The sequence below is a fragment of the Mchenga conophoros genome, linkage group LG14 (assembly GCF_057382185.1).
Source record: "Mchenga conophoros isolate Kocher_MC1m ecotype Shallow Benthic linkage group LG14, M_conophoros_male_GT1.1, whole genome shotgun sequence".
In the NCBI taxonomy this organism is placed as follows: Eukaryota; Metazoa; Chordata; class Actinopteri; order Cichliformes; family Cichlidae; genus Mchenga; species Mchenga conophoros.
This window is the reverse complement of record NC_140539.1, coordinates 34,472,031-34,613,814: the sequence shown is the minus strand read 5'-3', so window position 1 is coordinate 34,613,814 and position 141,784 is coordinate 34,472,031. Positions and strand designations below refer to the sequence as shown.

The 141,784-nt window shown below is 39.7% G+C and overlaps 7 protein-coding genes across 19 annotated transcripts; 2 read left to right on the top strand and 5 right to left on the bottom strand.

Annotated features, from left to right (window-relative positions):
• Positions 1 to 11,393: 11,393 nt before the first annotated feature.
• Positions 11,394 to 17,794, bottom strand: LOC146560196 (galectin-4-like). Its single transcript, XM_085244130.1, has 18 exons — positions 17,545 to 17,794; positions 15,386 to 15,474; positions 14,794 to 14,998; positions 14,475 to 14,588; positions 14,002 to 14,025; positions 13,888 to 13,914; positions 13,737 to 13,772; positions 13,600 to 13,629; positions 13,450 to 13,485; positions 13,313 to 13,342; positions 13,163 to 13,198; positions 13,027 to 13,056; positions 12,877 to 12,912; positions 12,690 to 12,716; positions 12,561 to 12,590; positions 12,112 to 12,200; positions 11,856 to 12,021; positions 11,394 to 11,721 (listed from the first exon to the last, which is right to left on the bottom strand). The coding sequence occupies exons 1-18, from the start codon at positions 17,584 to 17,586 to the stop codon at positions 11,575 to 11,577; spliced, it is 1,194 nt and encodes a 397-aa protein (XP_085100256.1). The 5' UTR covers positions 17,587 to 17,794; the 3' UTR covers positions 11,394 to 11,574.
• A 4,067-nt stretch (positions 17,795 to 21,861) lies between these two features.
• LOC146560195 (galectin-4-like) lies at positions 21,862 to 27,201 on the bottom strand. Of its 3 annotated transcripts, XM_085244126.1 has the most exons (16): positions 27,099 to 27,201; positions 25,478 to 25,566; positions 24,979 to 25,183; positions 24,641 to 24,754; positions 24,168 to 24,191; positions 24,054 to 24,080; positions 23,903 to 23,938; positions 23,766 to 23,795; positions 23,616 to 23,651; positions 23,480 to 23,509; positions 23,334 to 23,369; positions 23,159 to 23,185; positions 23,029 to 23,058; positions 22,580 to 22,668; positions 22,324 to 22,489; positions 21,862 to 22,189 (listed from the first exon to the last, which is right to left on the bottom strand). In XM_085244126.1, the coding sequence occupies exons 1-16, from the start codon at positions 27,138 to 27,140 to the stop codon at positions 22,043 to 22,045; spliced, it is 1,128 nt and encodes a 375-aa protein (XP_085100252.1). In that variant the 5' UTR covers positions 27,141 to 27,201; the 3' UTR covers positions 21,862 to 22,042. The 3 variants fall into 3 exon arrangements, with proteins under 3 accessions (XP_085100252.1, XP_085100253.1, XP_085100254.1); XM_085244127.1 differs by lacking the exon at positions 24,168 to 24,191 and having other exon boundaries at positions 24,054 to 24,101; XM_085244128.1 differs by lacking the exons at positions 23,616 to 23,651; positions 23,766 to 23,795.
• Positions 27,202 to 28,197: 996 nt separating this feature from the next.
• Positions 28,198 to 90,569, bottom strand: ryr1b (ryanodine receptor 1b (skeletal)). 10 transcript variants are annotated; one of them, XM_085244115.1, is made up of 109 exons: positions 90,310 to 90,569; positions 79,072 to 79,191; positions 78,867 to 78,968; positions 77,878 to 77,898; positions 75,697 to 75,771; positions 75,522 to 75,600; positions 75,174 to 75,286; positions 74,989 to 75,088; positions 74,804 to 74,900; positions 74,632 to 74,706; positions 74,320 to 74,476; positions 74,035 to 74,199; positions 72,529 to 72,650; positions 72,242 to 72,428; positions 71,920 to 72,055; positions 71,734 to 71,829; positions 71,245 to 71,363; positions 70,469 to 70,602; positions 69,898 to 70,139; positions 69,620 to 69,812; positions 68,793 to 69,009; positions 68,612 to 68,716; positions 68,278 to 68,381; positions 68,097 to 68,180; positions 67,848 to 68,007; positions 67,559 to 67,706; positions 67,242 to 67,447; positions 66,706 to 66,880; positions 66,367 to 66,575; positions 65,941 to 66,287; positions 65,527 to 65,662; positions 65,227 to 65,387; positions 63,290 to 63,452; positions 63,111 to 63,197; positions 62,543 to 62,769; positions 61,730 to 62,174; positions 61,083 to 61,646; positions 60,735 to 60,935; positions 60,284 to 60,392; positions 60,050 to 60,196; positions 59,656 to 59,929; positions 59,399 to 59,516; positions 59,158 to 59,290; positions 58,843 to 58,937; positions 58,623 to 58,758; positions 58,355 to 58,538; positions 58,104 to 58,215; positions 57,859 to 57,979; positions 57,592 to 57,761; positions 57,190 to 57,410; positions 56,853 to 56,943; positions 56,630 to 56,770; positions 56,376 to 56,539; positions 55,471 to 55,549; positions 55,303 to 55,392; positions 54,923 to 55,075; positions 54,663 to 54,740; positions 54,480 to 54,555; positions 54,272 to 54,395; positions 54,063 to 54,178; positions 53,884 to 53,951; positions 53,569 to 53,690; positions 53,250 to 53,299; positions 52,432 to 52,492; positions 52,194 to 52,320; positions 51,992 to 52,100; positions 51,815 to 51,896; positions 51,500 to 51,630; positions 51,065 to 51,385; positions 50,669 to 50,909; positions 50,257 to 50,344; positions 50,080 to 50,172; positions 49,638 to 49,652; positions 48,135 to 48,305; positions 47,787 to 47,846; positions 47,545 to 47,679; positions 47,288 to 47,400; positions 47,069 to 47,165; positions 46,867 to 46,973; positions 46,726 to 46,777; positions 46,556 to 46,636; positions 44,139 to 44,238; positions 43,627 to 43,706; positions 43,408 to 43,484; positions 43,226 to 43,299; positions 42,800 to 42,817; positions 40,064 to 40,144; positions 38,576 to 38,664; positions 38,194 to 38,322; positions 37,735 to 37,839; positions 36,507 to 36,536; positions 35,708 to 35,737; positions 35,465 to 35,546; positions 34,063 to 35,372; positions 33,897 to 33,979; positions 33,403 to 33,595; positions 33,077 to 33,163; positions 32,573 to 32,827; positions 32,343 to 32,473; positions 31,904 to 31,946; positions 31,678 to 31,811; positions 31,530 to 31,590; positions 31,292 to 31,438; positions 31,055 to 31,189; positions 30,763 to 30,919; positions 30,453 to 30,517; positions 30,265 to 30,365; positions 30,036 to 30,087; positions 28,198 to 29,905 (listed from the first exon to the last, which is right to left on the bottom strand). In XM_085244115.1, the coding sequence occupies exons 1-109, from the start codon at positions 90,355 to 90,357 to the stop codon at positions 29,810 to 29,812; spliced, it is 15,321 nt and encodes a 5,106-aa protein (XP_085100241.1). In that variant the 5' UTR covers positions 90,358 to 90,569; the 3' UTR covers positions 28,198 to 29,809. The 10 variants fall into 10 exon arrangements, with proteins under 10 accessions (XP_085100241.1, XP_085100243.1, XP_085100242.1 ...); XM_085244117.1 differs by having other exon boundaries at positions 46,574 to 46,636; XM_085244116.1 differs by lacking the exon at positions 49,638 to 49,652.
• A 4,190-nt stretch (positions 90,570 to 94,759) lies between these two features.
• rasgrp4 (RAS guanyl releasing protein 4) lies at positions 94,760 to 108,610 on the top strand. The gene is made up of 17 exons (XM_085244112.1): positions 94,760 to 95,253; positions 101,047 to 101,222; positions 101,827 to 101,938; positions 102,142 to 102,204; positions 102,311 to 102,445; positions 102,612 to 102,753; positions 103,666 to 103,839; positions 103,975 to 104,091; positions 104,664 to 104,939; positions 105,033 to 105,113; positions 105,380 to 105,484; positions 105,614 to 105,723; positions 105,834 to 105,984; positions 106,083 to 106,119; positions 106,476 to 106,607; positions 106,712 to 106,905; positions 107,370 to 108,610. The coding sequence occupies exons 1-17, from the start codon at positions 95,237 to 95,239 to the stop codon at positions 107,475 to 107,477; spliced, it is 2,130 nt and encodes a 709-aa protein (XP_085100238.1). The 5' UTR covers positions 94,760 to 95,236; the 3' UTR covers positions 107,478 to 108,610.
• Positions 108,442 to 117,200, bottom strand: hnrnpul1 (heterogeneous nuclear ribonucleoprotein U-like 1). The gene is made up of 15 exons (XM_085244109.1): positions 116,957 to 117,200; positions 116,449 to 116,736; positions 115,917 to 116,127; positions 115,744 to 115,817; positions 115,312 to 115,451; positions 114,855 to 114,954; positions 114,656 to 114,768; positions 114,206 to 114,472; positions 113,894 to 114,016; positions 113,647 to 113,775; positions 111,438 to 111,606; positions 110,456 to 110,719; positions 110,089 to 110,237; positions 109,796 to 109,999; positions 108,442 to 109,336 (listed from the first exon to the last, which is right to left on the bottom strand). The coding sequence occupies exons 1-15, from the start codon at positions 117,192 to 117,194 to the stop codon at positions 109,220 to 109,222; spliced, it is 2,586 nt and encodes an 861-aa protein (XP_085100235.1). The 5' UTR covers positions 117,195 to 117,200; the 3' UTR covers positions 108,442 to 109,219.
• opa3 (outer mitochondrial membrane lipid metabolism regulator OPA3) lies at positions 117,200 to 120,630 on the bottom strand. The gene is made up of 3 exons (XM_085244113.1): positions 120,433 to 120,630; positions 117,722 to 119,060; positions 117,200 to 117,236 (listed from the first exon to the last, which is right to left on the bottom strand). Exons 1-2 carry the CDS (start codon positions 120,572 to 120,574, stop codon positions 118,732 to 118,734), a joined length of 471 nt encoding a protein of 156 aa, XP_085100239.1. The 5' UTR covers positions 120,575 to 120,630; the 3' UTR covers positions 117,200 to 117,236; positions 117,722 to 118,731.
• A 555-nt stretch (positions 120,631 to 121,185) lies between these two features.
• ppp1r13l (protein phosphatase 1, regulatory subunit 13 like) lies at positions 121,186 to 137,536 on the top strand. Of its 2 annotated transcripts, none has more exons than XM_085244111.1 (13): positions 121,186 to 121,416; positions 129,247 to 129,310; positions 129,421 to 129,542; positions 129,920 to 130,475; positions 130,971 to 131,063; positions 131,176 to 131,264; positions 131,630 to 131,990; positions 132,080 to 132,540; positions 132,662 to 132,799; positions 133,377 to 133,510; positions 135,487 to 135,653; positions 136,119 to 136,312; positions 136,437 to 137,536. In XM_085244111.1, the coding sequence occupies exons 2-13, from the start codon at positions 129,274 to 129,276 to the stop codon at positions 136,470 to 136,472; spliced, it is 2,388 nt and encodes a 795-aa protein (XP_085100237.1). In that variant the 5' UTR covers positions 121,186 to 121,416; positions 129,247 to 129,273; the 3' UTR covers positions 136,473 to 137,536. The 2 variants fall into 2 exon arrangements, with proteins under 2 accessions (XP_085100237.1, XP_085100236.1); XM_085244110.1 differs by having other exon boundaries at positions 129,230 to 129,310.
• Positions 137,537 to 141,784: the final 4,248 nt, after the last annotated feature.

Below are 141,784 nucleotides of genomic sequence, written 5' to 3'. Positions count from 1 at the left end.
CAAATTGGATTGAACAAGCAAGTTTTTTTGTTAATAATTGACCGTTTGGAGTGTAGAACTCATAGATATCAAATGTTGTTTCCTCCCTTGCGAGGCCTTTACTGTATCTGCCTTCAGTTCTGGTTGCTTTGCACTGTGAAGCTATTTGAAAGTATTTGTCAAAGAACAATGAGCACTAGATATCCACTAGATGGTGTTATAGTAAAACACAAGCATAACCCTCACTTAGACAATTTAACCTGATACACAGTTTGTGACCATGTATTTACTCTTCTGGCACTTTGCCTTCACAATTTTGTATTAATTTCACTACCTTTTGGCATGATCACCTTTTAATTTGTTTCTCACATTTGTGACAAAGACACTGCACTGGAGGCAAACAAGACTGTGTAAATACATTCAGCAAGTTGGATTAGTTTCCAGTTTCTGCTGAATACAAGCAAAAACCAGTCACTTCAGAAAGATGTTCAGAATAAAAGCTGTAAAACTGCCAAAGAGCAGCACGTGAAGGTAACCGACATGAAGATAAGATAAGATAAGATAGAACTTTATTAATCCCTCGGGTGGGTTCCTCTGGGAAATTCGATTTCCAAAAAAGCACAGCACCGACAGAAGTTACAGAGTTATACACACACACATATATATAAATACAGAGACAATATAAATAAATATACGAAGGGGATAAATAGAATAAATAGGAATAAAAATAAAAATACAAGTGAATTGCACATTTTAAGTATTGAGTCTATTGCACAGTTGACTATTTACAAAAGTATTGCACAAAAGGTATTGCACAGTGAGGTGAAGAGGCACTACAGCTTAGTTGTTCCCTCCTTTGTCCTCCTGTTTCCCCTCCCTCTCCCCTCCAGAGAGGAGTTAAACAGTCTGATGGCGTGTGGGACAAAGGAGTTTTTAAGTCTGTTAGTTCTTGTCTTTGGGAGAAGCAACCTGTCACTGAACAGACTCTTCTGGTTGTTTATGGCCGTGTGCAGAGGATGCCTGGCATTGTCCATAATGTCCATCAGTTTCTTTAATGTCCTTTTCTCTGCCACTGTCACCAGAGTGTCCAGCTTCATGCCGACCACAGAGCCAGCCCTCCTGATCAGTTTCTCCAGCCTGGATGAGTCCTCCTTTGCTGTGCTGCTCCCCCAGCACACCACAGCATAGAAAAGTACTCCAGCAACCACCGACTGGTAAAACATCCTCAGGAGCTTCCTGCAGATGTTAAAAGACCTCAGCCTCCTGAGGAAGTACAGTCGGCTTTGGGCTTTTTTATACAGGTGCTCTGTGTTGCATGACCAGTCCAGTTTATTGTCCACCCACAGCCCGAGGTACTTGTACTTGTTGACCACCTCCACCTCCTCCCCCTCTATCTGAACCGGCAGTGGACCTGCTCTAGACCTCCCGAAGTCCACAACCAGTTCCTTAGTCTTTGAGGTGTTGAGTTGCAGGTGGTTTGTGTGACTCCATGCGACAAAGTTCCTCACCAGACTTCTGTACTCCTCTTCCTGATCATCCCAGATACACCCCATGATGGCTGTGTCGTCTGCAAACTTCTGAATGTGGCATAATTCAGAGTTGTAGCAGAAGTCAGAGGTGTACAGGGTGAAGAGAAGAGGGGACAGCACAGTTCCCTGTGGTGCTCCTGTGCTGCTGACCACTGTGTCAGACGTGATGTCCTTCAGCCTGACGTACTGTGGTCTGTCGGTGAGGTAGTCGGAGATCCAAGCCACCAGGCAGGGGTCCACCTCCATCCTGTTCAGTTTTTCTTGAAGCATACAGGGCCGGATGGTATTAAAGGCACTGGAAAAGTCAAGAAACAGGATCCTGACCGTGCCTTTTCCCCCATCCAGGTGTGAGTGGGCTCTGTGTAGGAGGTACAGGATGGCATCCTCCACTCCGACACCCACCTTGTATGCAAACTGTAGTGGGTCCTGGGCATGTTGTACCTGTGGTCGGAGGAGGTTGAGGAAGAGCCGCTCTAGAGTCTTCATAAGATGTGACGTCAGTGCCACCGGTCGGAAGTCATTCAGCTCATTGGGCCGGTTCTTTTTGGGGACCGGGACGATGCAGGATGTCTTCCATAGGGCGGGCACTCTCCCCAGTCGCAGACTGAGGTTGAAGACTCGTTGTAGCGGCTCCCCAAGTTCAGCAGCACACGCCTTTAGCATCCTAGGACACACCTTGTCTGGGCCTGCTGCCTTTCTGGGGCGAAGCTTCCTCAGTTGTCTCCTGACCTGATCCACTGTGACACTGGGAGATGTTTGGGAAGAGGGGAGGGGGGGAGATGTCTTGCTGCTGAGAGAGGGATTGGAGGAGGGGGGTGTCATGGTGTCAGGAAGGGGGGGAAGCGAGGGAGGTAGGAGAGTGGGGATTGGACTCTGTAGTGAAGGTGAGGGTGGGGGGGTTGTGGGCTGGTCAAACCTGTTGAAGAAGTTGTTGAGTTCGTTTGCCTTCTCCACAGTCCCCCCCACTGTGCTTTTCTTGGTGTTGTGGCCTGTGATGGTTTTCACACCATTCCAGACCTCCCTCATATTGTTCCTCTCCAACTTCTGCTCCACCTTCCTCCTGTAGGTGTCCTTTGCTTCCCTCAGGCAGCGTTTCACCTCCCGCTGTGCTGCCTTCATCTCCTCCTTCACTTTGCTCCTGAAAGCTTTCTTCTTCATGTTGAGGACAGCTTTGACTTCCTGTGTTACCCACGGTTTGTTATTAGGATAACACCGTACCGTCTTAGCAGGGGCGACCGTGTCCACACAAAAGTTGAGGTAGTCTGTAAGACAGTGTGTCGCCCCCTCTATGTCCTCACCATGTGGGCTCAGGAGCACATCCCAGTCTGTGGTGTCATAACAGTCCCTCAGAGCATCCTCCTTTTCTGGGGTCCATCTCCGGATGGAGCGCGTTGTGATCGGCTGCCTTTGGACGAGGGGTGTGTATTGTGGCTGTAGGTAAACCAGGTTGTGGTCTGACTTCCCTAGTGGGGGGAGGGGGGTGGCTCTGTATGCATCTCTCACATTAGCATACAGTAGGTCAATTGTCCTGTTTCTTCTTGTGGGACAATTCACAAACTGGTGAAAAGCAGCCAGAGTAGAGTCCAGTGTGGCATGGTTAAAGTCTCCAGATATAATAATGAAAGCCTCGGGGTTTTGTGTCTGAAGTCTTGCTGTGACTGTGTGTATTTTCTCACAGGCGTGTATTTTGTGTGTATTTTATTTCGCAGCCTTCCGTAAAGACGCTGAAACACAGTTTATTGCTGTTTATCATGAGAGCACAGGTCAGAGATAAGATCCCTCCAGGCTAAACCCTTTAAATCTAAATGCAAGCCCAAACCGATTGTCATATTTGCATGCCAAACACTGAGTAGCGCAAAGGCCTAGCACTCAGTATTTACATGAAAACAGGAATACTTATTTTCTGTTTATGTAAGAATATAAGGGTGAGAACTGTGTGTCCATGTTCTCATTAAGTAATCCTTCCATTGTTGTCACTGAAGCTTTTGTCTAGCTGTTTATTTATATCTAAAAGCAAAATGACTGTTTTTGTATTTTGCTGTTAAAGCCGCTGCTCCTCATGCCAACCACACCCCTGCAGCAGTTCATTTGTACTGAAAACGCTTCGGGCTCTTTAATTATTTTGGTATCAAGTGTGAAATTAGAGCTGTCATCGCGACAGGGGCCCAATTGATTTTAATTACATGTCTCTCTGGGACCGGGGCAATGAGCAAACTGCTTTCCTGGATCCCATTTCACCTGATGAGGCAGACACGGGATCACTTTTCTGTTTTAAATATCTCGAGCTGTACATTTCAGCTAACGGCTGCAGCGGGCTATCAGCCAGTCAGCATTCACCTGTCTGATTCCCACGTGATTTTTTTAAGCAAAGATGTAACCAGGAGCTTTTTTGGAAACTCAGAGATAAAGGGCAGAAACGACCGCCAGATTATTTACCTGTGGCTAAAGGGATTATTTTCTGTGCACTTTTTGCAAGTTTAATCTGTGTGAAGGCATTATGGTTTGTAATTTCTCCATTCCCAACTGTAACATTAGAGGCTGTTCCCGTGTTTTTACACACTGCACAGTGATATGTAACACCTAAAGTTTGGGATTTTGAGACAGAAAAGTTTGTTTGGAAACAGATGTGTGCACTATCTCCTCGTTTAAATATAAGACATTTAAAATAACGCAGTTAAATAGAGTTTCAGCTGACAAAGAGGCGTAAGCTTCTATCAGAAAAAAAATGAAATAGCGGTTGTACAGTATTGCACAATCTCCTGTTTGGGGCTAATTACAGATTTTTTATCTCAGTCTAACTTGTTAATTCAGATTACAGAGCTACACGTTTTGTGAAAGTAAAACATTTAACCACTTTGCCACCTTCATATTTTCAAAACGAATGTTGCAATATGAAATAAAATGAAACCATCAAAAATTAAGATAGAGCCCAATTAGACTCGATTAAACCTAAATGAAACAAGCTTCGCGTAAAAGCTCACTTTGGGCACTTTGAATTGGGATACTCCCTAAAAATGAGCACAGGAAAGATCAAAACTCCAGCCTTTTTTTTTTTTTTTTTTTTTTTTTCTTGCTTGTCCCGTTTGGCTCTTTTGTCATCAGAATTGTTGTCTAAAGGCAAAGAAAGATGCCCAACGGATTTACTTTACCAAATTGACCATCCAGCCTTGCCATAATGGTCCATTTGATTCACCTTTTATTGTTTATTTTATTTTCACTTGCTGAATGCGGGACAGACTTGACTGGAGGAAAGAAGGGGAGAAAGAAAGAGGGAAAGAGAAACAGCTGAGAAGAGGGACGGGGGAGAAGGGCAAAAAACAAAAACCAACAGAATGGGCAGGAAAAAAAAAAAAAAAGCATATATCGAAACTCCAGACATCCAGAGGCCCCCAGAACACAAGAGACCAAGGAAGACCAACAGAGGGGCAGCCGCGCCACTGTCCCAGAAAGAGCTGAGGAGAGTCCCAGATGAGGGCTCACTCAGCAGCCGCGGAGCAGAAGCCAGGGGGAGTTGCAGTGACGCGCCCGTGAGCTCCGCCGGCAGCCAGCTGTGCCTGAGTGACCGAGCCCCAGGCCGAGAGGCCGGGGCACCCCACTTCCGAAGTGGCCCGAGCGAGCCCCAGGCTCCAGGCCCCGATAAGTGGCCGCCAAGGAGTGAGCCGGTGTGTACCTGGACGCCCATCCCCAGACACAAAGAACCACCAACGCACCGATGTCTGAGGGAGTCCGCCACTGGCAGGGGAAGTTCATTTCAAACTATTTACAGAACAATCAGCTGTTCTGCATTAAATTTGATGCCACACAAATTATTTGTGCCACTCCAAAAATAATTTCTGTCCACTATGAGATAAAGGAGAACAACAGCCTGATACCTGCAGGCCTGACAACAGGAGATGTATCACTGCTGTAACACCTGTAACATTCAGCAGTCGCCTCATTGTTCTGACACACACAACAAAAACTACACTACACACTAACTACACAAGATTTGCGCTAAACGTCGCAAATCTCTCACATCTCAAAACACCGCCGTAACTCCTAAAACTTCCCACTTCCTAAACAACTAAATACCACGTTGCCTTATCATCTTTTGATTGGTCGACATGGTACATTTTTCCACCAATAGGAAAGGGTGGGGTTTTTTTGGTTTTGTTTTTGCTCACAGGTGGAGAGTGCTTTCCAGCGTTTTCCTTATAAAACGCCGGTTTTACCATTTCTTCCCGCAACGATAGTATTCAGAAAGAAAACCAAACATTGCAGATATTTTTATCATAACTCTGGTTTTACGTGGCCAATCAACACAATTTAAAAACTTTTTCCGTCAGTTGTTCTGTCTGTCCTGCTCACATCTCCAATGGTTGTACACGTTGTCATTAATGTGGCTTCACTCCACATCAGCCAGCTGCTTTGCTAGCTAAAACACCAGTGTCGGCACATAAGGACGCTGTCATAGCCTGTCAACGACGTTGATTAGCTGCGTATATCTGAGATGCTGCAAGTTGCTGTAAATGGGGGTTAGGTAGAAGAAATTGTTTTTATTATTGTTATTAATCACATGATGCATTTCCCTCTTCTGGCAGTGTTTTAGGTAGATGTCACGGCAGAAAAATCCCAGCAAGTGCAACAGGGTTTGAATGACCTGCTGCAACACTTGTTGGGTTTAAGGTTCATATTAGAGTTACAAGGTGCTTAAAGGTGCTCCTTGTAGGTGGTCTGACATTTGCTGGCTGTCACAACCAATGTGCTGCTGCCATCCCCAAACTTGATGAGTGTTTGAGTGGTTGTCAGACAGTTAGTCATAGGAGATGTAGGCTCCCTGTACTTAGTTTTTAGCACTAAAATATACACAGCAAATCCAGCATGTCCAAATTAACACTGTCGGATTTGATTTCAACACTATTAAAGTGTCTATGTGGGTCCACACCAGAGAGTGTTAATTTAACTCTTTTTGGAGAGTCGGTACGTTAACTCTGATTTAGTGTTAAACACCAAATCTGTCTGGAGTTGATAATTTAACACTTGGTGTTAAGAGTTTATATATTAACTCTCAAAAGAGTATTTTAGTTTAACTACGTAAGAGTTATCTTCTAATTAATTCTAATAAGCGGGAATTTTACTGTTCTGAACATCTAGAAATTTCTTTTGGAAATAAACATTAACTAAAAAGATGCAATGGTTTTTGAAAAACATTTATTCTGAACTGTGCACCACAATTTCAAAACATTTTCTGAAAGATGTAACAGTGTACATGTTCTCACTTTCATTAGAATTTTGTTTATCAAAAGGTCTGACATAGGTGAGCTGGTAAATGCAAATAACAGCATCTCATCACTTATTTCTTCAATACAATATGCAGGTCCTTCATTCATCCCTTTGTGGAACTTCAACGCACTTCTGCTCTCCCCCATATTCCATCTTCACAAGCATATCCTGTGTGGAGATTGAATAAAAATTAGTTGACACTAATTAATGGCACAAATAATCCAGTAATCAATTGCAGCACAGTAAAAAAAAAGGAATCCTTTTTGAGCCATTACTTGTGTAAAGTATTTTCCCAAAAGACAAGGACACAGGCAACAAGTAATACTGAACTAAATGTAAAAACTCAACCTTTTTCATTTTTACCTAAACCGTGTGCACAAAACTCTGGAGGGATCTAAATGCTAACGTAGAACCCAGTCAGGACATCTGCTACTGCTGTTTGCTCATTTTTATTTATGGGAGATCTTTTTCAGGCTTCAAGTAGCACCGTTATACCAACATTTCACATTCTAGACATTGGTCAAATACACCTAAAACAAAATTCACATACAACGCATTGACGCTGTCCAGCCCCTTATAACTAATGATAACCACCTTGAGAATGGACAAAATATGTTTAACAGCTATTAACTATAATAAATATCTTGCAAAGTGTACAGTGTCACAAGTTTATGTCTTCTACTCACCTGGTGATGTGCTTAGGAATGGTCCCCTGGATATAGATGGACATCCCTTCCCTCAGCCCTCCATAAATAGGCCCTAGATAGGGTATGTTCTGTGCCATGGACAAAATATTAAATAACTATAACACAGCAACACTGTGTGTTGTATGCAAGTCTATGAAGTACACTTACAAATGTCAGTCATGTTATGATTAAATCAGCTAAATCAAATTACTTTGCAGTGCTTAATTACAGTACTCTAGTAAATATTAATCAGGCATTTCCAAACAATTTGGTTTGTACCAAATGTTGTTTTATTTGTTTCAGTGAAATCATTTTTGAAGCCAACAGAGGCTCAGCATTTCAATATTTAATACAAAAGCCTGGGCAGTATGGACAGCATTGTGAATCTATCTAGTGTTTATCTTATTTCGCAACAGTTCTTACTCCACAGCCACATTGCCTCTACAGTCATCATGCCACTTCACTCCCATTCGCACTCCAACTGTTGAGCTGCTCGAGGACAGGAATGGATCCAAGAAAATGCCCTGGCAGTGACAGACTCACTCTTAAAAATGACAAGACTGGTCACTGCCAAAGTGTGCTATCCCAGTACAAGTACAAAGAACATAATCCAGCCCGTCGCTGATTCTTTCTAACAGCAAGAAGAAACCTTATGTGGCTCTCTATATATAGTTTGCGCAGACGTACTCATAAACAAGCAGCCAAATTCATTCCAAGGACATAAAGAACTGATATTTTATTTTCAACCCCTTTCTTATAAAATGACGGGTTGAAAAAACGCCTTATAAGCCAACCTTGTCTTATGAAGTTTTATTACACTATCCAGAGCCAAGTGAGTGTAAAATTACATTTGCTGTAGCAGTTGGGGACACTCTTATCAATAAGAGGGTGAAGAGGTCTAGATTCCATGCTACATGCCCACACACACTGCAGCAGAATCAGAGAAATTAATTCCTAACAAACACACCATTTCTGTTCAACCACCTGAATGCAAAAGAGTAATTAAGCTAAAAAAAAAAAAAAAAAACTCTTCGTAAAAACAGCTCAGACACTGCCAGACTAAACCCGAAAGCTTGAACTTTACAGTGAGTCAGCACTTGTATGGAGGACCTGTCACACCCAAGAAAACAATTATATAAGAATAAACTTCATCCATTCTTGGAAGAAAGAAGCAGCAGAGCCTGTTTTACACAAAGTGAATTATCTGATCAGAAAACTTGTTGTTTTTAAGGCTATGTTAATACGTACAATAAGAAAGTTTATGAAGAGGTTAAGAATGCCTAGCTTGGTTGCCTTAACTTGACCCTATTTTTCGTTAACCTTAAAATTGTCAGAAGTGTCAAAACACGAACTTCATGGAGGAGGTTGTGCATCTGTTGGCTTTCCATCTAAAGACGTATTCCCAATATACATCTTTAAAAATAAATAAATAAATTGCACTTCAAGTACACTGAGCGAGTCATAGTGTTAAGAAAGCAAGTCTTTCCTCACTGACAGTTGTTACATGTGCATGTCCTGATTCATGTAATGTATACATCTTTGCTATAACTTAGGAGTCTGAGGATTTTCTACAGGGACAGCGTTTGGCGCTGTACATAACAGAATCCAAGAGAAAGACACAACAGTATGCACTTATTTTCTAGGTATTTACTTTAGTTTATCATTTTGTCATTGGAATGGCCTTGACAATAATCTGTAACCCACATAAAATGATCTCCCTGTGTCCGCTTCTAGGCATGTGTAGTCGTGTGCTTGGGGGTGGAAAAGAGTGCTGTGCTGCAGTGTTTTGTTTGCTGAGACACTGAAGTTTTTAAGTTGGAAAAAGTACTAGATATAAGTTTGCGACAAATTCTGCTGCACATAAGTTCACTGGTTATCAGCGATGTTCCATATTGAAAATAGTGGCAGTGAGTAAATAGTCGGATGCTACAGTTTTCCAGTGACTTTATAGAGCACTGTGTGGAGCTAAACTGTTAGCCTTGTTAAGTCTAATTTGTTATCAACTGCCTGAAAGTTCATCTCATTCTGCTTCCAGGAGTGAGGTAACACTTAAAGTACAACTTATGTTTATTTGTATTCACGTTGAGACATCATATTACTGTCATTAAAGAGTAAAAAACTTGCCCTGTTATGTCATTTAGAGCCCCACATGTTTGAGTAGCTCAAATGTGCTGTTAGCATGTTAGCACAGCGATGCTGTGAACTGATGAGCTATTGTCTTGATGTGAGGTTTCTACTCAGGGTTTTTTCGTCCAGTCCAGAGCAGAACTATTTTTGTTAAGAAACTGGTTGTTGTTGTTTTTTTCCACAATTTTAATTATGAGCTAGATATATTTCTACTAATGAAATTAGTTTGCTTCAGTAACAGGGATGAGTCAGTCAACGAGTCAGTTGGGCTTGTGAATCATGATTCACGAGTCAGTAAAGTGATTCTCGAGTATTGAACAATTCGTTCATGATTCGCACATCACTATGAGAGCATGATGCACTGAGATCGGTGAGCACATATTGTGTATGCCTCAGTTAATTTTTGTCTGTTTGTTCAAATCAAAAGTTATTTGAACAACTTATTGTTGTATAACTGAATTCATCTGAATTATTTTGATTAATAATTGTTGCATATGCAATAACTTTATATAATTTGCTTGGTAAGTTTTAATGTTTTCCTATTGTTTTTGGAAAAGTGCTTATTTTGCAATTTACAAAAAAATGTTTTGACAATACATTGCGGTAATGGATAGGTTGTATAAGAGAAGTGGGTTGTTTTTTTTTGCAAATTTGAGTATTTTAATTGCAAATTGATGTCTAATATGATCTCAACACAAGCCTAAGTTGTGGATTATAGCTAGAACAGCATAATTAGTATTTGAATTCCTCTTCTGAGACCGAGATTTCCTTCTTTTCCACCTGATGATCTGCTGCACCTTGCGGTGTGGTAGGCCTGTATCACTCACACTTTCACACTCAGGTGGTTATATGAAAGACCACTGACTGAAATTTTCTCATCCCTAATTTCTTTCGCACCCTGGGAATTTTTGGACTATACCCCTTGAACAAGTTTTATTTAGGACTCTGAATAATAAGCTGCCGTGTAGAACATTTTCCACATGTGAATGGTGTGTAAGATCTTCATTAGAATGGACATTGAATTTGAGTCATCTGTTTTCTGTAAAAGTTAAGGAGTCAGTTACCAGGGTGCACCCAACATTGAGAGCTAAAAGCTAACACTTGGCCAGGGTGCTATATTAGTAGTTTTGTGTGGTTTTACTTTTCTTTAATTTTTTGTAATTTTCTTTTCCACAATTCTGTAAAGTGCCTTAACCCTGTGGTTGTCAGAACTTATGGTTTGGTTCACTAAAGCAGACTGGTTCTTTCCAGTCACGTTCCTGTCTGTGTCTCATTTAAACACACCCCCATGCTCCTATAGTTGAACCTATTGGCCCATTAATATAAACTATTCAGACTTGGTGGTCCATCTGCATCTAAAGGACAAAGGTCTCTCTTTCGAGGATGCCAATGTTCACATTTTGGTCAGATGGTTTGAAAGAGGAGTAAAAGAAGCCATTTACGTCCACTGTGAGCGACCATCTTTGAACAGAGGCAGTGGTTTACGACACCAACTGTCTGCCATCTATAATCCAGTTTTGAGATCCCTTCCCAGATGCCTTAATGCCCACTCACATCCTGGGCCATCTGACCTCAGGAAATCACATGATAGGGTGGGGCTAGGTTTCACAATGAGCTCACCTGAAACCTTGGCTGATTGTGATCCACACCCATTTTCACACCTTGGCTCAGGCGATTAGGTAGAGGATCATTAGGGGGTCCATTGTCCCTCTCGGTGGGTTACTCCCACAGAGCTTAAATCTGGGACTCTCCACCATTTGACTTTGAACTGAAGAAGCTTTGCATAAGAAATAAATCAATTAATTCATGAATCATTAATGATTTATTAATTCAGTTAACTGGTATAAACAATACAGCAGATACTGAGGTGACATTTGATCTTATTGAGATATCTGATCTCAAAGCAGGTAAGAAACTGAGATAAGCAACTCTGTGGGTGACATAGTTTTGAAAGTTGCACAAAATTATTTATTTTTTGGGGAGGGGGGGTATCAGAAATGGATGTAGGAGATCTGCACATCGCCTTCTATGTCCAGCATGTCGATCTCATTGAAGGACTGCCAGCGATGGGAAAAGTCAAACAGGTGCTGCCCGTTCACAAACACCTTAAACCTCTGGTTTCCACAACGGATTGACATCTGAGGGACAGAGGGAAAACTTTTGAATGCTGACACACAAAGTTTTCTAGAATTTGCCAAAATCACATTAAAATTTGCTTCTAAAATTCATCATAAGGACTTGATATTACGACTGCGTGACTGATGTTACTTACATCAAAGTACTGGCCCTCCATAAATGGATTCATGCTCATTTCTCTCTCCTCCTGGCCCCAGTTTCCTCCAATCATACTGTTTCTTACAACAATTCCTTCCCTGAATCTCGGATGGATGTGGAAAGCGACATCTCGAGATCTGCTCACCAAAAACTTGATGCTTAATCTGAAACACACATCCATGAGCGTTAAACATTCATGTTAGCACTTTAGTACTGCACTAGAGATTTCGGCAAGTAGTCTTAAAATCACACACTTGTGTGCTCCATAGGGAACCATGCCTCTGATGACGATGGTCCTCTTAGGGAACATCCCTCCTGGGATGATGTTGGAGTAGGGCACAGGCTTAAAAACAAAATGAGATATCTTATATGAATATTACAGTATTACACAGTAACACAGGTGGCCTCATAAGAGGTGTACAAAACAGTGATTGTCAAACTTTCTTTGTTATGCATCATTTCAGAAACCAACAAAAGTTCAAGCCTCACAACCCACATGCTTTTCTTAGTCATAATAATAGAAAAGGTAAAATTGAACATTTTCATTAAACAAAGTTCAGCATGTGAGCTTGTTTATGTTCTCTAAACAAATCATCTTCATTTGACTAAATTCACCTCATATTTTCAGATTTAATCTTTCAATATAATACCCGTGGAGTCAGTGACTGGACTGAAAGTTGAGTGTTATGCAAATTTTACTTACAGGGTTGTAGACTGGCTGCCCACTCATACCCTGATTAGTAGATAGAAAATATGAGTAGGTTTAGCAAATGTGAATATATATGAACTGTGTATAAAAAGAACGTGTCGATTTTTTGTGCATTGTTCTCACCGGCAGATTTGAGCCTGGAAAGGCGCCCTTAAATAATAATAACAACAGAAAGAAATAAAAATAAATAAATAAATAAAAATGAAAGACACAAAAAAAAGATAAAAGAAGGAAAATTTTAATTCATTCAGATTTTTGTCATAAAAAGTCAGCTTGCACAGATTATTTAAGTTATAGCATAATTCGATACCCCCATTCCACCTCCCATGCATCCTGGATATCCATCCTGCAAGGAATCAATCAGAAGTTTTAAAATTACTTTATTCTATTACATATGTGTGACCTGCATTTTATAATATAGCAAATGTAAATCTGAGGAATAAAAGTATTTTTTTTTTACCCCCATGTCACCTCCTGGATATCCTCCTGGCTGAAATGTTCAAACATGTTTGTTTAATGATGTGTGTACTAGCATGTTATTTGAAAACTTACAGTGGCCTTGTCAAAAGCAAGTATACAATATTCAGTACACTTACTCCCATTCCTCTTCCCATGCCACCTGGGTAACCTCCCTGGAAGTCAAAAGAAACACAGTGCAGTTCAAATGTGCAGACTTCCTCTCACTACAGATCCAGTAATATTTAAAGAATCTGAATGTAAAACATGCTTCAGTAAAAGTAACATACCCCCATGCCACCTCCTGGATATCCTCCTGGCTGAAAAGTTCAAATATGTATGTTTTACCATTTGGGTACTAATGTGGCAATTGAAAAATTACAGCAATCTTATCAAAAGCAAATGTTCAGTTACTCAGTACACTTACTCCCATTCCTCCTCCCATGCCACCTGGGTAACCTCCCTGGAAGTCAAAAGAAACACAGTGCAGTTCAAATGTGCAGACTTCCTCTCACTACAGATCCAGTAATATTTAAAGAAACTGAATGCAAAACATGCTTCAGCAAAAGTAACATACCCCCATGCCACCTTCTGGATATCCTCCTGGCTGAAAGGTTCAAATATGAATGTTGAATAATATGAATTCTAATGTGGCAATTGAAAAATTACAGTGATCTTATCAAAAGCAAATGTACAATTACTCAGTACACTTACTCCCATTCCTCCTCCCATGCCACCTGGGTAACCTCCCTGGATGTCAAAAGAAGCACGGTGCAGTTCAAATTAAATATATGCACACTTTATCTCACTACAGTAATATTTAAATAAACAGAATGCAAAACATGCTTCAGCAAAAGTAACATACCCCCATGCCACCTCCTGGATATCCTCCCTGTTGAAAAGCAGGGAATGACTGTAATCATGAAAAAGCTGTGGTAAATTAATTTGTATCATTTTGATATTACATATATATACTCACTCCCATTCCTCCTCCCATTCCACCCTAAAAAGATCAAATAGGGAAAAAAATGAATTAAAAACAAAATCTTCACAAAGTAAGTGCTGTTGACCATAATAATGATTAAACACAGAAGATTGTGTTGTTTGAAATACAAGGAGAAATCTGGCATATTGATAGAAACATACATATTCATTCATTCATACAAACATATTTATTCATCTGCTAATTTCACATTTGTAAAGAGATGACTTTTAAACCCAGCAAAACATGAAAGAAAAGATTTTTCTGAATATGATGCAACACGTTCTTTTTTAATTATTCCCATTCCTTCATGATACCTATGCATGCCCTATTGGGCACATAAGCAGAAATCCTTAGCCAACAGCTGCCAGACTTGTTAAATCTAAACTTTTGATAATTTTGACTTAATTTATTTTTCCCAGCAAAGCCCGAAGCATCAATGCGGAAGATTCACGGAGCTGAGGACTCACCCCAATAAAATTAATCATCTGGATGGAAACATCTCCTGCAATCTGCAGCCCACGAACTTGCTCCATAGGGATGCGGTGTTGAAAAGTATGGAAATCAATCCCATTTACTTTAATCTGCAACAGAATAATGTCATATTGGTGTTGCATTAAATCAATACAGAAGTAAAAGAAGCATAAGTGGTAATAATATAACTGACTGACTATAACTAATACCTTATAATTATATTATAGTGAGTATAAACCATTTATTGAGTCTTTACTTACAGGATAAAGTAAACGAGAAATGGTTTGCATTGTCTGTACAACAGTTTTACCTGACCTGATAGCCCTGAAAATTAACAATGATGACCATTTCAAAATGCTCTCCTTTTCGAAAAGGCATCCTGTGAATCTTCTCCTCTAATCCCCAGGATCCATTCTGACAGGTGTTGAAGACCACCTTGTCCCAGCCATCAAATCGAGGGTTGAAGTGTAGGGCAATGTCGCTGGATTCATATTCTCCGCAAATCAGGTTGATAAAGAACCTGCCAATGAAAAGAAAGAAAGAGAAAATAAAATGAATGCTGTCAGCGTTAATCTCGTTAAAATGATGTTCACTTCATAACTGCATTAAATCTCCGTTAACGAGTTACCGCGGATCGCCCGTGCCTGGGGCTGGATGGTTTCACCGCATTAGCGCGGTTAGCACGTTAACGCGTTGACGCTGTCCAGCCCCTTATAACTAATGATAACCACCTTGAGAATGGACAAAATATATATATATTTTTTTTTTTTTTAACTCTTTATTTTGTACTTTTTCCTTTGTATTACATACAGACAAGACAAAATGGACAAAATATATTTAACAGCTATTAACTATAATAAATTTCTTGCAAAGTGTACAGTGTCACAAGTTTATGTCTTCCACTCACCTGGTGATGTGCTTAGGAATGGTCCCCTGGATATAGATGGACATCCCTTCCCTCAGCCCTCCATAAATAGGACCTAGATAGGGTATGTTCTGTGCCATGGACAAAATATTAAGTAACTATAACACAGCAACACTGTGTGTTGTATGCAAGTCTATGAAGTACACTTACAAATGTCAGTCATGTTATGATTAAATCAGCTAAATCAAATTACTTTGCAGTGCTTAATTACAGTACTCTAGTAAATATTAATCAGGCATTTCCAAACAATTTGGTTTGTACCAAATCTGTTGTTTTATTTGTTTCAGTGAAATCATTTTTGAAGCCAACAGAGGCTCAGCATTTCAATATTTAATACAAAAGCCTGGGCAGTATGGACAGCATTGTGAATCTATCTATGATAATAATAATAATGGATTGGATTTATATAGCGCTTTTCAAGGCACCCAAAGCGCTTTACAATGCCACTATTCATTCACTCTTGCATTCACACACTGGTGTTTATCTAATTTCGCAACAGTTCTTACTCTCCCAGTTTGGCCTCTCTCTGTGTGTTACTGGGCATGACAAAACACATTCAGTTCATACATTATATACACTGTCCACCGTAATGCTGGGACGAATACACAATTTTTGTATTTTTGACTGTATACACCACAGTGGACAAGTCTTAAATATGATCAGCCTGTCTCTGTTAAGATGCCATGTACAGAGGTCTTTAAGGTGGCCGTGATTAAACCATTACTTAAAAAGACATTACCTTACCTAGCATGTGTCCAAATCACAGACAAACAGTATCCCAAATTGTTCATTTTTAGTTCACAAACACTTCTTATAATGACTCCTGAAATGTTGGAGCTTTTAGCTCTTTATACAGTAAAGTTACAAGAGGATACAAATAATAATCGCCAGTTATCTGAAAGTTTATTGAAATAATCCCATTCGATAACACAAGAGAACAATAAATATATAATTTTCTGTTGTAACATATAAACTGAACGGTAATGTAATGACACTCACTTTTCACGTTTTCACTAAAAAAGCTAATTTCTTCCATGTCTAGTTGGTTCTAATTCGGGCGTAATCAATTGGATCCATTCTCCCTGCCCAGCAAATCCTCCCAGTGCAGGGGAAACAAATTCTGTTGGGCATATCTACCTTGGCACAACACTTGTCTCCACAAACGAGGGGCTTGAAATACCCAAGAAATCACAAATAAGTCTGCCATCTGAGAGCAAAGGGCTCTATTGGGTTTATATGGTACCTTGTAGGTGAGTAGAAGGATTTTAAATTGCTACTATCAGAGAAATATGGTCTCTCTTTCCAGTCCCTCTCAGCAACTAATATTTCCATACTGCTTAAATAAAAGCAAGGATTACTATTCATCTCTGATTCACTTTGAGCAACTGTTTCGCCTCGTCTATATCCACCTGTGCCTGTCCCTGAGCCTGGTTCTGCTGGAGGTTTATCCCTGTTAAAAAGAAGTTTATCCTTCCCAAGTGCTTGATCACAGAGGGCTATCTGATTGTTGAGGCCTGGCTGAGCGACAGCTGTCATGATTTGGCACTATAATAAATGCAACTGAATTGAATTTAGCTATATATCCAGACCTACACTTCATTATCTGACAGATTGTTAGTCTATCCTTCTACTAGTAACCGTGACCAGTACTATGGTCAAATAGAACTTTGTTTACTTATCCTGTTCTAAGCATTGTAACCTTTCCTAATCTCGTGCCTTCATTAATGTCCCCCACTTTAAATGTGTCATTCTTTGGGAACCACTGGAGAAAACTGAATAACTAAAATGAAGATCCAACTGAAAATACTAAGTCATTTTTGATTCCTCTGAACTGCTTTGTGGTGTCACTTTTTGGGTTTCTCCTTACAAAAACAGCCGACCTTCCATTGTGATATTATCTTAATTCTTTAACAAAGTATGTTCAGTGATTGCAGTTTTCAGTTCATAAATTGCAAAATCCTGTAATGGTAATGAAACTATGAGAACCTAAGGACAATTTATTACATCTTCTCAGCATAAAATTCACACAGTGCCACAGGCTCAAATATTATTGTTATTAACAGAACAAAAACAATGAAGCTTGTTTAAGACCTAATAGAAAAAACATATTTTTCTGGGTATCAGTGCGTGCAGATACTTACCGGGCTATAGATTGGCTGATAGCCAGGAGGAGAAACAAACATGGCTGCAGTCAGTAAGATGGGCGAGCAGAACAAAGTAGGAGAATAACTCCCTGTGATCAAGCACTAATACCACCCAGATGCCTTATTTTATACAAGCAGTGAGGGAGGAGTAGATCAGGGTACTACACCCAGCCCTGCATCACTGTGTTTGTTTTGGAAGAACCTGATTCAAATAACCTTTGCCCCAGCAGAGGAGTGGCACTTGAGTGAAAAAAAAAAACCCAGAGAATGCGTTTGTGTGCAGCTGTGCAAGGAAAAACCAAAATGATTGAGCAATGAGTATCCATTCTACAGGATGGTGATTCATTCTATTTTTCAAGTCTTCTTGGTAGACCTGATTAAATTCATACTCAATACATAACGTAAAATGCTTTTTTTATAGAGTGCTTTGTAGTTATGTGTGCAAAAAGTCTTTTTAAATAAAGTAGAGATCTATGTAGGAAGAAATTACCTCTGCAGCCCAAAAGATCGTCCATCAGTCGAGTCACTGCGCTGTGAGCTCGAAAAAGCCCTTGAGGATCTGCCAGACCCACAAGATCCAGATGAGATTCTATACGTGAACATGGACGAGTCCTCCATGGAGCTTGGAGCCGTTGGTGGTCGTGACCCCACTGGACGCTCATCCCCTCTCTGCTTGAAAGGCCTGGAGTCTGTGACCACAGTGGAGGTCCACCACCCCAACCATTATGTCCTCTGTCCACAGCACGAAACCAACCGAACCCTTTCTGACTCCATGGAGAGCCTGGACATGCCAGTATCATTCTCCACAGCCACATTGCCTCTACAGTCATCATGCCACTCCACTCCCAATCGCACTCCAACTGTTGAGCTGCTCGAGGACAGGAATGGATCCAAGAAAATGCCCTGGCAGTGACAGACTCACTCTTAAAAATGACAAGACTGGTCACTGCCAAAGTGTGCTATCCCAGTACAAGTACAAAGAACATAATCCAGCCCGTCGCTGATTCCTTCTAACAGCAAGAAGAAACCTTATGTGGCTCTCTATATATAGTTTGCACAGACATACTCATAAACAAGCAGCCAAATTCATTCCAAGGACATAAAGAACTGATATTTTATTTTCAACCCCTTTCTTATAAAATGACGGGTTGAAAAAACGCCTTATAAGCCAACCTTGTCTTATGAAGTTTTATTACACTATCCAGAGCCAAGTGAGTGTAAAATTACATTTGCTGTAGCAGTTGGGGACACTCTTATCAATAAGAGGGTGAAGAGGTCTAGATTCCATGCTACATGCCCACACACACTGCAGCAGAATCAGAGAAATTAATTCCTAACAAACACACCATTTCTGTTCAACCACCTGAATGCAAAAGAGTAATTAAGCTAAAAAAAAAAAAAAACCTCTTCGTAAAAACAGCTCAGACACTGCCAGACTAAACCCGAAAGCTTGAACTTTACAGTGAGTCAGCACTTGTATGGAGGACCTGTCACACCCAAGGAAACAATTATATAAGAATAAACTTCATCCATTCTTGGAAGAAAGAAGCAGCAGAGCCTGTTTTACACAAAGTGAATTATCTGATCAAAAAACTTGTTGTTTTTAAGGCTATGTTAATACGTACAATAAGAAAGTTTATGAAGAGGTTAAGAATGCCTAGCTTGGTTGCCTTAACTTGACCCTATTTTTCGTTAACCTTAAAATTGTCAGAAGTGTCAAAACACGAACTTCATGGAGGAGGTTGTGCATCTGTTGGCTTTCCATCTAAAGACGTATTCCCAATATACATCTTTAAAAATAAATAAATAAATTGCAGTTCAAGTACACTGAGCGAGTCATAGTGTTAAGAAAGCAAGTCTTTCCTCACTGACAGTTGTTACATGTGCATGTCCTGATTCATGTAATGTATACATCTTTGCTATAACTTAGGAGTCTGAGGATTTTCTACAGGGACAGCGTTTGGCGCTGTACATAACAGAATCCAAGAGAAAGACACAACAGTATGCACTTATTTTCTAGGTATTTACTTTAGTTTATCATTTTGTCATTGGAATGGCCTTGACAATAATCTGTAACCCACATAAAATGATCTCCCTGTGTCCGCTTCTAGGCATGTGTAGTCGTGTGCTTGGGGGTGGAAAAGAGTGCTGTGCTGCAGTGTTTTGTTTGCTGAGACACTGAAGTTTTTAAGTTGGAAAAAGTACTAGATATAAGTTTGCGACAAATTCTGCTGCACATAAGTTCGCTGGTTATCAGCGATGTTCCATATTGAAAATAGTGGCAGTGAGTAAATAGTCGGATGCTACAGTTTTCCAGTGACTTTATAGAGCACTGTGTGGAGCTAAACTGTTAGCCTTGTTAAGTCTAATTTGTTATCAACTGCCTGAAAGTTCATCTCATTCTGCTTCCAGGAGTGAGGTAACACTTAAAGTACAACTTATGTTTATTTGTATTCACGTTGAGACATCATATTACTGTCATTAAAGAGTAAAAAACTTGCCCTGTTATGTCATTTAGAGCCCCGCATGTTTGAGTAGCTCAAATGTGCTGTTAGCATGTTAGCACAGCGATGCTGTGAACTGATGAGCTATTGTCTTGATGTGAGGTTTTTACTCAGGGTTTTTTCGTCCAGTCCAGAGCAGAACTGTTTTTGTTAAGAAACTGGTTGTTGTTGTTTTTTTCCACAATTTTAATTATGAGCTAGATATATTTCTACTAATGAAATTAGTTTGCTTCAGTAACAGGGATGAGTCAGTCAACGAGTCAGTTGGGCTTGTGAATCATGATTCACGAGTCAGTAAAGTGATTCTCGAGTATTGAACGATTCGTTCATGATTCGCACATCACTATGAGAGCATGATGCACTGAGATCGGTGAGCACATATTGTGTATGCCTCAGTTAATTTTTGTCTGTTTGTTCAAATCAAAAGTTATTTGAACAACTTATTGTTGTATAACTGAATTCATCTGAATTATTTTGATTAATAATTGTTGCATATGCAATAACTTTATATAATTTGCTTGGTAAGTTTTAATGTTTTCCTATTGTTTTTGGAAAAGTGCTTATTTTGCAATTTACAAAAAAATGTTTTGACAATACATTGCGGTAATGGATAGGTTGTATAAGAGAAGTGGGGGTTTTTTTTTTGCAAATTTGAGTATTTTAATTGCAAATTGATGTCTAATATGATCTCAACACAAGCCTAAGTTGTGGATTATAGCTAGAACAGCATAATTAGTATTTGAATTCCTCTTCTGAGACCGAGATTTCCTTCTTTTCCACCTGATGATCTGCTGCACCTTGCGGTGTGGTAGGCCTGTATCACTCACACTTTCACACTCAGGTGGTTATATGAAAGACCACTGACTGAAATTTTCTCATCCCTAATTTCTTTCGCACCCTGGGAATTTTTGGACTATACCCCTTGGACAAGTTTTATTTAGGACTCTGAATAATAAGCTGCCGTGTAGAACATTTTCCACATGTGAATGGTGTGTAAGATCTTCATTAGAATGGACATTGAATTTGAGTCATCTGTTTTCTGTAAAAGTTAAGGAGTCAGTTACCAGGGTGCACCCAACATTGAGAGCTAAAAGCTAACACTTGGCCAGGGTGCTATATTAGTAGTTTTGTGTGGTTTTACTTTTCTTTAATTTTTTGTAATTTTCTTTTCCACAATTCTGTAAAGTGCCTTAACCCTGTGGTTGTCAGAACTTATGGTTTGGTTCACTAAAGCAGACTGGTTCTTTCCAGTCACGTTCCTGTCTGTGTCTCATTTAAACACACCCCCATGCTCCTATAGTTGAACCTATTGGCCCATTAATATAAACTATTCAGACTTGGTGGTCCATCTGCATCTAAAGGACAAAGGTCTCTCTTTCGAGGATGCCAATGTTCACATTTTGGTCAGATGGTTTGAAAGAGGAGTAAAAGAAGCCATTTACGTCCACTGTGAGCGACCATCTTTGAACAGAGGCGGGGGTTTACGACACCAACTGTCTGCCATCTATAATCCAGTTTTGAGATCCCTTCCCAGATGCCTTAATGCCCACTCACATCCTGGGCCATCTGACCTCAGGAAATCACATGATAGGGTGGGGCTAGGTTTCACAATGAGCTCACCTGAAACCTTGGCTGATTGTGATCCACACCCATTTTCACACCTTGGCTCATGTGATTAGGTAGAGGATCATTAGGGGGTCCATTGTCCCTCTCGGTGGGTTACTCCCACAGAGCTTAAATCTGGGACTCTCCACCATTTGACTTTGAACTGAAGAAGCTTTGCATAAGAAATAAATCAATTAATTCATGAATCATTAATGATTTATTAATTCAGTTAACTGGTATAAACAATACAGCAGATACTGAGGTGACATTTGATCTTATTGAGATATCTGATCTCAAAGCAGGTAAGAAACTGAGATAAGCAACTCTGTGGGTGACATAGTTTTGAAAGTTGCACAAAATTATTTATTTTTTGGGGAGGGGGGGTATCAGAAATGGATGTAGGAGATCTGCACATCGCCTTCTATGTCCAGCATGTCGATCTCATTGAAGGACTGCCAGCGATGGGAAAAGTCAAACAGGTGCTGCCCGTTCACAAACACCTTAAACCTCTGGTTTCCACAACGGATTGACATCTGAGGGACAGAGGGAAAACTTTTGAATGCTGACACACAAAGTTTTCTAGAATTTGCCAAAATCACATTAAAATTTGCTTCTAAAATTCATCATAAGGACTTGATATTACGACTGCGTGACTGATGTTACTTACATCAAAGTACTGGCCCTCCATAAATGGATTCATGCTCATTTCTCTCTCCTCCTGGCCCCAGTTTCCTCCAATCATACTGTTTCTTACAACAATTCCTTCCCTCACTCTGGGATTCATGTGGAAAGCAATGTCTCGAGATCTGCTCACCAAAAAGTTGATCCTTAATCTGAAACACACATCCATGAGCGTTAAACATTCATGTTAGCACTTTAGTACTGCACTAGAGATTTCGGCAAGTAGTCTTAAAATCACACACTTGTGTGCTCCATAGGGAACCATGCCTCTGATGATGATGGTCCTCTTAGGGAACATCCCTCCTGGGATGATGTTGGAGTAGGGCACAGGCTTAAAAACAAAATGAGATATCTTATATGAATATTACAGTATTACACAGTAACACAGGTGGCCTAATAAGAGGTGTACAAAACAGTGATTGTCAAACTTTCTTTGTTATGCATCATTTCAGAAACCAACAAAAGTTCAAGCTTCACAACCCACATGCTTTTCTTAGTCATAATAATAGAAAAGGTCAAATTGAACATTTTCATTAAACAAAGTTCAGCATGTGAGCTTGTTTATGTTCTCTAAACAAATCATCTTCATTTGACTAAATTCACCTCATATTTTCAGATTTAATCTTTCGATATAATACCCGTGGAGTCAGTGACTGGACTGAAAGTTGAGTGTTATGCAAATTTTACTTACAGGGTTGTAGACTGGCTGCCCACTCATACCCTGATTAGTAGATAGAAAATATGAGTAGGTTTAGCAAATGTGAATATATATGAACTGTGTATAAAAAGAACGTGTCGATTTTTTTGTGCATTGTTCTCACCGGCAGATTTGAGCCTGGAAAGTTGCCCTTAAATAATAATAATAATGATATTAATAATAATAAAAAGAAATACAAAAACAAAATGAAAATGAAAGATAAATGAAACTTAAATTAAGATTTTTGTCATAAAAATTCAGCTTGCACAGATTATTTAAGTTATAACATAATTCAATACCCCCATTCCACCTCCCATGCCTCCTGGATATCCATCCTGCAAGGAATCAATCAGAAATTTTAAAATTACTTTATTCTGTTACATATGTGTGACCTGCATTTTATAATATAGCAAATGTAAATCTGAGGAATAAAAGTATTTTTTACCCCCATGTCACCTCCTGGATATCCTCCTGGCTGAAATGTTCAAACATGTTTGTTTAATGATGTGTGTACTAGCATGTTATTTGAAAACTTACAGTGGCCTTGTCAAAAGAAAATATACAATATTCAGTACACTTACTCCCATTCCTCCTCCCATTCCACCTGGGTAACCTCCCTGGATGTCAAAAGAAACACAGTGCAGTTCAAATGTGCAGACTTCCTCTCACTACAGATCCAGTAATATTTAAAGAATCTGAATGTAAAACATGCTTCAGTAAAAGTAACATACCCCCATGCCACCTCCTGGATATCCTCCTGGCTGAAAAGTTCAAATATGTATGTTTTACCATTTGCGTACTAATGTGGCACTTGAAAAATTACAGTGATCTTATCAAAAGCAAATGTTCAGTTACTCAGTACACTTACTCCCATTCCTCCTCCCATGCCACCTGGGTAACCTCCCTGGATGTCAAAAGAAGCACGGTGCAGTTCAAATTAAATATATGCACACTTTATCTCACTACAGTAATATTTAAATAAACAGAATGCAAATCACATCTGAGCAAAAGTAACATACCCCCATGCCACCTCCTGGATATCCTCCCTGTTGAAAAGCAGGTAATGACTGTAATCATGAAAAAGCTGTGGTAAATTAATTTGTATCATTTTGATATTACATATATATACTCACTCCCATTCCTCCTCCCATTCCACCCTAAAAAGATCAAATAGGGGGAAAAATGAATTAAAAACAAAATCTTCACAAAGTAAGTGCTGTTGACCATAATAATGATCAAACACAGAAGATTGTGTTGTTTGAAATACAAGGAGAAATCTGGCATATTGATAGAAACATACATATTCATTCATTCATACAAACATATTTATTCATCTGCTAATTTCACATTTGTAAAGAGATGACTTTTAAACCCAGCAAAACATGAAAGAAAAGATTTTTCTGAATATGATGCAACACGTTCTTTTTTAATTATTCCCATTCCTTCATGATACCTATGCATGCCCTATTGGGCACATAAGCAGAAATCCTTAGCCAACAGCTGCCAGACTTGTTAAATCTAAACTTTTGATAATTTTGACTTAATTTATTTTTCCCAGCAAAGCCCGAAGCATCAATGCGGAAGATTCACGGAGCTGAGGACTCACCCCAATAAAATTAATCGTCTGGATGGAAACATCTCCTGCAATCTGCAGCCCACGAACTTGCTCCATAGGGATGCGGTGTTGAAAAATATGGAAATCAATCCCATTTACTTTAATCTGCAACAGAATAATGTCATATTTGTGTTGGATTAAATCAATAAAAGAAGCATAAGTGGTAATAATATAACTGATCACATACTGACTATAATACCTTACAATTATATTATACTGAGAATAAACCATTTATTGAGTCTTCATTTACAGCTTTTACATGAATAGATTTTTACATTTTTACATACATAGAATTTGTTTTCATTGTCTGTACAACAGTTTGTCCTGACCTGGTAGCCCTGCAAAGTAACGATGATGACCATTTCAAAATGCTCTCCCTTTCTAAAAGGCATTTTGTGAATCTTGTCCTCTGACCCCCAGGATCCATTCTGACAGGTGTTGAAGACCACCTTGTCCCTGCCATCAAATCGAGGGTTGAAGTGTAGGGCAATGTCGCTGGATTCAGATTCTCCACAAATCAGGTTGATAAAGAACCTGCCAATGAAAAGAAAGAAAGAAAGAAAGCAGATAAGATTAGGAAACTGTAACTGTTGTAAAAAAGAAAAAGAAAAAAAAGAGCTTAATATGTTGACACAGTGAGGTATGTGCAGTTTTTACTCTGCCCGTTAATGGACTATGATCCTGAATCACTGCTGCCTCTTGGATATAAATGATAAATCATAGCTAAAGACAACCACCTTGGAAACAGACAAAACTGTTTAACAGTTATTGACTATAACAAATTTTCTGTAAAGTGTATAGGGTCACGAGTTTATGTCTTCCCCTCACCTGGTGATGTGCTTGGGAATGGTCCCCTGGATATAGATGGATGTTCCTTCCCTCAGCCCTCCATTAATAGGCCCTAGATAGGGTATGTCCTGTGCCAGGGACAAAATATTAAGTAACTGTAACACAGCAACACTGTGGAATGTATGCACTTCATAGTCCAAATGTCAGTCATATTATGATTAAATCAAGTTACAAATTACTTTGCAGTGATTAATTACAGTACTCTAGTGTTATTTTGAACAATCATAATATATTTGTATATATTATTAGTGTAGTTACTAGTTAAATGTCAAATTAGGATTTAATGTACAATAATATTTGATGCATGTAAAATATTAATCAGGCTTTTCTATTTGGTTTGTACCAAATCTGTAAATGTATTATTTGTTTCAATGAAGCCAAAAGAGGCCCAGCATTTCAATATTTATACAAAGGCCTGGGTAGTATGGACAGCATTGTGAATCTGTCTAGTGTTTATCTTATTTCACAACAGTTCTTACTCTCTCAATTTGGCCTCTCTCTCTGTTACTGGGCATGGCAAAACACACACAGTCCATGTATTATATACACTGTCTTCCATAATTCTTTGGAAAAATACATAATTTTTGTATTTTTACCTCAGTATACACCACAGTGGACAAGTCTTAAATATGATTAATCAATCTATTAACAAGCCATGTTCAACAAAAGGGCTGAAACAGGTGACCCTGAACTCTCCCTTAGTTATGGTGCAATAGGCCTATTCTGCTGGGGACTTTCCATAATGCACTGCGCGTTTCTTTCTTTGTGTGTTTATGCACAACTTTGAATGTTATCGCTAGTCATTATTAATCTATGACTCACTTCCAGTTAATGTTCTGCCCTGTCTTTGTCCCCTCACCCATAAACAGTCATGGTGGATGGGTGCCCGAGCCTGGTTCTGCTGGAGGTTTATTCCTCTTAAAAGGGAGTTTTTCCTCCCCAAGTGCTTGATCACAGGGGGCTATCTGATTATTAGGGCCTGGCTGGGTCTTGAAGCGACAGCTGTCGTGATTTAGAACTATATAAATACAAATGAATTGAATTTAGCTGTATATCCTGACCTATACTTCCTTATGGGTCAGATTGTTTAGTCTATCCTTCTACTAAGAACCGTGACCAGTACTATGGACAATTAGAACGTTGTTTACTTACTCCTGTTCTAAGTGTTATAAACTTTCCTAATCTCATGCCTTCATTAATGTCCCTCACTTAAAACGTGTCATTTTTGGGAACCACTGGAAAAAACTGAATAACTAAAAAGAAGATCCAACTAAAAATACTAAGTCTTTGCTATCATTTTGTGGTGTCACTTTTTTGGTTTCTCCTTACAAAAACGGCCGACCTTCCATTGTGATATTATCTGAATTCTCTAACAAAGTATGTGATTGCACTTTTGAGTTAATACATTTGCAAAATCCTGTAATGGTAATGAAACTATGAGAACCTAAGGACAATTTATTACATCTTCTCAGCATAAAATTCACACAGTGCCATAGGCTCAAATATTATTGTTATTAACAGAACAAAAACAATGACGCTTGTTTAAGACCTAATAGAAAAAAACATATTTTTGTGGGTATCAGTGCGTGCAGATACTTACCGGGCTATAGATTGGCTGATAGCCAGGAGGAGCAACAAACATGGCTGCAGTCAGTAAGATGGGCAAGCAGAACAAAACAGGAGAACTTCACCGAACACTAATACCACCCAGATGCCTTATTTTATACAAGCAGTGAGGGAGGGGTAGAACAGGGTACCACACCCAGCCCTGCATCACTGTGTTTACTTTGGAGTAACGTGATGCAAATAACCTTTGCCCCTGCCGAGGAGTGGCACTTGAAAGAAAAAGACTGAGAATGCATTTGTGTGCAGCTGTGCAAGGAAAAACCAAAATGATGAACCAATGAGTATCCATTCTACAGGGTGGTGATTCATTCTATGGTCCTCATTCTATTTATGGTAGACCTGATTAAATTCATACTCAATACATGATGTACAATGATGTTTGTTATAGTGCATTTTGTAGTTTGTGTGCAACAGAATTCTTTTGAAATAGAGCTGTATGTATGAATAAATTACCTCTGGTACACACAGAAACCTGATATCATAAAACAGAACCGTAGAGGTGTGTACTCTAAGTATGATTCATTAAATATCCAAACAAGGCTATCTGCTAAAGCCAAATAGAAGCACAAGTAATCCTTATCTCCCACTCAGGTAACCTCATAAATGTACGCATACATACTACATGGAGGCGTTAGCTTAATCCAGCAAGTGCTTTGTAAAGTAAACACACTGAATGGTTGTGTGGTTGAATGTAGACCCACACAAATTCATTCAAAGAACAAAACTGTCACAGTAATACATGGGTGTGTCCTGCTTAACTAAGGACTTTTCATATTTGGTTAAGTTAAAGTTTTTAAAGACACCATCAAACCTATAAAATCTTTCATCTAATAAAATGTAAACTCTAGCTTTTGCCACTTCAATGTGTAATTGCAAAATGAAAATCAGTGTTATCGCCCAAAAGAAATGCATGAAGACTGCCTGGCTCATCTTACTGGAGAACAACCTTGTGAGACCAAATATGAATGGAATTTGTAACTTCTAAATACAAGGTAACATGAAGAACAAATCTGGGGAGATGTACATCCAGAAACACACAGAAGCTTGCACGGAAATAAGGAGACATCTTCACATTCTCCTTAAAATAGTCTGTTTATTCTGTATTGAAACACAGGGTTCAGTCAGAGGACACTCAGTCAAGTGGAAAGTAGTGATCTCTATTCAGTTCCATAACATCAACTGCTTCTGATAGGGCTACAGCAGCAAATGCACACTTCAGAGTCATCAGCAACCAAAATACTGCTCTGTATTTGACATATAATAACATTAAATACAAGATGGAGAGTAAATGAGTTTTTATGTGTTCAGGAGGAGGCGTAGTGAGACAGAACGGTCTGAGATCAATGCATCAAATTTAAATTGAGAAAATAATTCATATGTTGAATTCCTAAAAATACCGATCATAAAAACCTAACTAGCAAAAACAAGAGCTAACTTTCTCTTCTGACTGCAAACTGGGCATATAAACCTGTGTAAGACCATTTCTCTTCACCACTGAGGATGTCACAAACAGGACACACGTGTCCAACAAAGTAGCAAGGGTCATTTAAATCCCTCAAAGCCCCAAATAAAAATAAATATATGTATCTATGGTTTAAGTAAAATATGTCTTTTCATCAAAAAGCGTCCAGGCAGCCTAGTCATTCCTCAGTTATACAGATGACGCTTTGGCCAAAGTGTATACGTTAGATACATTCATTACTTATTTTAATGCACTGACAAAAACTTATTTGTGCATAAAGTGTCATAAAACAGACTGTTGGCCAGAAATACAGACGGGCTAAAACGGTCGTCTTCAGAAGATCTGATCTGCATATAAAGAATAAATAACCTTGGCATCCTCTTATAGTGTATGTGTGTGTACATCATCGATATCTTATATGGCACGGAAACACCAGCAGAGATTGGGCACCACATACATTCAGGGATGCATTGTAAGACTTAAGAGTGCCAAGTAGGTTCGTCTGTACAGCTGATTCACACCGGTACATGCCATGTACTGATGTCAGTGTGTTTTTTTATTTTGGCAAGTCAGTTCAGAAGTTTCTATTCACGATTGCTTCTCCGAAGACAAGCTTTGAGAGAAAAAGAGTGAGAGGCGGCCAAATATCTTTACTGCCCTCTCAAGGATCTCAGAAAAATGACTGCGAGCTGCTTTTATTGCAGAAACACCAACAGTCAGACATGTAATACCAGTCAGCAGCAGCCATGTACAAAAAAAAATCCTAATTTTACAAATAATATAAATAAAATATCTCAAAGAAAAGTGTTGAAACTGAAAATCTAAACGAGATTGCTGAAGCAGTGGCTTTGCTATAGGCACTAAAACGTTTACAGCAGTAGCGACGAAAGAGCCCCATTTGAAAAGACACAACTGATATGCAAGGCAAACTATGTATATTTCACAAAAAGGCCATGTAGTGTAGTCATAGCAGAATAAAAAGGCCCCTGGCTTCTTGTATCTTCTTATGCCTCACGGTTATTACTCTCCCTTTCTTAAATAAGCTCCAACAACATTCTGCTGCAGGTGGTACAACAGTGCAGTCAAAGTGTGCATAGCTTTAACAGAGGAGAGAACTGTGCAGGCAAAGGACAAAACTAAGACATAGATATGTTTGATCTTAAAATTTCATATCTTCTCTCTCCTCTCTTTCTCCATTGGATGCAGAGTAAAGATTCATGACTTTATCCAAGCTGGTCCTCATACTGCTTCCTGAAGCAGTCTCCAGCAGGGAAGAAGTCCCAGCATCGTTCCTGGTACATCTTCCACACATATGACTCCTGAAAAATGGTGCAACGTTGGTGAATGCCGACTTTCAAAATTAACAATTCCAAAAAATACTAAGGAGGCCTGCACCTTTGTTTTTGAAACATCAATATTTGTCTCAAATCAATCCCTATATTTACTCACCTGTCCTGTGTGTTCTGTTTCATCTTTATTGATTAAATACATCAAGAAGAACCTGAAACAGAAACACAAATGAGACTTGACAGAAGTCAAAATCATTAGCATTAAGGGGTTAAACATGATTTTCAGATTAATACAATTAGCACAAATATCTGCTGATTTTCTATTTTAAATAACAGAGTATTATGTTTAATGGCGTGAAAGTCACATCTGTGTTTGTAATGCCACTCACATGTAGTTGGCTAAGTTATGCTCTTCTAAAGTGTGTGTCTCAAAGCCGTGCGGCGTCGTATCAAAGTAGTCACTCCCTATTCCACAGATGAAACACTTTGTCTAAAGGGAGAAAGGAAACTTTATGATAAACAAAATCATGTCTAGTAGTTGAAAGAGAGATGTAGGTTGTTTAAAATTAAGCCTTACCTCCATGTCCTCTCTGACTTGCTCCTGCTGGTCTCTCAGCTCTCCAAATGCATCAATGATCAAACCTGAGAGACAGACAAATACTCTTTTTACCCTTTTCTAATTTTTGTAAAACAGAAATATCTTCTTCACTTGTGATACTGCACAAATAGCTAAATGCTACATTTTTCAGTGTTAAAACTGGCTGTAAATGCCATTTTCTGTTTAGACTTATGCTTACAGCCATTTGTATACAGTTTGCAGTGAAATTGCAGTGCCCTGTGTCATGATACGGTGGTTCAGTAAGCGTCCACAAATAACACAAAATTACCCTGGATGATAGCCAGCAGGATGACAATAACGAAGAAGAAGAATGTAATGTCAAAGACAACGCGGTAAAGCTCGTATTCATCACCAGCTGGGTCCTCAATTTCATCTCCTATGCCACCGCCAGCTCGCACACCAACGTACATGTGGAAGAGGTAACACTGCAGGAGGAGGTAAAGTCAGAGGTCAGTTTAGATAGCATAGTAAAGCCGACCTCCAAAAAATCATGCTGGGTGTGTCCTGAAGTGGGTTTTTTTGCTTTGTTGTTTTTTGTGGGGGGGTTGCCCTTCACTCACAGTCATCATGTCATCACACTTCATGTCCGGCTCATCCTCGTCTTCACTCATGTTGTAGAACTTGCGGAAGAAGTTAAAGGCCACCACAGTGTACAGGTACACCACCACGGCCAGCAAACCCACTGTCATCACCAGCTGCAGCGAAAGGAAGGAAAACAAAGGATCTAATGTAAAAAAACAAAAAAACAAAACAGGTCAACTGAAAGCCCGATTACGTATCTTTAGCAAAAGTGTAACCTGTTTGCCGTTGTGGGTGACGGAGGACAAAATCGTGCGCAGGGTTTTCACGCCCATTGCAATGTCAACAAGATGAGCAGCAAAGAAGAAGTTGTTGTAGTGCCCAAGCAGAGACATCAACATGTACCAAACCAGGTAGAGGAAAGTCTAAAAGATATTTAAAAAATGCATCAGGAAGACCGCATTCAAAGCAGATTCGCTTAATGTTTTAATTACATAAAAACTTTCTTTTACTCACATTATCAGTGAAGACCACACCATTCTTCCAGATCTGGTATTTGATGTCAATAGATGTTATCCTGCACAACAACAGACACATTTGCCCTTATGCCTTTTTTAAATATAACTCTGTAAATGATATTGATTCATGTAATGCGTGAGCTTACCAGCTGAACATTGAGGTGTCAGGTTCAGGCTTTTTTCCATGGCTCATGGCGCTGACATCAAGAGAAGCCAAGTCCATACCAAGCAGCTCCGCAATTCTCTCTCTGCCATAAATGTCCCCATATTTATCCAGAACCTGGAAATCACATACAGATGTTGAGTTGAACGTCGTACTTCAATATATAACTGCAAAAATGTGGCTGACAAAAAAAGACAAAAAAGTCTTACCTTTCTTTTCACAAACTTGTCCCAGTAATTGTTGGGGAAGGTTCTGCACAATGATAAAAACATTAGCTACAGTGTGCTCAGTTTATCTTATTTATTTGAAACTCTGGAGCCTCACACATTTCCTTTCCAGTTTTGCACAGATAAATATCTTCCTGACCTAAAACCCTGTTTGTTCTTTTTTTCTTTCCTTATTTTCTCATTGCCCAATCATCTTTCACTCTTTATCAGCTCATCATCTCTCCTTGCTCTCTGTCTTCTATCAGTGATACTGTGATTTTACTGCACAACCATCTCTAGTGTTTAAACAGGATGCTTTGAAAAAGAGAAAATACCCAGTGAGTGACAGTTCTCTGGGCAAGAGTGCCTTGTTGTACCAACCTGGTACTAGCAGGTTCTATGTAATAAAGTATCACGAATGATACTGAAACATGGGTCTTACGGAGTGTTGAGCACCAGTCTGTCCCACTGGCCCTTGATGTCATCGTCCTCAGGCTGCTCAGTGACATAGAGGCCATCGAACTCCAGCTTTCTGGCCAGTTCTTTCTCTCTTTTGAAGATAACCAGAGGGACCTTACAAAGGTGGAGATGGAGCAGATATACCGCATGAAACCTATGAAAACACACCCCTAAAACTTTTTTGGAGTAAAGAAAAGCAAATCTCTCACACACCTTCAGGCAGTTGTAGCCAATGATACAGAGGAAGGAGATGATGGTGTGAACAATACCAAAGAAAGCCATTGCTGGTTCCATGTAGCCAGTGCTCTCTTCCAAAAAGTAGTACAAAGGACCTTCTTCATCATCATCTTCCCCTCCGTCATCTAATCCTGATCCGTCTTCCTCAGTACCGGAGCCTTCAAAAATCCCAGAACCCTCAAAGAGACCAGAACCCTCAAACTCCTCCTCACCTGGAGGCGTGTCAGACACCTAGAAAGGTCATAAAAAACAGCAGTCCTCAGGGTCTTGGTAAAGCTTCTAAGAATATTTTTACTAAAAATCTGAAAGAAATATTTAAGACACGATCACAAATATTAGTTGGTGCTGATGTATAAATGTGAATATGCTTATTTTTATGCACGTAAGACTCCAGAACTAACAGATTCTAATAACTGAATTTGTAATGCACAGTGCTACGTCCCAGGTGTCATGACATCAAATTATTTAGTCAAAACAGACCTTGTAGAAGAGCAGGATGAAATTGAGAGCGAAGGCAATGAACAGGGCCAAGAAACGTAAATTGTAGAAGTTGCGAGAAAGGTAGTTCTGGAAAGAAATAAAGAAATTAGCAATAATGCTGTGATAAATGCCGATAAATGCACATGCTGATAAGGTGTCCTCCATGAGTTACTAATCACAAAAGTATACTAGGGGTCATTTTAAAAATGTTCTATGTATGAAACTAATCTCTAGTACACTAGCTGAACATATCAGACTCATTTTCTAGTACTCATCATGGCAGTTAAAATACATTCAACACCGTGCTGAGAGAAAAAGCTGCTCACCATGAATTTAATCCTCTGAACCTCCAGCTCATTCCACAGTTTAAAGCCCTCCTTATCAGATTTCTTGTCCTTCTTCACTTTGGTCTTCACACTTATCTCTTCTTGTTCCTCAGGCTCTTCCTCCTTTACCTCGGGTTCAGGCTCTGCCTTCTCTGCTTTCTCTGCTTTCTCTGTTTTCTCACCATTCTCGGTGCTTGGAAAGACACAAAGAAATTTAAGCTTGGGAAAACAAAAATAGCTTTAGACTTTTGGCACTGTTTAAAATGTGATTAAAAACTCAATACCTACAAGGGTGTACGCTATGTATGTGAACAGCTAACAAAACCGTGCAGAGTTACAACTGTTTTTTAATCAATAACATCCGGAAATTGTTTATAATTGCACACGATAGTGAATTCAGTGAATTGAAAATATATTATGTTTAATCTCAAGGACACATTTTAAGCAGATCCTGCTTATTTTTGACATCAGACTACAACAGGCAAACGTCTTACTCTGCTTTCTCGGTCTCCTGAGGAGCCTCTTCTTCGTGTTCAACCTTTTCTTCATCTCCTTGTCCTCCTACTGCAGCAGCCAGCTGTTTTAATTAGTTTACAATTAATTAACCAGTTACTAAAGAGTGTACATATTAATAAACAACTATGAGAGAGAACAACCCACCAGTTTCCTCTTCAACAGTGGAGTGCCCTCTGGAGTCGGAGGTTCTTCTGGTGTTGTCTCTCCCATGTCTCCAAGTCCCCCAGGAGTATTAAAGCCAGGCAACCGTCCACCTTCTCTGTCCTCACCATCCTCTTCTTCCTCCTCTCCACCCACAGCATCTATGAGATCTGCCACTCCATCTGCATCTTGGACTTCCCTAGCACCCGGTTCAGGCGGTAGGTCCCCATGAACTTCATCTTGGGTGGGATCAGGCATACTGGCCAGGATCTCTGTGACTGTTATCTTCTTGGCACCCTCTACTAAGCCTCCACCAAACAGTGCCTTCCATATTAGTGTGAAGAAACCCTTGCATATACTATAGACAAAAATCAGGATGCCCATCAAAACAGTGTAGACAAATGTAACCAGGCCGATAATCATGTCCTTTACCGTCATTTTTCGAAGTTTGCGGTATCGACGCCGGAGGTTACGGAAGGTGAACATGTTAAAGAAGTTAACCACGCTCTTCAGAAACTCTGCAAAGGCAGAAGCCGACTCTGGAGCTTCACCCTCACCATTTCCTTCATCTCCTTCTCCAGACTCTCCTTCATCTCCTCCACCTTCCTCTTCTTCTTCATCATCTTCTTCTTCTGCACCATCTCCCTCTGGCTCAGAGATAGATGCAGCAATGTTCATCTCAAAAATGGTGTCCTCACAGAAGTTCACAAACATCTCCATTTTCTCACTCTCGCCACCCTCGTTGACCACATCAAAGATGAACTGCCGCTTGGACTCTCTGACTTGAGGCATCTCCCACTGATTGCGGTTCTCCTCACTGATTTCAAAGTAAATGCGTTCGATTTTCCTGCTGGCTCCCATGATCTCGATACGGCCAAGGAAAGGGCGGAAATAGTTGAGCACGCTCTCTGCTTGTTCCAGGAAGTTCTGAAGGCGAGTGTCATGGGGTACATGCTCTGACAGGTTTGTGAGCAGAACAGCAATATTGAAACCGATGTCTTTTGCTGGCTCCTGGAAACGATCAGCAAACTCCTCAAAGTTGATCATTTCATTCTCATCAGCCTCTGAGCACGAGAGGAGGAACTGGATTTCAGATGGAGAGTATTGCTTCTGACTGTCCATGGCCTTGGAGAAGTCCTTCTTTGAAATAAGACCACGTGGATCAGTCACATAATCACGGAACGCATCAGATGCCACTATATCCTTGAGCTTGAGGAACATGTCGAAGAACTTAAGGATCATCTCCACATTGCTGGAGGACTCCACCAACATGTCAACCATTTGCCTGGCAATGGTACCATTCACCACATTGCCTGATAGCAGTACAAGCAGAGATGAGATAAGGACAATAGAATGTATCTGACAGAAAGAAGCAGACATGATCTGATAGTGAGGAGTAGCTTACCTTCAAGCAGTGACAGAAGCATCACTACCATGTCCTTCTGCAGATCTAAAAGCTCCTTCAAGAGACCAATTTGACTGGAGTCCTTCAATGGAGCCAAAACGTATATACCAGAACGCAAAGACACAGCAGAGAGACAAGCTTTTTAAAGGGTATTGACTAAAAAAAAGCCATTTTTTGTATACATTACAGTTTAAACTGAATATAATTTGCTTTTTTTTTTTAAACGTAAGTGAAAGGCACTACCTCAGAGTGTGATCTACTCCAAAAATGATCCTGGGGGTGCATTTTTGAATAAAGAATATGCATTTTTATATAATAAATTGTACACTGAATGTGATAGGATGTGAGACAGAAACACAGGAAAGGGGAAGGAAGAAAATGGCTCTTCTAACAGCCTTAATTTGAAAAAGAGACTGCAGGATGGACGACAGCCATATTTGCAGATGCTAATCTTATCACTCCTGAAGGCCTGCACCAGCTGATATGACAAACTTCAAATGTTTATCATAGGTCATAGTGGCTGTCAGGCTGGTGGAGATCTAGAGGAAAAGGATGTCATGCAAGCCAGCAAAAACTGCTTGCGAAATCAGAGTTGTACCGTTTTAAACAGCTTATCATCTACAGCAAATGAAACAGCTAAATGAAGAGAGACAATACAACACGTTAAGGCTTTAAGGAGTAAAGTGAAATGAATCCCTCAAAGAAGAAATAATTAATTCAATCACAATACATCCGGAGACACTTAACTTACAAAAGTGTAATTACAGTTTGGTGTGTAATAATCATCGAGGTCTAAATCTAGCACAACTAAGTGAATAACTGTAACTTTGGCTTCTTTAACAGTTGAGACCTAAAATCTATATCATTACAATAAACGCAAAGACAAAATATGAAGTGCTGCAGAGAAAATACACAAAGAGGCACATGTAGATGGTGCAGGCTATTAAGCAACTTATTAAAGAAAGTATTAAGCATGAGGGCTTTAAAAAAGCATGAGGGGCTTTAAATGAGATGGATTCGGTGTGAAAACACAGATTCTTACGCCGTTTCGCTGTCCAGGATCGGGGTGCATCTAACAGAGTTACACATGAAAATAAAACTGTTTTACGTTAAATGTTTACTTTGTTTTTGGATTGTCTCAGCATGAATACTATCTAATGTTTTGTCAGGCAACAGCCTCCATTTCAATAACCAAGACAGCATATATTGTTCTGGAAGTTTTTTTTGGCATAGAACTTCCGAACAAAACTTTTTTTAATGTATGTGTTTTGTTTTATCTAAACCTGCCTAAACAAAGTACTTGTACAGAATTAATTTTCAGGAGAGTCATATGACATAAAAAATGCCTTTTAATCAGGGGTGTCAGTAGCAATAAAACAGCCACACAAAATTAGGTTAGTAAACACTGCAGCTTCTTATAAACCAAAACAAATGAATGACAGTAGACGTGTTATTGAAAGCAAACACCCAAAGCACAATCAAATAGCACTGGTAGTTTAACTTTATCATACAAAAATGTAAAGTAGGAAAATAGAAGTAATAGAAAGGAATAAGTGTATATTTTTTCAAGTTGTTTCTGCCAACTTTAATGAAGTTCATATTATTCGGGGAATTCTAATTCCACATTAGACTGAGTGAGAATAATTAGCTTTGCTAATGTAGTAGCCATCATTTCTGCAACTCTGAAAATGTTTTCATATTTCTCTCGGTGGAAATCTAAAATGTCAAACAAAGTTGTTGAATCGATGAACATAGCTAATAAACGTGTAGGTACAAGACAAATACTGTATGCATGAAGGAAGATGATCTTGCATTTCTAATTTAAATTTGGTTACAATCTAACTAAAACGTAAAAACAGTTAGACTTAATATATAGACAGATTACTTTACCAGGGACAAAATTTGCAAGGTTTAAATATCCTTTGATATTTATCAGACAGTTAAATATCAAAAGACTCATCAAAGTGGCAGAAACAATATGACTAAAAAGGGAGGAAATGGTTAAGATTTTTTCTAAAGTTAAACCTGAGAGTAATCAAACAAATACATACTTTTCTCTGTAGGAACCGAGAGAGTGACAGTTTATATAATTAGCATAACAAAACAGACAAATCGACAACTATTTTTATAAACAAGTACGTTTAGATTATTATAGAAAATAGTTGGGGTGGGGGGGTGGATTCTAAATGGAAATTATTCCTGACACCGGGAAATAAAAACTAAAAAAGAAAAAGATTGAAAATTAATGACTTCAATGGCATGTTCCTTACCTGAGCAAGTTTCATCATCATGTGAGCAAAGACATGTAGAAAGCCCACAACAGCGTCCCACAATCTGCTGTGGGCCAGAGATTGTTGGTTCCCAGTACAGGGACCCTGAAAGTTAACACACACATCGGCAAATAAAGATAATATTCATGTGCGCTTACAAATTTGGAAGACATATTTTTTTCTTTGTAACCAAACAAAATATTTCAAAAATTCTAAAAAGTCTGATTTTGGGAACAAAACTGTGTTTTGAAAAATGCATATCCTAAGCAGGAATACAAAACCTGTAGAATTTCTTCTAAAAAGTCAATTTACTCTGTAATGTACAAAGTTTAGATCTGAAGGGGTTCTCCACTTAACCACTGTCTGGAGGGCCGTGGCAGTAGACCCATATTTGGAATATCCCCTAGAAATCTTATCTTCCACTAAGATTTCTTATCATTCATGCAGCAAGATTTTTACCTGGATATACTCAGTCAGGCTGTTGAAGACCTGCTTGGCTACAGTCATTGCTTTGGAGAAATTCCTCTTGCCAGGCTCATCAATTATGTCTTTTCCTGAGTAGTACCAGTAAAAGTCACTAATGGACTCCTGCATGCAGGAACAGGAGGAAGAACATGATGTTAGCAAGGGTTCTGGATGACTTATTTAACTCTCAAAAAACTTAAAAATATCAGAAGCTAACTGTAATATCTAATTTTTATGATATACTGGATTCATATTAAGACTCTTTTTGAGCTCCCAGAAGTCATTAATAAGAAACCTTTCAAAAGCTTTATTGTATATAAGGTGCTTAATCCTCAGTCTTACCAAAATCAGGGTAAGTACTGTATATCTGACTGACCTGGAGTCGAAGAAGGTAGTCCACAGTGCAGATGATGACATTTATAGTAGTTGTGCTGCCTGTCTGAGTCCTTAAGTAGTTCTGAAAATCTGAGGATAAAAGGAAAAGAAAATTAACTGAATTGCCAAAATTAAATAAGTCTACTTTTAAAAATTCAGACAGACGATAATGCACCAGGTGCATCAAGTGCTGACTTTCAGCTTTAATTCAAGAAGTTTTATAAAAATTTAGCATTAACTGTTTAGGAATTACAGTTCTATATACAGTGTCCCGTGGGGAGACCCAAACAGACGTGAAGAAGATCTGTCTAGAGCAAAATAAAGGCCGCCAGAATGATGTGGACCCAGCTGAAGAGAACAGCCCAAAATAGAGTCCGTTGGCGTGGTGTTGTTGTGGCCCTATGCTCCACCAGGAGTCTACAGGCTCTGTGTGAATTATTAACGGACCCAAGATGCAGACTGCTTAGTTGTGAGCGAGCTTTATTAACAAAAGGGTGAAACAAACAGGGACGAGGTGGACGAAAACCAAAACTTAAGAGTAACCTAAACTGGGAAAAGCTAAGCAAAAACAAACCTGAAACCTTGAGACATGAACCAGAGATACAGGGAGAACAATGCGGGGAGAATGCACAGGAACTGTGACTCATGTTAAAAAAACTTTAGGAGTGTCCAAATCACTCTTAAAAAGAATGAATGAAAAAGTGCACAATGAAACAATTATATCAGTGGTTAATAAAAACTGCTTCACAACTTCTAACCAATCTTTGACACATATATATGGAGAGAGAGAGACAGGGGGAAACTCAACAAACTGGTCAGGAGGGCCAGCTCTGTCCTGGACTGTCCCCTGAAGTCCATTGAGCAGGTTGGGGAGGAGAGTCTAAGCTAACATCCATCATGGACAACACCTCCCACCCCCTGCGTGAGACTGTACGAGCACTGAGCAGCTCGTTCAGCAGTAGACTTTTACACCCACAGTGTAGGAAGGAGCGCTACCGCAGGTCATTCTTACCAGCAGCTGTCAGACTCTATAATGCAGCTTAACATCCTGTTGGTCATCTTACTCACCAGCTTGTTTGTTTACTGTACATTTTATATATAACTCTGTAGATTTGATACATATCCCTGTCCATTTTATAGATATCTCCGTTCAATGTTCACCTTGTGTCTTCCTTTTATATTTTATTTTTCCTTGCTGTAAGAGCTCTGTAACACCGAAATGTCTCCTCCATGGGATAATAAAGGTTTATTCTATTCCATTCTATTCTATATTCCCCACTCATATTCAGCCGAAAGCAATCCTGACCGTGCTTCACAATGCACACGGATAATGACTCCAAGTATGCTGAAAATTTCATTTATGAAATACAAAACTTAATGCTGAAAGTCTAAAAACAAGGTGGCATCACTCTGCCTCATGGAAGATCACTAAATACAGCCGTGGTGTTTGGTGAATAGACTTGTTTTATTTAGTACAGCCATGACTTACCATTATTGTGGCCCTCACAAAGAAGTTGAAGGAAGCGGAAGAGGTCACATGTAAATTCATCGTCTGCCATCACTTTCTCATCTAGGATGAATAACAAAAGGCATGCTAATTAATCTGTGCGAAAGCAGGTTTCTGCAGTCCCAGGACAGCGTACACATGAACTGCTTTTATTCTGTTAGATTATAGTGGTAAACACAAGATTATGTATATTAGGAGTAAAGGTTGATGCTATAGAGGAAGTACCCTATAAAATGCTAGGGTACCTTTAGCTCACGTTTCTTTAACATTTTAATGTTCTTTTGCAAAACTTGAATTGTATCCTTTTTGACTTGATCTATTTGACTTCACCTTACAGAAGTTGTAGATAAAGATTCAGACCAGTTTTCTTTCTATATAGTTTATATATGTATATATATATATTGTGGTTACATTTCACTGTGTGTTATACTTGTATAACTATGCATGTGACAAATAAAGAACCTTGAACCTATATATATATATATATATATATATATATATATATATATATATATATATATATATATATATATATATATATATATATATATATATATATATATATATATATATATATATATACACACACACACATATATATAAATATATATATACACATATAACAAATTATAAACAAAGAAAAGGGAAAAATGCACCAGGAGATCAAAATATCCAATCATTTTGTCTTCGTACAAGAAAATATAAAAACAAATAATTATTTAATTGGAAATTGTAAACAATAAATTGCCCATAGGCGTGAATGCAGGAGTGAACGTGAGTGCGATTGGTTGTCTCTGTCTTAGCCCTGTGACAGACTGGCGACCTGTCCAGGGTTCACCCTAAGACAGCTGGGACAAGCTCCAGCAACCCCTGCAACCCTGAAAAGGATAAGCGGAAGCGAATAGATGGATGGAAATGATTTTTTCAAATGACCAGTTATAGAAAGATTATAGAATTTAGTATTCAGGTCAGTTTACCTTCATTAAGCGCACTCATCAAATAGTTAAATATTGTAAACCAACTTTATATTGTTCATCTACACATTTAACACTGCTGGATTTAGATTTTATTAGCATTAAAAGTTAAACAGTAAGCACAAATGTTATTTATAGGAATAGGACATGAGTGGACATTATTTAAAATGACATTATTTAATGTTTGTGAAATTGAGATTCATGTTTGAACTTGAAGAACGTGTGACTGTGATGGAATGTGAACAAATGTGTATTGCAAACCAGCTCAACATTTTTTAACACAAAAAATCTGCACAACTCAGATGAACAAGAAGTGTCAGCCACATCACACTGTAGTGGACAATGAAAGTACACATAAAAATCACAAAATAACAAAAATACAGCTGAAAAAACAGGACATGGATACTGATGGTAAACACATAAACACAGATATAACTTCCACGGCACACCATCATGCAGTACAGATCTACTGAACTCTGTAAACTCCTGTTAGCTATCAGCTTGGATGTTGGGGGAAAATCAGGGGGGAATGCAGGAAAATGCACTTTAATAACCACTTTTGTCAATATTTTTGAAGGAACTGGGAAGACTTTCATAATTTCTTTGCAATAGAATCTAACCTAAACATTGCACTTTGCTACATATACTGCAAAAATATCAATTTCACAGTTCTCTAATAGCATGCTATCAGGTAAAAACAGTTTATTTCCAAAAGATGCACAAGCATGCTTCGATTTAATCATGAATGAACAACAACAAATCATAACAAAGCCATGAGGGGGATGCCAGGTTTTTCTTAAAACAACAGTCATGGACACATGCCTCGGGAGAAATACGTTATCATTGTGACTCATGTTAAATATTCCCATAGGTATACCAAGCAAAGAGGTAGCAATAAAGTTAGAAGGCTACCAGAACAAAATACATTAAAGGTATATGATGCAGCAACAGCTGGAACTTTAAAAAGACTTCATTTCTTGTTTCTTACCAGATTGAACTATCACATCGTATCATATGCTGTGCACAAGCAGAGAAGAAATGATGTACAAAAATATGTACAAATAGACGCTATAACAGGGAGATACTCAAGGACTGAGATTCTACTGAGCTGCCTTTGGACTGCCTCGTTGAGCTTTTTTAACAACAAGCACAGTAAAACATTATGACCTGATGATTCATAAACAACGCTACGATACCGATGAAGTAAAGCAAATCAAAATGGAAATGATCAGAGGTTAACCTGGCCATTTACATAGTTTGTGAAGATCAGCCCGGAACGGGAGACGCAAACAAACTACATTTAAACTATGGAAATAAGAGCGACGCAGAGCATAAAAAGTTCCTACACTTTAGCTTCTAGCACAATTTGTGAATGAAATACAAAGAAATAGGAAGATAAGACGATCACATTTCATTCCCATTGATCTATACTGAGACAGAGCTTGATGGAGTTACAGTAGATCTGTCATAAAACACTCAAGGAGGAAAATTAAACTTCACAGCCACTTCAAAAAGAAAAATTAACTTGGATACAATGAATAAATATATCAACATATTGTAATCTACCACTGACCAAATGACTCTAAAGCTTAATTTTACTGGGCTCTTGAGTGAGAAATGAAATGCATATTAAGTTCACAGCAAGGAAAAGGCTAGTCAAAAGAAGAAGAGCCACAAGGGACAGAAAGGACAGAAAGGAGGGGGAGAAAGAAAGAAAAATATATGACAGCAAAGTTTCATTTACCACGTTCTAGCTTCTTATCTTTGAACCGCGAGAGCAGCAAATTGATGCGTAGGAAGGACATAGGCATGAGGAGTAAAGAGTTGAAACGGGCAAAGTGAACAAGATGTAGGGAAGAGAAAAACAAAGAGACGGAGTGAGTCCAGAATTCTCATGACTGTCAGCGAATGATAAACAGTTTCATACATTAACAGTCAAAATGCTGCGACTAACACACATGTGTCATGACTCCTTGACTCTGGACACATGAAAAGATATCTGTACCAGGCATACACATACAGGCACACACAAATGCACAGTATAAAGACTGACACTAAGAAAATATTATATTATATCACAAAACAAAGGAGGAGAACAAAGATGCAGATGTTTGTATGCATTGCATGTTGAGTTTGTGAGTGACCATTGAAAGCTGTCGACCATACTCACTGGTGCCTTCTTCTGAAACCATCCCAAGTCCCTCAGCCTTGTTCTGTCTCTCAAAAGCGTTCAAGTCCAAAACACTGTTAACAGCAAACATTTAATCAGCTTAAAAAGTACAAAAACTTGTATATCCCCTCCAACAGTAAGCAGAAGTATAACATCGACGTAACCATAAATATATTACAGACCTGCAGGTCTGCATCAGAGACTGAATGCTAAGGAAGAACCCCACATCCTTTTTATCCTTCAGATAGTCCAGCATCCTCTGCACACAGATGACAAGAGCATGATGACAACAACGCTCTAATGAAGATGTCAAGATGTAGATAGGCGGTAAAATAAATTTTGTTTTTTAAATCTTTTTAGCCTATAGACATAAATATATCATACTCATGAAGGCTCTTTACCTGCTGTACATCACTGTTGCCTCCATTGAGGATGGAGATTCCCAGTTTGAGTGTAGAAGAAACCATGGCTCCAGGTTCACCTGAAACAAGCAGATACCGCTCGTACAACAACTTGACCCAACCATGAATAGCGAAGCTGGATTCTCTTTGCCAAGATAACAACAGATAAAATGGTAGGAAAGGTTGCCTACAGTTTTTTTATAGCAGGGGAGTCGAATAAGTCTGAGGGAGAATGAGCTGTGCTGCCTCTACAGCATAAAGTGGGTGCGATGGGTTGTCCATGACGGACAGCAGTTTATTCAGTGAGCTCCTAGCCCCCAAAATTTACACGTCCTACTCCCACTACTTTTTTATAAACAGGTTCATCTAACACAGCTAACGCTTGGTTCATAATTTTCACACAAGTGTTTGTGTGTGTGTGTGTGTGTGTGTGTGTGTGTGTGTGTGTGTGTGTGTGTGTGTAAGAGTGTGCTACTATGTGTCTGTGTGCAGATCTAATGTGCAGCAGCTACCTTTACAGGCGCTGATCATTTGCAGCACCATCTCTGCAGCACCACGGTTGTGCAGACGGGACTGCTGGTACAAGAGCCTCTGTTTCTCCATCTCCTTTTCCTGTGCAGCAGAGTAGCAAGGAAACAGCTGTAACCCTGTCAACAGAGACTGCACTGCCCCCCGCACTTACACACACACACACACACACATGTACAGGCACACATACACTAAAAACACACACATCCTGATAATCTTATTCTAAATATAATTTGCTATTGTATTTGCTATACCATTGGTCCTGATGTCATCCAGAGTTGCTGGTTAATAATTCGTGTTATATGTACGTAACACAACTTTTTACACTTACATTTATTTTATCACCTATGAAACAGCTTCTCTTAATCTTTCTTTGTGTTAAGCTCAGTTAAGTGAGCAGATTCTCACTGTTTCCATCAGATAGTGGCCAGTTTGTTTCAGCTAAACTATTCTTTTCAAGTGTTGAATGAACTTGTAAAAAAAAAACAAGCTGTTTTAGTGTTAATACTCGGGACTCTTGAAGACATACAATTCTCTTCCAATGTATTAGTGTTGGAGACAGTTATTCCAGTTTATGATATCTAACACAGGTGCAAACATTCAATTGCAGCAATCATTTCATCCCAGATTGTAACACACACTTCACATATTCTTCTTAGGAAGCAACATCAGTTGCTGGAGTAAAACAACATGCAACCCCTGCTTCCAACAGAACAGCTTAGGGTTGTTCTACTTCACAGCCTAAACTTATATTTTATGCTACCTGGAGTAGCCTGTCTGTATGTGACGCTTGTCTGCTTTTTAGATAAACTATAAGACCCTAAACTGAAACTGAGGAAAAGTTGCTTGCTTGACTAAATATTTTCGACATTTAGAGTTTTGACTTGTCACGATATGAAAATAAAAAAAGACTGTTTTATTCAACAACTTTGAAATATTTACTCTGAAAAAGGCTGATTGGTTATGAGCACCATTTAGTTATACAGCAGCAGTCTTTGTCAAACTGTCAAATCACTCATCACCCTTCAGATTTATTTGAATTAGATTAATAAAGGTATGTGATATTTTAAAACTACTGAACACTAGACAAACAAATGAGTCTGCACATCTGCAGACACTGCATACTGTTTAATATAACATATTAAGATTAAAGTGAATAAAAAAACACACAAACTTTAATGCTGCGTGACGCAGTATTCTAACTCACGCTATTCGGACTATGCTGCACTATACTTGTCTTTTTTATATTATTCTGTGGTACAGTACAAATACTATAATAATAGCAGGTAATGAACAACCATCCTGTTGACAAAAGAGGTTACATTTGACCCACCCACTGCACATCATGCACAGACCCCCACCCAAAGCACCCAAACCTCTACCTAACCCTCCCTCCGCCCCCCTCCCTCGTGAGCCTGAAGTGTTTTAAAAACATGAATGCACTTTTCTCTGGTTACAGAGATTCCGCTCAGCATAAGAGTATGAATAGAAAGAATGGAAAGAAACTGTGTGTATGAATGAATGTCTCTGTGAATGTAGCTGTTGTATGCTCGCATGAGTGTGTTTGGGCTTGGGGCGGTATATGTACGGCTGACTGTGCAGGCTTTTACTGTATTCTTGGTGAGCACAGAGAGGGAAACTTGTTAGCGCTGTCCAATTCAAAGGAAAGACAAACAAAAATCAATTAGTTGTCAGATGTTAGAACTCTAGTTTTCAGGTGAGTCTATATGGGTGAACACAGTCAAATTAGCAGGTGATTACATGAGTTGTGAGTCAGAAAAGGGTGGTGCATGTCTAGAAGACACTGACCACAAACTCTGAGACTTGCACAGGGGACCTGTTAGGGATCCTGTGCTCTGGCTTAATTAATCGCCATTATCTGTTTCTTACTAAATTAAGTCTAAAAGGGGCAACATCACAATTTACGTATCAGGTTCCAAAAGGAACAGAAATTCTGAAATCACCACAGCTGCAACATTACAGTGTCGAAACACCTTGGGCTTGGAAACTGTGATTCTGAAATTTCAATAGCTAGTACAGACTCACTTGTCTGTCTTCACCTGGGTTTTATTTTGAATTCTTTAGCTGCCGTCATCTCTACACTCGAGTCATGCAATTTAGAAAAAACAAAACAAAACAAAAAAAAACATTCTTTCAGAATATTGATCCCGACTGGTGTGCAGAGTCCAGGAAAGGCATGCACAGGTCAGTCCACCACAACAGGAAATAGACACGTGGTGTGAGTTAACGAAAGGAAGACAGAAAGGAAAAAAAAGAGAAATGTAGCAAGAGTGGGGTGGGGGGGATGTGCCGAGTGTGATGTCATGGTGTAGTCACTCAGTGCGTAGGGAGCTGCTTCTCCGCTGACTCCCCTGCCTCCCTTCCCCTGGTCCCCCCATACCATCTCTGTCTGTCGCACCTCAAAGGATGGCTCCTCCCCCTCCTGTTCTCCCCCTTCGTCCTCCTCACCAATGTGGCAGCTCTGAAAGCAGCAGACAGAATGTCGGTGAATTATTCTCTTCTGAAGTTCAGCTTCAAGATCTATTCCCATTGGTGTTTTACAGGTCTTACCTTTGCCATAATATCAGCATATGACATATAGAGATGGTCAACATCAAGTTTACTGTAAAGAAATACCACAGAGCAGGAATCAGTAAGTGTCACTGAGGAACAGGTCAGAGAACTGAGGCAGAGGAAGAAAGACGCTCTCACAGCTTTTCTGTAAGAGCTGTGCGGCTGAAATGAAGAATCAGCTGATGAAGGGGGTCAGGCTTCGTCTCAGTCTCCTCTTCCTCTTCCTCCTCTTCTTCCATGGTTTTCTAATCGTTAATAGATAGGATAAAACATGACAGACCCTTTGTATAAAGAATAGACAATATGCCAGTGATGAAACATTAATGAAAGTGTAACTTACTGATAAGTCATCAATCATCTTGTCTTCAAATGAGTAACCCTCGGTTTCTAACCAGTTGCGTTTGTATGCATCCAAGAACATGTTGGTTACCCTGTGCCTGCAAACAATGAAAGATCACTGACAATTAGGGATAATTAAGATAATTAGGTATAATGCCTCATAAAGCCTTTTGATTTTATTGTCGATCATGTTTTGAATAAGTAAGTTGCTAATCATTACGTGGTGATGTTGTACAGAGGCGTCATCCTGAAACAGGCCACCACAGCTCTGCGACGCTGTTTAGACAGCAGCTTGTGCCAAACCATTTTCTTTGACTTGAAGGGATGTTCAGTCTAATGTACAAAAAATAAATAATTATCTTGGAAAATGTCTCAATTTTCTTAAGCTCTGCATTGCCTGCTGGGTTATAGTCATAGGATCAGAGAGATAAGGACTTTTTAAACCTTCTTTTATTGAGGATGCCTGGTTGTACTCACCACTTCAATGTGGTAAAGGACAGCAGACACCTCTTGTACTCTCTTCACCACCTTCTCCGGATCATCGGCATCTTCTGCTTTCCCAGACATCTCTTTATAAAGAGACATCTGCCAGCGCATTGCTGGGTCCTCTACCTAAAATATAACACGTCAATGTGTATAATGAACAGAATGAATAGATTTATACAGGAATGCGTTTATTATCTTCTTTCAGTTAGTAAAGAAATAAAAAGTCTGCCTACCTTGCCTTGCAGATGCAGGTTGTTGTGCAAGAATTCCCTCACCTCTTCATCTGTGTCTTTCTACGAGTTAAAGAAACCAAGATTTGGAGGACATTTATAATCCTATAGTTTAGTAATTAACAGCACGCAGCCTCTAAACAAATTTGGGAATGAAAAAAGTAACAGAGTTATATGACTGTGGAAAAATTATTATTATATATATAGAGAGAGATAAAATCATTTCTACCCATTTTGTGTCAAAATGTATGCTAACAAAGAAGCAACGCTTTTGCACTATAGAAATTTAAAGCGCTATTAATCTATGAAGCAAGTTTTGCCCAAAGAAATCACATTAATAAGCACAAGTACCAGTGAGTATCTGATCTTGGCAAGGTTGATGAGTTCCTGGTCTGCAGGAGAGCACATATTGAGGCCGATGGGAAGCATCTTCTTTAGCGCTGCTACAATTAGGGAGGTCTGCACAGAGTAGCGGTCCCCCCGTCGCTTCTTCTTGGTACGCTCCTGCTCTGAGCTGCCAGACTACAGAGAGATTAAACTGATTGAACACTTTCTATTCCATGAAGCAACTATATGGCACCAATAAAAAATCCCTTTTCAGAAAATGGTTTGTGGCATTTAAGGCTTTGGAGAATATTTAACAACTAAACAACATATTTTCTTCAACTTTTCGTGTCATGTCATGTGCTTCATTGCTGCACCAGCAACAGGTGTTACACACAATGCAGCTTCACTGTTAGTACTGCAGTGGCCAGACAGGGCACATCCTGTCCATTGGACATCACAGAGAACAGCACATGGGGTCAGCTCCATTGCGTGGAGCTCTTCTCACACGCTCCTATCCAGAGGCTGACAATGCTCATTACTGTCTGTTGTCTGGCCTCACAGCACCCTCTCTGCCCTTATTGTGCATGCTTGGTGTTGGTGTGTGTGGGTGGAAAACACTCTATGGGCTTTGAGAGTCATTGTGATGATCAGGAAACAGAAGCTCACTACAGTAATGCCCATCTGATAGCCCAGGAGAAGAGGTTCTACTTGCACCAACCACGTAAAACATCAAACAGTGATTAGGTTTATTTAACAATTTAATGGTGTCAATGAACATGACATGAAGTAACGAGTCCAGTTAGTAAATATGATGACAGTATTCTGGTGATGTAGTGAGAGCTAGCTTAATTTCCTGCAAAAGATCCAGCGACTGACATTTGCTACTGGTGGACCGAGCAACAGCAGGGTATGGACTTTTGGTTTAAACAGCTACTGAAAAGAGAAGAGTCCCCCAGTGCAGGAATCTCTGACACAAAAGCTGAAAAAAAAAAACCCCAAGCATCAGTGACACAAGTAACATCACAGTAGCACGGGCTCCATAACTGTATCCAACAAGGATCATCGAAAGGCAAACTATTTACTGGTCAAAGAAAAACAGGGTGATGGTACTCGGCTGCAGGAGTGCACACACCAAATTATATACGCTACTGCTCTGCCGAGCACCATGAAACCTTTCACACTACTGTGATCTACAGCAAAGAGCTTTCATCAAGCTGCTCCGGACCCCTACTCACACATATACAGACACACATAAAAGCATATGTTTGCGACACATTCACACTCACATTCTTTACTCCTAAAAAACATCACTAATATATTTGTGTATAATATAATCTCACACTTCATTCATTCACTCATAGATGTGTAGTGAAGTCTCTCCTAAGAGGAAAAACCCTGTATGTGTGTGTTTGTGTGTTTGTATACGTGTGAATATTGGGATCTGTCTATTAGCAGTTGATGAAATGCCTCCGCAAACTCAGGGTGCCATGCGATCAGCACAGCTCTCGTGCACAAACACGGTCTAACCTCTCCATCTCCGGCCTAGTGGCCCAGCGTCCAACCCCGACACAGGATATATATGGAGAAAAAACAGTTAGCAACAATCTTACTACTACACTATATACTGCCGCTTACACAGACCTGGGAAAAAAAGGATATTAATATTTATGTAACAGCCCATCAGTCTTCTTGTAGAAACTTATTTGTGAAATGACTGAAATGAACACTTACAGAATAATCATAAAGCTACAGCAGCTTAAAGAAAAACAATGAAATAACAGCTGAGAAAACACCAAGAAGGGCTTCCTGTTACTTTTCTCTGCTTGTAATGGGTGGTGTTAGTGAAACATTAATTATTAGAGTTTAGTTTCTTAATGTGTTATGACTCAAGATATGGAAGTAGGTGAATCAAACCTCTAGAGAACAGGCAATGTTTTACTTTTACATTTCCTTTGCTCTCAGATAGTACCTTGCTCATCTTGCTCTTACTGTCAGCAGTCAGGAAGGACATGTTGTTGATCTCATTCATCACCACGAAGTTCTGCTCCTCCCTCTTGAAGTTCTGCAATATATAACACAATAAAGATGCTAAACGAGAGACGGAATAAATGCATACATATATGATGTCAGAAAACAGAAGACTTACGTGGGATTTGGACCAGAAAATGAAGACCTCTCCCACCATCCTGAAAAGCTCCTCTGCATCTGGGTCTGGACAAGTCAGCCAACTTGCCCTACAGACACAGGCAGCAATAGATAGTTCTTAAACGTGAATCATGACCAGCAAAAAAAAGGGTGAAATGAAAGTGGAGCTTTCTTTTAAAACCTTGAATTATTGTTCCTGTGGAGTTTCCTGTTCTACTGTTCAGATTTTGAATTTATTATTTCTTGTAGGTTTAGTTCCCTGGTTCCATCCCTCTGCCTCAATAACAACATTGTGCCTCATTGCAAGACAAAAAAGCGTCATATTATGCTCCCCTAAATTTCTAATTTCAATAAAAAAAAGAAAACTGAAGCAGAAATGTGTTTCATATAAAGGTGCTGCTAATCTCAGCTACCTGTTGTTGTCCACGTAGCGAATGAGCAAAGGGTAGAGAGCGTACAAGTCCCGACAGAGTACAGCAAACTCATCTCGAATGGTCCCGTTTTCGCTGTCCACCTCTGTTTTGCCCTCCATGCGCAGATGATCCTCCTCTGCCACCACCTTTGCTGCACGCTTCTTCAGCTTTTCCATGGTTGGGATAAAGTGGGATTTAAGCATCTCTGGTTTAGCCCTGCTGACAATGGGCTGAGCGAACACTGGACAAGGCACAAAACATTTGCCAGTCATCTCCAAATAATAGTTGTGTAACATGTGAAAATGTAGCTGTTTACACATTATGATATGCTGCAATACTATAGCTGTGTGTCACGTGACATTATTTTGGCTTATTGTAAATCCTCTGGTCACTAACCTGCTAATCTTTTCATCCAAGAGGCTTCATCTATACCCAGGTTGTTAACCACAATCTTCATGATGCTACCCAGCAGCTGGTTGAGTTGCTCGGAGGTGACAGCGGTGCAGAGCTGGCCGTCCTGCTCGGGGAAGTTCTCTGGGCCTCTCTCCCACCAGCGCGGGAGATAGTTGCACAGCATGGGCAAGGTGATCTCAATCACATGGGGCATTTCTGTGTAGCGAGCTCCAGACTCAGCCAGGTCATGGATCTCTTTCATCAGAATCTCCAGTTCTGGGATGTCAGGACACAGCTCTTCTACTTGATTGGGAAGACCAAGAACTAAGCGGGGAGAGAAAAGACGAGTGAAATCACGGACATGAAAAATAACTCAGCATGAACACTATCTAATAGTTTGAAGCATGTAAAATGAATCATAAAGGTAAAAGAACTCACTTGCTCTCTCTCTAGGAGTCTTGGTCGTGTAAACAGAAAATGAGTTGAATTCATTTAGCACTGGTTCAAGAAAGGCTACCGGCATAGCAGCTGCTAAGTGGGCCAAACACTCGCCAAGAGCTGGTCGCTGTCTGCAAAGGAAGGAAAAACATGCATACTCATAAGATGTCTGTATGAAATAACACATGCAAAATCAACCTTTGAAAGAATACATGCGCATAAAGAAAAATAAATGTTTCTTGTTATGATATCTGATATATAATGAAAAAAGTAAAACTAGTTCCAGGCTTTTTTTTAGACCATGTCTCTACTCACTTCTCCACATGTGGAGTCTTCACAGTGCCCAAAGAGTAGATGCTGCACATTAGACGATAGCAGGATATCTGCAAGTCGTCCACTGAGAATGTCGAGAAGAGACTTCATTAGCTCTGAGTTGGTCCAGAGTAACAAGTCATTAATGGTTCATTTAAAGGACAAAAGCATTCTACTTACTCATGACATCATCACCAAACTGGTGTTGGGCAATGTGGTCAAACAGTGAAGTGAGGACTGGCAGCAGGGCAGTGGTGGTGTAGTTGATATTCTGTGCTACACCCTTAACCTGTAAACAACACACAAATACAGATTTCAGTTCACAAGAAAAACATGAACACATTTGTTTAGTGAGCAAAAAGAAGAGAAAACCCTCTCTGACCTGGTTTCGACTGGACACCTTGCCCAGTTTCAGATTTTCAACCATCTTCTCAATGTCATCCGCAGCGCTCTCAAAGAACTGACGCAGGCCGGCTTTCACAATCTCAGGGCCTGATTTCATAACAGTCCTTAAAGAATACACAGAGAAAACGTTTTTCTAAAAATCTCAGACAGTTTGTTTCTATTTTCTCTTTGCTTGAGGAGCAATAGGGATGTTTTATGGGTATATTGTGATCTACCTGGCATCCAGTGATCGTGAGAGAATGTGCAGGCAGTTTACCACTGCAGGGGCATCCGTTCCTGAAAACATAACAAAAAAGGTGCATTGTCAGTGCTATCCTTCAGCTCTACAAGAGCCCAAATTACTGCAAATGCCACAATTAGCTCTAAACCTGGTATACAGTTTGTTGGGAAATATTGAGCAAACTCACAATTACACTACAACGGTAAAGTCTGAATCTTCTGAATCACAAATGTTAAATACATAGCTGAAACAACAATAATTATTATTTAAGAAAAGAGCATAAAAAGTTGTTAAAAACAGTTTCTTAAGTGCAATGCCACCATCACAGAGTTTTATTTAGGCACGTTTAAAGTGGAAGATCATATTGTGCTGGTGAGACAAGCTCACCTGTCCACTGGCCATGTAACAATGACAGTCTACTTAAGACATATGGTGGTGAAGGGGAGTAAAATGACAACAAAGCATTCATTGTCTCATATAAGCCAGGATGATAAGACACGACAAAGCTGCAGTACAGTACCAGTGGATATCTGACGCCGTCACAGACATTCATGCTAACTTTGTGGATACCTTTTAAATCAAAGACAAACTACAGCAAACATTAAAGCCAAGCAAAAGCTGAGCTAAAGACAGAGAAGAGAAGAACTGGTAAGTTAGGAGGAGGTGACGATGATTTATTAGTTTGATTAGTATGTAAAGTAAAGGTAGGGAGGAGGAAGAAGCAAAAAAATAAAACGCTGTAATAAAGAGAAATTACACAGGAAAACAAATACAGAGATGGTGACAGGGCATGACATCATGCAATTTCCTTACCAAAAAGAGATACTCTGTGCCTCACCAAAGCAGCCAACTTACAGAAGATACTGAGGTAGGAGGAGAAAAGAGGAAGGGAGAGAGGAAGGGAGTATAGTAAGGGGAAACAAGGCAGGAAAAATGTTTGAAGTACACATAAAGCAAAAGGAAAGTAAAGGAGATCATGGATATCACACAACAGGAGAAAGATGGAGGGACATGGAAGGAGAGGACAGATACTATCACACTGTCCTAAAGGGAAAGGAAATGCCAATTTTTTCAGGACACATAATTCAAGGTAAGATTGATTTTTTTTAAAATATGGTTTTATGACACATACCTCGCAATCATCTCCTTCTCTTTATTTGAGGAATGACCTCCACTGCCCAATACTTTGGCAGGAGTGGAGAGAAAGTACAGGCAGTGGTTCTTGAAGTACTGATTTACCAGCGGCAAGAGGATCTATAAAAAATAACCCAGCATAAAATATCCAATTATAAATAGTATCTGCTTAGTAAAGCTACAGAATAAAAGGTGTTTCTCAAAAACACAAATTGTGGCAGTTTTTTCAGTCCCTACAACTTCAGCACAGGATTCTGTTACAACTATCACCCTCTGACATCTGAAAAAAAGTACGACGAATAAAGAAGCTCACCTTGGCAAAGAATTTGATTTCTTGTTCGTGTGGTGACTTTTCCACTCTACCGCTGCTAACTACAGCCTCTGTTAGAAAAAATAAAAATAATAATTAAACCACTTCTGACTTTATTTCTGGTCTAAACAGCAGTGCACACAGTATAAGTACAAAAATCTATGTGTGTTCAATCACAGTACCAAGATGAGCGATGAATTCCTGGGCAATGTCCATCCATTTAAGAAGCTTCTGAAGGAAGCCATAAGCAAAACGCTTTTCAATGGAGGAGATGTCCTGTTCCATATCCTTTAGACCTCTAGGAGTGGAAAAAAAGATGGAGGAAATATGGAAGGAGTTGAAAGAGAAAAATGGATAGCTCTAATCTTAAATTCTGAGAGCTCCAGCTTACCTCGTCACAGCATATCCATTAAGCTGGAGGAACTTGAGCAGGTCCTGGGCTTTCTCCCTGTCTCTGGCCTTCTCCTTAGCCGTCAATGTGTCATAAGGCACGAGCAAAGGATGAGTACCACCACCTAGCAAGGGCACAAGTCATTTTTTAAATCAACATATCATTAAAAAGAAAACTCCCAGTTTACTGTAATAAAAACTACTCTTGCCTTTGGACTGTAGCTCCAACTTCTTCTTCCTGCCCCAGGTGTTGTGATAGTTTTCTGCTAGCTGTTCAGCCATAGACTATGTGGAAAGAAAATAAATAATTATTCTACCTAGTTCTTTAAAGGTATGTGAGCAACTTGTGTGACCTATAAATGCTGGGGAAAATCTGACCAGAAGAGACATACTTGCAGCTCTCTGGAGAGGGCCATTCCTGAGATGTCTACTGGCTGAGGGCTGTATCCGTGACTCGGATCATAAGTGGCCTGAAGACAATTTAAAAAAAGATCTTGTGTGTAACAGTGTCCATGTGAAGTTTTTCAGTAAAAGAGAAACTCCATTGTTTCCCCAATTTAATTAGGCCAAGAGAAAATTCATTTTGCATGATCCACAAATGTTCTGTTTTTACACTTATGTAAAAACCTTGCATTCCTATATGGACTTTTACCTGAGCAGTTTGAGAGATTTTGCGCGTGGCGGTGGTGGCGGCGGCCTTTTTCTCAACTTCTCCTTCTCCATCCCTTGCTTTCTCTATGGTCCACTCCCATGCTAGCATAGCTTTGACGGATTCTTTAATGGGCCAACGATAAATCTCCTTGTCCTGAGAAAAGGAGGTAGAGGGCTTTACAATTAACAACTAAGCTATACTATGAATGCCCATAACAATAATCATGCAAAAATAGTCAAAAGGTCCATGGGTAATGAATACTAATTAAGAAGATCTGGCATCCTCATATTTAATGGAACACAGGGACACTACAAAAGGTTAGATATGATTAAGTGTTCAGAATTTCAAGCTTCAGACTAAAACAAGTGAAAAATCATTACCTTTTCAGAGAATGTTTTGTATGGCCGGAGCATCGGGTGAGTCTTAGCATTCTCATCTAGCACCTCTCCATACGTCCAGTTGTTCTGAATCTGAAAAATGATTTAAGCAATTATTACAAATAATACTTTAAAAAACATTATTGCTTACATTATTCCCTTATTACTGACCTTTTCAAAAGCCCATTTATCATGAGTGTGTTCTGCATACTTGTTGATGAAAGGATCCAGTCTCTCTGGGATGATAGTGCTGAAAATTTAGTCATATTTACTGTTACTCAAATAATCTAATATCTAAACTTAACTTCAGAATGCCACTATGACTTTATAGAAATTACAGTGTAGTTTCATGTAAGATGTTTATATCTTCCTTTTCAGTTACATTCATAACTGCACTTGAAGATTTGAGCAACACTTAAACGCACACACCACACTCCACAGGATGCACTCAGAAGCTGTCCTACAGTTTATATATATATATATATATATATATATATATATATATATATATATATATATATATATATATATATATATATATATATATATATATTTTTTTTTTTTCTTTTTTTTCTTTTTTTTTTTAACTGCTGTGTGACTGTCTGCTGCTCGTCAAATACATTTTATTGCAATGTTGACCCTTATGGAGTGCCAGGACTGACATAATGAATTAATTAAATACACCATTAAAAAATTAATTAATTGTGGCAATAATTGATTACAATTGTAAATAAATAAATAATTAATATATAAAATTTAATTAAATATTTATTTAATCAATTATTTCCCATTTTAATGAATTCTTTTCAATTATTGACACATTTAATTAATTATTTAATGGTGTATTTAATTCATTCATTCATTCATTCATTCATTCATTATGGCAGTCCCAGCATTCCATAGACCCTGTGCTAGCTTGCATATGACAAATACAACTGAAACTGGAAACAATCTTTAAAAAATCTGTTCAAATATGTAATTATAACTATCCATCACTGACAAGGTACACGTTGACTCTCTTCCAAAAGCAATAATGCACTAAAATAACATCAAACAGTCTTTCTTTCAGTTCTCACTTGGTGGTCTCTACTGGTTTTGGATCAAAGTTGCCTTCAGCATCCACAGAGGCCTTTTTCTCAGTGTGAGAGGAGTAGCTGGCATCCACATAGTCAGGGGGGATGGCTCCAGCTATAGCACAGAGGCAGGGCATGGCAATCTTGAAGAGCTCTGCATCAAATTTCTAGAATTTAAATTCATATTAGAGAAGCCAAGTTAGTAATTCCTTAACTTAAACGATGTGCACTTATGGAAGGTTAACAACATCTCCCACCTTGTGTGCCAACGATTCGAAGATTCCCCAAAAGAGTTTTCGAGAAAGATGCAGCTCCTCCTCAGAAGTCACCCCAAAATTCGCCCATCCATTTGGCAAGCAGTAGTACTTCCAACAGCGCTCATAGTGATTGGTCAGCAGCTGAAGCAATTCAATTCATATGTGATATAAAAATTAGATTATATAAACAAACAAACAGAACGCTGTTATACAGAAGACTCACCTTGAGAGGCATCTTTGCATATTCATTGAGGATGGGTACGTCAAACACCAGCCGTCTAAGCAAATGCTGCAGCATAGAGGGTCGAAGGTATCTGTGGATATCACCGTAAGTTTAAAACTGTTTGAAAAGGCACGTTTCATCATTCACTTCAAAGTTTGTAATTTGTTGTGAATTTGCCGTTATCATTAGATCTTTCTTGTAAAAGAGATAATGTCTCGAAAACCTCCCCAGGCTGAATAAAGGTTAAACAAATAGAAAATAAAGGCTTCCTTTTTGGAGTTATTCAGCTTGCTTATTTAGCATTTGCTATACAGAGAGGGTTTTTTTAAATACTGACTTGCAGAGGGACATGAGACACTCCTCTATAACATCCCTCTGAGCCTTGGTAAGGGCTCGGCCACGAGACAGGCGATAAATTGTGTGGAGCATGGAGTCGATCATGATGGCCCGGTGGTCTGTTCCAGCAAACAATGGCGCACACTTTGTAAGAAGAGGCAGTACAGCCGAACAGAGGTAGCGGTTCAGAGCCAAGGCCATTTCAGTTGTGCTGAATGCCGCCTAAAATCAGAGAAGACAAAAAACTGCTTAGACTCACTGCATTACCTTAAAGACAGACGGATACATTAACTATATCAAAGGGAATCTATAGCAAATTACATCAATATGCAGACTTTGTACTGAAATCTAGAATTTACAGAAGGAAATTTTATCTGTTAGGTCTGTGCCTTTTTTTTCTCACCGTATCCAGAGAAGCTGCAGCTCTCATGTCAGGCAAGAAGCCAACCTCAAGCACATGAAGCAGGAAGTCCTGGTTATCAATACCGTACACTCTGTCGAGGAAGAGCACCATGGAGGCCTTGTGGTCTGGCACAAAACTGGCAGACATCTTGGGCTCAATAATCTGGCCATCTGTGGTTAGATAGGAAAAAAAACCTTATGAAGTAGGGCGCCACATTTTTTAAATTATTACAAAACATCCCTGTATCAGCATAACTTTTTATCCAACCTTTGCCATATGCTGGAATCTGCACAGGTAAGCTGATTACTCCAACCAGGTCCTCTATAGGCACCAGAGACCTCAGGATGGCCCTGATTCTTAGAGCTTCACCCTTACCCGCTTGGATCAGCTACAAATAAAAAAAATAAATAAATTGTGCTATATGAAACTAACTCCTACAAATCAAACACCCACAGATCCACTCTTCCTGGAGGTTTGAGGGATAGAAATATGTTAAAAGCTGCTCTACTTACATGCATCTCTGGGGCACAGCGACCCAGCAGATCAATGAGAGCCGAGTAAAAGGACATGATGGCATTTCCCAGATGCACACGGTTCTCCTCGTGCTGTTCCTCACCACCAAACCTGCCAATCCAGATAATGTTATTTTCTATAAGAAAATTTGTTGTGCTGCTGTGAAACTACACAGTGATTTGTCTAAGCTGTTAGTTGGTGTTATTTTGTCAACAAAAATCGAATTCACTGCCACTGCGCCAGCCCTTACATGAAGCGCCTGTCTTTCTTAACAGTGGGCCCATCTCTTGCCGGATCCTCTGATATCTTGATGGCCTCCTCCATTGCAGCCAGCAGGCCATTACCACCCTCTCCTCTCAGGGCTGGGCCAAAGCACTCAGGGCGACGGATGAGCAGACGCACCACAACGGTGGCATTCTCTTCCACGCTTTCTCCTAAGGGGAGTAGGTTGTAGGAGGAGGTAAATATTAGTGGCGACTACTTACAAATCTCATCATTATAAAATAATCAAAGCCAACCATTAACGAAGACAGCAAAGCGGAGGAAATCCAGGTATCTCTCGCCGCCACAAGGATTCCAGCCAATGTCAGGGTAGCCCTTAGACAAGAGCATTGGACACATCTGCAGTCCACAGCCTGCCAAGTATGTCACCACCTACCTCGTGTGAGTACCAAAAGGAGAGATTATCAGATAACAGTTCCACTATAGCCTTTTTTTAAAAAAAATTTTCTCTCTAACCATTTCCAGTTCCTGCTCTTGTAAAGCCAAGGCCAGCTCGTTATTGTCAATACAGGAGGCTGCAGCCACATCCAGGGGTGTGGATCCACGCATGCCTACATAGGGATATAATCAGTGAGTTTATTCATTCATCACCTGGTATAAAGATCCCAGCACATTAAAACTCATTTAGAAACGTCTTACCTGCATGCTTCAGTGAATTAAATTTTATTATAATTGTTTCATGATTATTCAAAATAAAAAAGATTTAAAAATAAAATCTGTCCATAATAAGCCATACACAGAGTACAGTAAACAGTGTAACAGGGGACTCACCCAAGCCGATACCGCTGTTCTGCAACAGGTAGCTCAGATGGTCAAACATAGAACGCTGGTTCTGTCGGCTGATACGGCAGAAGTAACACAGGAAACGACAGCAGCTGGTCACCATTTGGGGGAATCGAATCTCCTGGGCAAGAAAAAAACAAACATTTTTCTCAGATGCATAATGTCTGATGTGTGCTGTGTTATAAATTGCAGGCCTGGAAAGTGAAAGGCTTGAAGAAATCACAGTTACCTTCGAATCTCCTCCTCCACCTAACACGTTGACCATCACTTCCATCACAGTCTCATGCATACCCAGAGCTCTCATCAGATTGGGGTGTTGGTAGAACACCTTGTTATTCATGATATTTCTGAAAAAAAAAAACAGAAGCCATACATCAGTGTTACATTACTTAATAAAATAACATCACATGTTCTATTATTATAACTCAAAATGTAACAAACTAACTCTAAATTCCAAAGTATACACTATTTATCCCCCACACTAACCCAATGCTCTGGATCATAAGCCGCTCCTCTTCAGGACCCATCTGGACGATGAGCAGTGATCGGATCTGTCCCAAACACTCAAGTAGTTCCATGGTGTCCTGAACGGACACGGCATTGATGGCATATGCTTTGGGCAGTGCTCGGATCAGCTCGCCAAGACCGTCGTACAGTCGGTGTAGAAGGCTGAACATCAGTCGCACCAGCTCAGGGTTCTGAACAAAAGACTCCTGAGCCCAGTGGATCATGGTGTGGGAGATCAGCTCCTGAAGGGTGCCTGGGTGAAATGAAGGAAGAGCGTGTTATAAACTCAATTTAACTCTTACCCTAAAGCTAAAAAGAAAATGCAGATCGGGTCCTTCAACTGTTTCACAGGTAATCTAAGTGTTAATCTTACTGGGTTTTGCTTCTTCCTCCACCTCTGGCTTTTCCTCCTCCTCCTTCTTCTTACGGAGGCTTTTAACCTTGTCTACCAGACTAACAAGTCTGCCCCTCAGTGAAGTGTCCACCTCCTCCTCCTCTGGTTCCTCCTCAATATGTATACCTATGGTAAAAATGTGACAACAGCATTAAACACCCATAAACAGCTTTTCACACCTGAAGAAATTCATAATTACACAAAAATGCTCACCACAGTGAAGCAAGAGGTCATTGTGGAATTCTGCCAGTGTTTCCCGCACGTCCTCGGGAACTGGAGAATCTTCATCCTCCAAGTGTTTGAAGTTCGTTAGCATAAGAACCTTAACAGAGAGCACATTATAGCAGCTATATCAGGATATTTTGTGTGTCTTTTGCTATAAATATGGTTCGTTTTGTTGTCGTCTGAACAGCATATGGGAAACTTAACAGTTTATCATCAGATCTCAAGAACTAATAATTAAGTCATCAAGTACATGGTTTGTACTTAATCATTATAATTAATCTTTAAATCCTTAGATCTGATGATAAACTGTTAAGTTACACTGTTCTCAGTGTAAGTTTTTACTTTTCAAAGATGAATATCAACTAAGAAATACCATCTAAATGAATTCAAACCTGGAGCCTATGAGACATTTGTTTAGTGTGATAATATTAGTTATTACCTGGTCCTGTGGAGGCGAGCGGAACTCCCGGGTCTTGCGTGCAGTCTCAGCAGCTGACATGGTGAAGGCTCTCATTAGCTGGTTGTAACGGACACGTTGATTGCTCTTAACATCATGGACAAACTGGTCTGAGAATGCTACAATGGCTTCCACCCTGTGTCTCAGCTCGCAATCGCAGAAGTACTGCAGGAGTGTGCACATCTGAAAGAGCAAGGTGAGACAGGAACATAAGTTCTAATGCTAATAATTTAAAAAAACAAAACAATTTATGATATGAGATCCTCTGACACAATTATCCACATCAGTTGTGAAACTGTAAAGCAGTCATAGTTTAAACATCACAATGACCTGCAGTTTGACAGACTCTGGCAGCGTCATCTGTAGCAGTCCTTCCTCCAGACCCTCGTCTTCCTCCTGTGCTTCTGCTTCCACTGCCTCTGACTCCTTCTCTTCCTCTGCTTTCTCTCCATCTACCTTTCCTCTCTTAGCCTCTTCTTTGTCCTTTTCCTCCTCTTCTCCTTCTTCCTTGGGCTCAGCCTCTTCCTCCCCACCCTCTCGTTTCTCCAGCTCTTTTAGCTCCTCCTCTTCCTCATCCCCAACCCCTTCATCCTCAAGCTCGTCTTCGGCTGCTTCTTCCGATTCCTCCTCCTTCTTTTCCTCAATTTCTCCTTCAGCAGCTCCACCCTCTTCAGCTTCCTCCCCTTCCTTTCCACTGAAAACATTGGGATCGATCATCTTGAGAATGTGCTTGGTGTCATCATCATTGAAGATGCCCATAATAAGCAGTGTACTGATTAGCTTCAAGATTGGGACAAAGTGGAACTCTACACTGCCTCCTACTGGATCCCGCATGGCCTGGCTACCATCCAGCACAGCCTCTCGTAACATGTTAATCGCCTTTGTTTTCAGCTCCTACAGAAGCAAAATAACAAGTAAGTAAAGGCAGAAAACATTTAAGATTTTTGGTTTAATGCACCTTGTCTCCTGTTTCTTACCTGTAGAGGAAAGACAGGACTAATGGTGTACAAATCAGGGTCTGTGCCAACAAAGTTGATGGATGAGAAATGCAGCTTTGGCCGTAAGCAGGTAGTGAGACCAACACCAGGTAAGGAGTGGGCTTTTATTGCATCAGGATAGAGCTTGATGCTGAGGGTCTCTTCGGTCATGGGAACAATGAATTCCCTGTTGGTTCCCAAGCGTGCCCGTTTTGCTGATTCCAGATGAATGCTGATAAGCAGATCATAGAAGCCGCTGCGAAGAGGTCCAGGTAGGTAGGTGTTCTCAATAGCATAGAAAAGCTGGGATTCATCCACATGACTGCATAATGCATGAGCCACTCGGTTGTTCCCAAGTGCGCACACAGCACAGTAGAGCATGAGTGTATGATAGTGGAACTTCATCAGATCCTGACGCTCTGACAGCTCCAGGATATCAATACATCTGTGGAAAAAAAAAGTCAACTTCATTGCATTGTATGCATTATATGATCATGACAAATCTTTTGTAATAACTATATGTTAATCGCTCTATATATTTACCTTCCCTTTCTTAAATCACACTCTCATGATAAAAAAAATGTATTTTTTGGTTTTCAGCTCTCTTAATGTGGAAAAAAGAAAATAGCTTCTTCCTCTGACATCTCTAAATACATCGGGTATAACATATAACTGACATTTGCAATGATAAAGTTAAAAGATGTAGGGATTGCTGATCTGCTGCTATCTCAATTATTTATAGCAGGAATGTCATAAATGCTATATGAAAACTCTAAACTTAAGAGTTTTCTGCATCGACATTCTGTTTCTGACCTGTTCTCCTCTGGGATGTGCAGTGCCATCATGATGAGAGGTTCAACACACTCCACCATCCAGCCTAACCGCTCATTTACTTTGCCCGTCTCTGGTTTGAGGAAGTGATTTGGCATACGACTCCAGATAACTGGAGTCAGCATCTGGACATCCAGCCTCGGGGGGCACTGAGGGACTGGATTGTTACGTTCACTGTGGAACATCGCAGCTGAGATAGGCATGATGTTCTGATATGAGAGATACAGTAGAGGTGAGCTTACTGTCATTTGAAGGAAAAAATAAATTCAACTAGATTTGAAAAATACAGAAATTCAGATGTGAAGGTACAGGTAAAAAAAATAGTGGTTCATTTTATTAAAAACACCAAACATCATCATTAATAAATGATGGACAACATCTGGTCCAATATTAAAAGAGATAAGTAGGAGAATTGCAATGCAAGATTGGACCGTGCTCCACTCCCAAAGACCACCAACGTGGGTCTGACTTACATTACCATACATTTCTAAATTGGTGACACTTTAAGAAAAGGCAGCTGCAAAAGAGAGTGAAAACCGTTCCATCTGACCTTGAGTTTGCCCAACTCTAGCTGCACCATGTTCTGACTGAACGGCTGAACGAAAACTGCAGGGAAGAGTTTGGTGTTCGGCTCCACCTGACAGAACATAGCGTTGTCACATAGCTCATCAGGATACATTTAAAGCAAAGAATAAAAAACACAGATAAATCTATTTGACTTTCCCTTACCTGGTAGAAAGTATTAATCTCCTTTCCATTTGCCGTAAAAGTCATTAGACCTGTTGCCAGATCAACAAGGCAGCCAATCACCATGTCCTCCTGGCTAAAGCGGGTCTGTTGATTGCTGACCAGGTCCCCTCCCCACACCATGTAACAATTACTGTGCTTCATGCTGCAAAGAATGAGCAAGAAACACGGCTGTAATGAAACTCACTCCAGTTAAACTCATCTGTCTCAATTGAAATACTGCAGCTGATCCAAATTCTTTACAGTAACTAACAAACCAAAAAAAAGAAGTAGATGTAAGCAAAATAGAACCCTAACTAACTTTGAATTGTATTTTCTTTATTTTATTTTCTGTCATACACTGTGAATATGAATAGAGCTTCAAATAATGAGTTCAGCATATGTAAAAGTAACCTGATGATTGTATTTTCTACAAAATATGAGTTTTTTAAGAATAAGAAATTGTCTGTGAAGGTTCTCAGTCATCCAGGTCATCGTAGTCAAAGGAGCTTGCAAAGAAAAGCGTCTGGACTTCTTTAAGTTGCTTGAAGACGTTTCACCTCTCATCCGTGAAGCTTCTTCAGTTCTAAGGTCAAATGGTGGAGAGTCCCAGATATAAACCTAGTGGGAGTTTCCCCCCACAGAGGGACAAAAGGACCCCCTGATGATCCTCTAATCGCCTGAGCCAAGGTGTGAAACTGGGTGTGGGTCCCAATCAGCCAGAGTTTCGGGTGAGTTCATTGTGAAACCTGGCCCCACCTTATCATGCGAATTCCTGAGGTCAGATGGCCCAGGATGTGAGTGGGCGTTAAGGCGTCTGGGAAGGGATCTCAAAACTGGATTATAGATGGCAGAGAGTTGGTGTCGTAAACCACCGCCTCTGTTCAAAGATGGTCGCTCACAGTGGACATAGATGGCTTCTTTCACTCCTCTTTCAAACCATCTGTCCTCTCCGTCCAAAATGTGAACATTGGCATCCTCGAAAGAGTGTCCTTTATCCTTAAGATGCAGATGGACTGCTGAGTCTTGTCCTGTGGAGGTGGCTCTTCTATGTTGTGCCATGCGCTTGTGAAGTGGCTGTTTGGTTTCTCCAATGTAGAGGTCTGGGCATTCCTCGCTGCACTGTACAGCATACACCACATTGTTAAGTCTGTGTTTTGGCGTTTTGTCTTTCGGGTGAACCAGTTTTTGTCTGAGCGTGTTGCTGGGTCTGAAATGCACCGGGATGTCATGCTTGGAGAAAACCCTCCTGAGTTTTTCTGATACACCGGCTACATAGGGGATGACAATGTTGTTGCGTCTGTCCTTCAGTTTCACACCTTGGCTCAGGCGATTAGAGGATCATCAGGGGGTCCTTTTGTCCCTCTGTGGGGGGAAACTCCCACTAGGTTTATATCTGGGACTCTCCACCATTTGACCTTAGAACTGAAGAAGCTTCTCGGATGAGAGGTGAAATGTCTTCAAGCAACTTAAAGAAGTCCAGACGCTTTTCTTTGCAAGCTCCTTTGAATAAGAAATTGACTTTTTGCAGCAGCCAGGCGAGGAAAAGTGGGCAATTAGCATGAGGGGGTCTTAAATAGACACGAGCTTAAACAGATAATGAACTGAGAGGCTGCATCTCAAAGTAAGTAAGATCCATAATTTTTTTTTCACTGTAAAGCATATAAAGCTGCTCTAATGAAGTCCCAGAACAAAAATATGGAGCTGGAAATAAGCTTGATTCATTTAGGTGCAATGCCAAATTAATATGAAGGCATATTTAATTTGTAATTTCTTTGTGTTGTTTGTCTTTACTTCCACAGCATTTAAATAAACAAATCTAGCCTAAATGTCATTAGATTAAATTAAGATTAAATAAATAATACATAAAAAATATATTTATAAGTTTTCCTCAATGATTGGCCAGCAATAATAAAAATTTATGCACGAAAAAAACTAACCTGTCATGTATGTTGCCTCTGTCATCTCCCACTGTGACAGTGACACTGCGGACCTTGGAGAGGTCAAAGTTTTGATCATACATGTGGTAATCAGGAGTGACCCAGCCAACCCAAACACCAGACGGCTCCTGCCCAGCAAAGATCCTCACAGAGTAGTAATACTAAAGACGGGGGAAAAAAGAAGAAATCATATTATTTTATTATCTACAGATTACATGAAAACTTAAAGCCATCATTCAAATTGACAAAATCTCAGGTAATAATATGTGTAACTGTAGCAAATAATAACGTGAATCTCACAGTGGTGGTATTTTGGATGATCTCAGGATCATCTCTGTCATCAGGGACCACGTCTTCCACCAAACGTGGCACCGTTGGAGGAGCAGGAGGAGGGGCAAGAGGTGTCATGGCTGCCTTCTTGGCTTTGGAGAAAAATCTGTTGTCCACGGAAGATAAATAACATTTGGAATTAGTGTTTTTTAAAGGCTTCTAACTGCTTTACAGTTTCAGTGGATTTCATTCTAAAAGAACAAGCCAAATATCACAACTTCAGTTATTGGTATGTAGCACAAATATTCGTAAAATCAAACAAAACAAATAAATATAATAAAACAGAAGGTGATTGAGATTGTTCTGTTTAATTTATATTAAACCAGCAACCATAACAGTCCAGAAGAGTTTCATTATTTTGCAGTGACAAACTGACAAACGTACCCTTTTTTCTTTCCCTTTTCTGACATTGTGTCCTTCTCATTTTCCACGGAGATCTCCTTAGGCACAGAGGGGTCCTTCTTGTCCTCTTCCTGCTCCTTGCGACTGGCAGACTTTTTCAAAACTTCAAACTCTGAGTCAGGTTCTACCACTGCGACTTCCTCCTCAGGTATAGTAAGGGCACGGGTGAGAGGGGTGGTACCTGCCGGGATCTTAAAGGTCTCATGGAACTGCACAGGCATGCTGAGTCTAAGGAACATCATATCAGTGTTGGCATTCTGCGACCCAAACGTCTTGTGCGTCAGCTTCAGACAGGGGGCGCTGTCCACGGTCCCGTCAACACGGGAGACCTAGGAGACAAAAATACAGAAATCACTCATTTTGAAGTTCTAACTTTATTAAACTTTACACATGTCTCTGAATAGTTACCTCAATATGGTTGTGATCAGCAGGCACAGGCCCAAACTGGGGCAAACTTTTACTGAACCACATGGTGATGTCTCGCTTCATATTGATGGCAAAAGGTTCAAATCCTTCCTGCAGGCCACAAATGGCAAAATAGCGCAGGCTGCTGACATCTTGACCAAGATTAATCCTTCCAACCTGAGATAGACCCAGGGTACACACTGGAATAAAACCTGATGGGTAGCATGAAAGGGAAGGAATTAGTTAATAGTTTTTTCAAGCTGCTGCTTATAATGCAAACTGGCACCAGTAACTTTTAGTTATTGGTGCTAATGCTGGTTCTATAAAAAAAACAGTTCTCACCATCCCCAATTTCAATATCTTTGAAAGCCATCTCTGAGCCTGAGTCACTGATCAACATTTCTCCATTGAGTGTGAACATGATGTTCATCTCAGTCAGGTCTATCATACAGCCAACGACATCACCAGACTGCCACTGGCGGCCAAATGGTTCATTGCCAATATGCCATCGCTGGGCCTGGAAGAGGTTACAACAAATAAAATATTACCTATTTCCACAAAAACAGAGACATCATTTCCACCAGCTACAGTGTGCTACAGTAACCTTTTTTAGCTACTGACTAATACATCTTGCCTCAGGTTTACGAAACCTCAACCTTCTCCTAGCTATACAAAAATAATAAAGACAGTGTGATATTTTCTATTCCTACAACTTAAAGAACTTCCCTCCTCAAAATTCAATATTTCTAATAGTTTGAGATCCACGTCACCCATTCAAAAAGATGTGAATGATTTAGAAAACATTTACACAATATAATTTTTTATAGACCAAGTTAACAAGTCTAAATTCGATTTTTAATGTTACCCTAGTGACTAACCTTATTGCCATTAAAGACGTAGGCCAATTCATCTGCTCCCAGTTCAGTGTCAGAGTGGACATTAGGACGTGCCCAGCCCACTCTCATCTCCCCTGTTGAGACTGCCTCAAACTCAAAGTACCACTTTCCTTGGGTGACAGCATACGACTTCTCTGCCCTGAAGATTCGCACCTTGTCCCCACGGGTGTTCTCAAGGCCATGGCCAGCTGCAGTGAAAGAGGGAAAACATGACAGATAAGAATAAGAAAGACAAAAAAGGTGGTGTAAAAAAGATACTGTGCATTTAATTAGCGAACACATGAGGAAAGATTACTTACTGCTCTCCTGATCTGGAGGCTCAATGTTGTAGCCATAGCCAATGAGTGTACGGACAGCGTTGTTAACGCTGTCTCGGTTGGTTTTCTTAGTTCTCTCATCCAGCAGGTTGTAAGGTACCAGACGAGGGTTACGCTTATTAACAATGTCCTGAAAAGTGTAAAAAATGCAGCTTTATATAGAAAAGAAAAAAATATACAATGCATGTGATTGTAAGTGATTGATTGTGTACTTTAAGACAGACAATCCACCAATAAATAAAAGATCCACTAAGGATTGGGAAATCATCACCTGGACAATGCTGTAGGTCCATCCTTGCCGTACTCGGTCCCTCGCCCAAACATTATGCCCATTTTCTGCCAGTTTTTCTACAAGCTGATTCTGGTTTGGTGTCAGCTTGACATGGCTGAGATCAAGCGGGGCAGGCTTGTATCCGTTGCTCATCACATAGCTAACAGAAAGATATGGTTACATTTAGATCTGCATAGTTAAAGTATAAAATTATGACAAAACAATAAGAAATATCTTTTGTTTTCATACGTCTTGGGAAGCTTGATTTTCTTTAGATTCTCCTCCGCTTTCTCATCACCCATACCAACATGGCAACCCAGTGCTAGGAGAGTCCTGCGGGATAATAAAGTAAAGACACAAGTTCACCAATAATGGGACATAAGCGTTTTCCTCTGACCTTTAAATCTCTCAAATCTAACCTGCTACTCACTTGAGCGTCTCAGCAGACATCTGCAGATTGTAGTTCTTCTCTGGTTCAGGCAGACTTTGGAAGTCCACCAGACAGGGGTGGAGTTTCTTGTTGTCATCCCTAAACTGGAGGGAAAAATCATAGTTTTTTTACCCACAGTTTATAAATGTGTGTAAATTTATATATGTATATGTTAGTTCATGCTTTTTTTTGCTTGTGTAAAGCATTTTGAAGCATTTCTAACAGTCATATTAACTTTTAACAGTTAAAAGCTCCAAACCACTTAAAGCTGATGTTGTCAAACCACTAATCTCGTATAGTTGCATCTGTTCTGCAGTGCTGACACCATACTCACAATCCCATAGGTCCAGCCCTGCTCAATACGAGTGATAGCCCAGAGTTCGTGAATATTCTCTGCCAGTTTTTCTCGGATACGTTCCAAGTGGGGTGGCAAGACAATCTATAAATTAAAGGAAAGTCAGAAAACGAAAAGAAACAAAGACATCGAATACTGATTTTAGCTGAGGGGATTTTACCTGAATTGTGTCCACAGGGCAGGGGGTGAAAGATGTGTGAGTGAGGGACAGAGTAGGACCCAGAAGATTGCGCACACCATTAAAGTCATGCTTGTACTCCTTGATATGTTCAAGACGCATCCTCTCTCTAGGCAACAAAGCCTCGTAGCATGGCGCATAACCAGGCGGGGGCATGAATTTAAAGTCCCCATGGCGACCACCGAGGAGGAACCGAGCCCTAAGGAGACAAAAACCAAGTGAGTCCAAGTCTTTATCTATACGACAGAGGTTTATATACTACTAAACTCCTTTATGACAATGGTTCATTGATCTTTAGAAAACTCATAATACAGAAAAAAATGATTTTATTTCTGTGCCAGTTCCTGAGCCTGTTTCCCTTCTTGTACTCATCAGTCAATGATGCATAAGCCCCATCTCAGCACTCTAAAGATTTATTACAGACAAATCCTGTAAGAGCTTTTAAGTGACAGGACTCTGAAGATTTTAAAGCTATTATTTGGGAGATTAGACAATAATCTAAAGAAATAAAAGAAAAATAATAATTATTAAAAATATAAAACTGGAGAAATTCTGAAATATAATGCAATAATAATTCTTTTGTTACTTCCCCATTGTATATTATTACACCAATAGTCCAATAATTGAAATTAAATTACAATTTAAAAGGTGACAAACTCATGAAAAACCATTAAATTAGCTTCTGCTTGCATAATTGCATTGCATCAACATGTATCACATGAATTTACTGTTTATCAGTTACATTAATCAACAAAATACAAGTAAATAGTGAAACAGAGGATTACGCTTTATTTGTATGTTAAACTTACTTGACCCCAGCAGAAAAGCTAATAACAGGAAAGAAGAGGCCATCAACATTAAAGTTTTCAAACATTCCCTGAACTGGGTGGCCATTAATACGGAAGGAGATACTGGGCACACTGAGATCCAGACAGCAGCTTACAACATCATCGGCAGCCAGTGTATGTGCACTGGGCGAAGCCACCTGGCGGGCCACAGTACCTGAACAGTAGAGCAGGTAGTAAAGAGGTTGTATTGGTTACAAGAGATTGTAAATCTTCTTTTAAAGAATTTAAGGAAATCTTACCTGACCACAGATGCAGTCCATCAAAGCCATATGAGTAGAGGTCATCTCCCACACCATTACCACCCCAGCCTTCTCCTCCTCCAGGATAGGGGCTATAACCTTCAGTCAAAGCCCAGCCTACCCGCAGGTGACTCGCCTGTGCTGTCACAAAGGCTTCCACATGGTCTACCATCACCTCATAGTACCACTTCTTATACTGTGTTGACCCCTCACATGTACCCAAGAAGATGTTGGGCCTTACACTGAGTACAGAGGAGAAAGTACATTAGCATTAACTTTTATAGACAACAAGGGGAAATAACTAAAAACTAACAACGTGGAAATATTGCAAAACAATGTATATTTGGACACTTGTGCACCTTTAATTTCTGCAATATCCCAGAAACATTAGTGTTAATACTTGTGTCCTTTTATATTTATATTTATCTAATTGTATCTCTATTTCTACACTTCTTTTTATGCTATTCCTTTGTTGTCTGTTGTATTTATGCTGCTATGATAACTCAGTTTCCCTCTGGGATTAATGAAGTTTCCCTGATTCAGATTTTGAAAACAACAGTAGTTCAAGTACCTGGTGACATAGTTTACAATGCTGGTCTGTAGCAAGAGGTCACGACCTGGAAGTAGATTTTCAGTGATGAGGTTCTGGTTGGACCTCACAGCTACACCGTTACACACACAAAGAGAGCGCAAGACATCCAGCACCTAAAGGTAGAAGCATAAACACTTTTATTAACTTAATTATCACTGGATTATCCGCTGGTTAAGATTACTAAAAACAGAACAGCACGAACAAAAAGGATTTTTATGAGTCAGATTCATTCAGACATTTAGGACTGTCTTTACATTATGAGATAAACAGAAGAACTGCTGCCCATGACAGGAGAGAGACAGACACCAGCTAGCTACCACCAACAGGCAAAAATATATTTGCCTGGATTTTGTCTTTGCTTTCTCTTCTACTTTTTTTTCTTTACCAGTTTATAGATCCATAACTGATGTGATGATGTGATAGCCCACCAATACCTCCTCCACAGGAGATACTGGTAAGAGGAGATAAACTAGTGTCTCCAAAGCACTTTAGCACTGATGTAAAATCAAGCAAACAGGCAGTCCTTCATGCACACACTAATTTCAAAAAGTGCACACTGAGAAAGGATGTCGTGTCTGTGTGTCTACAGACATGCATCTAAATCTTGCATATTTTGATTACATCTGCAAATCCTGACAAGAAACAACAGCAAAACAGATTTAACGTGTTAATGGGAAAATATTCAAATATGAGTGCATATCATATGGAGCTAATTTATTTTCCCTTTCAGTTCCTGGCAGTGAAATATAGCCTACCTTATGGTTCCTTCCATGTTTGTCCAAGAGAGAGATGATGGATTTGATGTGGTTCTCCTGGATGATGTTCAGAACCTCGGGGCTTTCAATTAAGACACAGTACAGCACCTCAAGAATACCTAAAAACAAGGAAAAGGGTTCACATACTGGTAATATTTAAATAATATACAGTCTTCAGGCCAGCTGCTGGCTGGCAGAGATAAATAAAGCAACTTGATGCAACTGTTGTTGTGAATTTTTAACCAACTCCTGATCTAGACTGGATGTACTGAATGTAAGGAGACTTGTGTATTTCAGTTATATTGTACTGTATCGAAGGTGTTATTAATCTGAGGATTTTCTAAGTGGAAATAACAAACAACACCCTAGGGCTTAATGCATTAAGCTGTGCCAATTATAAACAGTAGATCCTGCCAAGCCAATTAGTCGAAACACTTGTAATTTGTGGGTGGTGGATGTATGACTGAATGAGTAAGGTGCATTTCAAACCTGAGGAGGCCTCCAGACGGTCCAGCTTGCTGACCAACCAGTCGAGATTGTCACAGAACAATGCACAATTTGATCGGTTACCCCTGATCAGAGAAGCTGTGCAGTGGAGACACAGAGACAAATCATTTTTTCTTTATTCAGCAGAGACCACATGTAATTTGCGGTTTGTGTTTTCAGAGGTCGTACCCAGCAGCTCATAAAGGAGGTTGACAATCTCCTTCCAGGACTCAGCAGCCTCCTCTCCCGCAAATTCAGAAAAGTGGGCAGCAGTGTTGTATACGTTCAGGCGGTCAATGCACTCCAGCACAATGGTTATCATTCCCTGGGGTTGAAAACAAAAACAAAAACATCAGGATTCATAATAATAACCTGAGAGTTTAGGTCACGTTCACATCCATTTAAACTTATTTTGAATAAAAAATAATATTCCCCTTTATTCTGAATATAACACTGAAATTATTTCTTGCACTCATAGAGCAAGAGGTTTGGATGGCAGCATGCTGATTACCTCCTCCTGGAAGAGGTTCTGCCGGTTGCGGAGAGAGCGGAGCTTGGTCTGTTTCTCTTCGTGTTCCAGTTCCTCCTCAGGTGGGCGAAAGTAGAAGATGAGATCCTGAAGAGAGAGGATGACCGACTCCAGAGGAAGTGATCCTGTCCCTGGTGACTTGTTCTTCCCACTGAGGGAGTCCAATCCACTGAAAGAACAAATAAAATTTAATAATAGGTTTATATGACTGCATCCTGCTGCAAAAAAGAGTTTCCACTCATCCACATTTTGAAAACATATAAACTTACTTGATGAACTGCCTGAAGAGGCCTGTGGTGCTGTAAATCATTCGAGCAGCCTGTGACTCTTCAGTCTGAGAGCGGGACACAGTCAAGGCATCGTCCATATGGCCCTCTTGGTGCAGAATAACCTGGAAACATTATTTTCCATTGGTGGTACTTATGTAGGAAAAAAGATTTAAGAACCTTAAAAAGGTTTGCCATTATCAATATTTACTTATTTTCACATTAAACATTAAAGCACACAGATGCAGGTAAACAATACTAAAATCTGACAAATGTCTGGACTGCTGGCAAGCCAGCACCCGGACTCTTCCGCATTGATGGTGCTTTTCCAGATTACAAGCTGTGAATATGCAGTAAAGTAGCTCCATATCATCAAAGATCCAGCCTTTCTAACTGTGTGGTGATAACAAGAAAGATCTTCCACAAGCCAAATTAATCCAGATGTGGAATCCAGGTTTTACAAGAATTTTCACTTTTGATTCGTCCACAGAATAGTCTACCACTTTACCCCAGTCCATTTTAAATGGCCCAGAGAAGATGGAAGTGTTTTTGGATCATGTTCACATGTGGCTTCTTCTTCGTATAATAGATCTTTAACCTGATTTCTGGAAATGTTCCTGAGCTGAGCCTATGCACTGATTTCTATGGCAGAATCATGTCTGTTTTAATGCTGTGCTGCCCAAGGGCCCAAACAAAACAGTCATCCAATACTGATTTTTGGTTTTATCCAGTGTGCACAGATTTCTCCAAATTCTTGGGATCTTTTGATGATATTATGTACTGGGTGTTTGGTATGCAACGACCACAACTGAGAACAGGAAGGCAGCCCAGGGGGTAATTAGCACTGCCCAAAAAATCATTGGCTGCCCTCTCCCACCCCTGGAGGCCATTGCTAGATCCTCCTGTCTCAGGAAAACCAGGGCCATCACAGGTGACCCCTTGCACCCCGCACTCCACATGTTTGACATCACTACCCTCTAGACGCCTCAGGTCAATCAGGTCCCACACCTCTAGGCTCACAACAGTTGGTGTGGAGCACTCACAATTTCATTGCACATTTACAATGACAATAAATGGCTATTCTATTCTTTAGATTCTATTCTGTGCTGAGGATGATGAAACATTCAATATATTCACAATTTTAAGTTTAGGAACGTTTTTTTGCAGATTGGTCATTCTGTATCTCTCTAAGATGCTCTTTGACCTGTTGTCAGTTAACATCAGTTGCAAAATGTTAATTTAGCTGTTTCTTTTTCAAAGTAATTACTTTTCCAACCTTTTGTTTTCCATCTGCCAAATCTTTTGAGGTGTGCTGTTATCATCAAATTCAAAATGAGCTCATATTGTTCTTAAAATAACTAGACATTTGACATGTTTTCTGTGTTCTACTGTGAATGAAATATTTTTATATTTGCTAATTATCATGCTTTTATTTATCTTTTACACAGTGTGACAACTTTTTCAGAATTGGGTTTGTATCTCACTTTTATTCCCAGGATAGATCATTACCTTCCTTTTCATCATTCCCAAACGAGCAGCTTTAGCATCCAGGGCAGCATATGTGAGCCACAGGGCTGTAGACACATGCTGGACAAAGCACATGGACTCTCCATACTTAATCTCTGGAATGCCCATCCCCTCAACATCACGCTTCTGAGCCACCTCCACCTTCTCCTGCTCGGGGGGAGAAAAGGACAATACGTGAGAAAAAAACTGAAGTCAATGAGAGAAGAAATCACGTATATTAACTATGACTATCCAAGTGCACTGAGAAATTCAAATTAAAATGTTGACCTTTGAAGCACGGAAGCAGAAAGCAGACAGTTTGGTGTTCGCCTTCTCGGGATCGACCACCAAGAGGCCCTTTTCCTCATCAAGACACAGGTACCGGCCCGTCGTGATGTGGCGAATACGAAAAGACTGTCCCCACTTCATGTGGCTACCACTCCAACTGCACAAAGTTAAAGAAAAAAACTATAAAGAAGCCAACTAAACTGTTTCATTCACTACTATATTTTGATTTTTGTTGCTCTTCCTTATTCTTACCTTACCCAGCAATTCAACCAACTAATGTGTGTCACATGACTCCCTTGAGGAGATAATCACCTGATTCTGAGGGGTTCCAGCCTCCACAGGGATCGAGCCTGACTGCACACAGTACCGCCTTCATAATGAGCCATCCTGTGGCAGAGTGGGCGCACACATACAGTATGTACATGGTATCACACTAACAAGAAGTTGTTCTACTAAGAGCAACTTAGCGTTCCTATATTCTCACCTGCGCTTTTCTTCTCCTTCCTCTGGTGTAGCGATGGCCAGACATTCGTCCATGTGGCCATGGAAAAGCCTGAGAACATGACCTCCTGTTAAATAACCTGTGTAAAGGAACAAACATCCATTCTGTGTTATGTTTATTTTTACGGGGACAGGGAAGAGACAGAGTTTTTTAAAGCAGGTTTGTACCCTCAGCTAGTTCACAGCCTGAACTAATTGGATTCATGTTCCAAAGAGTCTGCATGAAGGAAGCGTCCACCATGAGATCTCCACTGGCGTAGGACAGATGCTGGGGACAGAAGAGAAGAAGACGATTAAAAAAGACATACTGTGTATATGTTTCCATCATTGTGTAAAACAAGGAGCAGTCGTACCAGGTATCTCTCAGAGGACACACTGACAAGGATGAGGTCATCACCCACCCTGACCTTTTCACCTTCTGACCTTTGTTTAGAAGCTGGATGAATAGTCCACCAACATGCCTCACCTTCAACAAGAGTAAGAAAAAAACAGCTATTTCCAAAAATATAACAGATAACTTGTGTTTGGTAACAACATGCTGATACTGCACAATCACTGCTTATATCCTGTAGCCCAACAACAAAGTGGATATAAACTGCTGACTATTTTTGTCAGTAGCTTTCATGTTGGCAATAACAATAGCACCAGAGAATAATGAGATAATACCAGGCCTAAAATGTATTCTGCTGCATTTCCCTTACCGGTGGAATCCTCTTGTAAGCCTACATCGAAGGCCAGCTTGTCCGTGAGGGACCGAGATGTAGTCAAACAGCTCAGGTACTGGAGAGATTTTTATAGAGGACATGACTCCAATTAGAGCATTTGAGGACATCTTATACAGGTTTACATTTATTTCTTGCTCATTTCTAGCCTTACCATGCCTGAGTGGTGGTGTCTCAAAAGGATGGCATGACCATACAGTAAAGTGCGGTGACCTCCACCCTGGGACGACTGAGGTGAGAAAAAAAAATACTTAACAGGCCAAATCAACACAAGTGACTGTATACTTTAACAAACACATTGACCTGATGGGGGGAAACAACGACACATTTTTAAAGGTTCAAAGGTCAGAAGAAAAGATTAGAGGCTGGTTGAAACTTTCAATAACTGAAAATGAATGTACTAAAGATCTTTAAGCTCTATTCAGTTAAGCCTGTCCTTTATATTGTCCATTATATGTAGCAACTTTTGTTGAATTCATTGATCCTGTATATGGTGCATAGACTTTTCAGTCAAAGTACACATCCTATTAGGATCAATAATATGTATCTTGTCTTTCAGATGTGTTCAATTTATGTAAACAATATGTCTAGTTTAGTCACAAGTTTATATTAACCAATAGTGACCTGCCCAATTTATTTATTTAAACCCTAATGTCAGTCACCATAGGTTATAGTCTCAAACACAAGCGCAACATTTAACATTTAGGGGTGCTGACAGGAAGATAAGACTAAACCTTTATTAAGGGTTTAGCACCCATAATCCACTGAGATGAGTTAGGACAGGTGTTGTGTTGGCGATTGTGTTGTGGGCCTTATCCCCAAGTGCGTGTGTTAAGAAGGAGCTAGGCCTGTCCGCAGCTCTGGGGTGTCCAATTTCTCCATCCATCCCTGACATATGTTGGTGGGAACCTCTGCTGGGCTGCATGCCATTCTATTCTCATCCTCTTGTTCATCAGTAGGGAAGCCTGGCTCTTCCACATCTTTCAACTCCTGTGAAGCAGGAACTGTCTAGACTAGTCATAATGCAGCTAATAAAAGGCTTGAAATAGTTTCTCTTAAAGCTAGCTTAAGATCATTGCCTCAGCTGTATCAGCTTTCATTCACCTGTCTTATCAAAGATTCAACACTGTTTTTTTGTTTTTTTTGATGTGCTAACTGATATTTTGATTGTATACTAATCAAAATGGCCCATTGTAGTTAAATTGTGAAAAGCATACTTAACTGGTAATCATCTGAAAATGAAAAAAATACCAAAAACAACCAAAAGTTTCTCTTACAAAAACCTTCAAGGATCAGAATGCCTTGATAGTAAACCCAAGTGTGTACATTTATAGTGAATTAATCTTTTTTATCAATATGATAACATGTTGTGAATAAAAGGAGAACTGGGATGTGTTATAAAAATGGACCTGTTATGCTCATTTCCAGCTCTTCATTTTTATTGTTTGACTGCTAGAGTGGGCTCACACAGGGCTTTGGTTCAGCCCCTTTTCACCCACTGTTGTAGCTCCTCCACCTTTAAAGCCGCGCTCCCTTTAAGGCAGCTTTCTTCAGATTGTCTGGGTGGTTTTAACAGCATGTGGATGGGGCTTATGTGCTCTTTGCGAGAAGTGTCTGTTTGACATGACCATGTTAAGGATGTCTCCTCTTGCATCATACACATCTAAGTGTAGAAAAAACTCTGACAGACCAGATCCTGAGAATCCTGAGTGTTCTGTTTCCGGGGACTGTCTTTACATACGACCTTATTATTTGAATGTTTGGCCATGTTTAGTATGAGCATCCACAACTGAAGTATGAGGGGGGGAAAAAGAAAAGCATAACAGGTCAATTTTTAAGACTCACAAAGAACAATGATCTAAAACAAATGAGCAACATCAAGCAAGGTAAAATAATAATTATGATGAATGGGCTGCGTTTTGCACAAAATGCAAATGAGTGATGCCTTGTAGCTATGTCTCATATTGTGGGATAGATTGAAGTTTAATTATTAGAAAAAATGCTGTGCTCTATTCTTGCTTCAAAACTGTGGAAAAAAAATCTAATCTTTTCCTAAAACTTTACTTTTTTATGCTTAACAGTGCTGTTTTTAATAGCTCAGCACAGAGACAGTGGACTTGAACTCCACCAGCTGCTAAAAGCTATACACAGGTGTTCATGACAATCACCTACTTATGGTGAGAGCTTAACTGATACAAACCGAGATGTGTAAATGATACAGCACTACGTATTTCATTCACTAGGACACCCACTTGCCAACATGACAGGAACAAGGACAGTTGCCAGGTTGGTTGGGACACACATTACAGGAAATAACACACGTTAACAGACATACCCATTTGTCCAAATCGACTGCCTGCTTTGCAAAGAGCAAGAAGGGAAGGGGAGCGGGTATCAGATGGCAAGTAACAAAATCATAATAAAATAAACACCAAAAATAAGTCCATTGATGGTGGTTATGTAGGCTGAAGGAATTTGGTTCATAATATCTCCAACTGTGAACTTTTTAAATTCATTTTGAAAGCTCCATCTGTGATGGAGCAGAAAAATACCACCTACATATTAAGACAGGACTGGCACGCGCTACTAAACAGTCTGACCCACATAAACTGCAAATTTATTTCTCTCTGTCTAAAACAGAGACATGTCGAGGATCTCTCAGTCTCAGACTGGAAACAAAGTGTTCTGAACCAGGATGTTTTTAAGTACATACAGAACGATGTAGTCAACGGTTTCTTAATTCATATACTGTTAGAAACAGCCAACTTTGCAATAAGGTATGAGGTAAAAATTATTTATCCGTATTAATGTTAGCTGTTGTGCATCAAGTAAAACAGACTGGAAATTGTTAGAGGGTTGCTGCATCTATTTTGTTGTTAAACTTGGCTGGGTACTTCTTGTTGACATGGTGGAAATAGAGTCAATTTCATATGCAGACTTTCAAAAGTGTTGTCGTTTTTCTTGCCATATAGGTTTGGCAGTAGTGGGAGACGACACAGAAAAGTTATGCTCAACAACTGCACACAACAAATTGCAAACACAATGACGTTAGCAATTCCAGCTGAATGTGACAACTTTTGTCTGGTGACAGTAAGATGGACAGTGAGAGAGGCAGTAAAATTGCATCCAGAATATACACATTTTTGCATTCAGAGAGACCTTAAAAATCTTCATAACTAAGTATATTTCTTTAGTGTGCCTTTCATCAGTCGCATTCCTTTTAGCACTCCATGAATCTCTTACATTTATGAATCACCCTCTCAATATATTTCTATATATCCTCTACTAGTTTCATTATTTTATTATTTTAGTTATGACCCCCACCTCGGTCATCTCCACGGTGTTGGCCAGCATCTCCTGCAGAGCACGGACTGAGAGAGACTGCTCCAGAATGAAGGAACATATGGCCAGGTCTGGGGGCACATTCTGCAAATGCATAAACAATAGAGAGGTAAATTAAAGTTGTTCAAAAAACAAACAAGCAAGTGGATGCACAAGGGAAAGGGAGGAATGGGTAACAGAATCTCACCTGAGCGTTGGATGTGGTTTCAAGGAAGCAGAGACGGTTCCCGAAGCCCTCGCAGGAGAGACACAGTTTAATCTGTTCCTTCAGGACGGAGGCAGTGCACTGCAGAACTACCTGGTCATCCTGCACTCAGTAAACAAACAAACAAACTGTTATCGATATTTCTTATTCACTGTTCTTTTAATTTTAGGATGCATCATTTTACATGACTTATTCAACTACAGTTTTCTCTTACATGTTTGTTGCAGTTGTGCTTGCCAGGTTGTTTTTTTAGGTATTTCTTTTTTTATTAAAAACAATGTTTTCACTTGATATTGCAGGCATTCTGTTGTACAATGCTGACCTTTTATTGACTGAACTGAAATTCTCTGCAAGAAGTGCAAAAAAGGAAAACTTGTCTACAGCACATTTCAAATAGACACTTGCTGTAGAGTACACAGTGACTGAAGTAAAAATGACTAGTACACTTAGAGAAAAACCCTCTGATTTAGTATGTTTTATGACTTTACCACTAATAAATCTGTTGCTTTAAGTAGATAATCTATCACAGCGAATGCTAAACCTGCAATAATTTAGTGCACTTTGAAGCTATGAAACTATTGCATGAATAAATAACAACTTTTCAAATCAATCTTAGTTTAAATCCATCACCACAACAATAACATGACTAAAATAGGTAGATCTTATGTACACATTGAGAAATTTGAATTGTGAATGTGTAAAGGATTAATTGGATATGAGCTTTCAGCAGAATTTAAACAGCTCCTTTTAGTGAGGTATGGCACAATATTTAGATGTGCCTCTATTCCATGGGCAGAATGCTAACAGTGAGTAATTTGTTTGCTCCTCGTCAATGCCTGGACGCTGCAGAGACTGTTGTAAATACAGCAATAAACACCCCCTCGCATGTGAACCTCACACCTGACACTCAAAATTCTCAGCTGTTTCATTTAACCTGAATACTATCCCCTCTACAGCTCTGGACGGATCCCTGACTTTTCTCCCCTCTCGTCTAACAAGTAATGTATCATTCTGTCTTCTCATTTCTTGAAGTGCTCGCTGTCTCACCCTGGTGATTCTGCAGCTGTAATGTGTCATGACTTACTGTTAGAAAAATAGCAGGGCCTTTGAAGCGAGGTCAAAGGCAGGAAAGGATTTTGCAGATCTATGTTTATAGCTTAGCATATAACAGGAAAATGGAAAACGATGCAGAGCTGTGACCTCATAACATCTACTCATCTCTTATGCCCAGAGGCCTCGAGTATTTCTTTGGCTGAAAAGTGACCCCTCTTCCTTTGGCTGAGCTATCATCTATCATCTCCTCAGCCTAGAAATGTCTTCTCTGTCCTTTCCTTGCTTTACCTGCTCTGCACTTCAGAAAAGTGGAGCAATGTGTCCTCTCTCTTTCACTGCAGACATGAGCAACAGCACTCAATGCAAGTCAAGAGTTACTAAAACTGCACAGGGCTCGCACAGTTTTTTTTAACCTGACTTTTAAACCTCAGAAGTATCAGGAAACAAAATTGGATTTGGAAGATTTTTTTTGTCTCCCTTGTGCAACAACAATATCTACCTACACAGCACCAAGCTGAGATTCAGACCAGTACCTGCACGCACTACAATGACATGCATCTTTATCGACTCAGTATACCTGTTCTAAAGCCAGCATTACAGAACGACAATAAGGCTACAAGGTCTAAACAGCTCTAAGTCAGGGTTAAACTGTCTAAAGCGATCATGTTTTGAGGCCAGTGCACAAATACTCAAACCTCATTAAGCAGATAGGGCTGGCCTAATAAGAGTCTGAAAGACTAAAGTTACCAAGTGGTTTACTGTTGAGTGATCAGGTGGCAACCATACACACTGTATGTCCTACAATTATACAGCAGTCCTGCTCATTGGCTTCTAATCTATTTCAACAGCCGCTGCCCCACATGGTAGACAAACACAGCTTCTACCTCTGCAGTCATGATCTAAAAAAAAACAGGATTTTCTAGAGGACTGCAAGGACTAAAGTTTGTATAGAAAGAATACTTTTTTTGTTTTCTTTATCAGTTTTTCAATTTGTGTTATTTTTTGTGCGTTAGTATTTTGTGAACATGTTCTTGAAAGTGGTTAATGATGATTATTAGCTAATATTTGGGACTTTGGAACAGAATAAACACCAAAGCCCCGCCACACTGTGGAAAAGTCATTTGTGACACAGTGAAGATAAGAAACCAACTTTCCCCAACATTTATAATACTCCTAAGTCAAATGTATCAGCAGCTACAGGGCAGTGTCCTTCCAGAAGTCACACAGTGTGAATCACTTCCAATTTGACCACGTGAAAAGCTGACACACAAACCCACAGGCTTAGCTCACACAGTTATTAATAGAGGCAGCTTTAAGGATTTGGAAGATGTGCACCTGACAGTTAATTGTACACCAACCACAACTTCTGATTATTTGTTCATCTGTTGTGACCATATCTGATGGGACCAAGACAGCTAGGATTCACTGAGTGGAAGTCAGGATGTCATGATTATTACTCATCTGACCCACTGAACTTATACCTGAGCCACATAAAAACATAAAACACATTTAATGCCTCATGCAAATGCTGCTTGTAAGGCTACAGCCAAACCATGTTAGGACTTGGCAGCTGAAGTATCAGGATATGCGGATATTTGAGGTTAAAAGGAGAAGTTAAGACAAACGGAACGAAAATAGTAGACAGACAAACAAACAAACCAACTAGTGAGCATTAATAGCACCAACAGAAGTATGTATTGCACCAGAGATTTACAGCCACAAGCACAGATAGTGAAAGCAGACACCTTTGTATATTCTCTAGGGCCCTCTAATGGTGCACATGCAGACAGAGGATAGCCAAGGATTCCCCAGAAAAGCAGGCATGGTGCCCGCGGCAGACAGGAAGTAAACAAGCAAACAGATGCAAAATGGTGAGTGATATTTGCTCCCTCTAATCCTTTCATGATCTCCTAAACTAAGAGATTAGCCACAATCAGGGAACCAGGTGTAATAGAACATCTGTGAACAAAGCTGGGAAAAATATTGCTGTGGCCGCGGCGGTGCGTCACTGTTTGGTTTGTTTGGTTTGTGGACAGTGACTGTTTATAGAGGATGTTCTTAAATTACAGCTGGGGCAACAGCATCTTTGACACACCGCAGGTCCCCAAGTGTAAGATATAGGCCTAGTTTATCTGGGATTTAACAGTTTATGGGTTATTTGGGACATCTTTACACCGGTATGTCCGATACAATGACGTCAACACTTGCAACAAAGTTACACTTCTAACTGCTGGTAAATTGACCATTTTCCACTAGCAGGTGATCAGCTTTAATTCAGCACAAAGGGACTGTGAGACAGGAACAAGTGGGTTTATAGACACGTTTATAAAAAAAAACTTCTTTTTATACTGAATTCTAGTTATATATTTAGAAATTACACTCACACACTCATCCAACTGAGTCAAGTGGTTTCTCACATCAGAATCAGCAGCTCAGCAGCAACAAACTAGTTCTGCCTTTTATGCTACACAGCTACATCTATGCTACTGAAAACCTGTCCTTTAATCGAATCATTAGCAAACAGATAACATATTCATTCTTTCTTTATGGCTCTAGATTTCTGTCCAATGCTCCCATTTAACTGTGCTGATGCAGGACACCCCAGGCTATTGATTATATTCCTGTAGACATAAAAAGAGTGAGGGACAGCACATTACTCAATATGTGGGTGGAGGAGAGGAACAGTTCAATAAGCCAGAGGGGAGAATAGTGATGGGGTTTCCCTTTGAATACTGGGAGAGACCATGCAGGTGCACAATCAGCATCCTTCGTCACAGCTGTCTAACAGAGGGGTAGTAGAACTCACAGGGTTTTAACTTAAATTAAAGCTTCCAAACATCCTTCTCCTGTTCTCCCTGACTTTTATTGCACATTTCACTCAAAGTTTAAAGTTTCACTCTTTATTCTCATTCTTTTATACAAAGTTTCATACTTTGTACAATACTACAATGAAATTGTAGTAGTATTTTTACACATCGGTGCTAAAGAAACACATACTACTATTATATGTAGTATGTGTTACTATATATAAAATTATATATAAAATCAAATATTCAATATGTATATTTATATTCTGATGTATAAGCAGTTATGTCTTTAAACTCTTGAATTTAGACTTAAAAAAGGACGAAATCTTTATTTTTCCAATATCTTCTCAGGTCTGTGAAAGCTGAGGATGTGAAATCAATCATCGAGTCTGACAGCTGTGTTAGGCTGCATACAGTGCTCACCAGATAAAAACCCTATAATTTACCATAACACCTCTGAAACCATGTCATAGCATCAGTTGCACTTTTTTCTGGGATTAACTGTAAGTGGGTTAAAAAAATATTTAAGTGCATTTTTTGGAAGTATCTGGATTTATGGGATTCTTCTCCACAGCATAATATCATTAGGAGGCATCTGACCTAAACTCAATCTGCAGCATGTGAAACTGCAGCCCCAGACCTGCAAGCAGATTAATTAAGAACTTTCTTCAGCAGCAAGAATAAGAAAAACACTCTATTAACAGATGGTATAGCCCCCACAGAGCCCTGATCTGAGTCATTGTGCACTTACATGAAGACACAGAACCAAATGAGAGTGGCCAAATCTACAGAAGAGCTGTGGCAAGTAATCCATTATGGTTTGGCTCATCCTACTTTGTACCTTCTTTGAAAAACTGTGTGAATTTTAGAAAAATTTTCAAATCTCAATTTGTCGTTAAACAGCTCAACAGAAGTTTCTTTTCTTTTTCTCTTACTGCTAATGGTACATATAACTCCTCTAACTATATTACGGTGTTAATACTTGTATGACACTCGATAGTGAAACGTCATAAACGTCATTCAACACTGATTGAAAAGATTCAGAGAAAGTCATGCACACATTACAATATCTACTTAAATGCGAAGCTTCTTTCCCTTTCAGTTAGCACCACATTAGAGCAAATTTAAATCCTCCCTAGGTGAATTGGAAATACCAAAAAATGTTTCCATCTGCTAAAGTGAGAGGCTTCCTCCTCTGAGCTGTTTTTTGTATTTGCAGCATTAGAGAAAAGCATATTGGCTGACAGTGGGATACTAAGCATTAAACCCATTTTTACACAACTGCAGAGTAAATATTACAGGTCAGAAGAGAAATGACAGGAAAAATAAGAAACTTCCTATTGATGCAGTGATCTAAGGAGTAATTACAATGCTGTAAATGTATGTGTCTGCTTTAGGTGAGATATCTAATGTGGAATGATGACTTGGTTTTGCAGATAGCTCATAAAGAATGAAAGTTAGCTGAGATAGGCAAAGAACAAAGGCAGGGAAGCTGTTATGCTACATTAAACTATTGCAGATAAATCTTTCATAATAGATGGGACGCAATGTTGTGAACATTAAGAGCTTTCTCTTTTATTCTTACTAATTTTCTCTAAGCTATTTGTTTCAATGTGCATTTCTCACCCGTTTTATTCTCTCTGTCCTTTCATCCCTTTCCTTCTTTCTCCGTTACCTCTACCAACCCTGCTCTGGGCCTTCCCCTTCCACTCCACTCCTATTTTAGTTGGCTGCACCTGTCACTATCCCATTCCCTCCTTCTGCTGACCAGCAGATACTTGGAGGTCTTACTTGAAGAAAGAGCCAAAAGAGATTCTCTTGCTCACAGGCAAGATACTGAACACATAGGAAACTATCAGACATCTTCTGCTACTGAAGAACATAAAGAAGAAGGAAAACAAACCTAAACTAATGTTACAAAAAAGCAGTTTATATTAGAGCTACTGGAGATGTTAGTTTAGATGACAGGCAGTAATTAATCATTGCAAATTCTCTAAAAGCTTAGTGGGTTGCACATTTAGAAAACACAACTTAGCTAAAGCTGTGTTAACTCTCAAATCCAGTGCTCAGGAAGATCTAAGTTGAATTTTAAATAAAAGTTTTGAAAGCCCACACAGGCTTTATTTTCATCCAGGTTAGAAAAACAGCTACAAACTACCAGAAATGACGCTAAACTGCCTCTGCCCTTTGAAAGATGATAATCCTGACAGACATTAGCAAATGAATGGAAAGCAATTTTATATAAATCAGTTATTTTAGCTGGCCTAAATCCATGTTCCATTCTTCAAAAAAGTTCATTTGCTTTAAGTCTATGCAAAATATTTTGCTGATCAGCAAGCCAATGTAAGACAGATGTGAAATTTTGAAGTTACACGCAGCATTAAGAGTCACGGCACAGCAAGATGACAAGACAAGTGTTACATGTTAAAAATACAGCAAAATACCCAAAAATACAAGGACTGAAAAGACAAAAACACTAAACATTTGCACACCATGCTTCTATGTTCCATTCATTTCTATAAGATATTCAATGACAGAATTAATGTAATCTATCACAATGACACTGGTTCTACAATGTTTTCCTGTTAAAATGGGTTATGTTGTTAAACTGTGATACAGTGCTAGACAATGATGACGTAACAACTCATAAATGCAGATTCAGCTTTGATGTGTGCGTTATGAATACAGTCTCTAACAGCATGTGTCTGATTATTGAGTTTTATACCATGAACTAGAATATATCCATGACTGTATATGAAGTATTAGGAGTGTTCGGTTTATTTGTTTACCAGCTACAGAACAGTAGAAGACATTATTTTTGTTTTTTGGTTAAATACAGGCTGTATGATAACAACTGGAATGAGGCATAGCAATGCCAAAACAAGTTGTGTTTGCCTTAAGTTTGTAAGTATTTAACTCTTTACAGTTCCCCTCACTTCACTTTGTTTGGACTATTTAAGTGTAAACAAACACACACAAGCATAACAAGACAGTTGTGTCACTTTGCAACGCTTGTACAGAACCCCCCACACCCCTATGTCTGTCTCGTGCCCAAGAGCAAAGCGGACCACCTGTTTATTGTGTAAACTGCTGTGACCAAAGCAGGCAGAATGACAGGTGCTGGGTGTGTGTGTTTGTGTGTTTGTGTGTGTGTGTGTGTGAGAGAGAGAGCAGCTTTATATGTGTTGCTATTCCAATGTGGATGTGGTTATCTCCTAGGCTCAGCACTTCTAAAGCGGTGTTTTGCTTGCACTCTCCCTATCCCCATTACCCCGTCTGTCATCTGCTGTCAGTACAATATCTGCTGCTACTGTAGCTCACAGATGTGCTCAGTGTATGTGTGTGTGTTAGAAAAGAGAGAGAGATATCAAAAGAGAAGGGACACAGTCGTTCAGGGTGAAATATGGAGACTCCGTATCTCAGTACAGTTATACAGGAACACCATCAAACAAAATATGTATCAACAGTTTTGGCCTTCCTCAGTCAGCCTCATCTCATCTGCAGATGAGTAACCCCCCCCCCCCCCCCCCCCCCCCCCATGACCCTGGCTTGAATAAGCTGAGGAAAATAGATGGATGAATAAAAATGAAAATTATAAAGATAAAAACAAAGGCCTTGATTTTATAGTTACAATCTATTGGTTTTTTTTCCCAACAATATCTTTATTTTTATTTTTTTTTACATTTTAATGACTTACAAAACAATCTATTGTTTTAGAGGATTTCTTAACTCTCTCCTTTTACCCAGCAAAATACCAATTCAGTGTTCACTGCAAACATAATTCAACAGCCCATAGTGTTCTGGTTTAAAGGCGATATTCAGGCCTGTATTGACCGTAAATGTCATAACTGTCAAAACAATGTACAGTGTCTCTGTTCGCTTGATGCACAGAGAAAGACACCCATGTCTACACATGTACACATACCACTTCTCCCAAAGGATGCTGGCAAATAGGACACTGGCTCCTCTGGTTTCTCCCTCCTGAACGTGTGCACTTATAGTGGCACACTATAAAAAGAAACTGCTGTTATAGACTGGAACTCGACTGCCCCTTAAACTCGCTTGCTTGTGTGCTTTAAAATGGCAAATGTGGCATCGTGAAACAGTGACACAGCTTTTAGTTTCACCAACAGAGAAACAGCACCGCTGTCTGGGATCTTTCACGTTTATGTGAGACATCAGTGCAGGCTGTGGCTACCACTGAAGAGAAAAGAAAAGTCTGCTAGCTACTGCAAGTAAAGACAGTCTCTGCTCTGACAGTAAATGCGGGGGCTGAAGTGCTTGCACATTTTTTAGGGGGCAGGCTGAGTACGAGATACCTGTAGTTCACCGAAGGGCATCCACTTTGTTTGAGTGGAGACCGATTTTAAATAACCTGCTACTGCAGAGCAGGTGGAAAGGCTAAGCTCACTTCTGAATGTACAACTATTCAAGCCACACTGCGATCAGTCACCGCTGTATGAGTCACAGGCCAGGGCTGTATTACAAGAACACCATAAACCAGAACCAAATAGAGAAGGACTGCTGAGTAATCTATAAGTGGCTTTTCGTGATGTAAAAACAGTCACTGGAGATGTGCTGAAGTGTTCCCCGTGTCCCACACTGAACAGCATTTACAATTTAACGGATCTCATCTTGTCTTCTTTTCCTCCCTCACTATTAAACATCCCCCACCCCTAACCCCCAAATCACTAAATGCAGCACTAAATGCATTGCCTTACGCTAAAACTCCCACGGCTTTTCTTGTTACTTGGAGGATTCCCAGCAGGGGTGAAAAACAATAGAGTAACAGAGAAAATGATAAAAACAAAGGGACCAATGAGATTACAATGCTTTTTCTTTCAGCTGCTTTAATAAACAAACAACAAAAGGGTTCAGTGATTTCCACAGGGGAGTAGGGAAGTCCAAATTATGACTTGTAGTCCCGATGATGGACATGAGGGGGCATTTGAACTTTATAAAATTAGGACCTTGAATAAAAGAGAAAAAAACACCGGCAGTCAAGTTAACCGTAACTGCATATAACACATTACTTGTGAGTCCCAAAATTTTACTTCTATGACCTACAGGCGTTAGTAAGATATAACTTATGCTTTACTTGAACTAATATCTTAAACAGCTAGCTCATAACGAAAATAATTACCTGCATTTCTCTTAACTTTAAAGGTTGACTTTGCTCATTTGCCTGAAATTGTTTTACAGAAGTATTTTCTAGGTATAAGCCAAAACCCTGAGCTCAAAAGAAAGCCTTGACGTGCAGGCTATGAACCTTCATGTCTCATTACATAACGGCAAAAAGATAACATTGGACATAGCTACAATCTGCTGCCCAGCTGGTCCAGGTGAGTTAAAACCTCCTCTGTGCTCTCTCTTCATTTTCTTCACATCTCCCACTTCCAACATAACCAAGGGAACTACCCCAACAGAGTGAGACAGCTGACTCACACAATGCCTCCCATGTATTTAAAAGAGTAATAACCAGAAACATTTGGTGGATGCTTTAATCCAAAGGCCTAACAGCGCCATGAGCACCAACATTTTTAGTACTGTATTCCTGCAAAAAATGTCGACAGAACCTCTGACCCTGACACTGTTAGTGTCAAAGATAAACCCATTGAAGTCCACAAGACATTAATAATTCAAAGAGAGCTACACTATTTATTTTTCTTTTGAAGTGTTGGTGTTCTATAGTTTCATCCTAACTGATCCTCTTGGACCAAATGACAAACCTGCTGAAGGCATTCAAAGTGTGGCTTGCAATTCATTTGTAAGTTTCTTAAGATAGAAAAAAACATTTTTTTGAGACAGCAACAGCTGTGTTACTCTGTAATTCTTGTGGTTATTGTGAGCTGGCTTCACAAGCTTGAAATGAATCCTGTCCATCAATAATTTGCTTTTGGTTGTTCTGTATGCCTCTGTCTACGCTCTTTTATACTTGTACTTGCACTTTGGTATTCACATCGAAACAGATTCAGTGTCACTTAGGTAAACATTTCAGCAATGATAGCAATTACACAAACTAGCAGAAACACATTTCACTGCAGTGTTTTTGTTAAAGCTGTTTGCAAAGGAAAACCAAGTGAAACACTTTGATAGCTCACACAAGCGTCTGGAAACAGTCTGCTCAAAAGTCAGTATTACTTTTCACTGACACATAATATATGTGTCAGTGAAAATAATATACGATATCTAAATGAATTTTTCGAAGGAATTATTACGTTTCACACAGGCAAAGATATAACGAGAAGAATTAACAATAGGTTCCCTGCACTGAGCATTAATTGGGAGTTCAGGAAACATATTTCATCTAATTTATGATTGTAGGGGTTGGAGTTTATCCCAGCTGACATAAAGTAAAAGGAAAGGGGTTGGGAAACATTTTGCCCAGATCTCTTGTAGGTCCTAATATAAGTTGGTAAGTTTTAGGTTGCAGTGATAGAAGCAGTGTGGATTCAAATAAAAAACAGTGATCAATACAGACATCTAGACCAGTTTCATTGAGTGTTTTCTCACATATTGTGGTTATAAAGACCTATTTTGCCTTCTCAGCTGGTGCAGATGGTTCTGGGGGGTCTTCTCCTACAGGTTTTAAACTGTGAAGTGGCTATCGCAACACTCTGTCTGTTTGCGTCACTAAGGAAGATGTATAGCTTTTGGGCAGCTGTCCCCTGCAAACTCTGGCTAGCTTGTTGCTCTGCCTTCTCACCCCACTCTGACAGGCTCTACTTTCCTTAGATATAAATAGATAACGATGCTAACAGATGCACCAGCCCCTGTCTATCTATCTGTGCTCACACACACATATGCACACATACTCTGTTACCACCTATTCTTAAATCTAGAAGATTATGAAGATAATTTAAAAGAGATTATGCAAGACAATATGCGGTGCATTGTGGAAAGATCTAAATATGACTGAGTAATGTATTTCTGAGCTCTTACGAAACTGAAATAATCAATTATTAGGTTTAAAGAGATCAACTAATAAGCAGGTCATGGCACAATGAGGGCGGCGTAAAAATAGTCAACTATATACAGAAGCGGGACTTGGCTCTGTGAACTGCAACTACAAAATCTGAGTTTTAAAAAATTCGATGCCAGGAGAGCAAAAGGGATACAAGTGAAGAAACCATTCGTCCAGGAAACACTGAAAGCGCCATGAAACTGATGATGGAATATGAGGACTGGTTGAAAGTTAAATCAAATGATTTTCCCACATAAAAAAAATAGTTTTGTTTCTCTTCTCACTTCTTTTCTTTAATAACTCGTGACTTCACTCTCCATCCACTAATCTCTAGAACTCGTCTACAAACAGATGGGCAGGTTAGTCCTTCACAATAGGAAAGTAAGTAGGACTTACCGTTCGCAGGAACTGAATCTCCTCCTCTCCCTCTCCCCCTTCTGCCATCTTTCACCGAGGGTTATTCGCAGCTCCTCAGGAGAAAACAGAAAACCCTTCAGTTTTCTCCCGTCAGGATTTGGCTTTGCTATGTCCCTCCCTCTTTTAGTTTCCTCGTTCCTGTACCCCTCTTTCTCTTTCGCACTCTGCCTCAGTGTCTCTCACTCTCCGTGCTAGTGTGTGTGGGTGTACTGGAGGACAGCATGCGTCCTGTGCTCTCACGGTGTTGTGAGAGAGTGACAAGGAGGCAAGGCTCTCCCCGGCTTCTCTCTCCTCTTTGGATCGTATCCCCAACAGCAGATGAGAGTAGGAGGGATGGAGGGTGGATGAGGGAGGGGCAGGCACCTTGTTACACATTTACACCGTTCACATCCAGCCGTGGCGCCATGTTTGTAGAAGTGGGCCACTCCTTCACACAGGCTGCCCCCCTCCATCACCCTCCCCTTCTTCCACATGTCTGAGGCTATAAAAGGAAAGAGGGGTGAGGACTAGCCTTTGGGGAGCGTGCAATAAGAGCACACAAAAGCACACCTCAGCTCTTCAAAGTGAGTAAGTTACTGTAGCTGTACTGGAGCACTGTAACAAAAAAATAATTTCCCCCAGGGATCAATAAAGTATTCTGATTCTGATAGCTGCTCTTCACAAGAAAACCATTTGGGATAAATAGTGTATCAGTATATTAACATCATACTAGATCTTCTGGGCCCAACATGAGCTATTTGGAAATTCAGATATCTGCATCACTTGACGAGCAGGTTGCATTAGTTCTTTGTTTTATGTTTGAAGTATTGCAAGTCACACTTACAAGAAATTTGCTATATTATTTACCATATATGGCTCATTATTCGTTTTAGTGCTGATTGATCTTTTAATCAAAATGAACTTATATACAACAATAGCTAAGTTAGACAGCTGTTCCTTTATTGGTAAATGGCCTGTATTTGTATAGCTTTACTAGTCCCTAAGGACCCCAAAGCGTTTTACACATCCAGTCATCCACACACTGGTGATGGCAAGCTACATTGTAGCCACAGCCACCCTGGGGCGCACTGACAGAGGCGAGGCTGCCGGACACTGGCGCCACCGGGCCCTCTGACCACCACCAGTCGGTGGTTGCCCAAGGACACAACGACCGAGACTGTCTAAGCCAGGGCTCGAACCGGCAACCTCCCGATTACAAGGCGACCTCCCAACCCTTGAGCCACAATCGCCCCATTAGGGCGATCCCCCCAAGAGCCACAATTGTAGCACTGCATGTTTGATCTGGCAGATTTTTATGCCAGATGATCTTCCTGACACAACCCTAAAGGACTTTGTAGCTCTACTCAAAATATTTAACTTGTTAGACAAATAACTAAACCACTACGGTTCATAACTTTCCCAACACAGTCCAACTTTGACTATACAAAAAAAAACTCTGACAGGATGCAATGTTTTCATTTTATTTTTTTTAAACGTGGCCTTGAAATGAAATGGCAGAAAACATAATAAATACTTCATAGCCCACATTTATGCTGAGAAGTTGTGTCATCACATCGCTTGTGTTCTTTAAACAATAGTTGAAGAGAGAAAACTGATCTGTTACAAAGAACTGGTTTAGATTCTTGCCTGACATGCAGGTGTTGTTGAGTGACTCGTTGTTGATCAAGGATTATTTTCACCACTATACTACAGGAATTGTATATTATATAACTCTCATCCTTGTAAGTAAGTAATCAAGTAATCTGTTGGATCAAAGTACAGCTCAACTTACAGCTTGGCACTTTCAGTGTGGTGGACACCACTGAAGCTGTCTTACAGCCCAATCGATAACTGAACGAGACACTCTGCACAGATATTTTGTCTGGCTTTTAATTAGCTCTTTGATCTTTTACACTCTTCCATAAAATTACAGTTTTATGCTTCAGTGGTAAAGTAGCAACCTTCCTACTTCCCCTAAGAATAGTGATTCATTACCAGCCTATTATTTTGAGTTTCCCTGTCACTTATCTGAAGCAATACCTCTATCAACAGCCTCTAGATGGTTTTAGTGCTGCCTGGGTTTAACATTTAAGAGATGAACTCAGCAGTGACTGGGGAAGAATCCAGCAGGTAAAATCATAATGAAATTGACTCAGTGATGAACAACACATTCATTTCCACCGTAAATTAATCTATTATTCATTTACTCTGTAAAACAATTGGCAACGTTGGTCGTGAAATATAAGGATTTGTTGCTTTTTATGTTTAATATCACTTCATTATCATTGGGTCCTGAACTGTTGACTGATCAGACTGGTTGAATTTAACAATCAGTGTGAACAGTACTATAGGTGTAAGGACAATTGATATTTTTTATTTGTTTTCATTTTTATATCTTATTTCAGGGATCTTATAATTCATTGAAAAGCAAAGAAATAGCAGTTTAGCTTGGAAAAAAATGCATTGCATCTAGACACAATGTTGTCAGCTGGCTCTACTGTGAATCAACTATGTAGGCCTCCCAAAAATATTTTTTGCATGGCATAAGCTTTCCCCTTGAAAAGCCATCTTTTCAGAAAATCAACAGTTGCTTTTGATTGAAACAGTGGATCTGCAGGAGCGTCCGTGTCACACCCCTCCTGACAGGCAGAAGGGATGCACCAGACAATAAATCTGGAAGTCTGAGTGCTGGGGGGGAGAAAAGCACATCACACTCTCACAGCAACGGTGACCAGCCTTCAGACACTGTGCTCATGCACACATCCCTACCTCCCCTGTCTCCATCTGGCATCCTTGAGCATGCTTTCTTTCTCATCCATCTCCCACTGCAACCGCAGCTGGCAGCGGAAAAGCTGTTTCAGGACGCTGCTCGCCGGGACACAACTCCTTTCAGCGGATAACGGAGAGCAGGAGGAAAAGAGGCGGTGAAGAAGGCGATACGCCACTGAGGCGGAACTAACATGAATTCTGGGAATATGAGTCTCGATTCAGAAGTAACCTGCTGACTCCCGTTTTCTGCCAACTCACGAATCGTGCTGGCTTTATGTGCAGTTGCTGCAGTACGCCTGAAGGAGGCAATATAATACAGAGAACTGATGGGAAAAGGCTTTACAGGTGTCTCTCAAGCGAAATAATTAATTAACGATATATATTAGAGGTCATGACAGTATCACAGTCAAAATAAGATAGGTGTTGTTTAAAGGAATTGATTAATTAACTCAGATGGAGTTATTTTACTGTTTTATTGAAACCTGGTTCAAGCAAAGGGAGGAATCCCCTGCAAACATGTGATGTAATGAAACTTTCAGCTCTTCCACGTAACAGGACGGCTGCTCCGTAGACTGTAAGCATCACGTTTGGTGGTTTTGCTGCGAATTTTCAAAATATGTACTTTGCATACATAATAGATACAAAAAAAACATATAGAAATATACGCAGTGGTTACGACAAAAGTCTTATGGGGGCTTTAAAACTCAGGTAACGCTGCAGGTAACGTGGGCGTGCCAGCGTGTTGAGTTATAGTAAAATGGCACTAGCTGTTCTTTTGTCCAATGTTCTTCACCAGCTGAGTGGCGCTTCCTGTTTTAAAGAAGCATTGCTTAAGATTACAGTAAGTTTACCACATTGTCCGGAAATGGCGTGTTGTGTCTTTCTGCAACATGTGCATGTACGCCCCTGGAGATCTTCAATAATCTAACTTCTCAGCGAAATCCAAGTGCATGTTAGGTGTTTTTGACTTGGCATGCAAGGTCTGCGGGAGCCCTGTGCATCTCTCTTTGCTTTTGAATGCAGTGTCGCCCACTCACTGTCTCTGCCAGCCACTCAGCTTCCTGCAGCAAAGAAGCCACCTCTGCAGACTTGGGGACATTAATGTCCCCTGTTTGGTTGCCTCTTCCTCTTGGGGTGTTAAAACAAGGATTCCTTTGAGCCTCCCTGTCCAGCTGCACAGCGACATTCACAAGCACAAACACTACCTCCCTGTGTAATCACTTGCTACCCTGAGAAATGACAGCGGCAGTTTAAAAAAAAAGAAGAAAAGGAGAAATCAGGAAGATAGACGTGATGTGGGGCACCCTGGAGATCCAGTGGGGAGACACGTGTCCGGTTTCAACAGTGTCACCAGGCCCTTGATGATTCCTCCTTAGTAACTTAATTCTTTTGCCAGGGTTTGACAGTGACACAGAAAACTGTATCAGAAAGAGGCTTTAAGGTGTGGCCTATTTTTTTTTCCTGTGTTGACACTTAAAAAGAACCCGAGAGTTCCCCTCTTGAAGTACACTGATGCTCATATGATTGCTCATCACTATCTCTCTCTAACTCTCCTCCTCCTTCCTCTATTGGTACTCCATTTGTGTTCACAATTCTAACTCTCTCTCTCTCACTCGCTCTCCCCTCCCCCTTGCACACGGCCACACACACACACAAACACACACAAACACACACACAGAAACTGATGTGAGTTCCCCTATCTATCAGAGCCAGTTCCTCCATTTAAGATGCTGACTTGTTTATGTTGAGGGGACGAGTGAATGACTGTTGCGAGTTTTTGCACTCTACTTCGAGGCTTCTTTGGGGCATTTTGTCTTGGCATGTCTGCTTTGTTGCAGGAAACGGAGGCATGAGGTCTGCTTTGTTACTGATTTGTGGTTGACAGATAAAGCGAGAAGGAGGTTAACTCACTCATAGAGTCGTTTGATAAGCAGGACTTAGGCGCGGAGTTTAGTCGATGAGTGTAGGTGAGCAGCCTTCGACCTCGAGCAGCCCTCCCTGCTGTGCCTGCTCTTGCTGTCCAGTGCACAGTAACACATAGAGGACACAGAGGAGATAAAGGAGGAGCAAGGCCAACCATGGAGCTGTAGAGACGTGCTCAAATGCCTGTACGGATCACCAGTGGAGGAGGAGTGTTGCTGAGGAGAAGAACTCTGCAATGAACAAGAACAAAAGGTAATTAAATAAGAAAAAAGAGACAGGGCGTTAAACCTGAGAGTTCGCTGCTCGCAGAACCATTTGCACCTCAGTTTCTTAACAAGTGTAAGTCTAAGTATGTGTCAGCAGCAAGTGTTTTGAGTGCAGCAGTGATGTGTGAACATTGAGGTTGTAACTGAGATGTGGTGTGGTTTGTGCAAAGGTTCTTGACAAAGTCAAAGAGAAACAAGGACATTTATTTCTGCATCTAGTGTATGCCTCTTCTGCCATTTATTGTCATATTCAACACTGTGCACATGGAGGCTTTGGGTTAAAATAAAGGCTGCAGTTAATGTTTTGACCTGCATATCAGTGAAGACTATCAACTTCTCAAATTATTTGTGTGTACTGCACACAAGTGAGAGCCAACATTCAACAGTTGTGCGTGCCTGTGGAGAGCTGCCTGCTTGCCTTTCCATGGAAATGCGTTCTGCTTTTCTGTTCTGTCCAGTAATCTCCTTTTTCACGTCAGTGCAGTGACGTTTTTTGCATTCGATTTTAGATACAGCAGAGAACCTATATGTTTGTGTTTTCAGAGGCATTTTTTACTGCTGCAGTTGTGACCACAGATCTTATCAGATTACTTGGAATGAAAGGGTTGTATGTTAAATGTTGAGGTAGTCAAATGTGAGTTTTGTCCAATTAGTTACCTGAGTTTGAGGGTATGGAGTTTCCCCTTCAGTGGCAAGACTGTCTAGAACTATCACATAAGGTCAGCATTGTATTTTTATCAGTTATGCATATGAGTTTAACAATATGTAAGACAATAAATAACACATTCCTGAAATGTAGAAATCTTTGTAAAATCTCTAAAAAAAAAAAAACCCTAAAGAGAAGCATGGAACAAACTCAACGTGGAACTAAATTGTAATAGTGGAAAATTAGGGAAGTAAGTCACATTAGAATTATTGTTATAGGTTAAACATACATGTGTGTATACCAGAGAGAGAATTTCCAAAAATTGGAGAGAACAGAGTGTAGTGCTTAGTTGAACAGGTACAGTACTGAGTAAAAGTCTTGAGCCACTCCTCATTTCTTGATAGTTTGCTTCCAAGCAGCCAGACTTTCTTGTAATTGTAAAGTGCTCTTGAACAGCGTCCTAAGGGTCTTTCAGTGTTTGGGGTTTTTTGGGGGGATATTGGCTCTCTTTTACCTGAACATTTTCAGGGGACTATTTTGTTCCGTTTTTTGTTATTGTTATTTCTTCATTAAGCCACTTAACACCAACCTATGAATCATTCAAGTATGAAAAAGGCACATAACCTAAGGAATGAATCCATTTTAATTTGTATATTTAGGCATTTTGCTATTAGCAGTCTGTCACCAAAAAAAGCACATCATTTATTCCTGTTTCTTTAGTTGAACTTTGACACACATAATATAGTATTTGTGCTTGATTCCCAAAGACCTAGTTAAAAATGGCATGGATTGCAATGCGTGCTTAGAAATTATGGTAAATGAAGGGCAAAAGACAAAGTACCAGGACTAGCAAACTATCTATAGCAGATAAACATTATCTAAATGTCAAGTCTGTAAGAAATAGGAAGAAGAATTTCAAAGATGTGATACAGGCATGAGAAACACATCTGACCCTTCAGTCGATCAAGCTACTATCTGCTAAAGGTTCACCAGAAATGGTCTCAGTGGAGGATTGCCCTCAGTATTCACAGAGAAGGTCAGGAGAGAGGTACAACAGTCAGTGTCTATAGCCATCTGTAAAACACAGTGGCAGCTCTGTCATGGTGTGATGCTGCCTTTCTGGTAGTGTTGTTGGAGGTCTTGCCATTAATTACTTTTGAATACACAAAGGTACTATCAGATTTTGATTGAGCATCCAAAGCATCTGAATATCCGGTTTTTCATTTTTCAATGTGACAATGATCCCAAACACACTGCCAATTCATTAAAAACATACCTGGATTGAAAGCACATAACAGAACACTATAGGTCATGGATTGGCCTCCCCAGAGCTCAGAGCTCAACAATATTAAGGGAGCACTGGAAGATCTTGACAGAGAACAGAACAAAAGGCAGCCAGCATCCAAAAATGAACTTTGAATGTTCTTGAAGAGGCAGCGTGACCTATTCCTGAGGACTATTTAAAGAAATTACAAAAAAGCTTGACTACTCATTATAATTGAAAAAATAGTGTTTCTATACTGTATCTCGATGCACACTTGAATGTTCTAATGAATGGCTGCCCCTAGCTCCCATTTTCCTAGCAAAATATAAAGAATTTGGGGATTTCTCAAGACTTTTGCACAGGACTATATGATTGCACTATATACAGTACTAAGGAGGGGAGGGGTCAATAGCTCCTTGCAGAAGATGCATCCTCTTGATGCAGAGGGAAACAAGAATATGGGTTGGGAGAGGGGAGAGCAGGGGAAAAGAGCAGTACACAAACAAGGCCTTCAAAGGGCCTGGGCTTCAATTAATCAATTAAGGAAAGAAAGAGAGGAATTTGCATATCCCCCCGCCAGTGTGAGAGCAGGAGCAAGGGGAGGGGGTTACTGGATCTTTAGCCAGGAGTCTCAACACAGATGGGAAAGAGAGTGAGGGGGATTTCCAGAGAGAAAAGGAGAAGCTGTTTCCTGAATGGAATGAATAGAACAAGGATGAAGGAAGAGGAAAAAAGTGAGCAAAGTAGGAGTTAGTGAGGAAAATGAGGAATGGAAGGTCTTCCTGAAAAAAGAGTCAGTGATGCAATGGAGCAGGATCCAAATGAATAAGTATGTCATGTCATGTCATGCGCACAAGGATTTTCTTTTCAACACAAAGGTTGTTCCTATAGATGACATGCTAAATAAAGGGAGTGCTTTTCAAGTTGCCCTATGCTTTGGAAAAAGTCAATGCAAATTCCCAAACAGTAACTGTGTTCTAATTTGCATCCATATCCACTACACTCTATTTTCAAATGGCCCTCTGTCATTGAAGGTGGTCAGTGTCACTACACAGAAAACATACCTTTGACTGATGTTTTGTGTGTTACCTACTCAGCACTCGGGGGAAATTCCCTGAATAACGTTATGACATCAACAACATTTCCCCGTCAGCATTTCTGTTTGTAGTTGCCGTGTCTCACGTATGTGCAAGTGCTTTGACAGCAGGTGAATTCACTGAGAAAGGTGATATGTTGCAAAGGACATTGAGATTAGAAAACCACTCAGTTTTGTTTTTAAATGTACAAAATTAGTGTACATACTTCAATCCAAACACGTAAAAGAAATAACGGACTTGGAAACACTTGAGAACATAGAATAGATATTCTCATAATTTATTGAGACTGTTAACGAATTAGGTGATTATTGGTTCATTTTCAATCTGGATCAGGTAATATCTTTAAGTCAGTGTTATCTGCATAGTCAAAATCCCAAATTGCATTGTTTTTTTAATCGATGGACTTCACAGTCTCTACAGAATGTAACAGCTTAACTTAAAGCAAAGACCTTACCCAGCATGAGATTTAAGTTTCACAGTACACTTTTGCAGAAACCTAAAAGGCAGCTAAGTATAGATAAAATGACAGAGGCATCTTGATTTCACAAGCTTTCCTCTCCTTAAAATATATTTGTTGAAAATGTTGCATGCTGTGCTGTTAATGTTAGTGTTTTGAATTCAGTAGCCAGACTGTGTAATGAGGCAGAGGGGAGGAGCACAAGAGGCAGATCTTTGTTGCCCAGCAGGTTTCCAAACCAGTCACCTGGAGCCTGAGTACGAGGAAGAAGAGTGATGGAGTCTGGTTCATCACTGACATCCCCCTAATGCAGGGGTGGGCAATCTCAGTCCACGAGGGCCGGTGTCCCTGCAGGTTATAGATGTGTCCTCGAACCAACACAGCTGATTTAAATGGCTAAATTAGTTCCTCAACATGTCCTGAAGTTCTCCAGAGGCCTGGTAACGAACTAATCATGTGATTCAGGTGTGTTGACCCAAGGTGAGATCTAAAACCTGCAGGGACACCGGCCCTCGTGGACTGAGATTGCCCACCCCTGCCCTAATGTTTTGAGTCTAGATGTCTCTGAGAGTGAAATATGTTGCGTGATGACTAGATGGAACAGCACGTACAGGCAGCTTGTGGTATAAATAGATAAGTGAATGTCACCACATGTTCCTGTGTATCTATAAGTGTTCTGCCATTTTATATGTTTTTGAGTGTCTGGACAGTGGGTGCAGGTGTATGTTTAGTAATGCATAAACTATATGAGAATGTACCAATGTGGTGAGTGGGTTGGGGAAATAAGCTGAGTGCTTAGGTTAAAAGAAGGGGATGTAGGTCTGGTCATTCAGGGAACTTGTCACCAGTTCTCTGAACTCACAGTTGTTTCCTGGCAATTTCATCACATTATCTGCAGTATAGACTGACAGTTTCATATTGGTTACATACTACTCAGTGTTTGCTCAGATGCACGAATACAAAATGTCTTAAGTGCAACACAAAGCTTCACCACCTTTAAAAAAAAAATGACAGACACTCTTAATGGGCAGGTTTGTTGCAAAATGTAGTTTCATTAATGTTTGGTAATTGTGGATCTAGACTTCTCTTAAGTCTCTTGCAAAACTGAGGTAACTATACCAGTTAAAATGTAGATGAAAAAGCAAAGAATAGAAACCAATAAAAAAGTTAAGAATTTCACTGGTTATTGTGAAACACGGTCAGATATTGCACAACTGAGCCACTGATCTGAAGAGGAAGCATCAACATAATCATGAAACAGAAAACTGTTGTGTTTAAGCATAAAATGTAGTATCTCTCCCTTATCTTTGTTGTCTAAAAAGTTGTTTTTGTAACTCTACTCGCACTTAGCATCAGTCCAGCTTCAGCATAAAGTATGCACAAAGGGATGGCCTATGTGCTATGACTAGGCTGGATTCTCCTCAGTTGCAAATTTCCATTGAAGTCCAAAAAAGGGAAAATTTGCATCAGCGTTCTGCCACATCAGTAGCAGGACACCAGTCACCAGTGTATGATTACTAAAACAAATGGGTCTTGTGGTTACATACTGTATCTATAGGCTGCGAGGTGAATCAAAGAGAGATCTTCCGTTCTTGCCTAGTTTACTTGTGAGATGTGGTAAATCTATTTTGTTTTCGACAACAAGAAAGCATAATTTCAGTGTCTTATAAAAACTAATGGGTGATGTATTTTTATACTAACAGCATCCAAATATGTTTTGATGTTTTACTTTTTTAGACTTATAGATTTTTTTGTAACTTCAGTACCACTTATCAAAAACAAAAGGACTTATAGCAGTCACTATGCCTTATTTAATCTCTCATGTTGTCTGTTCCAGATTTTCCATGACATTAATAGGAGTTTAAAAATAAAAGTTGCTCTGGCCTATGTCACCATTAGCACCTGCAATTAAAGAAAAAAAAAATCCCGATCAAAACTAATTCTTATAAAGTTTCTAAAAGCACAGGAGTAAAAATACAGTACAACATTTAAATGTGTGACACAACTGGCCACCCATCTAATGTCAGTAATGAAAAGTCCCCCACTACTTCAAGTCTTTTACTTATTTGACAAATTTAGAGAAGCGTCTGAGCTGTTGCGTGCAGTTAGTCTGCTTGTGCATGATGGCTCAGACAGCAGCAGAGCTGTAGCAGAGCTTATCAGATGTGGGGAGCTGTGTTTCCTCTAATGCTGGCTTGAACTATCTCGTCACACATTGTTCTACTTTTTTAGGCTACTTATGCTCCCCTTTTCTCTCCCTCTCTCGCTCTCGCTTTCACTCTCTATCTGCCTTTCTGTCTGTCTCACTTTCTTAGGAAGTCCAATGTGGAGAGTCCTGGTGTGCTAAAGGGCAAAAACCTGGGCCCCCGGAGGAGGAATACATGTCCCAGTCCTCAGGACATCACCCGGGCCCTGCAGAGCCCCAGTTCTGCTCCCAGTGCCAGTGCTGCCAGCCTGGATGACCTCATACAGCGCTGCCTAAACTGCTTTGGTCAGTCTCTGTTTGCCATGTGGTTTTACACTTTAACAACAACAAGGTTATATAATTGAGGGATGAGGGAAAGTGTGGGGGGTGGGGGTGAGAGAAACTGACAGGGTGGGATGGAGAGAGACAAAGAGCAGTCTCATACAATCAAGCTTTGTTCTGTTGGGTTACAGAAGCCAGCCAGTCATTCCCATGCAATGTTAAACTATACAAATCTCTCTATCTCTATCTCTATCGCCTCCTCTGTTGGTGTATCAGTCAGTTCATTAAAATTACACAAATACATTTTTTGGATATCAACTGTTAAAGGTCCTGAAATGTGACAGTAGAAAAACTCAAAATAATGATCTAGTTAACTGGCATAATATAAAGCTTTCCTAGGGAAATGTTAGGGTAAAATAAAACTAGGTAGTTTGGTTGTACTGAACCTTTAAATTATAATTAATATATATTTCTGTTGATAAAAACAGGCATACCTAGAGAAAGTCTGAAATCTCCACTCTACCTGAGCTGCTTGGTGTGACATAAACTCGTTGCCTATTGCACTGTTTGTTGTTTTTAATCACATTAATCCTCCTCCTGTGAATCCACTGCTCCGTTTTGCTTGCAGATTCAGAGGGCAAGACTTCCAGCCCAAGAGGGACCCAGTTGGTCCACATGACCCTGATGATGCACAGCTGGGTTGTGCCATCTGAGGCATTTGCCCAGAAACTTCTCACTCTATATCCTCCACTGCCACTCAGTGTAATACTCTGGTTCCACTGGTGCACTGCTCCCAATCACATGCCCATGTTGATTAATCAGATCAGGAAACAAGCATGGCTTTGTTTTGCACTCCATGTTTGCAAAGCAGATTTCAAGTATATATCCCTACTGTTTGGTATAATTTGCACAGTGTGTTTAGAGCCTTGACTATTATTCTTACTTATAAGGACTGTCCCTCCGACAAGAGAGGACTCAGGCGGACACAGATCCGCCACCTTGCCAGGTGAGTAAGGACACTCGAGACCGTTGAATGATGGCGTATGACGGAACTGGTTATCCTGCTCTATTTGCGAGTAGTAAACATGTTTTCTGTTTTGCTTTGTGGCAAGGCAGTGGATCAGCCAGTTCCCAGCGGTATTTGAGGTGGACCCCCACCTTGAACAGACCATGGGGGACCTGTGGGCACTGGTCCGGTCAGATGGAGGAGAGGAGAAACACTCGCAGCTCATCGAGAACTCCTGCTTGTGAGTCATGTTTCTGTTTGATTTACCGTTGTACCCTGGAAAAACTGCATATATATAAATATGTCTAAAAACAGTTTAAAAATATATATATATATATATATATATATATAAACAATAAACAATCCTATAAATAGAATGATGATTTTTGTCCTGTTGCCTTTCCTAGAAGCCCTCACCTGAACATATCACAGGCACCCTCACCTTCTGTGAAGAAGAGGAAGGTGTCTTTAATATTCGATCACATGGAGCCAGACGAGATGGCTGAGCATCTCAGCTACCTTGAGTTTAAAAACTTCTGTAATGTATCAGTAAGTTCACCAAACAACTTCTCACTATTTCTTAGGTTTTTCACCCGATGAGACACCATCATGTTGCCATGACTCACAGAGATGTTCCTAGTCCTGAAATAAGCACTCAGAGTTGATGAATATGCATAGACAAGTTTTACTTTTGGTATCATTATTAGTACCAGTACATTATGTGGTTATGATAATTAGTCCTCTTGTAAAGATGTTATTATAGCCTAGTAGCAAAATTAATGGATAAATCATAAAATCATCTAAGATTCAAGCTAAAGCTCTTTAGTTAAGCATTCTTTGTCAGCGTTTGAGGTTTTTTGCTAAACAGTGTAGTTTAATGGCATCTTCATTCATTCTACACACAGCTGAGCATGAAGTATGTTAAAGTAAAAATATTATACTGTAAAAATGTTAAAGGTTCACTGTATTTTTGACAGTTTAAATGGTGACACTTTCCATGAACATTGGTCATTTTGTTTTAATCACACTATCAGTAATATGTTATTTGTAAGAACAAGTTTTTCTGCCACATTGTGAGAAATCCTGTTGCGTAACTTGCATTGTAGTTGATGGCATTTCTAACTTTCAATAGGAAGTGTGAACACTTTATGGGAAATGGTTTCAGTGTATCAATTTGCCTAATAGTACCTACATCTATAGTCTCAGTCCCTTTACAAAGTATTAGTAAATGGTGCCATACAGTCGATAGTGGTCACCGTATCTGTTGGTTTTACTGACAGTCAGGCTCCCTCCAGATGTTCCAGATGGTTTGTGAAATTGCAAAGTTGTGCCACAACTTTTTCTTTTACTCTGAAGCCACAATCAGAAGATAAAATATTGTTTTATTTTTATGAGAAAATGATTCAAAATGTTAAAATTACGAATAACCTTTATTGCTTGAACTCTTTTCTAATCGGACAGTTCTTGGATTACCGCAGCTATGTAGTACGAGGTTCAGTCCGGGACAATCCTGCTTTGGAGCGTTCAGTGATGATGTGTAATGGGGTCTCCCAGTGGGTCCAGCTGATGATTCTTAGCAGACACACAGCCCAGCAGAGAGCCCAGGTCTTCACCAAGTTCATTCATGTGGCTCAGGTAAAGTACCTGGGGAGGCAACATCACAAAAACTGAAATAAGAGCTAAGACGCATTTTGGTTTGGCTGCCAGGTCTACTGTTTCAGGTGCACTTTTTCTAATTTACAGTTATTTCTTATGCTCTTTTCCATTTAGAAACTTCGATCTCTGCAAAACTTTAACACTCTCATGGCCGTAACTGGAGGCCTCTGTCACAGTTCAATCTCCCGCCTCAAAGACACTTCTAACCTGCTGCCTCCTGATGTCACTAAGGTATTTTAAATATTGCGTGTAATCATGAGTCAGTGTTAGTGCCTGTCACGCCACAAGGGTGTAAACGTTTAGACATTGCTTTGCTTAATCATTGCAATGTCTGTTTCTTCACCTGCTAACCCAGTAAGTGGTGTTTCTGGTAATTCTTTATCTTTTGTTAGATATGGTGGCATTCAAAAAGTGATATTTGCATGTCATACACATCAACTAAACTTACTGTACATATGAGAAAGAATGTTTTGGGGCGTAACATTAACTCAGAGAAGTGTTTGGTACACATTCCATTTTTACCTCTTGTTTTTCCTGTGTGGGACAACACCTTCAACTGCCCTCTTGGGGTTGCTTTGTCATATCCTGAAGAGTTTTTATAGATTTTTTACATTTTTAGCTGTATGGTCTCATCACAGCTAGCCAGCTGTTTCTAGACAAACGTGTGCAAAGGTTTGCCATATCTTAGATTACTCTTAGACGATTCACTGTTTTCCATTTAAACAAAAAAAAAAAGGCTTAGTTAAATATTTTAAAAATATATATTTTTTAATCACTATTTGTCAATCTTTATTTTCTGTCAGGCTCTCAGTGAAATGACAGAGCTGCTCTCGTCGCGGAGTAATTACAGCAACTACCGTCGGGTTTACAATGAGTGCACCGGCTTCAAGGTTCCCATTTTGGGTGTCCATCTAAAGGATCTGATCTCGCTGAATGAGGCCTTGCCGGACTACATAGATGAGGAAAAAATCAACCTGAGCAAGCTGCAGCACCTCTATAGCAACATTAATGACCTGCTGGCCCTCCACAGCTGTACACCACCCTTTGAGGCCAACAAAGACCTGCTGCATCTGCTCACGGTACTAGAACAAGAAACAAGAAGGGGATTTTTACAAAGTTAGATAGCACGAAGTCACAAACATCTGAAATTCTGTTCTGTGTTAATGTTTCAGCTCTCCCTAGATTTATACTACACTGAGGATGAGATATATGAACTCTCATATGCCAAGGAACCCAAGAACCCCAAGGTTCAGGTCAGTAGAGCTGAAGTGAAGCTCTTTGTAACGGTACACAGGTTCACACTTACTTTAACCTCTTCTTATAAGCGGGTGGACATTTGCACACTTTCTGTGGGTGTAACGTGTTCTTCAAAACAAAAGCAGAGACGCAGTGCTTAAATACATCAAAGTTAGCCACATCAAAGCGCTGTACGTTAGGGAAGTGTATTATGTGGTGGGTGTGTGCATTTTTGCTTGTCTGACAGTCTTCGTGTCTCATTGCTGCATCTGTTTGTCCACAGCCTGTAGCTCCAGTTAAACCCCCAGTAGTGGCAGAGTGGGGTTCAGGAGTCACCCCCAGGCTCGACCCCGACACCATATCTAAACACGTCAAACAGATGGTGGATGTGAGTATGTGACTTTGCAACAACCTGATGTCTCTCACTTCCTTATTACTTGGCAGCCTAAAGCAGAACTAGCAAACTGTTCCTTGACAAGTGGAACTGAATATCTGATCGTTCTGTTGCCCCCTGCAGTCCATAATGAAGAATTATGACCACAATCAGGATGGCTACATTTCGCTGGAGGAATTTGAAAAAATAGCAGCCAACTTCCCCTTCTCCTTCTGTACTCAAGAAACTGACAGGTGAGGAAGCTGCAGCTCACACGCGGGCCTCTCGTCATGACCTAAATGCAAATCAGAGAAAGGACAACTTACTTACATCTATGTTGCACTTTGGAAAATTTTCTGCCTAGGGAGGGACAAATCAGCCGTGAAGAAATCACCTCTTACTTCATGAGGGGAATGTCCGTATGTGCCAAGTTGGGGTACAACTTCAATGACGCGCATAACTTCCATGAAACCACATACAAACGACCAACATTCTGTGATATATGTAGAGGCTTTGTGAGTGTCATTAGCTTTGTTTGTTGTTTGTTTCTTTTTTCTCATTGTTTTGGGTTTTGTAGAAATTTAGTCAAATTGTAATTTGTCATATCTTGCAGCTATGGGGTGTCACCAAACAGGGCTACCACTGTAAAGGTAGGCTCAGAAACACAAAAATAAACCTCTACGATCAGAGATCTTAACCTTCTAATCAACTGTCAAGAGTAATCAGCTTGATCTGAGCAAGAATTTGCCCAATAGAATAAGACAGAGTTTAAGAGGACAATTCCCTGAACATGTGGCCTCTTGACATTTCCTCTGCTATTGAAGTAATTTAGTTTGTAACGCTAAAAGCATTACAAAATTACACGTCAACACTGAAATAGGCTATGTTGTTCCAAAAACAATGGTCTGATTACTCTGGATAATCCACAAAACGTTTTCTTAATCTGAGTGAACGAATCCTTAAAGTGGTAGTGCTTTAAAAGCTTAACATTTTCTCTGTCTTCCAGACTGTGGGATAAACTGCCACAGACACTGTAGAGATCTGGTGGGTATTGAGTGCTTGAAGAAACACAAAAACACGACTGGGTCCTGTCCATGCACCCCCGCACCTGATTTAAGAACCAAGGGCAACAGCTGGAGTGCGTCCTTTCTTCTTCATATACAGTCCGCAAAGCACACACTGTCTTCTGTCAGTAAAAAGTCTCTAAAATTATTATTTAATATTATTATTTTTTCTGGTCAGGTTCGGAAGAGGAGACCTTTGTTTTTCCCCTGAGTAATGAAACAGAGCACCATAAGGGTACATCTGACTGGAAAAGTAACACCAGTGAATCAGTACTGTCCGACCGCTCCACTCAGACGGATCCTGGAGTTTGGACACCTGAGAAGAAGGACAAAAAGGGAAACCACCTTCACTCTCGTCCATCACTGAGAAAGGTGAGAAATGGTGCAAGTTCCTGCAAAGTGATCATTCAGAAAGGAAGTGTTTCTTAACCTTTTCTTCTCTGTGATCCTGTTTATATGTGAAAAATGCCATGATTGCATAATGAAATAATACAGCAAGGATTCATTTAAGATTAAAAACTTTGAGTTGCTACCAGACACAGTACAAAATGATAACTCCGTTAAGAATACTGTGAGCTTGGACTCCATATGTACAACTTTGAATGACTCCCTCTACTGTCGTTTTCATGCATGCTGTTATAAAACAGCAAAATAATCCTTTTTTGTGTCCAGCTTGTCCATCTGACTGCTGAGACTTTACTACCTCATATTTTAGGCACTACTTTCAGAGTTAAAGCATTACAAGTGCAGTTTAAAACACTTTGCAAGACTTTGTGAAATGAGAAAAACAAACAGTGACTAGTTTCTTTATGATTAATTTGACATTTGTTTTCCAGGTCAGCACTCTACCACACAGAACCCGCTGCTCCATGCCTGTTTCCTTCCTGCAGGAGAAGATGGAGGAGCTGCATCTGTACAAAGACAAAAGCAGGGAGCCAGACTGAGCACTCATTTCCCCACATGGACAAAGCACAGACACAAACACATTTTTTGGACAAAGCTGTGTCTGACTCGTGTTGAACTGATACTATTTACTGGCCACTTATTTTAGAAGGCCAGCAAAGGACTCATTTGTGTTTCAAGCATGGTTGTGTGATGTTTTTCATTTGATCTTTGTCACTGCTATTTTATTGGTTATCCGGCTAAGAAACATGGATTTTCCTACTGAGGAACACCTCGTATTGTTTTGAACTGGTGCCTTGGTTTTCTGGTGCTAAACCACCTTACTTCCTAATTTATGCCAACCTATAGGCAGGCTTTTCCTGATCATACAATATATACACATGCAGGGTAGGAAATTAACACTAACCTCAACAAAACTGTGGTTAATTGTAACACTGGCAGCTATATGACAACTCGTCAATTTGGAAAGAATGGAAAACTATTTTAACTGTTATTTATTTGGCTGTTGATTGGATATTTGATATACAAACAGCTAATGTATCAATTTATCGCGTGTCAAAAAGTTATATTATCGAGTTTTACCTTAGCATCTGTTAGCCCAGTTGGTAGTAGAGTTTTGCACATCAAATTCTAAATGGCAATATTGGATTTCATATGTTTTTTACTCAATTAAGCTGTCAGAAAAAGTTAGTGGAAAATCACAAAGTATTTGTTATTGAAACTTCATCATCTATATTGCCCATTTGAATAGCAAAAGGAGCTTGTTAAGCCTAATCGGCCATCATGACTACAGTTTAAAATGTTCATTTCCTTCCCAATGTTTTTGACTGCACATGCATATGGTCCAAACTTGGCATATGGTTTTTAGCTAAACGCTTCCTTTTGTTTTGTCCATGACTTACAAATGTTGGGAAAAAAAGTCGAAAAACATATCAATGATTAATCAGACAGTATGTGTTGTGTCTGACTTCACTGAAGGGGAACAAAAGGACATTAACAATTACAGGCATATACAACTGCATTTATTGTATAAAGACAAGACAGTTTGCGTAACTGATCAAAATCTGATTTTCATTTTCAGGTAGAAAACAAATTGTTTGAAAAGAATAGGATTAAACTACAAGACAAAATGCGCAATCACAAAGGGATGGAAAAAAAGAAAAGAAAAAAACAACCCTGCACATAGAACTAGTCAAGAGTGGCAAAATATTTTTCTCAATCAAAGACTGGATTAAATACTACAGCATCAACACCTATTTAAAAAACGTGTTTCATAATGCTTGGTGTCTATTGCAGTAAATAAAATGTAAAATCGGTAACTGAAAATTAAAAAGCAAGACAGGACAGGGTCATGGATGTAAAAAGCATGCATTTTGTTCTTCTCAAAGCAAGCAAAAGTATTCAGGGTTTGCTGTACTTTTCCTGCCTTCTTCACACTATGAAATGTACAATTACCTCTTCAATCTGTAGTAAATGTGGATTTCATACATCCACACTGAATGCATTATCAATAACATTCATTAAATGTCTTGATACCTATCATCTACCACTTCACGGTCACTGCTTAGAATAAGACTTAATTCAGTAAAAATAATGAAAAGACATCAAACTGTATGTAATTTAGGTGTACACGGATTGATGGCAAATGAAGGCTACTGTGTTAAATCAGATGGAGGATGTTATGGTTGGAGACACAATGTAGGACTGTACAAAAATCAATCTTCTGCAGTTATCAGAGGTGTTCAGGACACAGGTGGATGCAGGTACAGATGCAGGAAGGAAGCTACTGGGAACCAGAAGATGAGCCTTGGCTGCCTTGTCCAGGATAGCTGCCATACTGGCTGTAATATTGATTCCACTGGTTCTGATTCTGGTAGTACTGCTGCCACTGCTGAGCATACTGTAAATCAAAGCAAGAAGCATTTAGAGTTAAAAGTATGTTTACAAGTTTGAGATACTTCATGATCATTAAACCCTTTCCAAAGCCTTAAAGGTGGAGAGAGAAAGAAAGAAAGAAAGAAAGAAAGAAAGAAAGAAAGAAAGAAAGAAAGAAAGAAAGAAAGAAAGAAAGAAAGAAAGAAAGAAAGAAAGAAAGAAAGAAAGAAAGAAAGAAAGAAAGAAAGAAAGAAAGAAAGAAAGAAAGAAAGAAAGAAAGAAAGAAAGAAAGAAAGAAAAGGCTGAACACTGTTTTAAAGTTGTGAACTTTGTGATTCAGTTTTTCTACAGTGAAAACTTTGGATAAAACTTGGCCACCATCAGATCGATTACTACTAAAGTGAATTCATTAGGATTTCTGCCACTGGGCTCTATTGAAGTAACGGCCTGAGTTCATAGGGCCAAAAATGGACGTTAGTGGTACCTGCTGATACTGCTGGTTGTAGCTCTGCTGTGGCTGCTGTTGTGGTTGCTGTTGTGGTTGCTGCTGCTGGTGGTTGTACGTCTGACCAGTGGCAGGTGTCTGGCTGTAGCTCTGACTGTATGCTGGGTACTGACTGTAGTTGCTGTAGTAATTCTGGTTGTAGTTGCCCTGGTTGTACCCTTGATTGTAGCTCTGGCTGTAGCCCTGAGGGTGAAGAAGAATACAATGATATAATTTTTTCCTCCATTTTATAATTTATGGTGTTTTATCCATAAATGAATCATATTAAGTACCTGGTTGTATCCTCCTTTGTTGTAAGAGGGTGCAGTTCTGTAGCTTCCCCCTGACTGCTGACTGCGGTTATATCCACTTCGTGCATCAGAGCCTCCGTCACGGTAGCTGTTGCCCCACCTGTTCTGGTTATAGCTGCCACGATTGTAGCCTGTAAAACGCAACAAAAAGATGAAATATCTACAGACATTTATTGAACAATTTTATTTTACAAAAATGCTGTGCCAACGTAAAAGTCAAAGGAAGAAAGCAGGTGCAACATTTGTTAAACTGAGATCATTAAGTGTTCAGGAAAAATATGTTAACCTGAAAGTTCCAACTTTCTAGTTTGAAATTATCAAAAAATAAATAATATTTAAGAGTTCTTACCTCCTCTGTATCCACTGCCTCCATCCCCACTGCGGTTCTGGTAGCTGCCACGAGCTCCATCACGGTTGTCATACCGCTGGAAGCTACCACCTCCGCGGCCACGGAACCCACCAGACCTGTTATCAAAGCGTTTCTCAGGGGGTGGGCCAGCTTTGCGGCCCTCCTCATTGTACTGCTTCATCAACTTTTCAGCCTCGTCGCGCTGCAGCTCGACGTACGTCACTGCCTCCAGGAAGTCGCAAGGCTCAGGGAGAGTAAAGTTGGCTTCAAGAGTGGCAGTGATGACCACAGGAAAGAGACAGCCCATCCAGCAAAAAAAGGATGGGAGAGAGAGAAAGAGGGGGAGGGGGTTGTAGTGAAGACCAAAGCAGCCACACCACCGGAAGACAAAATGAAAACTAATTACTATTGTACAGGGGAAAAGTACATCAGAGAAACTAAGAGCAGATAATGAAGCAGATGGTAGGGTAAAGGGAACAAAAATTACCTCCAAGGGAACATGGAGGAAACATTTGTTTAAACAGACACAGGAGAGGAGGGAGACTTCAGTAAAGGTGGGGAGGGGGACAAAGGACAACTAAAAAGTTGGTGAGAAGAGGAAACAGCTCTGCAAACCAAGGACAGCTGATGTGAGAGTGTTACAAATTAACTTACAAAAACATATGCATGTAAATGTGTCATTTGGAAACATTCGTTTCATGGAAGCCAATTGTGCAGTATTGGTTCTATTACAAAGCCGAAATCTCAGTTTGCAGGGCATCAGAAGTAAGCTGAATGGCAAGTGGTAGATACAGGGCAAAAAATAAGAATCAGATTCATGTTGACTTTTTAAAAAATATCCAGGTCTGATATCTGGCCAAAGGCTATGATGAGGGAAGGGGGGAGGGGGCATCTTCCAAGTTTGATTTTAGAGACAACACATAGAAAAAAAGTAAAAAAAGTAGATCTGGTGTTTTATTTATTGTTTCCACAGCGTTCCTACCTTTCATTTCTAACACAGCATGATCGGGCACATCCTTCCCCTGCTCATTGGTTTGCTTTAATGTTCGTTCTTTTAAATCCTCGTCCGTGGGACAAATTACAATAGCCTTGCGTTGAAAACCTTCAAAAGGACGCATTTTTCGTCTCCTTGCTGATCCATAAACATTTGTCTAGCAATGGTGACAAGAAAGAAGTAGAAGCTTGTTTGTTATTGTTTATTTGTAATGGCTTTCCACTGGAAGGAAGCTGGAACCCTGCAATAATGAAGTGAGAGAGGTTTGGCTTGGACGTCAGTCTACGTTTTTACTCAGGTACTATTGGCCTCTCGTCACTCCACAGACTTACCTCACGGTCTGTGCGTCCAGGTACCCAGTGACTGCTAAAGAAAGTTATTGTAAATAGAGGGACCCCGTGCTGACTAAACTTTCTGCTTTGTCAGACAACGCCAAGATGCGCGCACTCAATTCTGTGTTCATTCAATGACTATGTGCTGATTGTAAATATGCTTCAAAAGCACTGCTACAATTACGCAGAGCAGTAACTGAGAGAAGCTGTGAGTATTTTGTATTTACCTCAAACATTAAAAGAACTTAAATATGCCCTAGATGAACAGTTACAATACCGAAAGGTATATTACAGTTACCATTTCGATTGAATTGATTTTCAATTCAGTTAATTCTTCTTCTATTGCGATGTAGCAATTATAAATGTAGAGATAGTTTGCAGTAGTCACCAGGTGGAATAGCAAATACATAAATATTTCATATCTTGCTCTGAACAACCTAATTTCAGTATTATAAACTACTGCTGTTAGATTTTTCTCCCAAAATATTCCATAGCACTGATCAGCAGGAACGACTCATGGTTACATTTTGCTTTGATGACAGTGCCAACTGTCAAATGTAGCCACATTATAAATCACATTTTTTTCCATAATCCTTGCTGCCTGTGTAAGAACTCAAAACCGAATGAAAATGCTTCAAAAACCCTCGTTTCAAATCAGGACTACAGCTAAATAACAAACACTTAATAATTACGCTTTATCTAAATTAGGCTTTTAGGTGACATTAAAACTGCCAAAGCACAATTATCAAACTGCGCCATGCTATGACATTCAAATAGAAGACTTGCGGTTAGGACACTTTAAACAGCAAACAGCTCACAGTATTAACTTCAAACAATCTCTCTCTTCATCCAGCAGAACTCAGTGGGGTCTCCACTGACCAACAAACAACTAAGTAATGCCAATGTCAGTTAAATTTGTAATGAATATGATCTCACAATTTAACAGTGAGAAGCTTATACAAGTTCTTATTAGTAACCAATTTAGCTTTAAATATATGCCAAAAGCTTAAAAAAAAAAAAAAAAAAAATAGGATTTCGGTTCCTTAATATACACACAACGAAATCACATACCTCAAAGAAAACACTCTGTGTCTAAAGTGCCAACTTTACAACTTTTATCGAATATAAACATGTCCGAAAAGCACCATTTACCACAGCATGCTGCTTCAAAAACCGCTTGCTAGTCTCATGGGTCCCTCAGACTTACCTTTACTCACCTTTTCTTCATACGAGCTCTTGTCCCATTCCAGACAACACATATATAACCTACCTGCAAATACTCACAGTTTCCACAGAAAAGCCACAGTCCACCATCAGACCCACCTACCTTTTTCCCACATTTCCTGAGCTCAAAGATCTGAAAATCTAAAAGGCTGTTAGTCAGTACTTACCTTAGGGGTCAATTTATTAAAAAACACACTCAAAAGTTCCATATATCTCACTTAAAAAATAGCTTTTAAAAAGCTATCAACTCTGTCTTATTAAATTAGCAACAGAAGGTGTTTTTCTTACTCACCAGTCAGAGCTTACTTGTTTCTCAACATCTTTACAAAGTCATGGTTTACTTGTACATTGTTGAAATTCACAAGACAAACAATACTGTATTATGACAGGGAATAGCAAGTGCAATATACTGCGGGATGAAAACATAACATATTCTGTCACTTATGAGAGCCATTAATCATTTTCGTTTACAATGCATGACAAGCAAGTGACAAGAGGGAGATCAATGCTTCTTCTACTCTATAATACACAGAGACCCCCTGAAAGATAAATAAATAGTCCATTAGAGAGAGAGTGATCATCAGGGCACATTGACTGACTGTGGTGAGTATTAAAGCAGAGTGTAACTGGAGGGGCAGTACCTGATCGAGGATGTAGTTGCGTCTCTTGCGGGCGGCGATCTCAATCAGCCGGTTCAGACACTGGGTGGCCTGCTGTATCAGAACATCCCAGCGCCCGGCGTAGTTCTTCTGGCGGCGCAGACCCATGACCTGGAGAAAAAGGAATACATTTTAAAATCTTTGTTTGAAAATAAATAAAGACTTTGAACAGAACCAACATTCACAATGTAATGAAGAAAAAAAAAACCCCACAACAAACAAAACCAACCTTCATCTTGTCCATGATAGCATTTGTGCCCAGGATGTTGTACTTCTTGTCCGGGTTACTCTCTGCATGCTTTGAGGCCCAAGTGGTTTTTCCACAGGCAGGGAGGCCAACCATCATCAAAATCTGGGGGGAAAAACAAAACAAAAAACCTCTGATCAGTGCTACATCAATTTTTTATTTTGCTTACAATTAAATTTACAAATTGTGGCTAACTTCCAATTAACAATCAAGCATTTAGTCTCCCCAAAACAACAGAAGATTTGGGGGCAAAAACCTCATGTACTGTATAGTACAATTTCACTGCTAACTTACCTCACACTCAGACTTGCTGGCAGGTCCTTTAGTACCTCTGATCTTGTCCTCCATCTCCAGATTGTGGATGAAGGTGTATCCCTCTTGTGGGGGGAAGTAAGGCTCTCGCTTCTGTCCAAAGTTGAACTCAACCGCACAATTCTTAACCAGGACGTGAGGGAACAGGGCACGGCCTGCCAAGGCTTCTTTGGTTGTCCGGAAAGCCACACCCAAATGCACTCCATTCTTAGAGAAGCCCATCTCCACCTCGTCACCACTGTCAAAGTCCTTAAAGTGACAAAGCAAAGAAAACGTCTCAACTTGTAAAATATGCAAAATGCGAGCATTATGATAGATTACTACCATAATTACTGAATAAAAACACAATAACTAAAATAAAGAATACATTATTAAAGAAATGTGTGAAATTCTTATGTGATAAGCTTTAGAGAAAATGAATCAATTACTTACAATGTAACAACCGATGACATCATTTTCGCCAAACTTCTCACCAAAGTCTGAAAATTTACAGTCAACGGATTTTTTTCCTGTTCCTCCATATCCAAAGGAAAATGGCTCCTCGCCTAAAACATTGCAGGATTAAAACAATTGTTTTATTAGTTGACCGAGCAAACATCATGTTGAGTATTGTGACAGATGCTTCACTCACCAAGCTGAGTGCTGCAGTGGTTGAGAGACCACCCAATTCTGACCACATGGGGATCAGGCTCACTGCTGGGGAGGTGCTTCACAGGAATTTCTTCATTGATCTTTAAAAAAAACAAAAGTCAAACACAATCAAGGTAAGATTTTTGTTTGCCTAATACATATATGCGTGCGTGTGTGTGTGAACCAGAAGGATTACTTGACATTATTTCAAAAACAAACAAAACAAAAACAAAAGAAAAGTTAACCAGAGCTTCTATAAAAATTGTGTTTTCAGCTACATTGGTTTAAAGGCCAACAGGGTTAATGCTATTCTTACATTTGACAATAATGCTTGTTAATAGTAAAGTTTCCCCAATACCAAATTGGTAAAATTTCATAAAATAGGTCTGACCTCATCAGCACGAATCATCTGTCTAGCTTTAAAACTACTAAGCCTTTAGACAAACGCATCCATTTACCTTCATCTCATAGCACACGCGTCCCTGGGTGACTCCATGAGTTGCTCGTGCCCCAGCCCAAAGGTAAGCAAAGCCTTCAATGGTCAGTGGATAACCACTGTAGCGGTCACGGGAAACTTTGAAGTGCAAATCACAATTGTCTGAAAACCAAAGAGTTAAGCACAAAGCATCAAACACTTCATCTATATCAGTCATAAGATGGTAGTCTACATCTCTGCAGCAATAGTGGGCGCTCATTATCACTGTAGATTAGAGCAGAGCATACATATATTTAAAAGGTTACACGTAATCCATCAACAAAAGCATGTAGTGAATAAATGACTGTGTCTGCTACAACAGTCCAACTTCCTATTGTCTCTGATATTTATAAACAACCATAGACAGCACACTGACACTAGTTTGTTCACACACTATTTAATGTACCATACTTACATGTATCAATTGTAACAAGAGTGTCATCTATGTTCTCCTCTTCATCTTCAGCAGGAGGCTGAGGTGTTCGGGATCTGTACAATAACACCAGAGTATTTATTGTCATACACTTTGCCTTATCCATTCCGAGTGTAGACAGTTGAGTTAACTTAGAAAAACATGTAGAAGCCCACCTCTTCTCCTCACGGTGCTCATAATAGCTGTAGCCCCTGTTCTCCTCATACGGCCTCTTACGTCCATAGTGTCCACCTCTCTCATCTTCAGTTTTGACTTGCTCTGGCTGGCCTGCGGTATCTTGCCCATGCTGCTGGTCATGCTGATTATCTTGTTGCCTTTCACCTGCACCCTCAGATTCATCTTCCATTTTGACCTCTACTTTAACTTCTATAATTAGACATGAACAAACATAACACATTTTAACATGAAAACAAGTTGTTGAATTTTTTCTACTAGGTATGAGAGCAGTTTGAGTGTTGGGTTTACATGTCTTTACTGTATGGCCAAAGTCCATGAGGAAAATTTTACACTACCTTTAGCATCATTTAGTTTAAGCAGATCACTGTCATTGTGCCACCTCTGCATGTCGGCAGTAAATAGCAGTAAAACTTGAATCTCTGAAAAGCGTTTCTATTCTCAACCAGTGCCATCAGAGATTAATACAAGACTATAAAAATCAACTGAGTAATAAAAGTAATGAAACATTACCTTGTCTATTCTTTTCATTCTCCTCCTCTTCATTCTCTTCCTCCACTTCCTCCTTTGTTGCAGGCTTGGTCTCTTCCTCAGACATCATGTCAGTTTTCTGAATATCCTCATCTGCTGTGAAGTCGGGCACATTGTGACCCGAGTCTGAAGGAGTCTGACTTTCGTAGGGGTTACCTTCTGCCTCCTCTTCTTCATAGTAACCACCTGAATCTCGGCCCTCATCTTCATCTTGAGGGGCATCACCTTCAGCTTCATCACCACCACCATAGTCCTCAGCTGCTTCTGAATCTGGAAATGTAAAATTTTTAAACTTAGTTTAGGTGTTCTAAAGTTTGTAAAGTGAAAAGTTTGTTGACATTTCCCAACTTTGAAACTTTAATTTATACTTAAGTACAGTGAAGTGCTTAAAATGTAATATCAGCAAAGGGCAGAAACTGGATCAAAGTCCAAAACAACGTAATAAAACTAGTTTCATGGAAGTGAAATGTTTAATGAAATAATACTTTACCTTGTTGCTCTTGTGCATCCGTTTCATCTTCATTGTCTTGGTAGTCATCACCGTATTCCTCTTCCTGCTGCTGATCCCCTTTATCCTCTTGCTCACCAGCATCAGCCTGAGCTTCAGCCTCCAGAGCGGCTTTCAGCCTCTCTACGAGGTCTGCCTTCAGGCCTCTGGTGTCCAGGCCACGGCGCTGGAGCTCTTCTTTTAACTCATTGACTTTCAGTTTCTTCACGTCAACACTCATTGTGATTTTGGATATCTGCTTGGTGCTTCTTGTCTTTATTTGCTACAAAAATTGGGAGGAAATGTTCAGGTACTGCTAAAAACACTGCCTATAACTTTCAAATGTTATCTGCTGCGCGGCACCGTGCCCACAGCCAAATAGGCTGCGTTAGCCGTTTAGCTAAGCTAGCAACGCTGGACAGATTCTGTAAGAATATACAGTGTTCCACTACACGTCTGTGAATAATTAAACTCGTGTTTTATTGCAGCCGTTACCAATACAACCCTTTGCAAGACAAAACTATTCCTAAAATAGATGCTAATGCTATTACTCATCTAAATATCTCGCTGAGCGCCTAACCTTCTTAGCCTAGCATTAGCTAACGCACCGACAGCCGCTGCAAGGGAAGAAACTTTAACTCAGACAATAAGCAAGCTGCGACCCATACTTTATGTCTGCACGCAAGTCCAGGAGAAAATGAACTGTGCAGTCCGCTTAAAGTTTAGTACTAAAGCGGAATATATTAACAAAACAAGGTTGAGGCCTACCTCCTTTCACCCAAGTTGCGCGGGCAAGTCGTGTTAGAAGACTGAAAGAGTTGCTACCGCCCCCTGGCGCCACAAAGTGGCCCAAACTCAGAACCGGAAGTTAACCAGAGCCGCTTGGTTGAATTTATTATTCTACTGCAAAAACACTGGGGTGCACTTCTTTGAGCTACCAAATAGCGCGAGTTTACCATTAACTAATTTGTACCATATAATCTTAGATGAAAAAAACAAAGTTCTGTATGATACGCGTTAAGCACTTGGAGCGTTCCAAAGCAGGAAGTGTTTAAGTTGACGTCATCTTGGGTACTGTAGTTTTACAGTAATGTGAAGACACGCGGGACATTATCCACTCTGGAGGTGCTTTCAGTTTTGTTCTCTTGTTTCGTATTAAACATAACAAAAACGCTATCAACAGCCAACATATCATTTTATTTCAATTTTTTTTCCAATTGTCACCATATATCCAATTAAAAACCAGCAATTACAACATGGAATTTTATGGACAGTACAGGGGCAGATTCTCTCAAAAACTATCCAGTGATATGAGCTGGTTCTGTTTTTGTTTTTTTTTTCCATTAATAGTAACTCATAATTAGTATTAAAAAAATCATATAATTCAGTATTTCCAAAGTGATTAAGGTCTACGAGGATCACTGAATTACAAATAAAGGAATATGCTGAAGCTGTTAAAAATATATATGTATATATCAACTTTAAGGTCACCACTTTATTGTACTGTAAGTTTTTATATACACTCAGTCAACTTTACAATGAACATACAAGGTCAGCCAGTGAAATTCACTATGAATATCATAGCAATTCCTTTTTTTACAACTAGTTGCTCAGAACACAAGCAAACAATAGCACCCAAATCCGCATTGCAGTGATATACTTATATCAACCTCTTCCACCCAGCTCAAAGCTATGAGGCTGTACATGTACACCTGCACTCACTCCTTCATCCCACAACCCGACATTGTGCCTTGCTGTATAGCAAACAACTAAATTTGTTACTTTTTGGTGGGAACAGGAAATGACAGCATTTGCCTGTTGACCTCTCTCAGCTGCGCACTTAGAGTCTCTGTCGTTAGGGATAATTCTGCTAGTTGCGTCTGTAGGCTTATGAGGGTCTCGTTCAGCTCTTCCTCTTTACGGCGAGAGTTAGCCGCCTGTCTGCTGTACTCTAACACCATGCATCCACCACCAATGAGGAAGATGATTGATTCCCCCAGTAACTCGGCGCCCAGCTCTGCTGCCGCTTCCTCGTTCAGCGGCTTAATGGTGGCTCCCCTGAAGCCCATGATCCGCATCTTTGTTCTCATCTCAATCCAGTGATAAACTGTTGGAACAAGGAGCATACAGTATATAAGGAAAGAAGACTTTGAATATGTTTGGGTCCTGTTCAATTTTTCATCAAAAGGATCAGCTAATCTGGTCAAAGGTTGTGAATACAGGAGAAACTGCATTTATAGTTAAAGATGCATGTCATCATTGCACTATCATTTACAAAAGTGATTTGATTTATTATAATCTTCTACCCAGCTGAGAAAGTAGCCTTAATACCATACTGAAATTGGGTTGAAATTTTTTAGAATTTTTTTTAGAATAAAACATGAAAACAGGACAACACTGCCCAAAACCACAGAATCAGTGGTGCTCTTGGTACATTACACAGAAATTAGGCAACCAGGTTCATTAAAACTGAAACATTCTTCCGTATATCTGTGGTCACCACATGACTTAGGATCCACATTTACTAGTTAATAATTCAAGAGACTCTCCAAGATTCAGCAGTCCATCAAGGAGACAAATTATCTTGATGTCAGTTATAAGTGGGAAAAGAATAAAGCCCCCTGCAAAGTGAGAAGTCTCTTAAACAGAATGCAAGAAGGCTGCCACGTAAAGATGAATCCCTTCACAGTCACTGGTGTCCTGTATAGCAACTGAGAAGCCAAATCCCTCAGAGCCTTAGCTTACATAATATTTCTTGTCCATAACAAATTTTGTGTGTTGTCATTTTGCCCCTGCTCAGACTCCTCAAAAGCTGGTGTGTCCTCCATTTCACCTTCTTGCTTCTGGCCCTCCTCCACCCCTTGACAGCTCTAAGTATGACTACACCTTCACAGTTCGGAGTAAAATCCTTTCTGCTTCACTCAGCCATCATATATGAAGATAAGACCACCTTTAAATCTAATCAAACTTTAATTGCATTTTATCTACTCAGTCAACAAATAATACCGTGCCCTTTTTTCTGCAGCGCCTTTTCATAAAAGCTCGATTTGATGCATTAATTTACTTAAATTTGCTATCTTTAAAGAAAAACTGTGACTTCTTTTTAATTTGCACACAGTAACAAACACAACATGATATACACAGTAATCTTTACTTGGGAAGTATTTTGAATGACTAAACAATAGAGCTAAGTGTCCACTTAGCATATTTCTGTCTAATTAAAGTCAGTGTCACATTCTGAATAGGGCGTTTGGATAACAATTGTCCTGCCGTGCCCTCATAGCAAAGGCTAATACAATCTGTTTCAATGACAGACAAGACCCGCCCTTTACACCTTGCCTGGCTGCTATAAGATGATTGGATAACAGTCATTTCAGGTTCATTATCATTGGTTGTTGCGCCTCCCCATGCTTATCAACCGTCAGAGGTGACTGGACTGAACTCTAAGCCTTTAGCAGCCGTTAGCTCAAATTACTCACTCTGTGCCGGCGGCAGGCAAATGTAAGTTTTAAAGAACTCGCTCCTCCGGGCTCCAGCTTTTATCCGGTTAGCCACAGGCTTGCTCAACTGCCTCACTCCGAGGTAGAGGAGCTTGGCGATAGGAAAGGCACCAACAACCATCTTGGCGGAAACGCTTCTCAATGGGGCGGAGTGCGTAGAGGTTACGTGATGACGTTATTGATTGACAAGCCCAGTCACAAATCCGACCACGTGTCCAAGTCTCGTGAACTGAAACGCCCTGATTTCCTTACTTATTTGGTCCCATCTTTCCCAATTTAAATAACATTATTGATGTTTGACATTAATTTTCTCTTTAAAAATGAACTGAATATGTAATTAATTAAGTTCATAAAATGAAAAACAATTTTTTTGCGTGGCATCATATTGCATTGGTGCATGTTAGATTATTGCACAATGCACAAGCATTATAAACTATAAACAAAAGTAAGGTACTATTTTATGGTTCTATTTTTTCTTAAAATGAGAGAGACTTGTGTATCGGAAGTATATGATGGGCCTATAGGCCCAACAAATTAATACAGTTATATGTTTTTAAAAATACATAATTGTGTAAAACAATAGTCTATTATTATGCATGTAACACAGTTCATAAACTAAAAAAAATCTATTCAAAAGTGAGGGTGTGAATAAAAAAAATCGACAATTACCTGTCCGCAATTTACTAAATAATACGCAACTCTTCCCTCACGGATTATATACTTCACCTGGAACAGCTGTGGCAGGAACACCTGGCTCGGGTTACAGCAGTGAAGAAAGCCGAGGGGCTGGACTATCAGCCAAAATAACTCAACTCGGTACGCAGCTATGACTAAATGTCTGGAGCCGCCGCCACAAGAGAGCGACTCAGGCTGATCCCAACTTCAGGAAGACAAGAAGGTTTGGACGCAACGCATTCTCTTCTCTTCAGTTTAGGACAAAAGGACAGGCTCTGATTTGTTGAGGTATGAACTTTTAATTTGTTCCGTAATGCAAGTTTGCCCGTCTTCATGGTCGAAAACTTTAAGTTGCGGTTTAAGATGGTGCCTGCATTACGGATTTGTGCAACGTCGGATTAGTTATCTGTTCGCACCTCAACTGAAGTTATGAAAACTCTTTTTCACAGCGTATCTCCTTTCATTTCTAGTTGATTGTGAGGTTTCTTCTATTTGAGGAAGAGCGTGTACTGTAATGAAAATCAGATGTTACCAACCGTGCCTGGCATGCCACTCTGTCCAAAACCACAAAGAAAAGCTGAAGTGCAAAAGCGAGCTGCTGGCTGGACATTGATGTGCAACCAGTAAAACAATCGTTTATTTACAGTTATGTATATATATATATAGTCTAATATAGCTATGTAGAAACACAATATCCAGGGTGTCTTTTCTATCAGTTTTGTGCTTCTATTCTTTTTATTTTTTGATGTGCATTATTATTGGATTGTTACTACACTGGGTCCGGGATGAAATGTATTAATTGTTGTTTTTAGTGTTAGGATAAGCAAGAAATTCATTCATAACATTTGGTGTTAGTATAACCACTATTTCAGTCAATTTTACATCACAAATTCAACTGTGCCAATTTTTTGCTTAATTGAACTGCATGTTGGATCTATACACAACTCTAATTTACAAGCAAAGCAAACCTTCCTGTTGGAACAGGGATGAAATGGTATTTATCCAGAACGTGTGCTTTACATGGTTTCTCTATCAAAACAAGTTTGGCTGCATTTGTTGTACTTGCTGCAACCAAATCGTTAAAACCAAGCAGAATTCAGCAATTTAAAAAAAGAAAATTGTGGTCGAATTCATGTACATACGCATATACCAGCTGATATTTACTTCTTGGTAGTGGCCCTGCTTTGCACCACAGCTTGAGAATGTTACAAAGCAGGCATTGGATGAATGGATCTGGCATGTAACTTCCCAGAAATGTCATATAGCACTGAGAGATTCCTGTGTCATATGCTGTGGAGAACAGTATTATGCTAGAAGTGAAATGAATTACCACCACAGAGACACGAGGCTATGCTAAAAAACAGTTGTCCACATTATGGGACAAAAGGAAGGAAAGATATACTCTTGTTCTGGATTAGTAATCATCACCTCAGCATGTCTCTGGTCTATCCATAGTTTATGTGCTCTTGTGTCTGCAGTGACTGCTTTTATCCCAAGCTTGAGAAGTATAATAGTCATGTATTGTGTAAAGTCTTTGGAAGTGACAGTTGCTATCGTGAATAGAGCGTATTAGTGTGAACTCTTGTTTGTGTAATTATGTAGGTTTGGCTTTCAGTGACTAACTAAGTCTGCTGTGCAGGTGAAAGCACTGTAAAAAAACAAAACAGAGTTCTTTGGGTGGGGTTTTTCCAACTCGTTATCTCACTGTTATCCAAGTACAAGCCATGTTTTAATCAGTGAGCCCTTTACGATTAGTCTAATGTCAGCATGGGGTCATAGTCAAATTTAACTAAACTTCTCATGTAACTAGGTCAGCACAAAGTCATAGTGGTTTTTGAAATTAGTTTTACAAGCCTTGACATGACCTTTCACATAAACAGCTCAAGTGTTGCCGGTATCTGTTTATGCAAGAATGCTAATACTAATGATAAAGCCTATCAGTGCATGAAGATCTCAGAATTCTGCAACACAGATTCCTGGTCATTCTCACAGTAATTACACAGCACCTCCCACATGAATCTGCATAATTATCCTTGGGTTTATTCTCCTTTCTCGCCATGTTTTCAAACATTCTTACTACATGAAACAGTGATGAGCCAGTGTAAACATTATGCTGGATGTTGGACTTTGGACTCTTGGGCCCTATTTCAGGAAGCCGGTTTAGTGCAAACTCTGAGTAAGTATACCCTGAGTTAACGAAAACTCTGGGTTTTCGGTTTCACAAAGCGAGTTTAGATTAATTCTGAGTGAGTTACTATGACGACACACTCCGTGAAGCTAACCTGCCCCCTAGCAGGTTTACTTCAACTAACCCTGACGTTCTCCGCCTCTTAGTCAGAAACCTGACTGTAGGAAGTGTCAGACATGGCGTGCCCCTTCCTTGAAGAGCCAGTAGATGTTGAAGCCCAAATTCTCCGCAGAGCTCTCCGCCGGGAGAGAGTGATTAGAGCGCGTTCGGACATTTTATCATTTCCTGATGATTTCCTGTGTGAACGTTACGTTTTTCAGCACAATCTATAATTTATTTGAATAACATCCTCAGGCCTAATATTGCTCATGTGACACATCGCGGACATTCTCTCAGTTCTGTACATATTATTCGTATTGCACTTCGGTTTTTTGCAAACGGGAGCTTTCTGTATAATATTGGTGACGCTGAGCACGTTTCCAAGGCTACCGTCTGTCGGGCAGTCAGGAATGTTACAGTTGCACTGAAACGTCTCCTGTACTCGTTTGTGGTGTTCCCCGGTCATAGACCCACAAGATTCATCAAAGAGGGATCCCACAAAATTGCAGGTATCAGGATGAACGAAACTTAATTCATGATGTGGTGATACTTGAACTACTACTTAAATGTTACATTTATTCTCACGGTTCCCAGGCGTGATTGGCTGTATAGATGGCACTCACATTCCAATCATTGCTCCTTCAGTAAATGAAGGAGACTATGTGAACAGGAAGTCTTTCCACAGCATTAATGTACAGGTACATAGTTCCCTGTAGCATTTCAAACTAACAAATTATTTCATTATAGTAATGGATGCTAATTTGTGTTCTCTGCACTGTGAAGATCATATGTGATGCTGCCAACATTATCACAAATGTAGAAGCCAACTGCTCAGCCTCTGTGAGTGGTGGTGGTGGAGGACCCCCACCTGTTTTTCGGGCCTCCGCTTTTTGTTCTGTTGGCTATAACGGGTCACATTTGAGCATACAGAGTAAGCAAATATGTACTTGTAATGCTCAGATAATTTCAATAAGTGCTTACAGAGGGGAAATTAATGTAGCCTCTAACTGCAATCGATTTACATCGGACAAACAGACCAAGCACTATGGCTCATAATACAATTACACCTTACCTGTTTGGACTATATTTTTATATTTCATTTTTACTTGCTGCCAGGAACGTTTGGGGCCTGTTAGGTTGCACCTGCGCTCACATCACGTCACAAAATAAAATGTATAAAATAAAAAATAAAATAAATATAATAAAATAACGTGTTGAATGGGTGGAAATCCCTAGATCAATGTTTAAATTAACACTCACGCATTGACTCTGTCGGCTATGTTTTGCCATGCATGCTCCCTTTCTTTTGCAGCTGAGGCTGTGTTACTTTTTTTCCGCAAAATTTGCATGTTATCGGCATATGCTGCCATCAGAATTTCGGCCTCAAGCGCTGTAAAATACATTGACCGCGCCTTCTTTCCCCCCGTCTCCATGGTGACTTGCTTAATCTGTGCTCCACTAATCAGGGCTTTATGTATCCTCGTGCGCGCGCTTAACTTGGGGTTAAAGCAACTCCGCGTTGACTGAACTAATTGTTATCAGCCTTTCTGAAACCGAATATTCCGAGTTGGACAGTTCGGGGTTACTCAACCCTGAGTATCGTTTTTCACTCTGAGTTTTCTAAACCAGCTTCCTGAAATAGGGCCTTGGTATTTAAAATCTTACTATGCAAGAGCAATTGAAATGTATGTTCATTGATGATGACTTACAGGTAATGTTTGCTTTAGGACTTTATGATAAACAAAAATGAAAAGCAGGCCACAAAGGGAAGTTGTATAAAGGGAATGCTTTATCATGCTGTTGCAAGTTTTCTGCCAGCACAAAGCCAAAGTTCTGGAGGAAGGATATGAAGGAGGGACCGACAATTGTGAAAGAGAACTGGCAGGAAATTAGTACCTAGATAGAAATATGTAGTTAGGATAAAACTAAAGAATTGGATGTGTAATCATGAACTTCTAGCGAAAGACTTAAAAGGAGTGGGAAAGGGAGAGACTGCTTGTAGTCTTGGTTAGACACACCCTAGCATTTTGCAAAGCTAATGATTATTGTCTTTAATCTCTAAATTTCCATTGTGCTTCCCATAGTTTCTCTCTGTTTTTCAGGGTGTCCTAACAGAATTTTAACATTTTGCACTGCCAGTAGTTTTGGGGACAGTAGTTTTGTCAAGTGCCATTTTATATTTTATTCCTGTGGCTTTTATGTTGGCTTCACCACTTGAAAGAGCTAATTGTTGCTGTATTGTACTACATTCTAGTCTAAGCACTGGCAAGAAAATCAAAATGTGGTTTTCCAAGAAACTAACCATGACACAAAACCAGAAATAGACGACAGCACAGCTGCAGTAGCCACAAGCTGTCAGTTCACTTTAAACGTCTAGATGATTGATGTTTTTTCGCTTCCATATTTGCATATGCTTCTATCTTTATTTACTGTAGCACGTCTATTAAAATGTGGAACAATTGCCTCAAGAGATACTATATGTGATAACTGAAAGGATATTGGCTGTTCCAACAAACAAAGTTATTGACTATATATCTCTGTCTTCACTTCTAAAAACATTTTTTTCTTTACACAGAGTTGTCTAGATTTTTTATTATTTTTTTAGATTCATACACTTGCATAAGATAAAAGTGTTAAGTAAACAAATGAAACCTATTGTGATTAAAAAGAAACAAACAAGGAGAAATAAATGAAAGAGATTATCTCAAAACAAACACTAAAATAGCACAAAAACAAAGGCAAATCCAGAATCTAAATGTTATTATGATAGGTATGTCATGGAAGATGATAGAACACAAAATAAAAGTAAAGTGAAAGGAGAGAAATAATTCAATATTGTCATTATATTAACTGCAGTAATGTGCTTTATTAGTTTGCAATAAACTAAGTTATAAGAAAAGTTAACGTCGTAAACACACCCAAAAGAGTAATTAAAATCTGCGGTCCCCAACCTTTTTTGCGCCACAGACCTGTTTATGCCCGACAATATTTTCACGGACCGGCCTTTAAGGTGTCGCGGATAAATACAACAAAGTAAAACTAGTACCGGTACTGAAAAAAAGAAGATTTATTCATAACACACGTGAAAAGACCCAGGAAAACCGAGTTAACGATAAAAACGATAACAAAATAACGCTGAAAACCGATAAAAACCCTGAAAACCATATTTTTCACACCTGAGCCTCAACTCTCGCGGCCCGATACCAAACGACTCACGGACCAATACCGGTCCGAGGCCCGGGGGTTGGGGACCGCTGATTTAAATCATTTTAAAACACTGTTTAAAAAAAAAATTGCTTATCTTTGCTTGTTTTCACTTCTAGTTGAGCAGCGTAGCCTGGCTTTTCTATGCAAATACAGTCTTGTTTACTTTGTCTTACTTGATCATTTTCAGTGTATATTTGTTGTTGATTTAGTGATGGATTTGTCCAGTGTATATTTTCTGTAACCTTGTACAGCACTTAGGTCAGCAAAGGTTGTTCTATGTGGGCTAGAAAAATAAACTTTAACTTGACTTGACTTCTTACATGCATCTAAAAATAAATTACGTAACATCTAATTATGATTCCGTTCTAGTTTTAGTGAAGTTCAAGTGTTCTGGCAACACAAAGCCAAAATTGTCGGAATCAAGAGAAAATAGCAAAGGTGCCAAACGGCATGCAGAGTTTCACAGGAAGAAAAAGGGTGGGGTGAATAAAATCCTGGGCAGTAAAAAGAGAGTTCAGTGAATGAGTGATCAGCCTGACCTTTGTGAGTCACCAAGAGTGCAATCTCTTTTTGTGTGAGCTGCTGTTGACAGTGGTAAGCGTTCAAGTGTGCTAATGTGTGAGAATGTCTCACTGGGAGGAGTAAGGAATGTGAGCCTGCACCCAGGCCTGACTGAGATGTGACAAGTTCTTGCTACAAAGCATGACAAATAGTATGAATAACACTTATCTGATTCTGCTGTAAATTTAGTATTGGTTACTTCATATAACCCTTGTTTGCTCTGGCCAGGGCTAATTTTCAGTTGGTATTCTAATTAATCAGAATTATGTAGAGCAGGGTGTGCATAACCAATGCTGGTTGAGATTGGTCCAGACAAGGTTTCTTTATGTACAAACACAACAATATTAAACAACCGGGGACTACGAAGCTCAATCTCGCATCTCTCTTCATGACTAGTGGAAGTGGCTTGGCTCCTTTAAACCACTAAAAGTGAACCGAGGAACATTTCCAAAAATGTTTTATATTTTTTCCTACACATTATGCGTATTAAATTCATTTTCATCGTCATGTACATGTGTAATCTGTGTCTAGTCTAACACAATAAAAATCAAAGTATCAGGAAACAGCATCTGAGTGAAAGTGAGGAGGTTCAATAAATCTGTCCTCTGTCACAACCTTTTCCCCCCATTATGCCTAAACTAGGGATGTCGCAATAAACTGAATATAGGACGGTAAGGACAGGTAAAACTGGGTGGTTTGCAGTATAGTGTTACAGTCTACAGTACTGTTGCACTGCCTGCAGGGCAAACTGGGTTCCATGGTTATAACTCTTGTAGGTCCTGGATAGCAGGAGAGACTTTTGCAACAGCAAAGATGTTGGTAGAAGTCTACTGAGCATTGAAATAAAAGCTGATTTTTATAATACTTCAAAAATAAATGTCCAAATGTCTTGATGTTCTTTGGTAGGCTGCTGACTGACAGGACTTGCTTCTTGAAGGTGTCACTAATTTGGCACCTTACTACTGTAAACTAGTTTGAACAATGTTCTTTAGTAACATCAAATTTCACCGTCATTCTAGCTTTATACTAGCTATGGATTGGAAAGCAGCCATTGCGGCTCATGTAACATCTACTTGCCTACTGCAGAATGTAGTTGGCTAACTATACAAAGAACCGTAAACCACAAAGGAAATCTGCTGGAACTCACAATATAAATTATTAGATAAGGGTGATAAGTTAAGCTTTCAACATGACAGAGTTACTTTTAGAAATGTCATGAACTAAAGGGTCTTCATAAGATTTCTACTGCATGAACAATATTTACTGGACCTAAAGGCTGAAGATGCACTATAAATGTATGTTTTAAGTTTACTGAGAAACATGCAGTGGTGACTCTCAGCTTTTTGTAGTGCATCCAAATGTATACACAAAAAAGCCTTTGCAAAGGCTTCTATGCAAAGTGGTTATTACTGCGCAGCTCATTGTTCGTATTTTTTTATTGGCTTAAACTCATTAACAGAATAGCCCAGCTTGCATCGGCGTCTCTCTGGTTGTTAGTATTACTATACTTTGTCACACACTTGAAGCTGTGCTGCACCTGTCTGTCTGGCCTGTCTGTCTGAAACTGACACTCCAACATAAGTCATAAGTGATGTTAAGCTTGAGCACCTGGTATCTCAGATAACTTGGTTGAGTCAGTAGGTATGATGAACACCTGCAACCAGCACTTAAAAGGGCGCTCAAATGTCTATAACGTCATTATAAATGTTTGCAATTGTGCACTATGTCATATTTCTGTTTTTGAACTTTCAGTAATCAGGAAATTGTGACTTGTTTAGACATGACAGGCATTCGGCTTATTTGGAAATTGCCTGAAGGTAATTTCAGCTTGGAGCTGAAAGGGAAGAGCTAAGCAAAGTAAATCTTGCATGAAACCTAACTTTCAAGGTTGATTTAAAGTGAATTAGGGTTCGAGGAAGTCTGTGTGTAGTTCAGTATTAGGAGAAACATTTCCTGTAAAATGTTAATTCTTCTAAAAAGATGATAAAAAGCTTGTAAGCTGATGGAAGTGTTTTGTTTTTTGGATTTTTTTTTCTGTCCTAACAGGTGGCGTTTGTTTTCAGGAGCAAGTTATTGCTATCTGATGAGTCATGAGTTCTCAAACAAGTTTTGGGAGCAGCATGCTGTGTGAGTTTCCACTAATGTTTAACTTTTCCACTTGGCTCTGTGTATATTTGTACATGTGGGAATAATATCCTCTGCTAATTGAGTTTTGTACATTTGCGGTTTATATTCAGTCCAGACCATGAATGATGATCTGAGCGCATCACTCGCTACAGCAGACGAGTTATCCAAAGAGTTTAACTCCTTGCTGCAGGAGGCCTCCACCAGCAATAACAACACAGAGTCTAAGTCACAGGTACTCACTCATACACACACATGTAGTACTAGTTTCCCTCTTTTAGCTGTTAATTTGCACTAGTTTATAATAGTTACATTTTGTAGTCCTTCAAAGTGTGCAACATGGGTGGAAATATCAAGGCAGTGGTTGATTTATTTGTTTTTTCCTTTCCTCTGTTTCTAAATTAAATTTGCCAGTGAGGGGCTTTCCTTGTCCTGATTTTTTTGTAAATGTGTGAACACAGACCAAAATAAAAACTTTCATTCAAATTCACTTGCACTCTTTCAAACACACCCTTGTACAGATGTAGTTGAATGCCAACAAAAACATGTTGACATGTTTGTGTTTAAAACAAAACAAAACGCAGTGATATCCATATCTCTTTTTTTCTGTAGGCCACCTCCAGTATCTCCAGAGAGCAGCCTCAGTCCAGTTGGTCTTCCAGCACTTCCACTACTAAACAGGCATCCGGTGGCAGCAGTAATGGATCTCCCAGCTCTTCAGCTTACTCCACAAGCTCAGCATCCTTCCATCCCATTGACTCTGTCAGTTCTAACAATAATAATACCAGATCCTCCCCCGTATTCCCACCAAGCCCACTATCATCCCCAAAGCTCCAAAGAAGTGCACATGCTCCAGTCCGAGCTGGATCTGACATCGTCCACCATAGTTACAGCCATTCAGCTCAAAACACGAAGTATAATTCTTTGCCTCATTATGACAAGAGCCCACGAAGCTCAGTTAGCTCCACTGATAGAAGCCCTGCTCCAAACTCAAAGGCTGTTACTTTGGAACCATCAGCTTCAGCCCATTCCAATTTGCTCAGACCTTATGACAGCAGCCAGATGCGTCCAAGGTCGCCTCGATTCGACAGAAGCCCTTCTCCATTGTCTGCCAATTATCCAATGTCCAGCACGCTTCCCAGAAATTTTAGCAGTTCCAGGCAACAAGGTAAAGTTTTCATTTTCAGGACATTTAAACTTAATTATCATGAAATTCATTTTACTTTATTACCTTTGTAGTAATTTTAATACATTTTATTAAGAAACTAGGTGAGCAACTACCCAACAATTCAAATTAAATTACCTCAACATATCTGGATATAAGTCAGGATTTGAGATGTAACAATTCAAATATTGTCTGATTAAATAAAGGGGTGTGTTGGGTAGAGATGTTATTAAAGTGTGGCTGAAAAAGTGCTTCTTAGTCAACAAGATAAAAAAAAATAGATAGATAAATAGATAAAAAACAGACTCACTTTCTGAACATGAAAGCAAATCTAAAAGTAGACGTGTCACAGTGTTCTTTCAGTTATAAAAAACAAACGCATGAAAATGTTATAAAAAATAATACTGGTCTGTAAGCTTATTAACTTTCTAGCACACTTGCTCTATTTTTGTTTTTCCTTTGCTCATATTTTTGTTGCTTTATCTCCCACAATCTCAGACGAGGCTGTGCAATGGCAGAAGAGTCCTGGCAAGTGGAATGAGACAGATCTGGACATGTCTTATGAAAGGAAGCCTCATCACACTTATGACAGTTAGTGGTTTTATGACCATTTAAAGTGAATTTCTGGAATGAGTCTCTGCAAGTAATCTAAGCAAGTTTTTTTTGTTGTTGTTCTTTTTGTTTTTTAACCTTGCTGTTGCAGAGACAGAGTGGCTGCGGTCAACTATGCCAAATCCAAATTGGAAAGAATCCAACCTCGATGGCCCTTCTCCAGCTCCAAGCCCCATAAAAGTAAATTGTAATACAAGATGAAACTTGTTTGTATGGCTTTTGTGTATCTCAACGCTTTAATTCCAATGAATCTGCTTCCAGACTCCCTACAGTTCATGAGAAACTTCAGATATGCAAATTACTCTATTTCCTTGTTTTTTCATAGATAAGAAAAAGTTGATCCCAACATTAGTGAACAGGATGCACCTTTCCTAAAAATCTTGATCTCAATTCAGAGCATGTTTTTTGTAATGCTGCATTTTTTGTCTTCTGTGGGACAGAAAAATGTCCAGTTTAATGAAAAAGAACACGAAAACCCCCCAAATTACTTCCTCCATTGAAATAAAAGGAAAAAAAGTGTCCCTTCTTTGTTTCTTCTGTTACAGGATCGTCTCTCTAATACTCTTCAGTTTTCCAGTGGATCCCTCCCCCGTAATGCACGTATTGCAGTACCACCATCTCAGTCTCACTCCCCTTACCAGTCTCAGCCCATCTCCCGTATTTCTATTCCTCCCAATTCAACTCAGTCCCGCCAGCATAAACCCATTCCTCTTTCTGTCATCATGCGCCTTCAAAATCCTTATTGGGGAGCAATGATAGCCCCCCAACCCAGAGTGGTTGGAGGACAAAGTGACATGTCACCTTACCAACCTGCTGTACCCGTCCCAAAGGAATTCTTCCAGCCTCCTGCAGTTCAGCCACAACTGAAGCCACCTGAGCTGTGGCAGCCAGCTCTATACAGTGACGGTAAAACACATTTTACATTAGCAAACACTTCCTCACTATGGTTTATGAATCTCTGTCTTATAAATGGTGATTTTTATCCATGATTGTAGTGCTGAACCCAGCGGATATAGATGCAGAGTTAGAGCGGTTGGTATCTGCTCAGCAGAACCCTGTAAATTTGGAGAATCCTGCCATATCAGAGGGTAGTGTGGAGACCGAGGGCACCAATCAGCAACCTCCTCGGCCCCTAAGCCCCACCACGCTGCAACCAGTGGTGGCGCCTGATGCCCAGAGCCATGTGACCCCTGTCATAGAGGAGGTCCTGCGCATCAGGGCAGAAATTCCCAGAGCCCTGAAGAGGAGGGGCTCTGTGAACCTTTCAAAGCCCCTGAAGAAGCCCTCGCATTACCAACCAAACCAGTACAAACATCTTATCAACAAGCTCTTTCGCAAGGAATACCATAACAAGGCGGACAAAGGTAGTGAGAGTAGCAGCTCATCAGATGGGGAGGACAGTGCTTTACCCCCTCTCCCTCCACCTAAGACACCCACTCTCATTAAAAATGACAAAGTAAGTATTTAACAACAATAACAATTATAACAATAGCGTCTAATGTTTTAAAAGGTGGAATGCAATCTTCTGCAGCCAAGTGTTTGGCTTTATACAAACTGATATTCTGTTTTTTGTGCAGAATTACCGTTCAATTTTGCGCCTACCTAATCGAAAGCGCAAAAATTCTGGCAGGCGGGCTCGGCTTAGCCCGCTGGTGCTTGTACTTGATGGAGCTTTAGCTGGAGACCTGGACACAGTGCAGAAAGCTGTCCAGGAGGTATGTATACTAGCTCTATCTCTCTATCTCTATCGCTAGCTTAATTATGTTAAGAATTTAAAGAGAACTTCACTTAGCAAAGTCCAGACATAAACTGTGCAGGCAGCAAGGTTTGGATGTATTTCAAGAAAATAGCATGATCTCCGAGGGCTGCCCATAATAGTTATATATATTTTTTTCCACTTCTTTAGTTTACATCAGCAGCCTAAATACAGTTTATTGGACTGCAACAGTGAAGTGACAGGCTTCCTGCTCCAGTGCCGTATTTAGACATTAAGAAGTACTGAAAATTGTGAAAAAATGTTTTATGTTTAACTTTAGTTTTCTGAAGGAACACATGCTGAGTATGCGTTCTGTTTTTCAGCTCAACTCTGAGTCTCCCAGTCAGCACAATAGCTTCAACTCCTATTTTAGAAAGAAATGCTGACAGTCATGCTAAACTAATGTCAGAGTGGATAAACTGGTTACAACAAATGCAAATCTTATTTGTTTTATGTCTGCAATTTGTTTAAATGGTGGGTGGAAATAAATCACATTTAATCTGACAAATCTACTGTGTGTAAAATGCTTTTCCAAGATGAGTGATCCCAGCCAACCAAATGAAGAAGGCATCACTGCCCTTCATAATGCCGTCTGCTTTAGGCATCACGATATCGTGGACTTCCTGGTTCGGATTGGAGTTAATGTCAGTGCACCTGACAGCCATGGCTGGTAAATATTTGTTTACTGTTGTATACATCCTCTTTCTCTTATTTCCTCTTATGTTTGTCTCCTGTAAAAGCCTTTGTGTAACTAGTTCATATAACTTATTTCAGAACACAACATTACTCCTTGTTTGCACAGCCATGTGGACAAAAGGTACAGCCTATTTCAGTTCAAAAGATTTACATAAAATTGGTCTTACATTTGGATAGATGAACATTACATGGCATAGTGTTATTATTATTTTTTTAACCAAAACTCAACCAAAATGCAGAAGGAAAAATTAAATACAGCCTTAATATTTCCATAAGGCTTAAGAGGGTAAGTAGCACACAGGAGCTGCTGATCAAATACACTTGATTAACTGATCATCAATAAGTGTGACCACCTCTATAAAAGCAGAGGTTTTGGTAGTTTGCAGGTCTGGTGCATTCAGGTGCGTGCACCAATGATCTCAGAGAAGCAATTATTGTTTCCTACTGTTCTGGAAAGAGTTATGAAGCTATTTCCAAACAAGATGAAATCCATCATTCTACTAGGAGAAAGATTACCGTATTCGCAAAAGGAAAACATTGAAGACAGCTGCCAGTAAATGTTCCAGTACATTCACCCCAACGTCAATGTTAAGACAAATTAAAATTGAGATAAAAAAAAAAGCACCATTCAAAATACACCAGTCCTCAGCCTGTTAAATGTTACATTTCATTCCTCAGCATGTTAAATGTTACAGTTCATGGCAGTACAATTGGACAAAGACTGAACAAGTATGATTGTTTTGAAGGGTTGCCAGGAGAAAGCCTGTTCTCTCTAAAAATAACATGGCAGCATGGCTTAGGTTTGAAAACCTGCATCTGAACAAATCACAAGGCCTCTGGAACAAAGGTTCTCATTTAGTAAGAATGCCTGCACACAAATTCATTCAAACATATCATGCCAAATCAGTCTTTTATACCAAATTGGTTCAAAATGTATGAACACAGTTAGAACAAAGTGATGAAGGCCTAACTTTGGAAAGCTTTTTCAACTTTTCTGGCTTTCTCTTTGGGTGCAATTGTTTCCATTTTCAGTTGGCCCTGCTTTCTTGCCATAGATGCGTAGACTTTTGTCTTACAACATCGACCACTTTTCTCATGTTTAATAAATTCCATATTAATTTTGTGTATACACATAACTTTTGCACAAAAGAAATGTATACTTGAACATTTCCATGCACATATTAGTAAACAGCTCTCTAAAGAATATCTTTAATATCTAAAGAATGTCTTTTTGGGCAGACATGCCCGAAGTGGAGATGCACTACCTCACATTTGGTGAAAACCAAACACAAACACCTCATTCCAACTGTCAAACACAGTGATGGAGCGGTAATGTCTGGACTGATTTTGCAGCTACAGGACCAGGGCAACATGTAGTTTTTGAGTATACTGTAAACTTCTTTATATACAAAAGTATTCTAGAATCAGATGTGAAGTCTTTTTGACTAAACTTGGTCATCCGTCCTACAGGGCAAAGATTCTAAGCATACTGGTAAATCGACAACAGACTGGTTGAAAAAGAAAAGAATTAGCCTCACTGAAATGCTGTGGTGGAACCGTAAGTGAACTGTGCATAAATGAATGCCTGCAAAGCTCAATGACCTCAAGCAACGTTGCTAAAAAAAAAGTGGGCCATAGTTCGACCATAATGACATGAGAGTCTGATAAAGTCATACAGAAAACGTTAACATGTAGTGTGCTTAACTTTTCTTTTTTTGCATTTTGGTTTTGTAAATATTTCCCTTTGGCTGTGCTGACAAGGATAAAGGTTTTTCAGTCTAAGTTATCATTTGATGAAGTTGATCTGAAGGAGTTGCAAAGGAATAGATGTTTTATTTTTTAATATAATGTTATATCCTGGTATCCAAAGCCCTGGAACTGGAAGACGGTGTACGGATATATCCATATCTATAAATACAACATAATTAAAGCTCTTTATGTGGCCTACAGGACTCCACTTCATTGTGCAGCCTCTTGTAATGACCGTCCTCTTTGTGAGTTTTTGGTGAGGAGTGGGGCTGCCGTCATGGCCGTTACAGAAAGAGACAGAGCTACTGCCTCCCAGAAGTGTGACCCTTATGCTCCTGGATATGAGGAGTGTGAAACCTTCCTGAGGGGTGAGACAACAACTCCCACACGTAAACTGTACTATGAACTGTTTAATTAGTCAAATAGTACTTATAACGTATCATATGATATTTTCTACTGATGTAATCTGCTCCATGTTTAACCTCAGTGTCAATTGTTTTGTTAAATAGCATTCAGCCATTCACAGACATGTACAGAATATGTATATATATTGTATGTTGTAATATAAATAATAGTAAGAAAAATAATAATCATAATTAAATAGTTTTGTTCAAAATCTACTCCCAAAGAAATGTTAGGAGGATTACAAGTTTTCTTTCTTTCTTTCTTTTAAAAAAAATAATTTTAAGAATACAACGTAGGAACACTTTAAGGTGGCGTTCAAAAGCAAATATAGTGACCTCTAGCCTCTCAATGAACACTATGCCAAACTACTGCTTTCTGGTACAGCAGTTTTTATAGTTATATGTATCTTGTATGTTTTCTTTCTTCAGCTGCGGAGGAGGCCATGGGGGTGGACAACAGCGGAGTGCTTTATGCTCTGTGGAGCTACCCAGCTCAGGCAGCAGATGAACTGAGCTTTAAAGACGGAGACATGGTCACCATCCTCCAGAAACCTGAGGGGTCAGACTGGTGGTGGGCCTCACTGTGTGGCAGGGAAGGCTTTGTTCCAAACAACTACTTTGGGGTAAGACACCACTTTCTAAATAAAGAAAACATCAATTCAGTCCTTTTCTCCTGATTTCATGATTTTCATTTTGCAACAAAACATGACTTTTAATTGTTTTCATGTTTGTTTTTTCTTTTTCTAGCTTTTCCCGAAGGTTCGGCCGAAATCTCTGTGTTAAGTGGCATCCTGATTATCAGGTCTGGTCAAACTGATGCAGGGAATATTCTCAGATGCTTTATAGCTTCAGACTTTTAGTTGAACAAACTGTCTGTACGGCCATAAAAAGACTGCAGACCTAAAAGATTTTTTGTGATCTGTCAGGGAAGGAGAGGCAAAGGTGAAGTCTTTATACTCCTTTTGGCTGTACTGACAAGGATAAATCTTTTTACGTTTGTACCGGCTTGGCTGTAGAATAATTATCTATGTTACAACTCTATAACAGATAGTCAAGTTTTGTTGTCTATCCAAATGTTACAAAGGGGTGAAGGTCCATGTTGTTCGGATTACTTAGGCTTCAGTCAAGGGTTCACCATACAATGAGTAAAAAGTTGGTAAGGTTACTAATCAGAATGCAAACACTGGCTTTTGATGTTCAGTCAACTTATCAGCAAAGTCATGGCAGGTGTGTGAAATCTTGTGACTGCTCAGTTTAGAAATGCTTTGCTTCAATCAAAGTAAAATCTAAGTTTCCATTCCTGGAAAAGTTTGCAGAAAGGAAGCACCACAGTAAAAGAGAGCAGTTAGCAGGGAATGTTTTACTTTACATAATATTTCAGAAATGTACTCAGATATCACAGTCTTTGCAAATAGTTTCTCAGATATTAGTACTAGTATTTAACTGTAACTTTTTCTGGCTACAGTGGCTGTTAAATCCTAATAACAACAATATTCTTGAAATATCTGTGATTTTTTTTGAATGTCAGGAGTTGTGTTCTCCTATCAGTACGGCGGTAGTAGGTTTACCATAGTATTTTCAACCTCAGTATTTTCTTTTTGCCTTCAGGTTTGTGTTGTATGTTTATGCTCACTAAATAAGTGTGTCTTTTTTGAAAGTGTTTTCTGGGTGGATGTGTTTGTGTGTGTACTCACAGTGGTGTAGTGCATGTGGTGACAAAAACTGGTTTTATTATTTTTTTTTTTTGTTTCACTTGTTACTAGGGCCCTCTGTGCATCTAACCTTTAGGCTTCTACGGAGCACATAGTGATCAAATTTTTGAATACTGAATAAAAAGATGAAAATCTTGTTTTTGTTTTTGCCTTTTCTTTAAAATGTGCTGTATTTGGAGTTTTGTTACTTGAAAATACCATTTTGAAATGTCCCTTACTGACCAACAGATGGCATTGTATTATTAAGTATTTCAACAGCTGCATGTTTTGCAAGCAAAAACTGTATATAGTAATATATGACAAAGCACCATTCAAGGCTGGTCTGCAGCATTATCCCACACTGTACATTATACATGGAAAAACATCTGCTAATTTCTTTTATTTCTTCTTATTTGAAGTTGCATTCATTTCCCTGATCTTTTTCAGTCTTTTTGCTTTTACACCACAGAGCACCCACAGGACTGCTGTGATATTTAATGAATCAGTTAACTGTATTCTTATGAATAAGTGTAATTACCGAAAAAGCTACACGCATGATGAACAGGTTTTTTTTTTTTTAAATTAACTCTGATTTGCATCTTTTGATCTACAGACTATCTGCACTGATATTAACACCAACGCTTGTATTCTTCAACACAATCCCTGAGGACAATTACTGCCAACACTGATTGAAGCTGACTGCTGTTTTCTTTAAATGTTTCATGTTATGCAGATTATACAAACATGATAATAATGACATACAGTTAGTGGATATACAGCATCACTGTTAACTCTCTCACACACACACAGCTGTGATGAACTAATGCTGTGTGTCTGGTGAATAATTCAGGTGATTTAAGTGAACTGAAATGTCCAGTGGCCTGTGGCAGAATACATAATGTTTCACTGAAATAGATCTTCAACTCAGCTAGAAGGCCATGGTATAGAGCAGGAACACATGATGCAGTGAAAAATCATTTCGTCTTAAATTAAAAAACAAGAAGCTGTTTAAGTCAGCAACTCAATGAGGTAAGATGTTGTTGTAAGCTGTTTCACTCTTTTGGTTTCTAGAAAGATAAAATTGCAGCAAGCTGATGAGCAAGTTGAGCCATTTCATCAGTTTTTATAATCGCGGTTTTGTTTTGTTCTTTACATTTAAAATTGATACTGCTATTTTATAAATAATGAGTTCTTGTCACATAAACTAATAGTCCCCATCATTGTTAAACCCAGCACAGTTCAGTGTAGTAATTATAATCTGAAAGTTTGAACCTAATGGTTAAACACTGCCTTCCTCTGCAGCCAATGCTTTGGTTTACAAAGCACAACATTTTCTGCAGTAATTTCTGTTTCTGAAAAGTCTAAAACCCCCTTTTTTTCTTTTGCATATAATCACAAGTCTTCAGTCAAACCCATATCTCTTTGCAAGACCTGCACTGGTAAAAGAACTGCATCTGACGTTGTGAAGACTTCTTTGCAGAACAGTAATTCTCTTCAAGCAGAACTCATTTGCTGCCTCATTTAAACCCCATTATAACCACGATGGACCAAAATGAACTGTTAGTGCCGTGGCCTGCTGTCGGAGGAGTGTGGCACACCTGCACACACACATATAATGGTTTCAGACAAGCTGGCTTTCTCAGAGAGCATATTTCCCAATCGGTGTCTGGCAACACTACTTGACATAGCAGGCTGGCCCTTTACTGCTGCAGACATATAAGAACGTAATCACACAGAGAGAAAGTGAGCTTTACTGTCACAAAGTGAAGTAGAAAGCTGAAGGAAATCTACTAAAAATAGGGACAATAAATGTTAGAACTGGATGAAAAAATTAAATGAAGAGACATAAAAGGTGTAAAACGACACAGCAGGCAGTTTTCTGTTTGCGGAGAAATGTAGCGATTATCTATAGAGCAACTAGCCATGAAAAATGTGATTCATACCCTGAGTGATTGAGAGTATGTTGAGTCAACAGATATAATCTAAAATCTGTTCCGATAATGTCCAAAAGAGAAAAAATATATAGAATAAATCACTTTTACTTGCGAAAAAAGTATAAAATCATTTATAAGAACACACATACCCACAAACACACAGTTTTCAACCAGAGCAACCAGTTGACCCAAAGGGCATCAATATGATATGTTTTTACCTTTGAGGTATTAATCAGATGCCCTTCTTTGTTAGTCTTTTGGGTGACTTAGGGCAGGAAAGCATCTTCAGCGTGAACTTGGGGAACGCTTTGCTTCATTATTTAAGAACAACAAACGAGTATACATTTGCTTTTCTAGCACTACAGTGCAGCAACAAATATGCATATCTGTTTTTCAGCTATCAGAACTGTACTGACGTCTTCTCGTATTCTGTGAAAATTATGTGTGACAGCCAGCCAACTGCCTTCAAGGGACATCATGTTAGTGTCTGTTGGCATGTGGACTTGTTTGCATGCATGCACGCACATGTGCCTGTATTTCTGCATTCTTTCTCAATCAGACACTGAGGTGAGCAGACAGATCCATGCAAATATGTCCACTCCGCCTTTTTCTTTCATTCTTTCCCTACCACATCCATTCTTTCTGTGTTCCCACTCTGTGCTCCTGTGGAGTAATGAATAATAGAGGAGTGCTTGTCCTCCCTTGCTCCCCTAGTTAATCAGAGCTCGCCTGGCTGCCCTCTTCTCTGCCACTCCTCACTTTAATAAATCATTCAGGCCTTCAGGACGACAAGTACGTCAGAGGAAGCTATAAGCAAGGGTTGCAGTGGTAAAAACCCTCTCTTACAACAACCTATATCTCCTTTGCTCCAAACCAGGAACAACCCTCTCTCACTATCGTCTCTCTTACCTATGTGTGTCCTTTATTTTTTCAGTCATCCCATCCATTCTTTCACATTTTTTTTACAAATTTTTTATTTACAAGACAAGCAAGTCCTCTTTTCACTTTCTCTCTCCCACGGGGAAGCATTTCACTTCAGCTCTCACTCCAGCGAGGTCCAACCTAACACATATTGTTCTCATTCCTCATCTCTTTCCTCCCCCTTCTTCCTCCGTTCCCTTTGTCTGCCCTCACTGCCTGAGCAGAAATTCCCTACTGGCATGACGTCACATAAATATGAAGTGGTAATGCTGCATAAAGGGTCATAAATGGAATGGATAAAAAACAACAAGACAATCATGAATTGAAGGATGTGCAGTGAAAGTGTAATATCCCTTTTCATATTAAATATCCAATCATATGATACAGTTGAGAAAACCTAATTTGGGAAGGTGCCTGTTGAACTCCATTATAGGAAGAAGTTGAGTTAGTGAATATTTTCAGCCGCATTAGATCCTCAGATGTATTTTGATAAAAGAGTTGTTGGGACCCTTTATCAAAAAGATGGAAGGAAGGTGATGATCAGCTAGCAGAAGTGTGACTTAATGCTGAGAAAGAGCATTACAGATCTGATGTCTGCTTTGAGAGTGTTGATGGAGAAGTATAGAGAAGGTCACAGTTGCACTGTGTCTTTATGGATCTAGAGAAAACATATAATAGGGTGCCAAGAGAGGAACCGTGGTTCTGTATGAGGGAGTGAGGAGTGGCAGAGAAGTAACTGAGGGTGATACAGAACATGTATGAGGGCAGCAAGACAGTGGTGGGGTGTGTACAAGTAACATATGGGTTCAAAGTGGGAGTGGAATTACATCAGGGATCAGCTCTGAGACCCTTGCTGGTTGCAGTGGTGATGAGCAGACTGACAGGTGAGGTCAGTCAGAGAGGTAAGGCTGTGAGTGTTTGGACATGTGTAGAGGAGGGATAGTAGATTAACTGGATAGAGGATGTTGAAGATGGAGCTGCTAGGGAATAGAAAAAAAAGACAGAATGCAGAGAAAATTCATGGATGTAATGAAAGAAGACATGCAGAAGGTAGATGTGACAGAGGAGAATGCTGGGGATAGGATGAGATGGAGGCAGATGATTTTCTGTGGCCTCCCTAAGGAGACAAGCAAGAAGAAGAGGAGTCAGGATGACATCACCAACTAGCCTGGAGCACACTCAGATTACATCCATTAATCCACTGGGATTGAGTCTGCTATGAATACAACAAATAAAACTAAGATGCTGTGTCAGTCAAGCAGTTGATTCAGTGCATAAACTAATTTCTACTGAAACCTTAAGGCCTCTCCACTGCTTACCACCTTTCTGCAATGTATAGATGGAAATATATTAAAAACAAAACTGGAAAAGAAGTGGAAAGGTTGACTGTTATCGCTGTAAATAACACTACTGATGAGTGTATTTTGTTAGCCTGATGCTTTGACAAGAAGGTGCACTCAGGTGTTGGATCTGGTGCTCATTAAGGGGCTTCAAGAACAAATGCCAGAATGGATTGGTGAGGGGAAAAACATAAAATTCCACAAAAGCT

What these genes read in the sequence shown, in the direction of transcription:
- LOC146560196 (XM_085244130.1), bottom strand. Translation starts at nt 17,586, where the DNA reads ATGTTTGTTTCTCCTCCTGGCTATCAGCCAATCTATAGCCCG. An exon ending in ATCCAGGAGGTGACATGGGG is followed by an intron (nt 12,913 to 13,026) that starts GTAAAAAAAAAA and finishes GATTCCTTGCAG; the next exon opens with GATGGATATCCAGGATGCAT. An exon ending in TTCCAGGCTCAAATCTGCCG is followed by an intron (nt 12,591 to 12,689) that starts GTGAGAACAATG and finishes TCTACTAATCAG; the next exon opens with GGTATGAGTGGGCAGCCAGT.
- LOC146560195 (XM_085244126.1), bottom strand. Translation starts at nt 27,140, where the DNA reads ATGTTTGTTGCTCCTCCTGGCTATCAGCCAATCTATAGCCCG. An exon ending in GAATGGGAGGAGGAATGGGA is followed by an intron (nt 23,510 to 23,615) that starts GTAAGTGTACTG and finishes TGAACATTTCAG; the next exon opens with CCAGGAGGATATCCAGGAGG. An exon ending in GTTCCCTATGGAGCACACAA is followed by an intron (nt 22,490 to 22,579) that starts GTGTGTGATTTT and finishes TGTGTGTTTCAG; the next exon opens with ATTAAGGATCAACTTTTTGG.
- ryr1b (XM_085244115.1), bottom strand. Translation starts at nt 90,357, where the DNA reads ATGGCAGAAGGGGGAGAGGGAGAGGAGGAGATTCAGTTCCTGCGAACG. An exon ending in AGAGGCAACATACATGACAG is followed by an intron (nt 63,453 to 65,226) that starts GTTAGTTTTTTT and finishes CATTCTTTGCAG; the next exon opens with CATGAAGCACAGTAATTGTT. An exon ending in AAACCAGTAGAGACCACCAA is followed by an intron (nt 55,550 to 56,375) that starts GTGAGAACTGAA and finishes CTAAATTTTCAG; the next exon opens with CACTATCATCCCAGAGAGAC.
- rasgrp4 (XM_085244112.1), top strand. An exon ending in CTCATCGAGAACTCCTGCTT is followed by an intron (nt 102,446 to 102,611) that starts GTGAGTCATGTT and finishes TGCCTTTCCTAG; the next exon opens with AAGCCCTCACCTGAACATAT. An exon ending in TGTACTCAAGAAACTGACAG is followed by an intron (nt 105,724 to 105,833) that starts GTGAGGAAGCTG and finishes TTTTCTGCCTAG; the next exon opens with GGAGGGACAAATCAGCCGTG.
- hnrnpul1 (XM_085244109.1), bottom strand. Translation starts at nt 117,194, where the DNA reads ATGAGTGTTGACGTGAAGAAACTGAAAGTCAATGAGTTAAAAGAAGAG. An exon ending in CCAGCAAGTCTGAGTGTGAG is followed by an intron (nt 114,017 to 114,205) that starts GTAAGTTAGCAG and finishes TTTTCCCCCCAG; the next exon opens with ATTTTGATGATGGTTGGCCT. An exon ending in AGGCAGTGGATACAGAGGAG is followed by an intron (nt 110,238 to 110,455) that starts GTAAGAACTCTT and finishes TGCGTTTTACAG; the next exon opens with GCTACAATCGTGGCAGCTAT.
- opa3 (XM_085244113.1), bottom strand. Translation starts at nt 120,574, where the DNA reads ATGGTTGTTGGTGCCTTTCCTATCGCCAAGCTCCTCTACCTCGGAGTG. An exon ending in TTGCCTGCCGCCGGCACAGA is followed by an intron (nt 119,061 to 120,432) that starts GTGAGTAATTTG and finishes TTGTTCCAACAG; the next exon opens with TTTATCACTGGATTGAGATG.
- ppp1r13l (XM_085244111.1), top strand. Translation starts at nt 129,274, where the DNA reads ATGAGTTCTCAAACAAGTTTTGGGAGCAGCATGCTGT. An exon ending in TGCAGAAAGCTGTCCAGGAG is followed by an intron (nt 132,800 to 133,376) that starts GTATGTATACTA and finishes TGCTTTTCCAAG; the next exon opens with ATGAGTGATCCCAGCCAACC. An exon ending in TTCCAAACAACTACTTTGGG is followed by an intron (nt 136,313 to 136,436) that starts GTAAGACACCAC and finishes TTCTTTTTCTAG; the next exon opens with CTTTTCCCGAAGGTTCGGCC.